The 144179-nt window shown below is 44.0% G+C and overlaps 6 protein-coding genes across 8 annotated transcripts in view; 1 reads left to right on the plus strand and 5 right to left on the minus strand.

Moving 5' to 3' along the window:
• The window catches only part of LOC120050765 (multidrug resistance-associated protein 4-like), a 16177-nt gene extending 8339 nt beyond the window's left edge, over positions 1–7838 (minus strand). Inside the window, exons 1-15 of the mRNA XM_038997320.1 lie at positions 7595–7838; positions 7374–7481; positions 7161–7250; positions 5856–6047; positions 5641–5735; positions 5451–5537; positions 4825–4921; positions 4374–4592; positions 4106–4243; positions 3876–3913; positions 3668–3774; positions 3373–3519; positions 2513–2592; positions 2235–2385; positions 1867–2097 (exon numbers count right to left, since the gene is read on the minus strand). Coding sequence (XP_038853248.1) covers positions 1867–2097; positions 2235–2385; positions 2513–2592; positions 3373–3519; positions 3668–3774; positions 3876–3913; positions 4106–4243; positions 4374–4592; positions 4825–4921; positions 5451–5537; positions 5641–5735; positions 5856–6047; positions 7161–7250; positions 7374–7481; positions 7595–7825 — 2011 coding nt within the window. The 5' untranslated portion in view covers positions 7826–7838. The remainder of the gene's footprint in view (positions 1–1866; positions 2098–2234; positions 2386–2512; positions 2593–3372; positions 3520–3667; positions 3775–3875; positions 3914–4105; positions 4244–4373; positions 4593–4824; positions 4922–5450; positions 5538–5640; positions 5736–5855; positions 6048–7160; positions 7251–7373; positions 7482–7594) is intronic.
• Positions 7839–39903: 32065 nt separating this feature from the next.
• timmdc1 (translocase of inner mitochondrial membrane domain containing 1) lies at positions 39904–46270 on the minus strand. 2 transcript variants are annotated; one of them, XM_038998138.1, is made up of 8 exons: positions 46178–46270; positions 45217–45514; positions 44779–44944; positions 44512–44600; positions 44319–44386; positions 41710–41788; positions 40414–40524; positions 39904–40332 (listed from the first exon to the last, which is right to left on the minus strand). In XM_038998138.1, the coding sequence occupies exons 2-8, from the start codon at positions 45483–45485 to the stop codon at positions 40182–40184; spliced, it is 933 nt and encodes a 310-aa protein (XP_038854066.1). In that variant the 5' UTR covers positions 45486–45514; positions 46178–46270; the 3' UTR covers positions 39904–40181. The 2 variants fall into 2 exon arrangements, with proteins under 2 accessions (XP_038854066.1, XP_038854067.1); XM_038998139.1 differs by having other exon boundaries at positions 46218–46250.
• Positions 46271–46343: 73 nt separating this feature from the next.
• On the minus strand, positions 46344–51808 carry poglut1 (protein O-glucosyltransferase 1). The gene is made up of 10 exons (XM_038997088.1): positions 51716–51808; positions 50630–50726; positions 50343–50486; positions 49984–50119; positions 49684–49805; positions 49425–49584; positions 49237–49295; positions 48596–48763; positions 48389–48445; positions 46344–48249 (listed from the first exon to the last, which is right to left on the minus strand). Exons 1-10 carry the CDS (start codon positions 51789–51791, stop codon positions 48093–48095), a joined length of 1176 nt encoding a protein of 391 aa, XP_038853016.1. The 5' UTR covers positions 51792–51808; the 3' UTR covers positions 46344–48092.
• Positions 51809–54366: 2558 nt separating this feature from the next.
• On the plus strand, positions 54367–63920 carry LOC120050499 (calsequestrin-2-like). The gene is made up of 11 exons (XM_038997089.1): positions 54367–54839; positions 58302–58386; positions 58627–58727; positions 60860–60968; positions 61591–61664; positions 61784–61914; positions 62254–62299; positions 62401–62455; positions 62757–62857; positions 62975–63049; positions 63219–63920. The coding sequence occupies exons 1-11, from the start codon at positions 54603–54605 to the stop codon at positions 63438–63440; spliced, it is 1236 nt and encodes a 411-aa protein (XP_038853017.1). The 5' UTR covers positions 54367–54602; the 3' UTR covers positions 63441–63920.
• An 8267-nt stretch (positions 63921–72187) lies between these two features.
• Positions 72188–116313, minus strand: LOC120051322 (vang-like protein 1). 2 transcript variants are annotated; one of them, XM_038998141.1, is made up of 9 exons: positions 116180–116313; positions 107740–108014; positions 98525–98654; positions 89058–89489; positions 88517–88692; positions 77601–77734; positions 75543–75690; positions 73239–73482; positions 72188–73000 (listed from the first exon to the last, which is right to left on the minus strand). In XM_038998141.1, the coding sequence occupies exons 2-9, from the start codon at positions 107808–107810 to the stop codon at positions 72740–72742; spliced, it is 1596 nt and encodes a 531-aa protein (XP_038854069.1). In that variant the 5' UTR covers positions 107811–108014; positions 116180–116313; the 3' UTR covers positions 72188–72739. The 2 variants fall into 2 exon arrangements, with proteins under 2 accessions (XP_038854069.1, XP_038854068.1); XM_038998140.1 differs by having other exon boundaries at positions 77574–77734; positions 116180–116310.
• Positions 116314–126516: 10203 nt separating this feature from the next.
• Positions 126517–126885, minus strand: LOC120050636 (helix-loop-helix protein 2-like). The gene has a single exon (XM_038997220.1). It carries the CDS (start codon positions 126883–126885, stop codon positions 126517–126519), a length of 369 nt encoding a protein of 122 aa, XP_038853148.1.
• Positions 126886–144179: the final 17294 nt, after the last annotated feature.

Raw genomic sequence — 144179 nt, forward strand, 5'->3', positions numbered from 1 at the left:
TTGATTAGATTATTTTTATTTGATTTCATGAAACGTTCTTATTAATTATGTTTCTTGACATACACTACCGGTCAAAAGTTTTAAGACACCTACTCATTCAAGGGTTTTTTCTTTAGAATAATAGTGAAGACATCAAAACTATGAAATAACACATATGGAATCATGTAGTAACCAAAATAGTGTTAAACAAATCAAAATATATTTTATATTTGAGATTCTTCAAAGTAGCCACCCTTTGCCTTGACAGCTTTGCACACTCTTGGCATTCTCTCAACCAGCGTCACTTGGTATGCTTTTCCAACAGTCTTGAAGGAGTTCCCACATATTCTGAGCACTTGTTGGCTGCTTTTCCTTCACTCAGACTTATCCAAACCATCTCAATTTGGTTGAGGTCGGGCATTGTGGAGGCCGGGTCATATGATGCAGCACTCCATCACTCTCCTTCTTGGTCTATTAGCCCTTACACAGCCTGGAGGTGTGTTGGGCCATTGTCCGGTTGAAAAACAAATGACTGTCCTACTAAGCGCAAACCAGATGGGATGGCGTATCGCTGCAGAATGCTGTGGTAGCCATGCTGGTTAAGTGTGCCTTGAATTCTAAATAAATCACAGACAGTGTCACCAGCAAACCACCCCCACACCACCTCCTCCATGCATTACGGTGGGAAATACACATGCGGAGATCATCAGTTAACCCACACCGTATCTCACAAAGACACGGCGGTTGGAACCAAAAAAGTCAAATTTGGACTCCAGACCAAACGACAGATTACCACCGGTCTAATGTCCATTGCTCGTGTTTCTTGGCCCAAACAAGTCTCTTCTTATTATTGGTGTCCTTTAGTAGTGGTTTCTTTGCAGCAATTCGACCATGACGGCCTGGTTCACGTAGTCTCCTCTGAACAGTTGATGTCAAGATGTGTCTGTTACTTGAACTCTGTGAAGCATTTATTTGGGCTGCAATTTATGAGGCTGGTAACTCTAATGAACTTATCCTCTGCAGCAGAGGTAACTCTGGGTCTTCCTTTCCTGTGGCGGTCCTCATGAGAGCCAGTTTCATCATAGCGCTTGATGTTTTTTGCGACTGCACTTGACATTTTCCGTATTGACTGACTTTCATGTGGATGATGAACTGTCATTTATCTTTGCTTTTTTGAGCTGTTCTTGCCGTAATACGGACTTGGTCTTTTACCAAATAGGGTTACCTTCTCTATACACCCCCTACCTTGTCACAACACAACTGATTGGCTCAAACGCATTAAGGCAAGAAATACCACAAATTAACTTTTAAGAATGAACACCTGTTAATTGAAATGCATTCCTGGTGACTACCTCATGAAGCCGATGGAAAGAGTGTGCAAAGCTGTCATCAAGGCAAAGGGTGGCTATTTGAAGAATCTCAAATGTAAAATATATTTTGATTATTTTAACACTATTTTGGTTACTACATGATTCCATATGTGTTATTTCATAGTTTTGATGTCGTCACTATTATTCTACAATGTAGAAAATAGTAAAAATAAAGAAAAACCCTTGAATGAGTAGCTGTTCTAAAACTTTTGACCGGTAGTGTAGCTTGGATAACTGTTTGGCCCCAAGTGTAATACAAGTTGTTGCTCGGGAACAGGCAATGAGCCAAAGACTTTGAGCAGAAAGATTATCCAACCTCGAATTCAATTTGTTTATGTCAGATGAAAGCAACATTGATTTCTACCATTGTGTAACAGCTTCTGTAATGAAGTCAGGGGTCCCTTAAGGTGGACTTAATAGAAGGTATATATACACATCTTAAGGCACTGGTCAAAAGTGCACCACATACAGAATAGGGTGTCATTTGGGACACAACCATAATAATTTATCCTCTTACCATCTCTGAGGAAGAGGCAGCCGAAGGCGGTGACAGTGACAAAGGCCGCGCAGATTCCATCCAGTCGGAGAGCGAACCAGCGAGAGGTGACCAGGAACAGGAACCAGGACTCTGTGTGCAGATCCTGATGAGCGTCAAAGGTGTTCTGGAATCTCTCCTCGGCTCTGAAGGCTCGGATCGTCCACAGACCTTGGAGGGATGAGGACAAGTGGGAGAAGACGGGACTCCGAGCTGCAGAAAACAGGAAATTCATCAACACACACACGCCTGCAGACACAAAAGGAAATCATACACATTAATAGAGCAAATGTACAATTATCATTTGTCCCTTGCCTCCCCTCACTGTCCCAGTCAGTCCTGTCACTCACTGGTGGACTCCAGGCGTTTGACGTCCCGTGACGTCTGCAGGAAGTAGCGCCTCAGGAACAGGAAGACGATGAGTAGAGGAACCACAGGAATGAGGATCCAGGGCATGACTGAGGCTGCCACCACCACTACGCCGATATTCTGCAGGATCGACTGTGGCAAGATCGGATACGCCCAGGAGACATGAAGAGAAGAAAAGATTTAGATACTGGATTGGGAAATCTATATCCGCCTGCCAAAATACATAGATGTTCCCCTCTAGGGCTATAAAGTCACTTACCTGACTGAAGTCAACAAAGGTATTAGGTAACATGGAATCCAGCTGGCTGATGTCCTTAGAGAACCTGTTGAGAATTCTTCCTGTGACAGAACAGGAGGAAGTAATCCACTGGGCAAATACTGGTAAAAATCAACATTGTTTCCCACGTCATTTCAACAAAAAAATTCAATGTGATGACTTTTACTCAATGTGGAAAACTGATTGGATTTGAAAAAAGTTATCACCTGCTAAGAAAGCATTTTTTGGATGACTATTCCCTATTGACATTTGGCATTTAGGTACCCTCTGTAAGGCCTGAGGTCATCATAAATCAGGTCTTAGTTACTGGTATCTGGGCACCTGAGACATAAAATTGACCATGGGTGTCCTAAGCCATTAAGACGTTTAAATTGTATAGTCTATTCAACCCCAAGGTCTCAGCCTTGATTTAATGCTTTGGCACCTGACACGCTGCAAACTTCTTAGAGGAACATTTCTGTCTTTCCATGTGCATATGTCTGTCTATTAAACCTTTAAATATAGAAGTTGTTCACCTTGTATTTTGCAGCAAGTATTTCTCTACAACTTGACCAGTTTTCAATTCCTAACAAACGTAAGGGAATTTTGTATTTTTCTTTTCCACACAACTTTTAACCTAAATACAAATACTTTTTTTTTTTTTTTTTTTTTTTTTACTTTGAATTCACGTTAGTTGACAAGAACCAAATGTAAATCAAAACAAGATGTTGAAATGACGTCTGTTCCCCTCTCACCGCCTCTCACCCAACCAGTTTCAAAGCATTTTGAGGTCAGGACTCAATTCCAAGTCTACAAGAAAAAGACAACACAAACAGATTCTATTTCACAGGGGGGTTTCTCACCAATTGGGTTGATGTCAAAGAAGCGTACAGGTGTCCGGAGGATAGAGTTGAACATGCGGTTGTGCAGAGACTGAGCAGCTTTCACCAGCACATTGAACATCACCAGACTCCTGGCAAAGCCAAAGATGACTGAGGCCAGAGTCAAACCTGAACACAGAGAAGGTGACTTGTCACGATTTTCCAAAGCTTCCTCCGAGGGAAGGGGACAACCTCATACTTACTTGGAAAATATTCCCATTCTTTGAAGGGAGAAGTAAATATACAGTGTATTTAGGAATGCTCTTCCTCTGTATACCTGCATAAATACCCATGTAGAAACTGAGGTCCAATTCTTGAGTGATGTTGAGGCCGTTGTGGACAATCACAGTGCTGTTAATATTGAGTTTCTCCTGCTCTCCTGCCCTGCCAATCAAACAGCATTGTTATTTGAATGTTCACAATGCTATGGTCCAACTGAACTGTGAAACAAATAATGTACTTCTGTAACAATAGAGGCTTCTCACCAATAGGCTAGCCACCAATCCTGAAGAACATACGCTACCTGTGGGTGACAAATTACATTATAGTTGGTTCGATCATTGCAATGTCATTGGTTCCAATGCACTGATCTGTTCAGAGTTAAATTTTGCACACATCTATCAGAAGTCAAAATGCTTGTATTTACTGTAGATGCTATGAGGTAGAATGGTGACATATGGCTATTCACTGCCTGACATTTTGGATCCGTTAATACCTCCGCGATGAGACTGAGGAGGACTGTGCCCAGCATAACCAGGATGCTGGCTCCTGCGTTTAAGTACTTGAAGTATAGGCTGGCGCCGATGTTGCCCTCCGATCGGCTCTCCTCTGCTACTGTCTGGACAGGCTCCTCCTGGGAGGAGACATGGACAGATAATACCCTGTTAACTAAGGGACGAACAACCAGGCACACTTCAGAATGAAAATCTTCCTTGTGACTGTATCTAAGGGCTTGAAAGGAAGTGAGTGGGGTTTGGACCCACCGGAAGCTGTTCAGCTCCATCTTTAACAGAGTGCATGGAGGAGGTCTGGGAGACCAATGAATTCCGGGAGGAAATTGAGTTCTGGGAAAAGGCGTGTTTGACCACTGAGTGATTGTTGTTGGTTTGTGGCTTCTCCTCCTCGTCCCTCTTCAGCAGGGAGGTGAAGTCAACCCCAGAGTGCTGCAGCTCGGAGTATGTCCCCCTCGCTACCACGTGACCCTGAGAGACACACACACACACACACACACACACACGTCACACCCTGCCCAACTTCTGGAGTCTGTATTCATATGTAAATGTATATGCCTTTGGGTGAACTATTCAGTTCATGAAGATTGACAGCAGACATGTGTTATGTGCTCAACAAATTAAAAGATAAGCAGAAATGCACCTGTGGTCATATGTAGGTTACAAAGCATGTGTAGAATGTTAAACCCTGCCAGGAACACACCTCCTTGAGGACGAGGATCTGGTTGGCTGCTTGGAGGTACTGCAACTGGTGGGTGACCAGGATGCGGGGCTTATTCTTCAGAATACCACAGATACACCTGGACACACAGACACATGGAGACAGACAGTTTAAGTGCAGTTTCAACCTGCTGGTGAAGGCTTAAGGCCTGTTCTAACGTCAGAGAATCCACATGACCCTGAACATCCTTTTATTTGTAAATGCTATACAAAACCCCATTCCTGCCCTAAAGAAGCAGCCAGTAAGTAGACCTAATCTGAGTCTGGGAAGAATGTAGTTCAGTTGTTCTAAAGGATAGTGGGGTAAGTTGAGCCAAAGGGTTAGTTGAGCCACTCTTTGTTTCTAGGAAACCATATGCAAAATGAATCATGTGACCAAATATATACAGTAGGAAGAGGTCATCATTTCATAGTTGCACCAGACCTCCCCAAACCATCTTGCTGCTCAATGTGTAAATGGATGTTTCTTTAACTGTTGTGTTTTATGTTGTAAATTGGTCTGAAACCTTGTGAGCTGCTATTTTGTCTCTCTTTAAAAATAATTACTTATCTTAAATGGGACCAGTCTGGTAAAATAAAACTGTTCAGCTGAAACTGTGGTTCACTCACTGTTCAAACAGGTGTCTCCCGACCTCAGCATCCACAGCACTTAGAGGGTCGTCCAGCAGGTAGATATCAGCATCCTGGTACACAGCCCTGAGACACAACAAGGCTTTCAGATAGAGACTGGAGGATATTCTTCTATAGAAAGTACCTCAACTCATTTCTACTCTGGTATGAAGTGGAGCTGTGGTCTTACCGGGCCAGGTTCACTCTAGCTTTCTGTCCCCCACTGAGGGTGGCTCCTCTGTCCCCTATCACTGTCAGGTCCCCGTCTGGCAGCAGCTCCATGTCCTAAACACAGAAGTGATAACAGCGACAACAGGGGTTAACAGTCATTGAACACAAAGCCATTACAACCACTGCAAAGCTCCTAGAATAAATACCATGAGCGCTCCATTCAGTGTGTCTTACCCTCTTGAGGGCGCAGGCTCTCAGGACCTTCTCATACTTCTGAGGATGGAGCTCTTTGCCAAACAGGATGTTGCTGCGGATGGTTCCAGGGAACACCCAGGGCTGCTGGGAGGCGTAGGTCAGCTGACCTTTGACCCTCAACACGCCCTTGTCGTGAGGCAGCTCCCCCAGAATGGCGCTGAGCAGAGAGGACTGTGAGAGATGGGATGGTAAACATGTGTGCTGGCTGATGGCTTACAACATATTTTACCATATATACACACACACACACTACATGACCAAAGGTATTCGGACACCTGCTCGTTGAACAAACCTTTCCAAATTCATGGAGTTGGTCCCCCCCTTTGCTGCTATAACAGCCTCCACTCTTCTGGGAAGGCTTTCCACTAGATTTTGGAACATTGCTGCGGGGACTTCCTTTCATTCAGGCTCAAGAGCATTAGTGAGGTCGGGCACTGATGTTGTGCGATTAGGCCTGGCTCACAGTTGGCGTTCCTATTCTTCCCAAAGGTGTTCAATGGGGTTGAGGTCAGGCCTCTGTACAGGCTTGTCAAGTTCTTTCACATCGATCTTGACAAACCATTTCTGTATGGACCTCGCTTTGTGCACGGGGGCATTGTTGTGCATTGACAGTATGCATTGGAGCAGGTAGCGTTCTCCTGGCATCCATCAAACCCAGATTCGTCTGTCAGATGGTAAAGTGTGTTTCCACTGCTCCAGAGTCTAATGGTGGCGAGCTTTACTACACCACTCCAGCCAACACTTAGCATTGCGCATGGTGATCTTAGGCTTGTGTGCAGCTGCCTGGCCATGGAAACCCATTTCATGAAGCTCCCGACTAACAGTTCTTGTGCTGACATTGCTTCCAGAGCCAGTTTGGAACTCGGTAGTGAGTGTTGCAACTGAAGACAGATGATTTTTACACGCTACGAGCTTCACCACTAGCCAATCCCGTTCTGTGAGCTTGTGTGGCCAACCACTTAGCAGCTGAGCAATTGTTCCTCCTAGAAGTTTTCACTTCACAATAACAACACTGACAGTTGACCGGGACAGCTCTAGCAAGGCAGGAATTTGACAAACTGACTTGTTGGAAAGGTGGCATCCTATGACGGTTCTACGTTTGAAAGTCACTGAGCTCTTCAGTAAGGCTATTCGACTGCCAATGTTTGTCTATGGAGACTGCATGGCTGTGTGCTGGATTTTATACACCTGTCAGCACGGGTGTGGCTAAAATAGCTGCATTTGAAGGGGTGTTCACATACTTTTGTATATATAGTGTACTATGTACTGTGCATGACCTCTGACCTTTCCAGACCCCACAGGTCCAATGACAGCAACGAGCTGCTCCGACTTCACTGTGAGTGACAGGTTCTGGAGAGATGGGGCGTCCAGACACTGGAGAAAGAGAGAGAGAGAAGGGACATTTCATAGCAATACATGAAGATACCACACAGGACAGGCTTCTTCTTGTTTTGTATATCAACATTTGGACATTCAACATTTGATCAGAATATTCACCTTGTCCCAGTAGCAAATTAAGTCCTTGATCTCAACAGAGGCGTCTTTCTTTTCCTCCAAGGTGAATCTCATGTTGGGTCTCTCAATCTCATCCAACAGAAGGAAATTCTGTGGGTCAACAGAGAGATGATGCGGCCAAACAAACCTTACTAAACCACAAGAACTCATTGCACCTAGGTGAGGCACATCAGCCATTTTGTGCCAGATGATCTATAGAGTACCTTGATCCTGCGGATACTGATGATGGTCTCGAACACCTTCTCGATGGCCTGTGGGAAGAAGAGGGTCACTGTGATCTTGATGGCACCATACAGAGACACTGCCACAAACACCCGGCTGGCTGAGATGGTGTTCCCCAGGAGGACGTAGACGGCGAAGGTGATGAAGACTATGATCTTACTGGCCGCAAAGAAAGAGACCATGTTGAGGCCTCGCAGGTAGGAGCTTGACATGATCTTGGAGATTTCTTCCCTGAGAGAAGATTGAAAGAGAGAAGAGGGGGGGGGGGGGGGTCATAACATGGATCATTTAGCTATTTGATTTGGAATTCTAGGACCCTTTTAGGTGTATGCATGTACAGTCATGGCCAAAAGTTTTGAGAATTACACAAATATTAATATCCACAAAGTTTGCTGCTTCAGATATTTTTGTCAGATGTTACTATGGAATACTGAAGTATAATTACAAGCATTTCATAAGTGTCAAAGGCTTTTATTGACAATTACATGAAGTTGATGCAATGAGTCAATATTTGCAGGGTTGACCCTTCTTTTTCAAGACCTCTGCAATCCGCCCTGGCATGCTGTCAATTAACTTCTGGGCCACATCCTGACTGATGGCAGCCCATTCTTGCATAATCAATGCTTGGAGTTTGTCAGAATGTGTGGGTTTTTGTTTGTCCATCCGCCTCTTGAGGATTGACCACAAGTTCTCAATGGGATTAAGGTCTAGGGAGTTTCCTGGCCATGGACCAAAAATATTGATGTTTTGTTCCCCGAGCCACTTAGTTATCACTTTTGCCTTATGACAAGGTGTTCTATCATGCTGGAAAAGGCAATGTTCGTCACCAAACTGTTCCTGGATGGTTGAGAGAAGTTGCTCTCGGGAAGATGTGTTGGTACCATTCTTTATTCATGGCTTTGTTCTTAGGCAAAATTGTGAGTGAGCCCACTCCCTTGGCTGAGAAGCAACCCCACACATGAATGGTCTCAGGATGCTTTACTGTTGGCATGACAAGACTGATGGTAGTGCTCACCTTATCTTCTCCGGACAAGCTTTTTTCCGGATACCCCAAACAATCGGAAAGGGGATTCATCAGAGAAAATTACTTTACCCCAGTCCTCAGCAGTCCAATCCCGGTACCTTTTGCAGAATATCAGTCTGTCCCTGATGTTTTTCCTGGAGAGAAGTGGCTTTTTTGCTGCCCTTCTTGACACCAGGCCATCCTCCAAAAGTCTTCACCTCACTGTGCGTGCAGATGCACTCACACCTGCCTGCTGCCATTCCTGAGCAAGCTTGAATCAACTTTAGGAGATGGTCCTGGCGCTTGCTGGACTTTCTTGGGCGCCCTGAAGCCTTCTTCACAACAATTGAACCGCTCTCCTTGAAGTTCTTGATGATCCGATAAATGGTTGATTTAGGTGCAATCTTACTGGCAGCAATATCCTTGCCTGTGAAGCCCTTTTTGTGCAAACCAATGAGGATGGCACGTGTTTCCTTGCAGGTAACCATGGTTGACAGAGGAAGAACAATGATTCCAAGCACCATCCTCCTTTTGAAGCTTCCAGTCTGCTATTCAAACTCAATCAGCATGACAGAGTGATCTCCAGCCTTGTCTTCGTCAACACTCACACCTGTGTTAACGAGAGAATCACTGACATGATGTCAGCTGGTCCTTTTGTGGCATTCAGATAATTAGCATGGCAAAGAGGGTCCTTTGCAATTAATTGCAATTCATCTGATCACTCTTCATAACATTCTGGAGTATATGCAAATTGCCATCATACAAACTGAGGCAGCAGACTTTGTAAAAATTAATATTTGTGTCATTCTCAAAACTTTTGGACACGACTGTATATAAAGATTTTTTTTATAAAATATAGAATTTGGCCTTTACTACTGTAGCCCATAGATTCACAGTGAATAACATTCATAAATGACAACAAAAAAATGTCCAAAAATAAATCATAAAGGAATATGCTGTAGATAGTAGATATAAGAAAGCTCAGGAAATTGTTTTTTTGGACACATATTTAACCCCTTATTTTTGATGGCACAAAAAAAACTCCATACTTCCATTAATTTGTATGGTCTACCTTCAGATGAGTTCCCGTGACACAGAGAGCACCATTATGTTCATGAGAGTCTCCCCTTTCCACAGTGGGGTCGTATTAGTTTGTAGCCCAAACGGTTGGGACGCTACAGACGCTCATTAGCGTTACTGACTTCTGAAGAGTCCAGTGGGGCCTGTAGACCATAGAGTGGTTATATTAGTTAGTAGGCCAAAACGTTCAGACGCTGCAGACATTTTTCGTGAGAAGGCCAATTTTCGGGATGTCTAATGGTCTGACAAACAGTGCTATAGCTCTGCTACTTTCCACCACAGATGCGGGAAGGCCCTTCCACAAAAAGACCTAGCTAGCTAGCCAAAAGACAAAGTCAACCAGTTCCTTTATAAATTGCAGTTCATTTTCTCAAATCGTGTTTGTCCGTTTCCCCATGAAAAAAACATCTCTAGTTTAAACTGACAGATTTTGATGGGGATTTTTTTCCTGCTGATGTTCATTAGATTGATGCACGGATGCGTCAATAGACTGAAGGATTTTAACAAAGATTTTTCACTCAGAGGAAACATGGAAGAACTACAGAATGACTATTACAGCTTTTGTGCACTTTGCTCCAGCCAGGAATACGGGAGGTAGTGTTTTGGGAATGGGAATTCCACAAATGCCCCAGACATTCCACTAAAAGCTACCATAGAATTCAATAACATTCAGAGACAAATACATGCAACTTCTCTTCATGTTAAACAACAAAGAGAAACAGAAAGAAGACTACGACCAGGTCTCATGGCTGGATAGTGTTGGCTGTTCATGGTGAGAGGGATCAGGGGACCAGACCTGTGATGTAACTGAAAGCTGTTTGTTGGCAGCTGGTGAAGTGCATGTGGCTTCGCTCCCTTTGTGAGTCCCTGCTAGGGGTGCCTGGCACTCAGCCAAAGACTATAAACCGCACATGCAGACATGCATACACTATTTACAGTGTCTTCAGAAAGTATTCATAACCCTTGACTTATTCCACATTTGGTTTGTTTTGTTGTGCCTGAATACAAAATGGATTACATTGATTTTATTTCTCACTCATAATGACAAAGTCAAAACATATTTTTAGATTTTTTTGCAAATGTATTGAAAATAAAATACAAAAATATCTAATTCATGCAAGTATTCAAACCTTTGAGTCAAGTCTGGCTATTTAAACAGCTTGACAGCTTGGGGGTAGAAGCTGTCTTGGAGCCTGTTGGTCTGAGAGCCAATGCTCCAGTACCGTTTGCCGGATGGTATAGACCACACGGAAAGTTGCATTAATCCGATTTTTTATATGAATAAAGACATGCCAAAATTCTGCATTTTAACATCTCCCTCTGTGCACCCACTTCTAGGAATAATTTATCCCACTTAAAACCTTTTAGTACGTAAGGTCCCCATTAAGGGACCTGCGTGGTTCTTGTACAGGTTCCGACTAACATTTTCGCTTATAAATCAATCTGTGGATACCGTAGATCGAAAGGGCTTGCATTGAGTGATAGCCCTGGTTCCCTCGGATACAGTAGTATAACATTTTTAGAAGCATTGGACCAGAACCTTGATACTGTTTGACATCTAAATTGGAACATTAGTCATGAAGATTAGGCTATTAGCCTGTGTGACGCAGGATGTGAAATCTGAAACCACTTGAAGCTGGGATGTCCCTCCTACCATTTAATTTGCTCTTCAGACTGTCCATCAACCCTGGCTGAGCATACATCACAGCCACGGAGAAAGCACATGCCTGCAATCGTTACATCGTAGCGCAGCAGGAGAGAGTGGTTTCATCACGATAGCCTATTCGATTTATAGCCATTCATCTAAAATAATAGATTTTAAACAAAAAAACACTTTGTTATAGACAGACAAGATTAATATGAGATGAAAGGAGAGTTCCTAACGAGTTCAGGAAGCCGAGCTTAAGCTCTGTTAGACGTTCACAGCGATGGGTGCAGACATTTTGTTCAAGAGCGACCTTTAGAAAACATGAACATTTTCTCCAACAAAACATACAGAAATGTATTTTACAGTTATAAGGAAGGTGAAATCTTAGTCGTTTTATAATTTTCTTATGCTATATTTAGAAAGCATATACAGTAAGTCATTTCAAGCCTTATTCATACAGTTTTGTTGAATAGGAAATAACACCATATAAAATATGTCACTGTGTACTGGAGCATGTGTCCTCAAAAGTGTCAACACCTCAAGATTTGTACCTTGTCAGCTCGGGGATTCGATCTTGCAACCTTTCGGTTACTAGTCCAACGCAATAACCACTAGGCTACGCTGCCGGCCCATATGACAAGAAACCTGTCTATTTTCCTTGAAAGTACATAATGTCACGATTCCAAAGCTATACGATATTACAGATAGGAAGTTTATTACCTCACATCTCGGAAAAGATTTGTAAAGTTGTACTTTTTGTTGACGAAATTCATGCTAATGTTGGGTCCTTGGAGGAGAGCGCTCCTTGTCCCAGAATCTCCCAGAATGCACAGCGTGGCCCAGTGACGTTGCATGGTCAAGGTTTCCTATCTCCTCAAAAGTATATCTGTCGTTGCGAATTTTAGACCACTCTGAGGCACATCGTTCTGCAGGTTTAATAAAGTGAGATTATAGACTCCTAAATTGATAGTGCAGTTTGTTTAGGGATTTTACAACTAACTGCAGTAGCTACTTTACATGCTGATATTGTCTTTGGTATGATTGTGTGTAACTACCTTTGCTACAAAGCTAGCAAGTCAGCCAGCCAATAGAGAGAGCATTACATTGTGGATTTTGTAATTGACTTGAGCTGGAACCAATTTCCACAACGATTTTCCATGTTGCTACCAACCTTATTATAACACCAAAATTAAACATTTGTTCACAAAAAAATTATTGTTCTCACAGTGTTATTTAACACTATAAATTTAAGGAATTTGTGTTTTTTTATGGATTTCTCCTTTAAGTTGAACATGTACTCTGTAACGAACTTCGTCGGGAGAAGGAGAAGAGGACCAAGGTGCAGCGTGGTAAGTGTTCATATTACTTTAATAAAATATGAAATACTTGACAAAACAACAAAAACGACAAACGAACAGTTCTGAAAGGTAACGACACACAAAACAGAAAACAACCACCCACAAACACAGGTGGGAACAGGCTACCTAAGTATGATTCTCAATCAGAGACAACGATAGACAGCTGCCTCTGATTGAGAACCATACCAGGCCAAACACACAGAAATACAAAACAAGGACAACATAGAACACCAGACATAGAATGCCCACCCAAACTCACGCCCTGACCAACCAAAATAGAGACATAAAAAGGATCTCTACGGTCAGGGCGTGACATACTCTTTATGGCAGAATGTTCAAATTAGGTGAAATACTGCCAAAAATGCCGAAGTTACACTACACAAAAGGTATTAATTTATTTTCTGGTCTTTGATGTCCAATATCTTTGATATTGGGGTGGCAGGGTAGCCTAGTGGTTAGAGCGTTAGACTAATAACTGAAAGGTTGCAAGTTCGAATCCCCGAGCTGACAAGGTACAATCGGTCATTCTGCCCTTGAAAAGGCAGTTAACCCACTGTTCCTAGGCCGTCATTTGTTCTTAACTGACTTGCCTAGTTAAATAAAGGTTAAATAAAAACATTTTTAAAATCCCCCTTTGAAAACAGTTGCAAGCATGCAAAAGTTATTTTCAATTTTAATCAATAAATCTAATTGTCCCAGAAGGGAAATCATTATATATATATTTTTAAATTTAGCTGCAGGCAGCCATGGCGGGGTTCAAGCACCATCGCTCCACAGCACCACCATCAAGACAAAAGACTGAGACAGTACAAGGAATGAGAATGTTAAAGGGTTGATGGCATCTAGCTGAGGGTCGTTGGTTTATCATACTGTTTGTGTATCCAGCTAATAGAAATAAACATATACAGTTGAATCTGAAGTTTACATACACCTTAGCCAAATACATTTAAACTCAGTTTTTCACAATTCCTGACATTTAATCCTAGTAAAAATTCCCTGTCTTGGGTCAGTTAGGATCACCACTTTATTTTAAGAATGTGAAATGTCAGAATAATAGTAGAGTGAATTATTTCAGCTTTTATTTCTTTCATCACATTCCCAGTGGGTCAGAAGTTTACATACACTCAATTAGTATTTGGTAGCATTGCTTTTGAATTGTTTAACTTGGGTCAAACGTTTTGGGTAGCCTTCCACAAGCTTCCCACAATAAGTTGGGTGAATTTTGGCCCTGACTTTGTTGTCCTTAAACCATTTAGCCACAACTTTGGAAGTATGCTTGGAGTCATTGTCCATTTGGAAGAACCATTTTCGAACAAGCTTTAACTTCCTGACTGATGTCTTGAGATGTTGCTTCAAAATGTCCACAATTTTCCTACCTCATGATGCCATCTATTTTGTGAAGTGCACCAGTCCCTCCTACAGCAAAGCACCCCCACAAATTGATGCTGCCACCCGTGCTTCAGTTGGGATGGTGTTTTTCGGCTTGCAAGCCTCCCCCTTTTTCCTCTAGCCATAACGATGGTCATCATGGCCAAACAGTTCTATTTTTGTTTCATCAGACCAGAGGACATTTCTCCAAAAAGTACAATCTTTGTCCCTATGTGCAGTTGCAAACCGTAGTCTGGCTTTTTTATGGCGGTTTTGGAGCAATGGCTTCTTCCTTGCTGAGCGGCCTTTCAGGTTATGTCGATATAGAACTCATTTTACTGTGGATATAGATACTTTTGTACCGGTTTCCTCCAGCATCTTCACAAGGTCCTTTGCTGTTGTTCTGGGATTGGTTTGCACTTTTCGCACCACAGTACGTTCATCTCTAGGAGGCAGGAAGCATTTCCTTCCTGAGCAGTATGACGGCTGTATCGTTCCAAGGTGTTTATACTTGCATACTATTGTTTGTACAGATGAAAGTGGTACCTTCAGGTGTTTGGAAATTGCTCCCAACGATGAACCAGACTTGTTGAGGGCTACAATTTTTTTTCTGAGGTCTTGGTTGATTTCTTTTGATTTTCCCATGATGTCAAGCAAAGCGGCACTGAGTTTGAAGGTAGGCCTTGAAATACATCCACAGGTACACCTCCAATAGACTCAAATGATGTCAATTAGCCTATCAGAAGCTTCTAAAGCCATGACATTTTCTGGAATTTTCCGAGCTGTTTAAAGGCACAGTCAATTTAGCGTATGTTAACTTCTGACGCACTGGAATTGTGATACAGTGAATTATAAGTGAAATAATCTGTCTGTAAACAATTGTTGGAAAAATGACTTGTCATGCACAAAGTAGATGTCCTAACCGACTTTCCACAAATTTCTTGTTAACAAACTATAGTTTTGGCGTGGTTGAAAAACGAGTTTTAATGACTCTAACATAAGTGTATGTAAAATTCCGACTTCAACTGTACAATTTATGCTACTACTGTAGTTTTTACCTTCGGACTTCATTGACAAGTGCTGAGAAGGGCTTTTCCCAGGCATACATTTTGATGATCCTGATTCCAGACACCACTTCATTCATGGTGCGTATTCTACTGTCAGTGAGGACAGCAGTTTTACTCCTGCAAGAAAAGGACTTCAGTCATATCTCCTCGTGAACAAAAACTTCGGACGTTTCCTGAGTTTAACGAACTGACGGCAATGTTTAAATTGCATGTAACTAAGATAACTCTTTCGTAGAATCAGAGAAGGCTGCATTGCTTTAGGGTTTCATCACGCCTAATCAAAACTATTACTTCCAGCACTTGTGTCGTTGATCGTGTGAACAACTGTCAAAGCAAGAGTTCACGATTCAATTGTCAGTCAGTATGCCAGCCAACATATGAAGCTAACTTTTCTTCACTCGTGCTTAGTGTTCCAAAAGGTAAATTATTAGTCAAAACTAAAAAGGGGTTTAAAACAAGGACATCATTAACATATAGGTTGACCTATGGGTTACCATTTAACAGGTAGCTCTGACAATCACTTTAGCATAGGAACCACTCACTGGAAAAACGTTGCCCCCTATAGATAAGGACAAGGTCAACTTTTCTCAAGAAGACCCCACTCTAAGTTCAAGTCATGTCATGTAACGTATATAATTCACCTGAGGGAGCCGAAGAGCTTTCCAAACATGGTCTGTAGTGGCATGAGGAACAAAAGGACAGCCACGCCTGCCAGGCACGACGGGCCAATCTCATACCACAGGAGTATGATAACCACCACAGCCTGCAGAGGTGCTATCCAGAGGTAGTGCAGATTGGTGGTCACCTACAAAGACCAGTAATCCTTGGTTAATTTAGCTGTTACATAATGTTTCTAAGTAGTTGCATTTAGCACAACATAGATGATATGATCCTTCGAGCTGGATTCATGACCTAATACAGCGGCCAACTGGCCACGCTTGTCATCATACCACTGAAGAAGCTACATGGGCTCCCCATGTTATATACATTTATATTCTTTCAGTCTGGTTTGAGTTTAGCATCGGACTATTGTAAACATTTGTGCTAAGCAACCATCTGCATTTTCCATTCATCCATTACTTTGTTCTCTCTGTGGATTTAACTTATGTACTTTAGTTGCAAGGACAGGATGACAGACGGCTCAAAGGCATTCCAGATATTGGTGCATTCCATTCCTGTACATTTGACGAATGGTCAATTGTTATATAAGCTAGAGCCATACTCTTCAGAAACCTATGGAATGAAGGGTTATGATGTGCTCAACCATTTCATCCAAAGTAACCGCATGTCTTCATGCACGTCTTGCTTTTACCTCATCAAACTTGTTGACATCGTTGGATAGCAGGTTCACTATTTGGCCTGTGGTTGTTTTTCCCATCGCTGCACTGCTGAGACACAGGGCCTATGGTGGAATTACATGTACTAGTAAATTGTTCTTGAAGATTTTAATTTGTATAATGCTGTATGCAAGTATGTAGTGTATAATGACCTTATTGTAGATCATGTGACACATGGCCACTCGTATCTTCATGCCGGTCCTCAGGACGTGGTAGTAATAATGAATTTGGAGGACGGTCAGTGCAACAGTGGACAGAGAGATACCAGCAGCGTAGGCTAAGGCCTCATACAGTGCATCCATATTATCAGGATCGTACTTCTCAAAGTACTGGATCAGCTTTCCCAAGAACACTGGCTGGATCACCTTAATCACCTCCTATTGGGGAAACAAGAGAGAGGTAGAGCGATTTCAGCCTGAACTCAAATCCACTTATTTACACTGTAAAAGCTGACATATATGGATATACTGATGACCATCGTTATGTTTAGAGGAAAAAGGGGGAAGCTTGCAAGCCGAAGAACACCATCCCAACCGTGAAGCACGTGGGTGGCAGCATCATGTTGTGGGGGTGCTTTGCTGCAGGAGGGACTGGTGCACTTCACAAAATAGATGGCATCATGAGGTAGGAAAATGATGTGGATATATTGAAGCAACATCAAGACATCAGTTAGGAAGTTAAAGCTTGGTCGCAAATGGGTCTTCCAAATGGACAATGACCCCAAGCATACTTCCAAAGTTGTGGCAAAATAGCTTAAGGACAACAAAGTCAAGGTATTGGATTTGCCATCACAAAGCCCTGACCTCAATCCTATAGAAGATTTGTGGGCAGAACTGAAAAAGCATGTGCGAGCAAGGAGGCCTACAAACCTGACTCAGTTACACCAGCTCTGTCAGGAGGAATGGGCCAAAATTAACCCAATTTATTGTGGGAAGGTTGTGGAAGGCTACCCGAAACGTTTCACCCAAGTTAAACAATTTAAAGGCAGTTCTACCAAATACGAATTGAGTGCATGTAAACTTCTGACCCACTGGGAATGTGATGAAAGAAATAAAAGCTGAAATAAATAATTCTCTCAACTATTATTCTGACATTTCACATTCTTAAAATAAAGTGGTGATCTAACTGACCTAAGACAGGGAATTTTTACTAGGATTAAATGTCAGGAACTGTGAAACTGAGTTTAAATGTATTTGGCTAAGGTGTATGTAAACTTCCCACTTCAACTGTATAACCCACTCACCATGTACTGTAGGTACATAGGTCAAATGTTATTTTCAAGAACAGGAAAACATATATTTCTACATACTACAGTGAAACTAAAGATCCCCAGCACTGCGTAGGGTTTCCCATAGCACTTCACGATGGCTTTGGTGAGTTTGGGCATCCGCAGTTCCTTGGCAGCCATTCGAACCTCCTTATCCCAATGTCTGTAAAGATTAGCACATTGTTAGATTATGATTAGAAAACAGAACACAGGCCATTCATATTTTTGTAATCTCTATTTCGGGCTATTTGGAGCATAAATACACATGGTGCTAAATTCAGTGTTTAACATGAAACTTCAAATGGAGACAGGGAAGGTAATCTCTCAATGCTCAGAAATCAAAACAAAAATACAATAAGGGATGTAAACAATGAAGAGGGATAGGCCTACGCTAGGGAATAGAGCTAGGTCCTAGGGGATAGGGCAATGTCCTAGGTGATAGGTCCTAGGGAGCAAAATAGAGCTAGGCCACAGTATGTCATACCTCTGGAGTTCCTCTCCCAGGCCCTGAGAAGCATCATCGGGAAGCACTTGGTACATGTCATCTTCCTCTAGCCTCCGCTTATTTCCAATACTGAATAAAGGGGTTACCCAACTGATAGAGAAGAAAAAGGAGGGAGAGAGAGACAGAGCAGGTTAATTAACCAATGTATCAATTAACCAATGCAATAGCCAATTAACCAATGCATAAATTACCCAATGCAATAGCCAATTAACCAATGCATAAATTAACCAATGCAATAACCAATTAACTAATGCAATAATTAACCAATGCATTAATTAACCAATGTATTAATTAGCCAGTGCAATAGCCAATTAACCAATGCAATAATTAACCAATGCACATTGAGGAAAGAGAAAACACAAAACAGGAAGTGGATGTGTATGAGCAACATTTAATCCAAGAACCCCAACGTCAAAATGCACTGTACTCAATGTTCTGCTTTATGTTTTTTATTTGATTAGGATATACATGTAGTAGGAGGGCCTGGTTTGTTTGCACTGCCCTACGACAACTTGGTTGAAGAGTAACAAATTAGATGTACCTTAAAAAGATAAAGCTACTTATTTATGAATGTGTTAACCAATAGCTCATTTGTTTTAGTTGTGTCAGCCAACTTTACGTGACCTCAGCCACTCTCCCTCAGCAGTGTCACTGATATAGGAATTAGTATGGAACAAAGAATATCCTATTACAGGTGGCAACTGTAGCATGATCAATATGCATGCAAGAACAATGTTTTTACATCTAAATGCAAGGAGCACTGTGAACTTTCCCCCTTTCTCAGTACCACAAACCACACCGGCACAATTGTATAAATGTCAACAGAACCCGTTTAGTTCGACATGGTGGGATCCATTTGTTGGTAAAATGTATTTATGGGCAAATATTGATATAATAACCTTCATATCGTAGTAAATTTGGAGTCACGAGATGATATGTTGTGTGGTCCTCCCACTACGACTCGGGAAATCATGCAGTTTATTAAACTACAGATTATATCAATTATGATGAACTTCACAGGGTGCTGAATTTGCAAGGTGATGAGTTTGATGCTCCTTTCCAATAAATATTGAGGGTCTTATTCTGGTGACATGAATGATGCTTGGCTGCCGTTTGACAAATAATAATCGCTGTTATCCATAATAATCTCATAATGTAGACAGCCGACCCACGCTGTTAGCGATCTGTGAGCTGTTTGTTAAAGCAGGGTTTCCCAAACTCGGTCCTGGGGTCCCCCCTGGGTGCACATTTCGTTTTTTGCCTTGCCATTACACAGCTGATTCAAATAACCAACTCATCATCAAGCCTTGAATATTTTAAATCTGCTGTGTAGTGGTAGGGAAAAAAACAAAACGTGCACCCATGTACTGAATTCCCATTCATTATATAGGAATTTAATGCAAAAGGCAGATTTTTGAATATTCCCATGGAAATCTGTCACTAATTGGATGAAAACCTAGCTACTGTTACCTTGTTTTTCAGCTTGAAAGAACATTGCAACTGGTTGCCTCCTTCTAGACTGAAGCAACGACCAGTGTGGAATGGCACATTCAGATCTGGATGTGTCAAATCACAAATCTTCATCTTGCTCAAAACAACCAGTTCATCATACTGTGCATCAACACTGTGCAACATTCTCTCTGAACTCTAGTAGTGCTTTATGACACATGGGATAGAAGGTTAACTTTTTGACTGACCTGTGATCAGTTTGGTTGCTTTGCTCTACTGATTTTGTGGTGTTTCCTAACCCCGGAAAACACTGAATGGATAATCAGGCAGCATTGTCTGGGGTCTGTGGTCAGCCCCACCACTTCCACTGAAGGACGAGGCTGGAGAAATGGAACCCCTCTCAAATGTAATAGATGCTTTACATTGATTGTTTACAAGGCTCAAAAGACAACAAAAAGATAAACAAGAGTAATACAAGTACAACCATATTTTGGGTTTTGATACTTGAAATGAGCATGTAACAGCAGAGAATATCCAGATAGTGGTATTTTTAAGAGACCACTGACACTTAAAGGAAAATTCCCCCCAAAAACTATATTTGAGTATTTGTTTTATTAACCTATTGTTGATATGGTAAGTGTACCTAATAAGCCCACCAAAATCTAAGTTTAGACATTTCTAACACATACTGCACACATATTTTTAGAGAGATCAAATAACAAATAAAAGTGGAGATTAATCTCTGATCAAGTTTTTGGACTTTACTTAACATTTTTTAACAAGAGACAAATATTTTTTATTTTTAACAAGAGACAAAGAGACACAAATATTTGATCAAATATGTGAAAAGTCCAGGCTGGGCTTAATAGGTAGTGAATGTACGCTTTCAGCGCATGTGTGTTCCAAAAAAGCCCACCTCATATAATTAATCTCCAAATGTTCAAAACTTACAAGCTGACATTTCTTATGTAAAATGTGATTATATTAATTTACCCTAAAGTTATTAAAATAAACTGATCATTACCATGTCATTACATTTTCGGATGGCAGGTAGCTTAGTGGTTAGCTTGGTGGATCGAATCCCCGAGCTGACAAGGTAAACATCTGTCGTTCTGCCCCTGAACAAGGCAGTTAACCCACTGTTCCTAGGCCATCATTGTAAATAAGAATTTGCTCTTAACTGACTTGCCTAGTTAAATAAAATAAAAAAATGAAAGTAGCAATTGTATCCACAGATAATATACACTTAGGCTTTTGTTCTTGCCAACCAGTGGTCAGAACAAAACCCTGATTCAACTAATCAAAGACTTCAATCAAGACTTGATTAGTTGAATCAGGTGTGATTTTGTTTGGATAGAACAAAACCCTACCACACTGGCCCTCGGTGGATAAGAAACCATGCAAAGACCGATTTAAGTCAAAACTGTAACTAAGCCACTCAGGAACATTCAATGTCGTCTTGGTAAGCAACTCCAGTGTATATTTTGCCTTGTGTTTTAAGTTATTGACCTGCTGAAAGGTGAATTTGTTTCAATGTCAGTTGGTAAGGAGATGAACCAGGTTTTCCTCTAGGACTTTTCCTGTGCTTAGCTCTGTTCCTTGCCGATGAAAAGTATACCCATAACATGATGCAGTCACCACCATGCTTGAAAATATAAATAGTGGTACTCAGTGATGTGTTGTTTGATTTGCCCAAAACGTAATTGTATTCAGGACATAAAGTTAATTTCTTTGCCACATTTTGGAAAGTGTTACTTTAGTGCCTTGTTGCAAACAAGATACATGATTTGGAATATTTTATTCTGTACAGACTTCCTTTTCCCTCTGTCATTTAGGTTAGTAGTGTGGAGTAACTACAATGTTGTTGACCCATCCTCAGTTCTCATACCACAGCCATTAAACTCTAATAGTTTTAAAATCACCATTGCCTCATTGTAAAATCCCTGAGGGGTTTCCTTCCTCTCCGGCAACTGGGTTAGGAAGGACGCCTGTATCTTTGTAGTGACTGGGTGTATTGATACACGATCCAAAGTGTAATTAATAATTTTACCATGCTCAAAGGGATATTCAATGTCTGCTTTTTCTTAACATATCTACCATAAGGTTTTACAACAGTCACAAATTCCTGGTAGAAACTCTCATTATGGAGGGAGAGAGCCTATGGAGAACAAAGACATTCTCCTTGCCAAAAGGGAGTGGGAGTGGTCCGTGGACACTTAAGGGACAGTCATGTGGAGTGTGTTTCATGTGGTGATCTCATGAAGGACAGGAAACACACATTACTGTGTCTTTGGTTGTGTACACTTCTCCATTATGGGGTTTACATCTAAATGTTGTGAAACGTATTTGATTACATATGAAACTATTTGTGAAAAGATGAAATGTGATGTTAGCCTTCTAAATGAGAGTATGGGTTTTCATATAAAGTTTAACTAGTCAGTGGACACGCCCCCGTGAGTACAGACATTTACATCGGCGTCATGGAACGCCCCCTTCTTCCACAGAGTATAAAGCCACTTGACAAAATGTACATTAGATCAGAAAACATGAAGCGGTAGCTACATGTTGAAATGATTGGCAACTGTGCCAAAGAGACCCACGGTAAGCCGGACGTCTCGAACGGTTAAGAAGACTAGAAAACATGGAGCTGACGCTACATGCTGAAACGGTTAAGAACTACAACTCTACCAAAGGACAAGACAGGGAACATGGAGATCATTCCCACGTTGAAATGGCTAAGAAATCTACAAACTAAAGAACAATTATTCAGACTGTAGCTGGTTAAATACTTTAGTCTGGTAAACGCATTCGTTCTAAGAACATTTCTGAATGGTACTCTGAAGTATCCATTCTAACAACCTATGACTTTGATCTCTGGTGGACAAACCAGAGGCGCCATGTCGACTGACTATCCAGCAGATGGACCAGAAAATCGCAGAGAGGGACAACAAAGGCAGACACTAGTAAATATGTAAATTGATATTTCTTTTCGAATGAGCGGGTGTTCATGTTCAAAGTATTAGCAATTTCTATGTATGTAGTGAATCCACTCTGAGTTTCCCGCTCTTGAACTGACCCACTCCTTTGTCTACCAAGCCGTCATATCAGTTGTCCGCTGGGGACTTTCTTTGTATCATGTAGTAACCAATATATTACCTATTGTGTGTGTGTGTGTTTATGTAATTCTGTGATTAATTAAGTTAGTAAATAAATAATTAAGCCAATTTGTATATCGCTGATTCATGATTCTATGCTAGGATTCGTGCAGATATCCAAGGGTTTGTGACATTCAGTAATGAGACTGATGAGGTAAAATTCATTAATAAGCGACTTTTGATAAGATGTGAAAATATCTGAAGAGTTATAGTAGGGAAATGAACACACTATAAACATTTGTCCGTGGTGCCCCAAATTCCTAGTTAAAGTGACATGATTAGTTTAATCACGTAATTAAATTAGAGAATTGATTTGATAATATACAGTCTTCACATTTAATGATAGTCAAAGACACGACTTGGCCTTTCGCATGGTAATCATTGACTTGTGCTGACATTGGTTCCAGAGGCAGTTTGGAAGTTAAGCACTTCAGCACTCAGTGGTTCCGTTCTGAGAGCTTGTGTGGCCTACCACATTGACAAACTGACTTGTTGGAAAGGTGGCATCCTATGACGGTGCCACGTTGAAAGTCACTGAGCTCTCCAATGTTTGTCTATGGAGTCAGCATGGCTGTGTCATGACGTTGGCCTGTGGGTAGGTTTATGACAGTCATAAATACCTCTTTCCCCCTTTTTCTCTCTCCCTACTATAACTGATGTGACATAAGGAAACCCATGGGTTAACATAGAGATTCTGGGTAACATCAGAAGTTGGGGGAAATGAACTATATTCTGGTAATCCGACCAACTGAACATATGCGGTGGTACTTAAGGTATATTATGTCAGTTCGGTTGCCCTCTGACACATTCTCATCAATGATAGAATGACAAACTCTACTGTGGAAAGTCTAAATGTCAGAGGTATCGGATTCACATGGAATTGTTGTTTAATTCAAATGTTTGAATATGAAATTATTTGTGAAGAGATGAAATTTAATTTTAGCTTCCAAATGAGAGATGTGTTTTCATAAGTTTGGGCTTCTGCTCAACTAGGGGCCCGCCCCTGTGAAGAGACATGGGTAATAGACTTTTCAGACACACCCTCCACTATAAAAGCCATTGACAAGAATATAACTTCCTGTTCCGGGCACACCAGGATGACGACCCGGTGTCAGAATGGTTCAGATAATAACTACAGAACTAAGCCAACAGCAGCATGGACTTTGATTGTGAATGGTATGAACTTTGAACTCGTATTCACTACAGAAGTGATATCTCCTAGCCGTTGAGTTAGCAACAGTTGCTACAAACGCAGGTTAGGAAGGACAGTCCGAGTATCCCGTCTACTACACACAACGTTACTCCAACGTATCCAGTGACTACCAGAGACATTCTTCAAAGGACAGAGGACTCGGGTTGGCGACACGGTCCATCTACCACCAACCTACTGAAGTGCAGCTCAGAGTAAATATTTATTGCATTTTCCTTTTCAAATGGGCGGTAATTTAGAATGCATAAGATACTGTATTTACGATAACACAGCTTCGCCTATGTTCCAGTCTCCCGCTCTTTCACTAAAATCCCGGCCCCTTTTCTTTGTGTAACAAGCTGTCATATCTATTCCGCCCGCTAGGGACGTTTTTCTGTATGACGGCACTTCGTAATCAAGTTATGATTTAATTGTGTATGTGTGTTTCTGTGTGATTAGTTAGGTATTTAGTAAATAAATAATTAAACCCAATTTTGTATTGCTGATTCAACTCGTTAGCCAGGATTCTTGCAGATAACCAAGGACTTACAACTTTCAGATGAGACTGAATAAACTGACGATTTATGTGACTGCTATGGATGTAAAATATTACTAAATCTTTAAGAGTTTATTCGGAAGATAACAGCTCTATAAATATTCTTTCGTGGTGTCCCTCTCTAGTTAATTAATATTTACATGATTAGTTCAATCAGGTAATATTAATTACGGAGAAATTATTTTATAGAATAGCATGTCATAGCAATTAATCTGGCATAGTCAAAGACACGACATAATGGTGCCCCCTGTGAGGAGTCTAAGATAGAATGACGCTTTCATTTTGATTCAGCCTGTATAAAATTGAAAAGCAGATTACATAATATACCACATTTATTATACACATTTTTGGAGTGATAGACAAGCATTGTTGGGTGTGTGTGCGCTGAGATTCCCCGCCCCGCGCTGTTCTCTGACGTAGTCAGTGGATAACGTAAGCGAATACATTTCTTGTATGAGGCTGAGAAAGCTAATTATAGAAATCTGAGAAATAGTGCGTTTGGCCAAATGCAGGGCTATTTCTGCCTGGCGCGTTTCAACGCGGGTAGGCGAGGTCATTATTAATTTCTCGAGCGAGGACAAAGAGCCAGCCGATTGAAATTCAGGAGATATAGCGCGACCAGCGATAATTATCTCTCTCGCGATTCAACGCGAGGAGACCACGGTGCATTTAGTGTTTACCGCGTGTTCCGGTTAAAACATCGTCAAAAAACGCCGAAAAGGGTTTGAACATAATACGTTATAAGTAAAACCTTTTCCCTGCCAAGGGAATCCTACGTGCTACATTTTCAGGCACAAAGGAGGGTTAGCTGGCACGAGGTGCTAAAGCTAACAAGGGAAAATAGCAATTTATTGTTTTTCTGGTGCCACGCTGAAATTCCTCCGCCTTGCGGAACGGAAGTCCCACACCGGGTAGTTCCGTTTTATTTCAGCGTGTGAAGTCAGTGACCGCTGAAGTGTGCCCAGTATATTCGTTCATGAAGAATTATTCAGGTCACACTCAAGTCATTACTTATGATATCCAGACGAATATCAATGTCTTATCCAATTGAACTAATAAGTGTAAATCTGGCCATTTACATTCTGAAATAGATATTTTAAATAATATCCAAATTGTTGAGTTCTCTAAATAAGACATTGCAAACTTTTTCCAAACTAATCTAGATGAAGCAACTTCTCAGGTTAATTAAAGTTTAATTCACAAATTGCCTATACAGGTTTGATTTATCATTAAATTGATTAATCAGTAAAATTTGGGTTTTTCAAAACCCATTCAGTAATCCAGTACTGACAGAAGCCCCGCCCCAGCGGGAATCCCATGTGGTTTCGGCCTTAGGGAGAAGTGCCACAGTGTTGAATGTTCCCAACATTTGGTCTACTGTTTACACTTATGATATCCAATCAACAGAGATTGTATGGATTATCGTCTCATTCAATTTAATAAGTTAAATTGTTGAACATAATTGAATGTTCTTCCAATCAAATGAGACACTTTTAAACTTCTCATATTAACCTAGATGAAGCTACATCTCATGTTAATTAAAGTTTAATACCCAGATAGCCTACACAGGTAGGATTAATCATTGGCATTGATTAATTAATTCAATTTGCTTTTGTAAATTAATTCACGTCCAACTTCCACATTACTGGTACAGTACTGGTAGTTCGTCAACATCTATAAATAGATTAAACTGGTCTTTGCAGCTTCCAATGAATTCCAAACTTTGAATAAATTTAGGGAACATTTTTCCTCAACTTTTCTAATAATGTGCAAGCTATCAAAGGAGGTGGTCACCACTCCTCCGCTAAGTAGTGAACCTCCACCCATAAAAGGATTGATCTCTGACCTCAGCAGCGATACCAACCCTAATTATGCCATTAGCGAAAAAACAGCCGAAATTGCGAACGCTCTCCAAAATCAACCATCAAACACAGGCTTTGTGACGGTTCTCCCCACTTTTGCACTGATGTATCGCCATAAAAATGTGGCATCGGTCCAATACCACCGTGCACAGCTAAAGCACGATAGCTCACTGGCTAACATCGGGGGACAGGTGGAGAGAACTGAGCCACTATTGACAAAAGCAGGAAATGAAAACATTCTGCTAGTCGAGGAACTGCGTTTGAAATCTGAACAATTGAAAGTAATTGCAAATACTTATGACGATGAACGAGCACAAACTCTTCAACAAAATCGTTGTCTCCAGGAACAACTCGAATTAGCCAAAACTAAATACGAGGTAGTCCACTCCAAACTAGATAAATCTGTTGAGTTATCTACAAATAGGAGCGCGCAATTTGATAACATGCAGGCAGTTTTATTGAACGTTACTCAGAGTAACACGGTTCTACTCAAAATTCTGCAGACCAAAGACGATCAGTTGATGAACACAATGACGAAGTTGGATGATAAATCAGCAGAACTCATTGAAGTCGCTGAACACATGAATGATGAGAGAACTCGGGTGATGAAGATGGAAATCTTGATTTCTAAGCAAGCGGAAGAAATCTCATCACTGAATCTCTCGCTCCGTACTCAAGACCTCTATTTGCAAACCATGACAGATAAGTTTGAGACCGAAAGGAGCAAGTGCGACACTCACGTGTCCAAAATCAGTACTCTAAGCGCTCAAGTGGACTCTGCAATGCAGCAGAATACCACCCTTAGGTACCATCTGGAGGAAGTCCAGAAGGGTCACGCTCTACAGCGTGACTATCCATCCAAGCAACCGGAGCCCGGTACTCAAAGGAGTGAAGACGATAGGTTTCAGACATTGCCTCCGTCAGGTGTCCCCCAGTCTTCTCCGTTTGGCCATTCGGCACTGAGTAATATGGCGCCTCTTGGCCAACAAAGCCAAAGCTTGGCTTCTCCTCTTGGCCTTTTGGCCCTACTTTCCCCACAGGATAAAGCCCACCCTCTCCGCTGGCTAACACGGTCAAACAAGCTCGGAATGAACACCCACAAGCTTACTATCATAGGCTTCGTTCAGCTTACTTTGGCCTACTCACTGAAACAGGCATGGAAGACCTGTTACCATTTAAACAAATGTTCCTGTCGAACATGTATCCCACCTTCATTACCTACTTAGGCACTGCAGCCCACATTGGCTTGCCTATCTTACAACTCAGAGAGCTTGCAAGCACAGCTTTTGAGGCATCAAAAGCTCGCAACGCCAAGAGCCCTGACCACTCGGTTTTGAAGTTTGACCAGGAGCACTCACTCCAGTCAGAGGGTGCATTATCAGGTATTGGAGCGTTAAGAGATGACGCACAACAACAGTTTCTACCACGAAACCATGATTCCAATAACCTCCGCGGTCGAAATAACTGTAAAGCACGTTGCCATCAAAACGACTACCGCTACAATCGACCTGTTCACTACGTTCCTGCACCCAACCCACACAAAGTGTCAGAGCACAAGGGTAACAAAGGGTTGAAGTATGATCAAAACGTAGACCAATGTTCTCCAGAAGTTCCACTAGGTGAAGAACTAAAGCGAGAAACATTTGAGAAAAAAAAAGATAAAAGATAAGTCACAAGGACTAGACAGGGAATTACCGGACTCCAGGTCCGCAGGAATTAACACCCATAGCAAGGACGTTAAAATTCAAATCCCTTTCACTCGAGACCCTATCCAGGGCCCGATTGACCAAGAAACAAGCCCACGGGCTTCGTCTATAAACTCTGATACAAAGGTTGCGAAGAAAAAGGTCAAACGCTTCGTTAAAGCCAAGCCCACTCAAAATCGTAAAAGTCAATCTGCTTCCACCTTGAACAGAATTGACACATCACGTTGTTGCGAAAGACCACTCCACTTTGTGGGGAATATGTCCACTAAACACGAATCGAAACGACCATACCTGGAAACAGTCCTGGAGGACTGCTTAACTTGTCATGCGCTAATTGATTCGGGTGCGACAATATCACTCATCTCTCAAACATTGTTTGATGATCTAAAAAGGGCTTTGAAGCCAACTAAACGTTGGTTAAAAGTGGAACGATGCGATACTACACTTCGAGGGGTCACTCAGACTACCTCGCCTCTCACATTGAGAGTCATGCTGAAACTACACTTCAAGGACTTATCGCTCGTCCACCCTGTGTATGTTACTAGCCTCGAAACTATACCCCTGCTACTTGGAGCAGACTTGATGGATCGGTTACTCCCATTGATGGATTGGAAAACCAACCAGATATGGTCACAGGCCACAGTGCCTTCTCCACTGACCACACTGTCTTCCCCTAACGCTAGCTGCAACACAGTCAGTCACGAGGGATATCTGTCAAAAGCACCCCTTGGGAAAAAGACGTTTAAAACCCTCTTGGGGCAGAATCCGATCCAAGGAGATATTACGATATCTCAACACACTCCATCATCCAATCTGATTGACAATTCTTTTCATGATTTCGAGCCAGCTGTCTCTGTGAATGAGCTACTTCCCTCCTCCGTGCAGTCGTGCAATACGGTAGTTGAGATGAACTCCTCTTGCCCTTCGGACATTTCCGCAAGCACTGCGGCTGTCTCAGCAAGAAAAACATCGATGCGCAGAGTATACTCTGCTTCCGATGATACACCTTCCGCTTTGTGGGGGACTGTCAACCCTTACAATGACACTAATGGCGTCAGTCCAGCAACTGACCCGATGACTCCCACTGGTGAAACACTTTGCGATATCACAGACCGATATCCTCGTCTCAGTTCGCAGGTACTGAAGCGGTTGCCACACGCGGTAGTGACTGACAGACCTCGACAGCCACTAAGGGTGTTGAAGCACAAACACCAGGAGATTTGGTTGAAAGGTTGCAGCCATTCTCATAATAACGCGGCCACTGACAACTCGTACATAGGGTCCGAACCTTTCGTTTGCGCCTCGGATACCAACACCACATGCTGGTGGGGGGGTCCCGAGACACAAAGGGGGGGAATAGTAGCCCAGACCCATGATGAGCCTTATCGAGGCCGGTGGGGGGGTCGAGACTACGGACAACACCGTACGAGGCCGCCAGAGCATAAATCAAATCTAGTTGTAAACTCCCCTTTGAGAACAGTGAGGAGCAGACAGGCCCCTAATACTCCCATATTTTGAATGAAAGACTAAGAGCATAAACAAATGTTTTTTTTTTTTACCAAGGGTGCCAATATTAATGTAGGGCACTGTGTGTGTGTGTGTGAGATATATACACACACACACACATATATACATATATATATATATATATATATATATATATATATATATACACACACACATACTACTGGTTATGATTGCAGACAAAGCCCAGAGAACGGGATGGTGCAATATTGAATAAATCATATTTTGATAAGGTGCACGCATGGGGATGCCCACATCAAACCCAGAGATATGCCCATGCTGTAGAGATACACCTGGCTGACTGAAACGTGTTAACTGTTGTAGACATAATACAGCTATTGATGTCTAGACTTGCACTGGCAAAAAAATCCATTACATTAGCTATCAAATGTGAAGTAAACTCAACTGAGGAGTAATAGAGACTTACGAGCAGAATACCTCTTTCCGTTTTCCCTGAATTAGTATATTTATAAAATGGTGTTATGCTTGTTCGGGTAACACTCCTCAAAGGCCATTTGGTGTACGTTATTTTTGTTGTTGAGATGAAACTGCCAAAACTCTGAAAGGGATTATTGTACGTCAGCTTCATTAAATAGTACCCGCAAAACACCAGTCTCAAATTCAACAGTGGAGAGGCGACTCTGCCAGTGGAGGACTTGTGAGGCGTCTGTTTCTCAAACTAGACACTCTAATGTACTTGTCCTCTTGATCAGTTGTACATCGGGGCCTCCCACTCTTTCTATTCTGGTTAGAGGCAGTTTGCACTGTTCTGTAAAGGGAGTAGTACATAGCGTTTTAATTTTGTCTTGCTTGTCTGAAAACGTAGGTTTCATATTCTGTGTTGATTTTTGGACAGAAATATGCATTGAGCTTGGCTACAGCTGTATTATAGTCATCAGCTGCTCCGGTATCTTGCAGTGTGTCAAATATATCGTACACATCCGACCCTGCATAGCGTAACAGTAATGCCCTTTTCTGTGTGTTATCCGCGATGTCTAATGCCACTAGAAAATTGTTTCCACCTCGAGCCGATTGAGCTGGGTTCCGTGTGTACATCATGGTATTGTAACGTAATGTAGCTGATTCCGACGTTGGCTAGGCTGCTAGGCTTCGTTTACTCACATAGGCACGTAGTTCGCCTTGTAAATTGCATTCGTCTCTTGTGCGTTTCACTCGTCGCCAATTGTAACATCCACCGTTGTTTAGATGTCGGGGCGTTCGTATACTTTAGTTTAACTTTACTCCGAAGTATGCTGGCATTACATAGTTCACATGACATATCACTCCTACTGTCTGGCTACTGTAAAACATGGAGCATACACGGACTGGAATCTGGCATAATGTTCACTACATTACAGCTACTTCGACTCAAATGAGAGGAGACCTCTGACCATTTTACTCACCCTAGCAGAGCTGGTTATGCTGGTTTTATGTTACCCAGATCATTGGTGACTAAATGTGCTGCTGGCAACAATTTAATCACGCTTTTTTGGCCTACGTTTAATGACACCTGCCATAGTCAACCGGTGTTGGGCGTTCGTAAATGGCTGTTATGTTGAGCTCTGGCACTCTCAAACGACAGCCAGAGCGAATTTACGAACGCACCCATAATAGCCAGGCTACTTTCAAAAGATCGAGCTACAGAGTGTTAACTGTAAACAAAGTTGTATACTTACCAGAAAAACACCCGTGAAAAGAAATTGGCTGTTGTTGATGGATTAAATTTAACATCTTTCTTCAGTTGTTCCATTGTGCAATGACACCACGCCAACATGTGTAAATAAAAAGTAGGAGGAGTCTACGTGTCCAGTCGAATTCATCATTAATTTGTTTAGTTATTCGAAAATGACGGAAACATTAACTTCCTTGACCATGCTGTAGGTCATGTAACTCACAGAAGTGCCACCTTAATTGGGGGGGACGGGCTCGTGGTAATGGCTAGAGCGGAAAAGGGTAATGGTATCAAATACATCAAACATATGGTTTGATGCCATTCCATTTGCTCCGCTCCAGCCATTATTATGAGCCGTCTTCCCCTCAGCAGCCTCCACTGATGTGACTATTTGTTTCATGCAATATGCTTTGTGGACATCACTGGACAGATGTTGCTCTCTTTTTTTGTGATGAAACAAAGGACTATATATCAGGGTGGCAAGGCATATTTTGCCCAGCAGCAGCCCACCCCCAAGTGTCTGAAGAAGACAAGGAAGCAAAATGGAGCTTCAGCGCCTCATTCCAAAGCCTAAAATGCACCTGCCAGAAAACCATTACTCCCATCCCAGCGCTCCAACTGGGATGCCAAGAAACCAGGCTCAGACTCATGCTGTACCTGCTCAGGAGTGGAGGAACAGACACTCTCAGCCCTACAGACGAGGTGGAGCGCAGCATCGCCCAAGAAGCAGAGGTGCACCACAGCACGCTGAGCCTCGTCCTTGATGGGACCGACTTCCTAGCGCAATACCATTTCCTTGAGCACCACTTTTCCAACTGAAAAGAGTCAACACCCAACAAATTGGTGTTATGCACTCTAACACAAGGTTATGCACTACAATTGTGTCAGTGACCCCTACACTTCAGGGGTGTCTTGAAAACAACAGCTCGCAACCCTGCAGAAAAGCAAACACTCTGCTCAGAAATGTGTTTCCTCCTGGAAAAGCATGCAATCGAAGAGGTAGAATCAGAGCAACAAAACTGCAGCTTCTACTCAAATCTATTTTCTGGTGGCAAAAAAGGGCAGAGGCCTCGGTCTGATCCTGGACCTAAGGTGTCTGAGTCATCATCTTTCAGCACTTCCCTTCAAAATGTTTCCAATCAAAACCATCCTAAAGTCAGTAAAACCAGGTGATTGGTTCACCACAGTGGTCCTGAAAGACGCATACTTTCATATCCCCATTCTACCTGCACACAGAAAATACCTGAGATTTGCTTTCGAAAACGTGTTTTCCATTTTTTCATTCTACCCTTTGGCCTTTCACTCGCGCCTCGCATTCTCACAAAGTGCATAAGCGCAGCGCTAGCCCCCTTTTCGCCATGCAGGAGTCAGGATCCTGAACTACTTAGACGATTGGATAATATGTGCAGGGTCACAAAGCCAAGCTTTGGCACACACATCCATGGTCTCACATCACCTCTCCGAGTTGGAACTAACAATTAACTTGGAAAAGAGTTATCTGGTCCCCACTCAGTGTGTGCACTTCCTGGGCTTGACACTGTACACTCAAATCATGTGAGCAACACTCTTTCCAGAAAGAGTGGTGTCGTTGCCAAATTGCCTTTCAACATTCAAACTGAGAAAACAGGTGACCGCACTAGAGAGCCAGAGGCTCCTAGGCCTCCTAGCTGCTGCAGTCCATGTTGTACAGTTGGGCTTGATCCACATGTGGCCAATACAGCGCTGGTACAACAGATACTATCTATGTCCCAGAAGAGACAAACACAAAAAGCTGACAATTTCAATGAGTTGCTGAAGAGCAATACAATGGTGGCGCCTAGCACTTCGACCTCCCAGTGGAGTTCTCCTAGGCACAGTTTACAACCGGGTGACTTTGACCACAGACGCCTCCCTACAGGGATGAGGAGCAGCCTTGAACTAGTCAGGGGTCCATGGTGTATGGTCAGCACCATGGACAACAGCTCACATCAACATACTGGAGCTCAATGCGGTTCACCTTGTACTCCGGCACTTCCTCCCAGTACTATAGGACAACATGTACTGATACGGACTTAACAGTGGTTGCACACATCAACCACCAGCGCGGACTGAGGTCTATGGCACTGCAGCAGATAGCAAGGGAGCTACTGCTTTGGGCAAACAGACACCTTACATCCCTCAGAGCAATACACCTGTCGGTGGTTGAGAATCAGGCAGCATACCTTCTCTCTAGTGGAGGCCCTTATCCTTATGACTGGAGGATATAGTGGGCTGCTGTATGCGTTTCCACCAATTCCTTTGATCTTCCTCAAGACCTGAGGGAGCAGTCTCGAGAGCGCGTCAGTTCTACTAGTTGATCCACATTGGCCACAGCGTCACTGGTTTTCAGACCTTGTACAGCTGACAACCTCCCAACCATGAGATTTCCCTCTTCGAAAGGACCTCCTGTCACAAGCGAACGGCAAGCTTTGGCACCCTAACCCAGCATACTGAAGTTGTGGGTGTGTAGCTGCAGGGTTGCCCTCCTTGGTAATTGATACAATTCAAGCAGCCAGGGCATCCTTTACGCTGTATACCTACAAGTGGAATTTTTTCTGTAATTTGACTTTTCTCCAGTAGCTTATGTCTGTAGGGAAGTCCCCATCTATACTGAAGTGTTGATCCCATGTTTCATGAGCAGAAATAAAAGATGCCAGAAATGTTCCATACACACAAAAAGCTTATTTCTCACATTTTGTGCACAAATTCTTTTGCATCCCTGTTATTGAGCATTTCTCCTTTGCCAAGATAAACCATCCACCTGACAGGTGTGGCACATCAAGAAGGTGACTAAACAGCATGAGCATTACACAGGTGTACCTTGTACTGGGGACAATAAAATGTCACTCTTAAATGTGCAGTTTTGTCACACAACACAATGCCACAGATGTCTCAAGTTTTGAGGGAGCGCGCAACTGGCATGCTGACTGCAGGAATGTCAACCAGAGCTGTTGCCAGAGATTTTTTTTTTATGTATCTACCATAAACCACCTCCAACGTTGTTTTAGAGAATTTTGCAGTATGTCGAATCGGTCTTACAACCGCAGACCACATGTAACCATTCCAGCCAGGAACTCTACATCCAGCTTGATGAAACTGAGGAGTATTTCTGTCTGTAATAAAGCCCTTTTGTGTGGAAAAACTCATTCTGATTGGCTGGGCCTGGCTTCCCAGTGGGTAGGCCTATGCCCTCCCAGGCCCACCGATGGCTGCGCCCCTGCCCAGTCATGTGAAATCCATAGATTAGTGCCTAATTCATGTATTTTACTTGACTGATTTCCTTATATGAACTCAGTAAAATCGTTGAAATTGTTGCATGTTGCGTTGTAATTTTTGTTCAGTATACATTAAAAGTGTATATGGCAGCCATCTTTATGGGTCATGGCCAGATTGCGGGTGCATCATCAGGGGCATTCTAGAATTACAATTCATTAAAAGGTGCCCACGGGCTACGGCTCTCCAATTCTCCTTCAATACCCTCATGGGCGTTAGATCTTGTCCTATGATCACTTATGAGCCCACAATTTGAGCCCCTGTCTTCACTTGAGCTACACTACATGACCAAAGGTATGTGGACACCTGCTGGCTGAACATCTCATTCCAAAATCGTGGGCATTAATATGGAGTTGGTTCCCCCTTTGCTGCTATAATAGCCTCCACTAATCTGGGAAGGCTTTCCACTAGATGCTGGAACATTACTGCAGAGACTTGCTTCCATTCAGCCAAAAGAGCATTAGTGAGGTCAGGCACTGATGTTGGACGATTAGGCCTGGCTCGCAGTCGGTGTTCCAATTGATGGGTGTTCAGTGGGGTTAAGGTCAGGGTTCTGTGCAGGGCAGTCAAGTTCTTCCAAACCGATCTTGACAATCCATTTCTGTATGGAACTCGCTTTGTGCACGGGGGCATTGTCAAGCAGAAACAGGAAAGGGCCTTCCCCAACTGTTGCCACAAAGATGGAAGCACGGGATCATTTAGAATGTCATTGTATGCTGTAACGTTAGGATTTCCCTTCACTGGAACTAAGGGGCCTAGCCCGAACCATGAAAAACAGCCCCAGATCATTATTCCTCCAACACCAAACTTTACAGTTGGCACTATGTATTGGGGCAGGTAGCATTCTCCTTGCATCCGCCAAGCCTAGATGCATCCGTCAGACTTCCAGATGGTGAAGCGTGATTCATCACTCCAGAGAACGCGTTTCCACTGCTCCAGAGTCCAATGGTGGCGAGCTTTACACCACTCCAGCCGAAGTTTGGCATTGAGCATGGTGATCTTAGGCTTGTGTGAGCTGCTCGGCCATGGAAACCCATTTCATGAAACTGATTTTTACACGCTATGCACTTCAGCACTCGGCGGTCCTGTTCTGTCAGCTTGTGTGGCCTACCACTTTGCAGCTGAGCCATTCTTGCTTCTAGACATTTCCACTTCACAATAACAGCACTTACAGTTGACAGGGGCAGCTCTAGCAGGGTAGAAATTTGACGAACTGACTTGTTGGAAAGGTGGCATCCTATGATGATGCCACGTTGAAAGTCACTGAGCGCTTCAGTAAGACCATTCTACTGCCAATGTTTGTCTATGGAGATCGCATGGCTTTGTGCTCGATTTTATACACCTGTCAGCAACGGATGTGGCTGAAATAGCCGAAACCACTAATCTGAAGGGGTGTCCACATACTTTTGTATATATAGTGTATGTGAGCTCTCAGTCAAGACTGCTTTTCTATTGGCTATTGTTTAAGCCAAGCGTGTTGGAGAATTATATGCACTTTCTACCCATCCTTCCTGCCTCACTTCAGCAGAACATGGCTCTAAGGCAGTGCTTCGGCCAAATCCAGCATTCTTACCTAAAGTGCTTTCATCATCACATGCTAACCAGCCCTTAATCATAGCGGCATTTCACCCGCCTCCCCACAAGGGAGTCATGAGTTGCAGGCACTCAATGCCCTAACCGGGCAAAATGTATATCTTGCTGCAACAAGAACTGTTTGTCAAACAGAACAGTATTTGTGTGTTATGGGGAGAACTTCAAAGGTTGCACTGTTTTGAAGCAGAGACTGGTACATTGGATTACCAATGCAGTGTCAAAATCATATGCTGCAGCAGGTAGACCAACTCCAGACAGCGTAGTAGCACACTCCACCAGGGGTATGGTCACTTCATGGGCCCTGCTCAGAGGGTTCTCCCTGGACTCTATCTGTGCTGTTGCAAGTAGGGCAACACCCATGACTTTCATAAGGTACTACACACTCAATGTTATGTCCACACCATCAGTGAGGGCTGTGATTCTGGACACGGCACACTCGCTCAACCCAGAAAAGTGAGCGTACCGTGAACCTTGTACATACATACTAATCAACCATCACTTAACATCCATTATCACTTAAACATCTTTGATATTAAGCATTTCAATCACATCGCGAGGAGTTCCCATAAATCGCTTGGCGACAGACTACTCAGAGAACCAAGGCTACATCCGTTACCCAACGTTGTTAGCGGACACATGGTGATGTCAACACTGATGCAGTGAGACAAGGAACTGACAGTGGTGAGGTTTTCAACTGCACCAAATTGGTCGGTTTTCATTTGCATTTCTCACGTAACCTCTGAGGTTGCTTTTCTATAGACACCTACCTTTCTAATGTTATTTCGGGTGCAGTGGTCATGCCCTATACGGAGATCCCATTAGCTTTGACAGCTTTACATACACACTGTAGGCGTAGAGATGTTATACTATCTATGCAATGTACAGCAGCAAAATATTTTACAGCAGTAAAATACAGTTGAAGTCGGAAGTTTACATACACCTTAGCCAAATACATTTAAACTCAGTTTCTCACAATTCCTGATATTTCACAAGCTTCCCACAATAAGTTGGGTGAATTTTGGCCCATTCCTCCTGACAGAGCTGGTGTAACAGAGTCAGGTTTGCAGGCCTCCTTGCTCGCATAAGCTTTTTCAGTTCTGCCCACAAATTTTCTATAGGATTGAGGTCAGAGCTTTGTGATGGCCACTCCAATATCTTGACTTTGTTGTTTTAAGCCATTTTGCCACAACTTTTGAAGTATGCTTGGGGTCATTGTCCATTTGGAAGACCCATTTGTGACCAAGCTTTAACTTCCTAACTGATGTCTTGATGTTGCTTCAATATATCCACATCATTTTCCTACCTCATGATGCCATCTATTTTGTGAAGTGCACCAGTCCCTACTGCAGCAAAGCACCCCCACGCTTCACGGTTGGGATGGTGTTCTTCAGCTTGCAAGCATCCCCCTTTTTCCTCCAAACATAACAATAGTCATTATGGCCAAACAGTTCTATTTTTGTTTCATCAGACCAGAGGACATTTCTCCAAAAAGTAAAATCTTTGTCCCCATGTGCAGTTGCAAACCGTAGTCTGGCTTTTTTTAATGGCGGTTTTGGAGCAGTGGCTTCTTCCTTGCTGAGCAGCCTTTCAGGTTATGTCGATATAGGACTTGTTTTACTGTGGATATAGATACTTTTGTACCTGTTTCCTCCAGCATCTTCACAAGGTCCTTTGCTGCTGTTCTGGGATTGATTTGCACTTTTCGCACCAAAGTCCGTTCATCTCTAGGAGACAGAACGCGTCTCCTTCCTGAGCGGTATGATGGCTGCGTGGTCCCATGGTGTTTATACTTGCATACTATTGTTTGTACAGATGGACGTGGTACCTTCAGGCATTTGGAAATTGCTCCCAAAGATGAACCGGACTTGTGGAGGTATACAATTCTTTCTGAGGTCTTGGCTGATTTCTTTTGATTTCCCCATGATGCCAAGCAAAGAGGCACTGAGTTTGAAGGTAGGCCTTGAAATACATCCACAGGTACACCTCCAATTGACTCAAATTATGTCAATTATCCTATCAGAAGCTTCTAAAGCCACGACATAATTTTCTGGAATTTTCCAAGCTGTTTAAAGACACACTCAACTTAGTGTATGTAAACTTCTGACCCACTGGAATTGTGATACAGTGAATTATAAGTGAAATAATCTCTCTGTAAACAATTGTTGGGAAAATTACTTGTGTCATGCACAAAGTGGATGTCCTAACCGACTTGCCAAAACTATAGTATGTTGATAAGAAATTTGTGGAGTGGTTGAAAAAACAGTTTTAATGACTCCAACCTAAGTGTATGTAAACTTCCGACTTCAACTGTATGTTTTAAAAGCCTGTCATTGTTTTGTCTAAAACATGCTGCCCAGTGCCCTGAAAATAAATTCCATACATTCCTAATGCCATTCTAATCAAATTATTTAAATTTTAACTGTAGGCTAGCCTTCTGCTGGGAGGTGAAGAGGAATGCATTTCTTTAGTAATAGCTCCCTGGAACAAAAGGAGACACTATTGCATTACATTTCAACAAAAACTAATTTGCATAATAATGCTTACATCACTTGTTGATCTGAGCAGACTCCCTCTGATAGGACATGAAATGTAATTCATTCAGATGATGATTGAATTGAATTACACAATCATAACTTAATGACACACTAAAGCACATGGCTGTAACCGATCGTCACTGACCAAACCTTTAAAAGTAGAATTAGAATGTTAGCTGTGTTAACTAACGACTCGTCTCTCTTTCCAATCTCCTGGCTATTTGTTGTCAATCTGAGTCGCGTTCCGAGCCCCAGCTGTTAGTGTGCCACATCTTGTTTACAGCAGGGGCAGAGGCTATGTTTGACCTAGTTGCTGCTGACAAGCCCAGGGGCCAACATCACAGGCCTACAAACAGACATGGAAACACACAGATTGTAATTCAATTTTCATGTTTCTAGACACACGCCCCACTGCCATTAAGAAAGAATAAAGCAGGTCAATTCCATGGTAACAGAATGCTGAGACTCCAATTTTTCAATTCTAAATGTATTTTTTTTTTTACCAAAATGCATTTACTTGAACAGTGCAGATGCAAAGTTTGGTAACAGAAGGATGGCACAAACAGCACAAACCGTTCTTCTGTTAACAAACTTTGCATTTGCACTGTTCAAAGAAATGTTTTTGTAAAATGTTCAATGGAAATTGTTAAAAGTCGTCCTTGTGCATAGCTTTATGGTTTGTTTAACTTTGCAATCATTGGTTTTTGTTTGGCATACATTTTAAAGTGAAAAATCGGGAGTCTCAGCATCATTACCATGGAATTGCCTAGCAGTCGTTTGCTTGATCAATTTTCTGAACATAATGGCAATGTGATTGTGTCTTAACCTACACACTGGGCAGCAGGCAGCCTAGCGGTTCAGAGCGTTGGGACAGTAACCGAAAGGTCGCTGGTTTGAATCCCGAGCTGACTAAGTGAAAAATCTGATGTGCGCTTGAGCAAAACACAACCCTAATTGCTCCTGTAAGTTGCTCTGGATAAGAGCGTCTGCTAAATGACTAAAATGTAGTGCTTTTCCTCAGAGTTCTTCTGAATAATGGGACCACAACTTCCAACCCACTGGCTCTCAGCCTCATGTACTTTACACACAATGTCATGACTAATGCAGTGGATTTCAGACTTGAAGATACTGTGTCATTATTGCCATTTATATTAAATATGTTGGAAATCATTTCAAAGTTCCAGACAAAGTCATCACATTTACAGTATCATTCATAATTCAGCATCAATACATATTTTGTTGAGCAAATAAGTAGGTCCTCTTTTCTATTCAACAGAACATAGAATAGAGTAGTCAACATCAAAAGAAACCAGTATGTCCTCAGAGGTGAGGAAAGTCTCACCCACCATTGTCTGTCTGTGAGGATGGCTATGATTGGTATCAGTTAGAGTATTTCAGCTGCTGTCAATGGCTGTCAGAGTCCTGGGCCACGCCCTCGTTCCGTGGTAAACTGAGCAGCTCCTGGATCTTCTGTATGTCCTGATCTACATCCTGGATCCGCCCACTGCTGCTCAAATCACCAATCAGGTCATCCGTCAACTGCAAACGGGCACTCCTTGAGGGCGTAGGAAAAAGTGAGTGAATACTAGGAGTAAAAAAAAGTGTGTGTGTGTGTTTTGATGCCCATGGAATGTACCATTCCGCCAGTTTTAGTTCATACAGCTCTCTGCGCTCCCTCCTCCTCCTCTCCCGGACCGTTTCTCCCGCCAATCCCTGCATGGCGATGATCAGAACTCCTGCCGGCACCCTGACAAGAGATGACATGAGCCGAGCTGACATCACCTTCATTCCAACATGTCAATGTTCTGCGTCACATTAAATTATGTCACTGTGGCTGTCACTTACTCTCAATAACCCTCAGCCTGTTATACAATACAGAGAGTTTGGCCAACTTCAGAGCTGGACGCCATGTTGCTGCCTCTCTGAGCATTTAATTGTTTCACTCATGAGTATCAATCAGGGTTTCATCTATCCAGGTTCCCATTATCGACTACAGCTCTCATTCCAAACCCCCTAAACATAGCTTAGCATGAAGAGCTGTGGTGGCTGTCACTCACTTAGTAACCCGGCCCGCCCCTATCACCTCGTCCATGTGTCAGGACTATGAGGGAGGTAGGGGCAGACATTTGGAGCGTGATGTGTTATCTGATTAGCTGCCTGCTTTCATTTCTCCCTCCCCCCTCCCCTGCACCTGGCTGAGGCTGTGGGTGCTCCTGGGGCTGTTTGCACACATCAAACACACGGTCCAGGTGGCTGGGCACTGAGGCAGACATGGACAGCGCTCTGCTTCGCTCTGGAGACACAGCAACATGGCTTGAATGTTGGATCACATACACCCAGTCCATTACTACTCTAAAAACCTTCACTGACACATTAGATATACATACAAATCAAAGACTATGTGACAGACATGGAAAGGGGAAGAGAGACAGGAGAGGAAAAGGAGGGAGAAGACAGGAGAAGAGGATATGACAGAAGGGACTAGTGCAGCAGCGATAGAGGGAGCTGGATGGAGATGAAACGCTGGCGTAACAATGGGGTGGTAAAAATAAATGGGCAGCTGCTGCCTTGGCCTCTGTCCCTGCTCTACTGCCCCAAACACAGCCCTCTGCAACGCACATGAGTCCCTCTGGCACCCAGCGCATGGCTAGGGGGAGGGAGGGGGGCTGGAGGGTTGGGAGAGGAGGAAAGGGTGCAGCTGGGAAGCAGAGGGGTTGCAGGGAGGGGGCGCAGCTGGCAGCCAGAGACTTGCTTCTGACATCCTTCAGGCTTCATAGTTCATATTTTACCATACTGCAGGGTAAGCCTGGACTATCTGGCTCCCTCAAACTATTCCTCATACCTCTTCTCCACTGTCAACACTATTACTCCAGGTAACCACTTTGTTCAAAACTAGCCCGTTATTTTGCCATTGAAAACGCTCATATCTCACCCCATGGTTGCTCCTATGGCCGTGCCTGCCACCAGTCCCCCAAGACCCAGGTTCAGCCTGAATAGGCCTCCTGTCACAGCTGCTCAAACCCACACAGGCAGGAATGTCATACTCACACATTTACAATAATCCCACTTACTGTGCTTTCAGAAAGTATTCATACCCCTTGACTTATTCGACATTTTGTTGTGTTACAGCCTGAATTCAAAATAAAATAAAATCTCTCACCCATCTACACACAATGCCCCATAATGACAAAGTGAAAACATGTTTTTAGAAATTAGCAAATGTATTAAAAATTAAATACAGAAATGACTAATTTACATAAGTATTAACACCCTTGAGCCAATACTTTGTAGAAGCAGCACCATTGGTGGCGATTACAGCTTTTAGTCGTGTTGGGTATGTCTGTATCAGCTTTGTACATCTGGATTTGGGGATTTTCTCCCATTCTTCCTTGCAGATGTTTTCAAGCTCTATTAAGTTAGATGGGGAGCGGCGGTGTACTTCCACAGATTTTCAATGGGATTCAAGTCTGGGCCACTCAAGGACTTTCACAGTCTTGTTCTGAAGCCATTCCAGCATTGCTTTGGCTGTATGCTTGGGGTCATTGTCCTGTTGGAACGTAAATCTTTGCCCCAGTCTAAGGTTGTTTGCACTGAAGCAGGATTTGCATGTATGTCTCCATTCATTGTTCCCTCTATCCTTACCAGTCTCCCAAGTCCCTGCTGCTGAAAAGCATCCCCATAGCATGATGCTGCCACTACCATGCTTCACGGTAGGGATGGTGTTAGATGGGTGATGAGCTGTGCCTGGTTTTCTCCAGACATAACGTTTTGCATTCAGGTCAGAGTTACATTTCTGTCTCATCAGACCACATAATCTTTTGCCTTATGCTCAGATTCTTTCACGTGCCCTTCTGCAAACTCCAAGCATGCTTTCATGTGACTTTTTCTCAGGAGTGCCTTCCGTCTGGCCACTCTCCCATAAAACCCAGATTTCCCAATGGAGACCACTGTGCTCATGGAAATTTTCAACACTCTAGAAAATTGTTTTATACCCTTCCCCAGATATATGCCTGATCACAATTCTCTCTCGGAAATCTACAGACAGTTCCTTGGACTTCATGGTATAGTTTCTGCTCTGACAAGCACTGTCAACTGTGGGACTTTATATAGACAGGTGTGTTTCTTTCTAAATCATGTCCAAACAATTGAATTGGCCACAGGTGGACTCCAATGAAGTTGTAGCGACATTATCAAAGGAAATTGGATGCACCTGAGCTCAATTTGAAGTGTCATAGCAACGGGGTGTGAATACTTATGTAAATTAGATGTTTTTCATTTTCAACAAATTAGCTGAAATTTCGAAAATGGGTGACATTTAAACAATTATTTAACAATTTTTAATTCCGTAGAGCTCAGAGACAGGATTGTGATTTGGAAAGGCACACACCTGTCTATATAAGGTCCCACAGTTGACCGTGCAAAAACCAAGCCATGAGGTCGAAATAATTGTCCGTAGAGCTCCGAGACAGGATTGTGTCGAGGCACAGATCTGGTGAAGGGTACCAAAACATTTCTTCAGCATTGAAGGTCCCCAAGAACACAGTGGCCTCCATTCTTAAATGGAAGAAGTTTGGAACCACCAACTCTTCCTAGAGCTGGCCGCCCGGCCAAACTGAGCAATCGGTGGAGAAGCGCCTTGGTCAGGGAGGTGATCAAGAACCCAATGGTCACTTTGACAGAGCTCCATAGTTCCTCTGTGGCGATGGGAGAACCTTCCAGAAGGACAACCATCTGTGCAGCACTCCACCAATCAGGCCTTTATGGTAGAGTGGCCAGATGGAAGCCACTCCTCAGTTAAAGGCACATGACAGCCCGCTTGGAGTTTGCGAGCATCATGCTGTGGGGATGTTTTTCAGCGGCAGGGACTGGGAGACAAGTCAGGATCGAGGCAAAGATGAATGGAGCAAAGTACAGAGAGATCCTTGATGAAAACCTGCTCCAGAGCACTCAGGACCTCGGACTGGGGCAAAGGTTCACCTTCCAACAGGACAACAACCCTAAGCACACACCCAAGACAACACAGGAGTGGCTTCGGGACAAGTCTCTGAATGTCCGAGTGGCCCGGACTTGAACCCGATCAAACATCTCTGGAGAGACCTGTAAATAGCTGTGCAGCAACGCTCCCCATCCAACCTGACAGAGCTTGAGAGGATCTGCAGAGAAGAATGGGAGAAACTCCCCAAATACAGGTGTGCCAAGTTTGTAGCATCATACCCAAGAAGACTCAAGGCTGTAATTGCTGCCAAAAGTGCTTCAACAAAGTACTGAGTAAAGGGTCTGAATACTTATGTAAATGTGATATTTCTGTTTTCTGTTTTTGCTTTGTCATTATGGGTTATTGTGTGTAGGGAAAAAAAACTATTTAATACACTTTAGAATAAGGCTGTAACTGAACAAAATGTGGAAAAAGTCAAGGGGTCTGAATACTTTCCTTAGGCACTGTATATGTCTTACAAATTATTACTGTGAAGTAGTTGAATAAGTGTGGGTGTGTATAATACATTGAGGTATCCTCTCCATTTGGGTGTTGAAGTAACTCACCTCCGGCTGCTGCGTAGTGGCTGAGGGTATACTTATCTCTGTACACAGACAGGCCTGTGCTCACAGTGCTAACAGAACACACACACAGAGAGCGAGAGAATCAACCAATGTCACTGAACACAGGAGAACAAACTAATATAGTGGCCACAGAGGAAAGAGTCCCATACTGAATAGTCATGTAGTTATTGTTTACTTGAATAATGTGACGAAGGCTGCCACTCTCCAGCTCCACCTCCAGCCATACCTCACAAAGCCCCGGATGGCTGCGTTATGGGCAGAACGCTGGGGGAGAACAACGACAACACAAAGCCTCCATCAACACAAGACAAACATTTTTTTTTTTTTAATTGACAGACAATGTACTTTTGCTGCACTTGGGAAATGTATACAAAAGCACTGACATCGTATTGCATGTATGTATGTAATGGCCTGCTGTTAATTCACAACCGCAGACACTCACCACAGCTTCCACTCGGCTGTGGTATATCTCAGCCTGGTGGAGCTGGATGAACCTCTCCCTGGCGTGCCGGGCGGCGGGCAGCCCTCCGTAGATCATGCCGGCCAAGGCGGCAGCGAAGGTACTCTTCACCACGCTGGAGAGCTCCTCAGGATACTTCTGCATTTCACTGGGAGCACAGGAAAGGGGTGTAAAAACAAGCTTTAAAATCAAACAGAGCATTTTTAGACAGCCAATGTATGAAGCCCTGTAAGGCAAGTGATGGTTATGCTACACTAGAAGTCTGGAACCTTCTAAACTAACTGGAACCTTCTAAACTAAGTGCAGGCTAGAAAACTCATCTGCTGCACAGGTAAGCAATGGGGAGCGATCCCCGATGGTGATGGGTTTACTCAGCTAAGCCACAGACAATAGGAGAGAGGTGTCACGGTCATAACTTACTCCCTGTCGAAGAGATCCTTGATGCGGTCCCATCCAGTGTCTGGGAACTCTGGCTTGCCCACGAGGCTGGGCAGGGGGGAGGGGATCTGTACCGGGGCAGGAGCCACACTGTCAGCTGCATGGACCCTGGGGAAGAGGAGGCCCAGGGAGGGCATGGCTAGCTGGAGGAGACCCCCCAGTGGTCTGGTGCAGAGGGTGCCCTGGGGGGCAGAGGCTGCCTGCTGACACGGGGCTGGGGACGCCCCAGGCCGTTCAGGAGGATGCATCATGAACGCTTCACCAGCAGTGGGAGCTGGATCTGAGAACACATGGCCAGGAGCTAGGATGTTACACTTATGTTACAGCTAATCCTTCTGCTAAATAAATGCCCCTTGGGCAGAGGAAACGAGAGAAAATGGACAAAACACAAACAGTACAACAGCTGTTTTAATACCGCATCTGACATCGCATAGTCATTAGTGTGTACAATAGAATACCTACTGTACATTACTATACATTTCTAGAGTTGGTATTTATTGTAATGGAACTTTAACACTTGCTGGAACATTGATAAATACGGTCTACACTGGCTGGAAATGATCAGGCTAGCTACAATCAGCTGTTATGACATATGGGTCAACAACACCCAAGGTAAAGATGCCCACTTAGGTAACCTATCGTATGAAGCAGACTGAACGACAATAGATATGTTACGTTTGCATTCAAGTGGAGCAGGTGAGGTGACACGGTTACCAAAGACGGTACATGTCTTTACCATAACTTCACGTTCTCAAAGCATCTTGTTCCATGCGAACAAGCAAAGAGCTAAGGGGATTCATCATGCTAGCTAACGTTAGCTGTGTATGCGAACTTGTTCAGCAGTTCCGTGCTTGTGAAGCAGTCTATTATTTGTCTAACGTAGCTAAGCATAGTTATATCGCAGACTACGTTTGAACGGTTAAGTTGTTTTCTGAGTATTTACCTATTTATTCTGAAAGGTCCTTGTAGTTTGTCTTTCCTACCTGCTGCTGATTTCCACCGGCACACCCCTGAACTGCTAGCTAGTAAATTAAAGCTATTTAGTTGGAGAGCACCCCCTTCAGGTGGAGGACCAAACATACACATTCATTGGAGACAATTGTGCATTTACTTGATTTGAATGGTTTATTACAGAGTTAAAAATGATACATTCGATATAAAAATGTAAAATGTAAGGAAACAAAACATTGACAAAAGGCTGTTATTGCATCATATCACAACATTGTCATTGTGTTTCAAGCCAAAAAATAGCATCAATTACTATTAATTAAAGCCCAACTGACAAACCAAAACTATTCCACCGATTTTGCAGGCGAATCAACCTGCCCATGATAGTACAATCTCTGTGCATACAATACTCTGACTAACCATGAAGATCACATTATATGTTTTGACCACAAGCTGAACATAGTTTTTTGGCATTGCACCTCGTAGTCTTTGGTCAAGACAATACACAGCGCAAAGTACCTTACATTCGTGTATGCCACAGCTGTAGAATCAGAGAACTAACACATACATTCTACAATGGGAAATCTTGAACATATTAAAAATTTCATTTCCATTGTGGCTTATACTCATCATTTCCAAGGCAGGTCCAAGTAAAGTAGTGTAGTGACAGTGGGCTTGACATGTCATTCTACATTAATGAATCACGTTCTATTGGCACTTGGTGTTGAGTGTAGTTATTTACTGCTTAATATGTAGTGTTTCAAGCTTCATCGTATCGCTACAGTATATGGCAATGGTAGTGTATTGTTCTTCTTAAACAGAGGCAACACTCTTGAGGTGAGGAGTGTTTTGGTTGTGTTTGTAGTTGAATGGACCACTGGCAATAAAATGGAAGATGTAAGTATCAACTCCTGAGCAGCATACAGGGCTTGTCACACACTAGAGGGCAGTAAGGGAAAGCAGATGGAAAATGGGCTTTTAGGTGAAATTTCCCAGAATCAACCAATTTCATAGATTTTTCACACAATTTCAGTGTGGGGTGAGAACTGATTTCGCCTAATAGCAAACGCTATTAAGCTCTTTATAAATCCTCTACCCTAAGTTCCTTTTGAGGCATAAAGTCGCTGATATTTTGAGCATGGAAAGACTAAATACCAGGCCTGGGTTCAAATACATGTGTATTTGATAATTTGTTAAGTAAATACAGAGAAAATAAAGTATTTTCAAATAATGTGGCCCGAATCAACTACTTGTATTGGAATTATTTGAAAGTACTGTATTTTCAGAGGGGTTGGGTTAAATGCATTAAACGCATTTCAGTTGAATGCATTCAGTTGTACAACTGACTATATATCCCCCTTTCCCTTTCAAATACTAATTTCAACATCAAAAAATGTAATGCCTGGGCTAAATGCATGGGAGTGTATTTGAGTCAGCGTATTTGCGTATTTTCAAATACATTCCAATATTCAACTATTTGTCTTTTCAAATAAAAAAAGACCTAAATAATTACTTCCAAATATATTTGAAAGTAATTCTAATACCCTACACAGTATTTGAACCCAGGTCTGCTAAATACAAACTGTAAACTGTGTGATAGAACCAATATATACAGTATCCTACTCTTTCTGTGTGCTAATCCCAATGGTAATTTCAATCCCAAATAGCCGCTTTCTTCTTATAGCGTTTTTAAGCTCCTAAATCTTCTATAACACAATACTTTAAAAAGGTACTCCATTACATCTAACCCTATGAAGAATCTATGGGGAGACAACAGCCTAAATGTGAAGACCAGCAATTCCTAATTCTAAGACCAGCATTAGGAACATTAATAAGCAGTGTGATCTGCCGCTATCTATTGACTGGAGCTGCCTCCATATAGTCCATACAGAGTGACCCCCCTGGCTCGGTCACAGTTCTGTCCTCCCATGCTTGTGGATGACCTGATTGTAGTTAGTCTTCCTCTGGAGTTTGTACTTGAGCAGCCCACCAAACTCAGTGAGGAGTCTCTCCCAGTAACACGACACATCCTCCATCCTCAGGTGGTCCAGGATGAACCGCTGACCCCTGGAGGCAGAGGTTGGTCAACTAACATAAGTCAACAATATCAATAGTCTGATTATTTAGCATGCTACTGTACAAGCTGTGAGAAAGCAGACAGTTAATGTAACCAGTCTAAAGCCATTTTTTCTAGTTTCTAGATTACCTAGCGGCAATCTCTTGAGCGACGTCATCGTTTTCTTTCACAAACTGTAGCAGTTCCCTGGAAAGACAGAAAAAGGGGACATCACTATATATATATATATAACAGAGAACATTCAGACATTAGACAAACCACATATTCCACTACACTACCCATGGAGCAGGTTGACAGTTGAACAGTTATGATACACAGCCAAGCCAGACAGGTCACCTGAGGTCAGAGAGGTCCTGTTTGACAGGGATGTAGTGTACCCAGGGCAGCAGCTGGGGATAGAAGAACTCCAGCCACTCCTCCCCTACATGGAAGACCAGAGAGCCACACAGGAACAGGTGCTTGAGGCGGAAGCTGGCCGCCACGCCCCGGAAGTTGAACAGGTACCTGAGGGGTTAGAGGTCAGATGATGAGGTAGGAATTGTGGTGGAAATCACACAGTGTGTACAGGGTAAGGAAAAAGTTACCCTGTCCTTGGTAGTCTGCAACGGGTGGGGCCACAATGGTGAGGTAATGATTTGGAGCCCTGGCCTGACGTACAAACGTAACTGACAATGCACCCCTGTAGTGTTTTATTCCATAGCTGAAGGTTTAAGATAAATAACCAGGGTTAATTAACAGACCTTTGAAACAGGTAATGGAAGTTTCCCTCTCAACTCATGAAAACCAGGGCCATGTTTTCTCAGTCAATCTAAAAATCTCTGAAGCTAAAAACATTTTTTTTTTTTAAATTAGTCTAATTTTATCCAGGCTGACCTGGAAAATGCCAGTGAGTGAAGCCACATCTATGCACTTGATGTAAAACATTGTAAACACAAAACCAAGCTCAATGCAATTCCACCATAATATCTTGTTCTTACTTGTATTGACAGTGCTCCACCAGGGGAATCTCCTTAGCTGGTGGTCTACCTAGTGTGTCCTAAGAAAAAAAAGAAGAGGCTATTGAACAGTTGTTGATGTTGATATTGCGGTTGAAAAACATAACACTGCTCTCAGTGCATTCAAGCCACTGTCACACAGACATTTGCATTGGTAGTTCCAGACGGACCTTCTCAGACTTCCAGGCCTGGTTCTTTGTGTACTCAGCATCCACCAGGTCTGGAGCCTCTCTGGATAGAAGGACCAGGGGGTCCCTCTCAGGACTAGTCCTGGATCCTCTGAAGAATCCTCTGGACTCTTTCCTCTTCCAGGGCCACTGTGCTGCCGATCTAACACAAACAGAGTGTTTGTGAATAACAGAGAAAATTATCTGGTAAAATAAATAAAATACAAGTGTTTCCTTGTATCACAAGGAGGTCAAAACCAACTTTTTAAGGTCATCCCTCATGAGGTCCCATCGTCCTAGTCCAGTGGGATATATGGGCCATACCGCCGGGCCCCCCTCCCAAAAGGTCCAGGCAGGATACATGATGTCCTGGTAGTCAGCAGTCTGAATGCACACCACACACTTTCATTTTACACACACAAATGCCATCACATTGGACAACTCTCTTTTACTACTTCCAACAAATATATATACATTTACAAAAGTAAAAACATTTCTAAATAACATAAAAGCAACACTGTTGTGTGTGTGTGATGAGGACATGTATGGTCGCAGAGCTGACCTTACTGAAAGACAGGACAGGCAGGATAGGCTGCACCCAGCCTGGCACCTGAGGGTAGTCTCGCACGTTCACCACCATCTCCACGTCTGGCAACTTGTCAATCACCTGCAAGATGAAGTGCTCCACCCCACTACACCTAAACCAATCAGAGAGACAGACAGCTGAGACATGATGACTATCATATTAACTAGCTCACTACTGATATAGGCCTAAAGATAATACATTTTACTAAATGATCGACCACTAATTAATGGATTATCATACAAAACCAGGGTCTGATTTCTAAGCTTGATGAGAAACACTTGCACACACAAACTCAGATGTGTACACAGACTAATTTGAATGTTTTGTTTCCTCACCTGGCTGGGAACATACAGTTCTGTTCCCGATACAGTTTACCACTAATGATTTGGTAATGGGTGCCCACGCCACGACGAAGCGTGTCCGCCATTAGCTCCTCAGACACTCCCTCTCTGAAGGGTTGTAGGTCATCATTCAAGACACTGGATGGATTGAGGACAATGGAGAAAGAATGAAGGATCTGCTCTAACAAGGCAACCAACGGCTTTGGTTAAAAAGCTGAAACCCTTTTGTATAGCAATACTGTTCTCATAGGGAGCAACATCAGTTCTCCTGCATGCATTACCTGAGATGGCAACTGCAGTTGTATGGGCTGCAAGGCTTGTAAAGTTGCGTGGCTTTGGTGATCTTTTCAAGGTATATCTGCCACCTGCCACCATTACCTAATAAAACAGAGCTTGTTAGGCAAAGAGCATGCACTTGCTGGACTACTGAAATACAGATCAGTGTGCATGATTGCTTACACACTGAAAGCCTGTGGCAAAGGCTACTTACACTGCATTGGGTTGTAAATACGGGATAAGCTAGCTGCACACTAGTATTTAGAAGAGACTGAGGTCAGGAAAGGCAACCTGGTCTCAAAGCATTTAATAGTATTCTGTACATAAATCTGAGACACTCCATTTCGTATGATATGTTACAAATTGCAATTCATATGATATGTTAAGTATTCCAATTTGTTGTGGCTAACGATAGCTAGGTGGTTAACTTCAGCTAGCGGTTAAGGTTAAGAGTTAGCGTCAGCTAACATTCTAAGTAGATGCAAAGTAGCTAAAAAGTAGTTGCAAAGTTTCTAATTAGCTAAAATTGACCATGAATAGATTCGAACACGCAACCTTTGGGTGCCTTGACATTTGCGTTATATGCCCACCCGAACAACCACACTCCTTTCCTTTTTACTTTAAGTAACCTTCTGTCTTATGTAACCATACTGTATTTTACTAATTTAGTATGTCGGATTTACATTTACTGTGTTACATCTAGTCTATGAGACCAGGCTGGGAAAGGTTAGGTTAAATGTCAGAATCTGACCTAACGTTACTACAACTCTGACAGACCTGTTGCATTACATTAACCAACCTTAGCTAAAGTAACAATTTGAGCCACACGGTTAATCAAATTCCTTCTTTAAAGGGATGCCTTGGGAAAACTCTGTATCCAATATTGTATTAAGATTTCTGCCAAAAAATCAAAAAATATTATTTCGCATACAACCAATTGGTTCTACTTGCAAGCTAACTTAGTTTGTTAGCTAACGTTAACTGGGCTAGCTAGCTAGGATGAATGGGAACTCCTGAGAATAATTCGGTCATGCAATTTCAGTCCAGCACAGACCTCCAAAAATGTACATATTCCATAGCTTTATTGTTACCTAATCCGGCCACGATGAAATCAACTCCACAAAACTGTAAAGTTAGAAGAGGGATCAAGAGCCACGGCAGCTTCATTTTCTTCGCTTAGACAGTTAGCGATGACTGACGCTTGGTCAGCCTCTAGTTTGGTCTGAAAACCCTTACCGTAATTACAGGTATTGACGTATCTTTACCGTAATATTGGGACCGTTTGCGCATATGTGTGTTCTGTCAGCCTGGTCTCATAGACTAGATGTAACATAGTAAACGTAAATCCGAGGCCCTAAATTAGTATGATATGTAATGTTTGGTATAGTTACATAAAACACGTTACTTAAAGCTACAATATGTAATTTTTTGGGAGACCTGACCAAATTCAAATAGAAACGTGCGTTATAAATCTTGAATGCAAGTATAGTAAGAAGTAGATCTTCTGTTCGTTATTTCTAGGCTTCTCGTTCTTAAGTTTAGTTTTTGTGTCTTTTACTTTCGGTTTTGTACACCAGTTTCAAACAGCTGAAAATACAATATTTTTGGTTATGGAACATATATTTCACAACGATTTAGATGGTACAATGACTCTCCACACAATGACTTTTGTTACATAAACTGAAATTAGGCGAACAATTATAATTTTTAATTTTAGCAAACAAGAAGTAGCAGAGCGATTTCTGCATAGTGCATCTTTAAAGAAGCACTATGCAGAAAACGCTCCTCCATTTCCTGGTTGTTAAATTCTAATAGTTTGCCTAATCTCATCACGGATAACTTTAGGATTTTAGCTAATTAGTAACTTTGCAAATACTTACTACTTTTTAGCTACTTTGCAACTACTTATCATGTTAGCTAACCCTAACTTTAACCCTTCAACCTAACTCCTAACCCTAACTCCTAACCTTAACTCCTAACCTTAACGCCTAACCCTAACGCCTAGCCTAGCTAACGTTAGCCACATTGCTAACATTAGTGTTAGCCACAACAAATTGGGATTCGTAACATGTCATACGCTTTGCACATTCATAACATATTGTACGAATTGCAATTCGGAACATATCATACGAAATGGATGATGGACATCCACAAATTAATACCTACCATAAGAAACTTAACATATCATACTACATGGCAAAAAACAGATTTCCTTTTACTATGTTACATGTAGCTCTGAGTCCAGGTTGGTTCTCCAATCTCTACATTGCTTATTTTTGTTTCAATGTAAAGAGGCCTCAATCTGCTGCTTTTTAGATTTGAATTTGATCAAACACAAAACACATTCAATCACAGTTATGTACACACCCTCGTTCAATGCTGTTAGTCCCTCTGACAAATATAGGACACAGACATATTACATTTGTATACTTTTCTCTCGTGTCTTCAATGGCATTGTAAGTGTTATTTTGGCCCTCTCTACCCAGCCTTGGAGCTACATTACACAATGAACAAATCAGTATTCAGTATGCTCATCTGTACCATGGAAACACACTGTTAGTCTGGGTACCAGTCTGTTAAAATATCATTCCATTCCTTGCCATTTGGCATATGACACGGAGTACAAGGATTGGAATGTTAGCTAAACACACTGTGGCTTCCTTAGCATAAACAGTGGCTTGTGTGAGGGCAATGATTACATTTCCTTCACATCTCTGAAACTGGAAACACTTATCTCCCTCACTAGCTTTAAGCACCAGCTGTCAGAGCAGCTCACAGATTACTGCACCTGGACATAGCCCATCTTTAATTTAGCCCAAACAACTACCTCTTCCCCGACTGTATTTATTTAGTTATTTATTTTGCTCCTTTGCACCCCATTATTTCTATTTCTACTTTGCACATTCTTCCACTGCAAATCTACCATTCCAGTGTTTTACTTGTTATATTGTATTTACTTCGCCACCATGGCCTTTTTTTGCCTTTACCTCCCTTATCTCACCTCATTTGCTCACATTGTATATAGACTTATTTTTCTACTGTATTATTGACTGTATGTTTGTTTTATTCCATGTGTAACTCTGTGTTGTTGTATGTGTTGAACTGCTTTGCTTTATCTTGGCCAGGTCGCAATTGTAAATGAGAACTTGTTCTCAACTTGCCTACCTGGTTGAATAAAGGTTAAATAAAATAAAATAAATTGTAGATCAGGCTTTATACCTATTATTCTTTAAACACCCTACTGTATTAGGATAACATGCATGCTGTAACAGCACTTCACATTACTGAAAACACACTCATTCCAAAAATAATGGTGAACCCTCTCACTCCAGATCCACTTCTCTCCTCTGCCCCACATCCCAACTCCTTGGCTATTCCCCCGACAGCTAGAGAGATGTTTCATCATGTCAGGCGCTGATAGAGAGACAGTGGAAACTCCCTGGGGTTCTTCCATCTATCTATCCGTCCTCTTTTCTGCAGCCCAACAGTTATTTTAATCCCAGAAACAACTGGCCTCATAAAAAGGCCCCGAAAGTGCGATAGAGAGGGGGTCACTTGCTATTTTATTGTGAGCTTTCCACTCTGCCAAAGCTCCCTGGATTCACTTTTGGGGACTTATTTTTTAACCACAGTGTGAGGCAGTCAAGAAAGAGAAAGAGAAAGACAGAAGGAAAGAGAGAGAACGAGGAAGGAAAAGAGAGAGAGAGGCAGACAGAGAACTAGAGAGAGTGAAGAAGAGAGAGAGAAAGAGATAGAGAGAGTGAAAGAATACAACTAGAGCTGGAGACTTTAGGGCGAACAACAATTCTACTCTTGCTTGTTATTTGCAAAACTTTCTGTTTCTTTTACTGGTGCAAATTGGTGGCTAGTACTGGCTACTATCCATTGAAGTCTCAAGGGTTATAGTTCTGTATAGTTTCCCCTGCATCTTCCAGTTCCTACTCATTGTCCATTAGTGGGCATTTCCCTCTAAGAAACATGCAGCTCTTCTGGCTGTCTCTGTTGCCCTGTCTGTACGTGACCTCTCAGTGCTCTGCAGAGCAGGGACTGGAGTTCCCCAGCTTTGACGGGAAGGACCGCGTTCTGCACATCAACGAACGCAACTACAAGAAGGCTCTGAAGATGTTTGACATGCTGTGCCTACTCTACCATGAGCCGCAGCCGGCTCACAAAGGCAGGCAGAAGCAGCTTCAGATGACTGAGCTTGTGCTGGAGGTAAGAGGGGGAGAGGGGGAGAGGGGGAAGAGGAGATGAGGTGAGAGTGGAGGAGAGAGGGAGGAAGGTAGTGCAGGGATGTTCAGATGCTATAGGTCAGCCAACAGGGGCCAACATTCCTTGTCTGAGGGTCAGTGCTATCTGGGATCCTTGGGATGTCCCTACCCCCCCATTGAAGTTTAAATTTAAAATGGTTAAGGTAAGGGTTAAGATTAGGGTTAGGGTTAGGGTTAGGTAAGGGTTATGGTTATGGTAATCGTTATGGTTATGGTTATGGTTAAGGTTAGGGTTTAGGGTAGAGACATTCCAAGGATCCCGGATAGTAGACGTTTCCTGGTAAGCAAGGTCAATAAGGTTGTGAATAGGATTATGGGATTATTATTCGACCCCAAGACAAAATGTGTAGAGCACAGACAAAAGGTCATTTTAACAGATGAGGATGGGGACATGTAGAGCTTTAAGGCTTAATGGTAATCACAGTGAATTTATACATTTAATTTGATAATTGACATGGCAGATATATTACACATCCTAGTTCCTTAGATACGTCTTTGTAAAAGCACCTGTTTGTTCCCAAGGTCAGCATCGTCTTTCCATCACATTCAAGCTGGTTGATTTACATGTCTTCCCTCGCTGAAGTTAACCGTCTGTCACTTCAACTCCGGTGACATCATAAATAGAGTTGACATCTTTATGCGCCACGAGGACATTTTAAATGAGGATTGCTGGACACTGTGTGGACAAGAGAAATAAGTTCTGTGCCTGGACAGCAGATATATGACCATTTGAGAAGCCTTTGTAACACAAGATTTGATGTCAGAGTTTAGTCAAAGCCAAATGTTTAGCCAAATGGCACCTCAACCACACATACCTTTCTGTCACTTACACGGAAGCGTATCTGTTACAACATGTCATGAGAAAGAACAGACTAAAACTAGAATAATATCTTATTTCCATTTTCCATACTTGATAAACGTGTCTAAGTCATTCCACGGAGGGCTGAGTGTCTGCGGGTTTTCGCTCCACCCTTGTACTTGATTGATGAATTAAGGTCACTAATTAGTAAGGAACTCCCCTCACCTGGTTGTCTAGGTCTTAATTGAAAGGAAAAAACAAAAACCCTTAGACACTCGGCCCTCCGTGGAATAAGTTTGACACCCCTGACCTAAAGAGTGAACTCTACGGGTTATATTGCTGTCATTTGTCAAAGGTTGATGGGTAGTTTCAGAGAGAGCATTACCTGGTTTCTCTTGTAGAACAGAGCAATATCATACCATCAGGACGTGATGATTATGTGTATTCCCAGGACTGTTTCTAGGTCAGCTTATAATTAGAGTTTATACAGTGCATTCGGAAATTATTCAGACCCCTGGACTTTTTCCACTTTTCATTAAATTACAGCCTAATTCTGAAATGGATTAAATGAAAAAAATTCTATCTACACACAATACCTCATAATGACAAAGTGAAAACAGGTTTTTAGACATCAAAAAAAAAACAGAAATACCTTATTTACATAAGTATTCAAACCCTTTGCTATGAGACTCGAACTTGAGCTCAGGTGCGTCCTGTTTCCATCGGTCATCCTTGAGATGTTTCTACAACTTGATTGGAGTCCATCTTTGGAAAATTCAAATGATTGGACATGATTTGGAAAGGCACACAAGGTCCCATAGTTGGTCCCACAGTTGACAGTGCATGTCAGAGCAAAAACCAAGCCATGAGGTCGAAGGAATTGTCAGTAGAGTGCCGAGACTGTATCCTGTCGAGGCACAGATCTGGGTAAGGGTACCAAAAACTTTTTGCAGCATTGAAGATCCTCAAGAACACAGCGGCCTCCATCATTCTTAAATGGAAGTTTGGAAGTTTGGAACCACCAAGATTTTTCCTAGAGCTGGCCGCCCGGCTAAACTGAGCAATAGGGGGAGAAGGGCCTTGGTCAGGAAGGTGACCAAGAACCCGATGGTCACTCTGACAGAGTTCCTCTGTGGAGATGGGATAGCCTTCCAGAAGGACAACCATCTCTGCAGCACTCCACCAATCAGGCCTTTACGGTAGAGTGGCCAGACGGAAGCCACTCCTTAGTAAAAGACACATGACAGCCCGCTTGGAGTTTGCCAAAAGGCACCTAAAGGACTCTCAGACCATGAGACACAAGATTCTCTGGTCTGATGAAACCAAGATTGAATTCTTTGGTCTGAATGCCAAGCGTAACGTCTGGAAGAAATCTGTCACCATCCCTACAGTGAAGCGATGTTTTTCAGAGGCAGGGACTGAGGGACTAGTCAGGATCGAGGGAAAGATGAACGGAGCAAAATACAGAGATCCTTGATGAAAACCTGCTCCAGAGCGCTCAGGACCTCAGACTGGGACAAAGGTTCACCTTCCAACAGGACAACACAGCCAAGACAACACAGTCAAGACAATGCAGGAATGGCTTGGTCTCTGAGTGTCCTTGAGTGGCCCAGCCAGAGCCCGAACTTGAACCCGATCGAACATCTCTGGAGATACTTGAAAATAGTTGTGCAGCGACACTCCTCATCCAACCTGACAGAGCTTGTGAGGATCTGCAGAGAAGAATGGGAGAAACTCCCCAAATAGAGGTGTGCCAAGCTTTTGCTTCATACCCAGGAAGACTCGAGGCTGAAGGTGCTTCAACAAGGTACTGAGTAAAGGGTCTGAATACTTATGTAAATGTGATATTTCAGTTTTTTTTATACATTTGCAAAAATGTCTAAACCTGTTTTTGCTTTGTCATTATGGGGCATTGTGTGTAGATTGCTGATGGGAAAACACGATTTAATCCGTTTTAGAATAAGGCTGTAACCTAACAAAATGTGGACAAAGACAAGGGGTCTGAATACTTTCCGAATGCACTATAACTACTTAATTGGCTAAGAAAACATTAACCAGCTAATAAAAGAGGCTCAATTGCTTCTTGTGACAGTATAAATGCATACTAAACAGTAGCTTAACTGTTTGCAAACATCTGTTTTTCAGAAAGTTAGAAGTACCCACCCCATTCACAACAAAAGGACCTGAGTCAAACTCCACTTTAGCCCTCTGCAGTGCAGTGGTAATTTAGAGGCCTTTGTTCCTCTCTGAGAAATTGTTCTTTGAACAGTAAACAGTGCTGACACTTACAAAGGAGTTTCTCCCACAGTCAGTCCACAGGGTGCTCTCTTCTAGAAACTTGGTGATCAAAGCTGTATAGACAAAGACAGCACTGGCTGCAGTTGCTAGCCAAAATTCCAAGCATCAGGGAGAGAGGAAGTTGAGTTTGAAAGCAGGTTATATATCTCTATTTCCCACAGTGGACTAATACAATGCTGAATTTTTCTAATAATTGAGGTGGATCATAAGAAAATAAGTGCCCACAACACCCCAAACAACACATTGTTGCTACGTTGTTGAAATATCAAGTTGGCTGATGACAAATGTTGTGTTTTGGTAAATCCGCAGCTGACTGCACAGGTCCTGGAGGACAAGGACATTGGCTTTGGGATGGTCGACTCCCAGAAGGATGCCAAAGTTGCCAAGAAACTGGGTACGTCGTAATTTGTCATATATACTGTAGGTCCCAGTGTGTTTCCTGGTCAGGTTACATGGTCAGGCAAACCCCTGGTCACAAAACACGAATATGGAAACAAGGCTCTGAACTATTCCTTTACATCAAAAATATCAAAATGGCATAACCTCTACAAAATAGGTATTTGTCAAGGCCTGTTTTCCAGTTGGCACTCAGTCACCAATGCTTCCTGAATCCTACTTTCCTCTGGGCCCTCAGGTTTGGAGGAGGAGGGCAGTCTGTACATCTTCAAGGACGACCGTGTGATCGAGTTTGACGGGGAACTCTCAGCAGACACCCTGGTGGAATTCCTGCTGGATGTGAGTAGGATCATTAGGGGAGGGAGGGGGGAGAGAGAGGGAAGAGGGAGGTAGGAGAGAGAGGGAGGGGGAGGTGGGAGGTGAGAGGGAAGCGGGAGGTAGGAGAGAGAGGGAAGAGGGAGATAGGAGAGAGAGGGAAGAGGGAGGCAGGAGAGAGAGGGAAGGGGGAGGTAGCAGAGAGAGGGAAGAGGGAGGTAGCAGAGAGAGGGAAGAGGGAGGTAGGAGAGAGAGGGAAGAGGGAGGGAGGAGAGAGAGGGAAGGGGGAGGTGGGAGGTGAGAGGGAAGAGGGAGGTAGGAGAGACAGGGAAGAGGGAGGTAGGAGAGACAGGGAAGAGGGAGGTAGGAGAGAGAGGGAAGAGGGAGGTAGGCGAGAGAGGGAAGGGGGAGGCGGGAGGTGAGAGGGAGGTAGAAGAGAGAGGGAAGGGGGAGGTAGCAGAGAGAGGGAAGAGGGAGGTAGCAGAGAGAGGGAAGTGGGAGGTAGGAGAGAGAGGGAAGGGGGAGGTGGGAGGTGAGAGGGAAGAGGGAGGTAGAAGAGAGAGGGAAGAGAGAGGGGGAAGAGAGAGGGAAGAGGGAGGTAGTAGAGAGAGGGAAGAGGGAGATAGGAAAGAGAGGGAAGTGGGAGGGAGGAGAGAGAGGGAAGGGGGAGGTAGGAGGTGAGAGGGAAGAGGGAGGTAGGAGAGACAGGGAAGAGGGAGGTAGGAGAGAGAGGGAAGAGGGAGGTAGGAGAGAGAGGGAAGGGGGAGGTGGGAGGGAAGAGGGAGGTAGGAGAGAGAGGGAAGTGAGAGGGGGGAGAGAGAGGGAAGAGGGAGGTAGGAGAGAGAGGGAAGAGGGAGAGAGAGGGAAGAGGGAGGTGGGAGAGAGAGGGAAGAGGGAGGTAGGAGAGAGAGGGAAGAGGGAGGTAGGAGAGAGAGGGAAGGGGGAGGTGGGAGGTGAGAGGGAAGAGGGAGGTAGGAGAGAGAGGGAAGAGAGACAGGGGAGAGAGAGGGAAGAGGGAGGCAGGAGAGAGAGGGAAGAGGGAGGTAAGAGAGAGAGGGAAGAGGGAGGTAGGAGAGAGAGGGAAGAGGGAGGTAGGAGAGAGGGAAGGGGGAGGTGGGAGGTGAGAGGGAAGAGGGAGGTAGGAGAGACAGGGAAGAGGGAAGAGGGAGGGAGGAGGTGAGAGGGAAGAGGGAGGTAGGAGAGAGAGGGAAGTGAGAGGGGGGAATGAGAGGGAAGAGGGAGGTAGGAGAGAGAGGGAAGGGGGAGGTGGGAGGTAAGAGGGAGGTAGGAGAGACAGGGAAGAGGGAAGAGGGAGGTGGGAGGTGAGAGGGAAGAGAGAGGTAGGAGAGAGAGGGAAGTGAGAGGGGGGAGTGAGAGGGAAGAGGGAGGTATTAGAGAGAGGGAAGAGGGAGAGGGGAGAGAGAGGGAAGAGGGAGGTGGGAGAGAGAGGGAAGAGGGAGGTGGGAGAGAGAGGGAAGAGGGAGGTGGGAGAGAGAGGGAAGAGGGAGGTAGGAGAGAGAGGGAAGGGGGAGGTGGGAGAGAGAGGGAAGAGGGAGGTAGGAGAGAGAGGGAAGGGGGAGGTGGAAGAGAGAGGGAAGAGGGAGGTAGGAGAGAGAGGGAAGAGGGAGGTAGAAGAGAGGGAAGAGGGAGCTGCTGGGACATGGGAGAGAGAGGTAAGAGGAAGGTGGAAGAGAGAGGGAAGAGGGACGTGTCTCTTCCTCCACTGTAAGAGGGATATAACCACAGGGGGAGAAGACTTCCTAGCTCATCATGTTATAAAAAATGAACGGCCTCTGCCTTGTTAGATGATATGTAAATGCTGCATTGTAATGCAAGGCTCAGCAGGAGAACACTGTAAGTCCTCTTCCCCTTGTCTTTCCTGGGAGAAAAAACAGAGTTAGTGTTTGAAGCAATGTTGTAACTGGTAAATATAGCTGTTGGTGTAGAGTTTGAATGGAGTAGAGAGCAAACATGATGAATTAATAAAAGATAAACGCAAGGAGTAAACTTGTATTGCTCATGTACAGTACAAACAATGCTTTTTGCCTAATTCAAGTGGCAACTTTTCTGTTATTAAAGGCAACTCACTCATCACAGCCCACTCTCTCCCACTGTGTTAATGAATGGCCATGCTGTTGTGCTGCTCTGCCCCCTAGGTGTTGGAAGACCCAGTGGAGCTCATCAGTAACCCTATGGAACTGAGGGCCTTTGAGAGGATGGAGGAAGACATACGCCTCATTGGTTACTTCAAGGGAGAGGACTCATGTGAGTCTGTGTATGCCTAAGCATGCATTATGGGACGGCCTGTTCACACGAGTCAAACAAGTGAATTGTGTGAAGAACTGCTGTTCTTGCCCTATACTCCCCAGAAGCGCACTACTTCACATAGGACCTAATAGAGGGAAATAGTCATTAAGCCAGCTGCTAAAAAGACACTTTGTTCTGGGCTGATCTACACTCCTTTTTGCCTCCTGAGAGGCTTTTAATAGCTCCTAGTTCTCTGTCTAATAGGTCGAGAGCAATTATAGACAGTGCTGCTCCAAAGAAGAAACCGAGACACGAGAGAAGGGAAGATAAAATCTCATATTTGACAGAGGCATGATGCAGCTTTTATTAGGAAAAATCCTATTTCGGAGAGAAGATTGTAGGTCCTACGGCCGTGACCTTAGGGCTTTATTGAGAGGATAGCCTGGCGCCTCAGAAGCTGGATGTAAAATGGTTCTGTTACTGAGGAGGAGGAGGGAGAGAGATTACGCTGGGAAATTGAAATTGAATGTCAACCCATGTTTTCCTGATCACATAGTTTTCTGAAGGAAGATGAGTTTTGAATGCAATCCTGCCAAACTGTAATCTGTTTCTTTCTCTCCCTCTTCTTCCATTCTATCAGACTACAAGGCGTTCCAGGAGGCCTCAGAGAGGTTTCAGCCCTACATCAAGTTCTTCGCCACGTTCGACAAAGCTGTAAGTACAGTACACTCCACAAACCTGAATCAAGTCAAACCTGTGTGTGTGTGTAGACAGTATCGAGGTCAGTTTCTACACAACATCAGTGATGGCTAAGTATGTGTGTTGTGATGCAGACGGCGAAGCACCTTTCTCTGAAGATGAACGAGGTGAACTTCTATGAGCCCTTCATGGAGGAACCAGCCATCCTCCCTGGCAGGCAACTCTCAGAGATGGAGATAGTGGAGTTTGTCCACCAACACAAAAGGTTACCCTAAAAAAGATTTCATTTCAGTGCTCGAACACACCAATAGCGTTTGCCTGCCGAGAGTGAACGGTGTGCAAACCGATTTTACATGTAGAACCGCGTGAAAATGTTGTCAGTCAGACTTCACTGAACGATCGATAGATGAACAGGAGATCCACATTCAATGCGATGTGTGCGACCCTTTAGTTCGGTGGTTCTAACTTCTCCCATTGGTGCAAATCATTAGAATCCAGTCATTTTTCATATCGTCCCTGATAATATTCCTTATCTCATATGGATGACTCAGTTTACTGTTGGATATTCTTGAAATGTTGTGTAGCTGCGGTCTGTCTTCTGCAGGGCGACTCTGAGAAAGCTGCGAGCAGAGGACATGTTTGAGACATGGGTGAGTTACCTACAGTATTACTGTACCTCTCCCTGAGAAAAGGGAATTATACTGGTGGTATTATATGTGTACCCTTTACAAATTCAACATCCCTTTCCCAGGAGGATGACTTGGATGGGATCCACATTGTAGCCTTTGCTGAGGAGGAAGACCCTGGTTTGTTGATCTTTATTTTCCCATTTTTAAAGCTGGAATCCTTAATGGTGAAACTGCAACGTCCGTTTGGGATGTTACAGCAACAAAGAAGTTACTGAAAACAACAGATAGAACAGCAGAACAGGTACTGCAATTTCCTCTCCTCCATTTGGCCACAAAATAAAAACAATAACAAAGGTGCTGGGGCGGACAGTGGCGCTGTTTCCCCTAATTCGGATTCCATATTTAACACAGTACATGGATAGACACACAAATGGGTGCGTACAAATATCTCTAAGCTGTCCGTCTGTGATTTCTCCAGATGGTTATGAGTTCCTGGAGATCCTGAAAGATGTGGCCAGAGACAACACCAACAACCCTGAGCTCAGTATAGTGTGGATTGACCCTGATGACTTCCCACTGGTATGACCTCTGACCCCACACACACCATCATACTGTATATGATGACCTATTTCATCTGGTGTGATTGTTCAGCTTCATAAACTGCACCAATGCTTCGTGTCTGTCTCCCCGATCCAGCTGACCACATACTGGGAGAAGACCTTCAAGGTGAACCTGTTTAAGCCTCAGATTGGAGTTGTGAACGTGACAGACGTAAGTTGAGCTCTCCTTTAACTTAAGTTGTGTTCCACCTGTTAGTTCAACGTAATGGTAAGATAATATCTGTGGACATCTCGTTACAAGAGAATCTGTATGACCTCTTGAGCCGAAGACAAAATTCAATTGGATGATTGTGGTTGAACTTTGACCCCCACTGTGGCAGGCGGACAGTGTCTGGCTGGACATGTCCAACGATGAAGACCTGCCCACAGCTGAGGAACTGGAGGACTGGATAGAAGACGTGCTGTCTGGGAAGGTCAACACTGAGGATGACGATGATGTTAAGGATGATTATGATTATGACGGGGTTGACAGAGAGGATGGGCACCATGGTGACGATCACGAGGATCATGGAGACTACGATGACCATGATGACAGTGACTAACCTGCAGTCCAGTAGAGATTTCATGGGTTAGGTTTTATTGAAGAGTCTGGTATTTTATCTTGTATTTTCATGGAAATTGTAGGGTGAAATGGTAGTTGCATGAGAATGATCTAATAGTAAACGCTTGGTTTCTTTGGGATTTATTTAAATAAGTACATGTATAGCCTTTACTGCTTGATACCAGGTAGTTATCTGTAGTGTTCAGTTCTTTGTACTAGAAGCACTAAAATAACCAATTGTTACCATGCAATTTCTCAGACCATAGCAAGTAAATACTTAATTAGACTGTGAAATAAACTGCAACACCAGTACATCATAGAATGACTTTTTACATTTTCTAAATAAAAGCTCAAGCTTCTTTATGGCGGAGGATTGTAAATGTAAAGGTTCTTATGAGTCCAGGTTGTGTTGTCTTGATTCCATAAATACTCGATTGTATAACTATGTGATACTGTATGAATAAATGTAATGTAACCTAAAGGTTTTGGTTGTGTGTATGCGTGTGATGTGTGTGTACCAGTGGAGGCTGGTGGGAGGAGCTATAAGAGGACGGACTCATTTTAATGGCTGGAATGGAATTAATGAAACGGTATCAAACATATAGAAACCACGTTGACTCCGTTCCATTTATTCCATTCCAGCCATTACAATGAGCATGTCCTCCTATAGCTCCTCCCACCAGCCTCCACTGGTGTGTACGTGCAGTGGTGGAAAATGCTTAAGTAAAAATACTTTAAAGTACTACTTAAGTTGTTTTTTGAGGTATATGTACTTTACTTCACTATTTATATTTTTGACAACTTTTACTTCACTACATTCCTAAAGAAAATAATGCAGTTTTTACATTTCCTTGACACCCAAAAGTACTCATAACATTTTGAATGCTTAGCAGGACAGGAAAATGGTCCAATTCAGGCACTTATCAAGAGAACATCCCTGGTCATCTCTACTGTCTCTGATCTGGCGGACTCACAAAACACACATGCTTCATTTGTAAAGGATGTCTGAGTGTTGGAGTGTGCCCCTGGCTATCCGTAAATTCCAAAAACAAGAAAATGGTGCCGTTTGGTTTGCTTAATATAAGGAATTTGAAATGATTTGTTTTTTTACTCTAACTTTTGATACTTAAGTATATTTAAAAACAAATACTTTTAGACTTTTACTCAAGTAGTATTTCACTTGAGTCATTTTCTATTAAGGTATCTTTACTTTTACTCAAGTATGACAACTGGGTACTGTGTGTGTGTGTGTGTGTGTGTGTGTGTGTGTGTGTGTGTGTGTGTGTGTGTGTGTGTGTGTGTGTGTGTGTGTGTGTGTGTGTGTGTGTGTGTGTGTGTGTGTGTGTGTGTGTGTGTGTGTGTGTGTGTGTGTGTGTGTGTGTGTGTGTGTGTGGGGTGAGTGAGTGAGTGAGTGAGTGAGTGAGTGAGTGAGTGAGTGAGTGAGAGAGAGAGAGAGAGAGAGAGAGAGAGAGAGAGAGAGAGAGAGAGAGAGAGAGAGAGAGAGAGAGAGAGAGAGAGAGAGAGAGAGAGAGAGAGAGAGAGAGAGAGAGAGAGAGAGAGAGAGAGAGAGAGAGAGAGAGAGAGCTTCAGACCCCTATCATTATAGAGGCTCCTTAACTCTACCCCTCAATCAATCGTCTCTTTTTCTTTGATTTTGCACCTGCAATAAACCTCCCTCTAAGTTCCCCACAAAAAAACGAACACGTTTTAGGGCCACATTGTTGAGCTGATAGAGGTCATCTCCATCCTGGGCCTCATTCATTACCCACTCTTATCCTCTTTCTAAGGGTCATGTCTGGAAGGGATTATAGCTAACACTAAAATTAAATTAAATTAAAAAAAACTTTTCCTAACATTAACCTAATTCTCCTAACCTGATACATTAATTCTCCCAACCTGCTGTGTAAGTTCTCCTATACCAGCTACGAAAAGTCAATTTTAATAAAAGCTGTATCCCTTCTCGACCAAATCCTTTCTTAGTCCCCATCTTCCATGGAGCTTGTGCTGGTCACTGAATAACCCAACCCCTGAACTACATGCCAGCCGCTCTTTGCATTTACTTCAGCCATTATTCATGTTGAACATCATCACGTTTTGTCGTGACACGGGTATCAATAAAACTGAAGGCCCTGGAGACTCTCACTGGGGGCCACAACCATAATTCACACACTCATTCTGGTCTTAAGTGTTTTCACTCCCCGGTTCCCATGGGGCAGGGAGAACATGCAGTGATCTGTCCTGTCGCCTACGGATACAACCTCTTAGCACCTCCACCACATCCCTTCAGCCATAGCATGGCATGTTTATGTATTTTGCCATAATCCAAACATACTGTCTGCATACCACAGCATATGAGTAGCTGGAGGGAGGTGATTTTAAGTGAATCTCTCATTATTCATTTATACCCAGTAACACCGATTCACCCAGAGTGTGTGTGTGTGTGTGTGCGTGCGTGCGTGTGTGTGTTAAAATTGTGTGCGGTTGCAGGGTGGGCTGCCTGTGCTTCCCAGCCTGCATTAGAAGGACTAACGATGTTGCATTATTCAGGACGGTTTGAATAATTCATAGTGAGAAGTGTATAGCCAGAGAGGATGCTGGTCAGGACTCTGGCTGGCAGTGTGAGATCTGACCTCACTATTTATTTATAAAAATATTTATTTTTTCAAACCAGGCAAGTCAGTTAAAAACAATTTCTTATTTACAATGACGACCTACCCCAGTCAAACCCGGACGACACTGGGCCAATTGAGCGCCGCCCTATGGGACTCCCAATCACAGCCAGATGTGACGCAGCCTGGGATTATAGTGACACCTCTTGCACTGATGTAGTGTCTTAGATGCAGTGTCTTAGATGCAGTGTCTTAGATGCAGTGCCTTAGATGCAGTGCCTTAGATGCAGTGCCTTAGATGCAGTGCCTTAGATGCAGTGCCTTAGATGCAGTGCCTTAGATGCAGTGCCTTAGACCGCTGCGCCACTCAGGAGTTACAGTGCCTTCGGAAAGTATTCAGATTCAGTTACGTCATAGCCTTATTCTAAAATTGATTAAATAAAACCAATTCCTCAACAAACTACACACAATACCCCATAATGACAAAGCGAAAACAGGTTTTTAGATATTTTAGCAAATGTATTAAAAATACGAAATCAAATTTCAATCAAATGTATTTATAAAGCCCTTCTTACATCAGCTGATGTCACAAAGTGCTGTACAGAAACCCAGCCTAAAACCCCAAACAGCAACAGCAAAACCCCAAACAGGTGTAGAAGCACTTGCATAAGAAATAGCTTATTTACATTAGTATTCAGCCCCTTTGCTATGAGACTCGAAATTGAGCTCAGGTGCATCCTGTTTCATTGATCATCCTTGAGATGTTTCTACAACTTGATTGGAGTCCACCTGGGGCAAATTCAATTGATTGGACATGATTTGGAAAAGCACACACCTGTTGACAGTGCATATCAGAGCAAAAACCAAGCCATGAGGTCAAAGAAATTGTCCGCAGAGCTCTGAGACAGGATTGTGTCAAGGCACAGATCTGGGAAAGGGTACCAACAGATTTTTGCAGCATTGAAGGTCCCGAAGAACACAGTGGCCTCCATCATTCTTAAATGGAAGATGTTTGGAACCACCAAGAATCTTCCTAGAGCTGGCCACTGCCAAACTGAGCAAACATGGGAGAAGGGCCTTGTTCAGGAAGGTAACCAAGAACCTGATGGTCACTTTGACAGAGCTCTAGAGTTCCTCTGTGGAGATGGGAGAACGCCAAGCGTCACATCTGGAGAAAACCTGGCACCATCCCTACGGTGAAGCATGGTGGTGGTAGCATCATGCTGTGGGGATGTTTTTCAGCGGCAGGGACTGGGAGACTAGTCAGGATCGAGGCAAAGATAAACGGAGCAAAGTACAGAGAGATCCTCAATGAAAACCTGCTCCAGAGCGCTCAGGACCTCAGATTTGGGGAAAAGGTTCACCTTCCAACAGGACAATGACCCTAAGCACACAGCCAAGGCAACGCAGGAGTGGCTTCGGGACAAGTCTCTGAATGTCCTTGAGTGGCCCAGTCAGAGCCCGGACTTGAACCCGATCAAACATCTCTAGAGAGACCTGAAAATAGCTGTGCAGCAACGCTCCCCATCCAACCTGACAGAGCTTGAGAGGATCTGCAGAGAATGGAAAAACTCCCCAAATACAGGCATGCCAAGCTTGTAGCATCATACTCAAAGAGACTTGAGGCTGTAATCGCTGCCAAAGGTGCTTCAACCAAGTACCGAGTAAAGGGTTTGAATACTTATGTAAATGTGATGATTTTTTTTAATTTTTAAGAAATTAACAATTTCAAAACCTGTTTTTGCTTTCTCACAATTTAATCAATTTTAGAATAAGGCTGTAATGTAACAAAATGTGGAAAAAGTCAAGGGGTCTGAATACTTTCCGAAGGCACTGTATGTGCACCTGCCACTATTAGTGCACATTTAACAGCCCAGTGCATTCAAAAATGTGATTTCCTGTGTTTATTATATATTTCCACACGATGAGGTTGGAATAATACCATGACACTGTGAAAATGATGCTATTTTAGTGTAAGCGCTACTTGAAAAGACAAATTGAAATTTCAGCCTGTTTTGGTGGGATGCAGTAAATTATATAGTTAAAGAAGAAGTTGGCCTTTTTTACAACCAAATCTCAATTCATGTAATTGTAATGTTTCAGATTGTTTTGGGTGATTTCACTTGTTTTTTTTTTAGAAATTTACCCCAAGCAACGATTCACTTCATCTTCGTTGTGAAGTACGGGCCTCTAAAAAAGCATGAAGAAATGCTACAAAAACACCCAAATATGTATTTTTTGAAACGCAAATGCTCAGTATAGTGATGCAGGTGTTTAGATATTGTACACATGAAATTGTCATTCCGAACTTCACCCACAACGTTATATTCCATTTTATGCCGTTTCCCTTACCCAGCTGTTCCATTCTCCGTGTAGCCTGCTGCTCGAATGGAAGGAGAGGTAATCGCTCGAGTCGTAACAAAACAGAATATAATGTTGTGGATAAAGTTCTGAATGTTTTTGTAGAATTTGTTCATGTTTTTTCAGAGCCCCCATAGTGCAATGAGGAAGTGAATCGCTGCTTGGTGTAAGTTTCTCAAAAACAAGTGAAATCGCAAAAAAGTGTCTGGACCCTTCGATAACATGGAATTGACATAAAAAAATAGATTTGGTTGTGAAAAAGCAACATTCTCATTTAATAGACCAATAAGAGTTTCTAACCTCTGCCAATAACAGCTCATTTTCCATTTTCCCCTCCCCTCTCAGACTACTCCCAGACAATCCCAGCTAAATTCTTGCTTGAGAAATTGCCCTTTCCTAAGAAGCTATTTTTGTTTCTTTTCGACCATTTTAATTGAAAATAATCAGAGTAAGGTACTTAATTGTTACCCAGAAATGATTTGATATTGTGATAAAAACAGCTGCATTGGACCTTTCAGTATGTATTCCTGATGTGTTTCAGTCAAGCTCCTTGGTCAGGAGAGCTTCGCCAGACTCTGTGAGCACAGGGTAGTACTATAGATCTGCCCTACCCAGAACTGATCTTGTTCAGCAGAGCCCAAAGCCCAAAAGGCCTGGCTCAGAGCAGGCTGTGAGAACAAAATACCACTGATCTCTCCCCTCTGCTTCAGTCGGTCTGCACACAGCCAGGCCAGCACACATCACCAAGTCATTACAAAACCAAACGAGGGAAAGTATGAGAAAAAAAACATTCCATTTAGATGCAAATGCTTCTCATTTCCTCTCCACACTCTGACAATGTATTTCTGTGGCTCCTCTCGAGAGCGAAGGAGAAGCGAGGATTAAACCGGTGATAGATGAGTAGTGACAGGTGGGCCCGCAGCTAGTTTTCGGGGGATGAGGTCGCGTGCGTCGCCGATGCACACATTCATTTACCCACAAGGCTGTGTGGCGCCCCACTGAGAGCCTGACAGCAAGCCAATTACTATGGGCACCATGACAACAACCAGCCAGCCCCAAAATAACCCAAAAAGCTGACATTTGGCTCATATAGCAGGATCAAACTGTTAATGGGCGATGACAGAGCAGAATGTTTAAAATTGGGGTTTGACAGTTAATAGATCATAACAACACACTGTGGTACATGTGGTTAGTCTGGCTACACTGTATTAATTTATAAAGTAGTGGAACTCTAGTCTAGACAATTATACACACTGACAGCTCCTCATTGAGCCTTCACAGAAGAGGCAACAAGTAATGGTCATTTCACTTTCTATCCCTGGGTGACAGTCAATACAAGGGATTTCTTAGTACCAATGGCACTCAATGTGTTACCCACAAACACCACAGGACCACAGACATGCTTAGGATATAGTTGTATGGTACCAAAAAAATATAATTTCAATGGAATGCTTGAAAAAGTATTTCTTAGAGCCAGTTAACAAATGTTCATACAAATGTTTATTTTACACAAATGCCTGTTGTATAGTGAAATTGACACATTGGTTACAATGCGATGTCAGGTCAGTAACAAGCAGAGTTCTACAGTATGGGTGGAACCTGGTTAACCTTTAGCCTGGTCGCAGATCAGTTACTGCCAGGTTCTGCTAACCTGGCAGTAACAGCACAAACAGATCTGTGACCAGGCCAGCAAACCATGACAGAGGTCAATACGCAGGTTAGCATTTATTGGGAAGACTCATGTACTGGAGGCAGCTCTACAGAGTGGTCACAACCTGGCACAGCCACAAAGTCATGATCGTAACCACACCGCTAACCTTAAATTAAGAACAAAAAGCAAATGTTTGTTTTCATGAATTCTTCCCATACTTCAAATTTGGACTTTTCCACTGGCACATCCAGTGGAAATTGCTCAGTTCTGCCAACAGGGCAAGACTAATCCCAATAAAGGTCAACCTGCAGTCAATACAGGGAAGGCTGAGCATGTGATAAGGGAATGGCATATGCACACGCTTAGCTACATAAATACATACAGTGTAAAGACAAGAGGCACAGTCACAGGAGTTGGGGTTCATACAAAGTCCATCAATTATGGGTACAAAAGACTCTGTGCTATAAGTATAAAAATATGTTTGTTTTCATGACGAGAAAACAAAGAGAGTTGCATTTCCAAGTGGCTTTAATGAGCCACATGCTAATCATTAAAAATGGTTTGTCTATAACTGGACACTGCATCATGCGTTTGTTTGTGAATGTGTGAAAATGTGTCAGTACCCATCAACAGTAACCCCTTGCCAGACCAAAGTGACACCTTCTGGTTCGTCTGCCAGGTGGCGCTGACGGACAATTTTGTTTTTTATGAATGACATGCAGAGCTGTAATACCGTGGAGGACCTCTACAAGCCTTAGAAGCCCATTCTACATGGGGATTTTACGTGAATAGGATCCTGATCACCTCAAACAACTCATCCTGGATGGATCTCAATCTGCCACCCACATTCACTAGGGGAGAATATAGGATTCTGATGTTATTAGGGATTTTTATGTTCATCCTTTTTTAATAAGGAACAGATTCAAAGCTATCAGGTCCCCAGATTCACGGCTCAACATGATATCTCGCTTGATGACATTGTAATAGAAGACTAACCAGACGGGTGAGTTACAAGGGAGGCTCCTCTTCACCACCTCATACCGTACTCACCATTTCAAGAGGCGATTAGCTTAATTAACCGCTTAGACCTTAAATGGTAATAGCTACAGAATAGAGTTATGCGTACCGTGTACAAGGTACACAGGCAGATTGAGGCTGTGGTCCAAATCAGTGTCATACATTAGTTGTATCTGTGCATTTTCTCTCGTGAAGTGCTCCATCATGCAAAGTGTGATAGAAGTGAAAGCCTGAACCCTGAGAAGAGATATATGCGGGGCATGAATGTGTTGCTTTATAAAAAGGTAACTGCTAAGTTTCAGCAAATATAAGGTCCTTAATGGACTCATTATCAAAATATGACTAAGCTGGGAAGTGTGAACCTCCCATTTAAAATTGAAAAGTGGAACGAGACAGCAGCACATCTCCAAAACCCATTACAGACGCTGTAAATATTGAGTTACATCAGCAATCAGGATCCTATGGGACTCCTAATATGGGCGACTTTGGGTTTTAAACATTTGAAGAGCTCTGCTTTACAAACCAGCCATGAGTGTATATTGGTATATGGTTCGACCATTCTGAGCCCCCATGTTGACAGCAGTACTTATAACAGAACATAGTCCTGTATGGTACAGAATAACCTTCTGTTACAGAGAGAGAGCTGGCTTGTGGACGAGATGTACAACATGCTGTTGTATTGCGACATCGCACCTGGGAAAGTGCTGCTGTACGCATAAGCCGTACTACAGTACACACTTTGAGGCCTAAAAATATTTTTTTAACAGATCCCTTGGAGATTTAAGGCCTTCAGCCTTGGGGTTAATCATATAAATTGGCATTGAATTCAAATATCTATTTAACAATCACCTATAACAGCTAAAACAAGGGTTTTGTTTACAATCAGAATAACAACGAATGCTACTGATATTCATGTCTTACTCTGTACATCCACAGATCTGGATATAAGGAAATGGGAGGGAGATTGACCCAGTACGCATAGACTTAAACACCATTATATCACAATGTGTTTATACATAATCAATATAGTGTAGAGAACATGTGCATGTAACGCAAAAACATGTAAATTAAGTAGCTATAGTTTCAGAACAGCAGACAGGCCTGAGACGGTTTGTGTTAAAAGATATATTTTGTCCAGAAGTTAAATAGTGGCAGTTCACCATCTGTAGTGGTTTAGCTGAGGGGGAATGAAGGAATGTCCATGGCAACAGTAGTGTCATTTGACTCCTCGGTGAGATGTCCCTCCCCAAAAAAGTCTCCACTTTCTGTCTTGAGTCATGGAATTAAAACAATTCCTCGTCTTGAGCTCTGCATCAGTCTTTGAGGTGGAACAACAGTGTTCATAGATATTGACACATATGCAGTTGCGTGCACACATTGTTCATCTATAGCTTCATCTCCACAGAGTTCAGTTCAATCTTCTGTGTGTGTATGTATGCAAGACAAGTCAAATTCATCACCGGTGTATATCTTTTTTTATATGAACTCAAACCAGGTAAACCATAGATAAAAAGGACAATATTTTCCAACGTGTGTTTAACATATATTCATACATAATATATAAAAAATCCAAAAATAAAATAAAACCGCAAACCCAAAATAAAACTATTTTGAAAACAAACAAAAAAAAAGGTGCGTGGTGGTAAAAACAGTTGTCCAGTTCTACACAGAGGTCTCTGACTGTAGCCGCAGGACAAACTTGTGCGACTTGGGGTCGATGAACTCCTCTGAAAGCTGGATGTAGGGGATCCTTTTGGCCGTCACCACCAGGCTGAAGTCTATGCACTTGAGGAGGAAGATGGCGCCCTCCTTGAGGCCGCTGGTGACCGACGCCTCGCTGACCAGAGTCCACTGCCGGGCCAGCCAGCGTTCGCGGCCGTACTGCAGGGTGGGCCCGGGGGTCAGGTAACTCTCCAGGAAGGCCTATGAGGAGAGGAGTTAGCACTTTCCCAATAACATAATTATTTGTTACTACTATACAAGTAAGGTGCCACTCAAAGGAGTTGGTCAAAACCAGTGGGTGATGTCACCTTAAGTTGGTGGACGGGCTCATTGTAATGGCTGGAATGGAATACTAAACGATTCCATTCCAGCCACTACAATCCGCTCGTCCTCCGATTTCTCCTCCCACCAGCCTCCACCGATCAGAACACTTGGTCACCTTGGGCGTCATGTTGTTGGTGATGCAGAAGGCCAGGTGCTGCTGGATGCTCTCCATGCTGTGGCAGTGCTGCTGCCTGGTGGTGCGGAGGTACTTCTGCAGGGAGCGGGCCATGGAGGGGAAGATGGCCTGGGCGGCCTCGCGCGGGTCCATCACGTCCCCGGGGGCTTTCTTCTGCTGCTGCTGCTCATCCTCCTGCATGCGCTTGACGTGTGTGAAGGCCTCCTCTACCGCCACCACCAGGCTAGGAGGGCACAATGTGGTTGTTCAGCACAATGTGGTTGTTCAGCACAATGTGGTTGTTCAGCACAATGTGGTTGTTCAGCACATATGGAGTGTATACTTCTACTACAGCGGCTTTGGAAACATCTAAAAAGTCTTTACATGGCATAGGAGTAATAAATCAAAAATAATATAGAAATAAAACAAAAACCTGCACTTGTCTTTTCTTACCAGCACTGAATTAGCTGATAACTACAGTACCAGTCAAAAGTTTGGACACACCTACTCATTCAAGGGTTTTTCTTAATTTTTACTATTTTCCACATCGTAGAATAATAGTGAAGACATCAAAACTATGAAATAACACACATGGAATAATGTAGTAATTAAAAAATTGTTCAACAAATAAAAATATATTTTAGATTCTTCAAAATAGCAACCCTTCGTCTTAACGACAGCTTTGCACACTCTTGGCATTCTCTCAACCAGCTTCATGAGGTAGTCACCTGGAATGCATTTCAATTAACAGGTGTGCCTTGTTTAAAGTTCATTTGTGGAATTTCTTTCCTTCTTAATGTGTTTGATCCAATCAGTTGTGTTGTGACAAGGTAGGGGTGGTATACAGAAGATAGCCCTATTTGGTAAAAGAGCGAGTCCATATTATGGCAAGAACAGCTCAATTAAACAAAGCGAAATGACAGTCCATCATTACTTTAAGACATGAAGGTCAGTCAATCCGGAAAATGTCAAGAACTTTGGAAATTTCTTCAAGTGCAGTCGCAAAACCATCAAGCGCAACAATAAAACTGGCTCTCATGAGGACGGCCACAGGAAAGGAAGACCCAGAGTGACCTATGCTGCAGAGGATAAGTTCATTAGAGTTAACAGCCTCAGAAATTGCAGCCCAAATAAATGCTTCACAGAGTTCAAGTAACAGATGCTTCTCAAAATCAACTGTTCAGAGGAGACTGCGTGAACAGGCCTTCGTGGTCAAATTGCTGCAAAGAGACCACTACTAAAGGACACCAATAAGAAGAGGAGACTTGCTTGCATCAAGAAACACGAGCAATGGACATTAGACCGGTGGAAATCTGTCCTTTGGTCTGATGAGTCCAAACTTGAGATTTTTGGTTCAAACCGCTGTGTCTTTGTGAAACGCAGTGTAGGTGAACTCCGCATGTGTGGTTCCGACCGTAAAGCATGGAGGTGGTGTTGTGATGGTGCTTTGCTGGTGACACTGTCTGTGATTTATTAGAATTCAAGGCACACTTAACCAGCATGGCTCCTACAACATTCTGCAGCGATATGCAATCTCATCTGGTTAGCGCTTAGTGGGACTATAATTTGTTTTCAACAGGACAATGACCCAACACACCTCCAGGCTGTGTAAGGACTATTTGACCATGAAGGAGAGTGATGGAGTGCTGCATCAGATGACCTGGACTCCACAATCACCTGACCTCAACCTAATTGAGATGGTTTGGGATGAGATAGACTGCAGAGTGAAGGGAAATCAGCCAACAAGTGCTCAGCATATGTGGGAACTCCTTCAAGACTGTTCGAAAAGCATTACAGGTGAAGCTGGTTGAGAGAATGCCAAGAGTGTGCAAAGCTGTCATCAAGGCATAGGTTGCTACTTTGAAGAATCTAGAATAAATGTTGATTTGTTTAACACTTCTTTTGTTACTACATTATTCCATGTGTTATTTCATAGTTTAGATGTCTTCACTATTATTCTACAATGTAGAAAATAGCACAAATAAAGAAAAACTCTTGAATGAGTAGGTGTCTCCAAACTTTTTACTGGTACTTTATTTAGGGAAAACGTTCTTACTACAACTGTCTTTCACCTAGCTATCTTAAGATTAATGCACTAATTACAAGTTGCTCTGGATAAGAATGTCTGCTTAGTGATTCAAATGTAATCTAATATCAAACCAAAGAGATGAGACATACTTTAGTATCTGTTTGCTTGGTAAGTCCAAACGGCTCCTTTACCACAAATACGTACAAAAACAATCCCCATGTGTCCTTCCATTCATTTATCAAACAGTCGAAAACCCCCCCAAACCTGTCTCTCACCGGGCCTTGCGTTTGCGGACGCGTCTCTCGTGCTCCGCCTCCTCGTAGTACAGCTCGTTGTGATTGGTATCTCGGCGGCGGGCGGCAGCGGCAATCATAGCCCGAGACTGGGAGTGGGCCAATCCAGTCGCTGCGTTGTTCCCAGGGCCTAGGGAGGCAGACAACAGAGGGATGTTAGGTTAATACAGGTGTTCATTATTTCCATTGATACAGAATCTTGCAAAGTCAGAGTGTCAAGATATCTCCACACTAACAAACATGCCCTATACTCAGCGTAAGACAGACATATAGACACTTCTTAAAAAAAACACTTCTTTGCGTCTTTGAATAGTAGTAAAACCTAAAATCATAAAGGACGGAACACTGTAGTCATCAACAAAAATCTGTATAGTTGAAAATGCATGTTCCAAGTTCAAACCACCACACCCACGCAGCCACTGTTTAACATTCAGTTATTCCGGGTTCTCTGCTACTCTGCCTCTCTGTGTCTTTGGGCGGTGCTGAGTGTCCGTCTTAATAAACTTCCCAGGCCAACTTCAAAAGTTGAATGTCATGCGCATGTCATTATGAGAGTGTTAATATGCAAGAGAGCGACTGCTCATGTTAATAGGGGCTAAGAGAGGGCTGGAGCTGCTGCAGTATTAATGTAGGGTAGGCTAGCGGTTCGGGACGGGAGAATTTCATTATATATCCATGCCCTATTTCTCCAGTCTGAGAAACGGCAGCCACGTTTGCACTGCCAGTCAGGTCATGAAACTGTCAACTTACCAACCCAAAAGAGAGATTTTTTGTTGGGGGGTTAATACCATGAAGAAGAATTACCTAGTGATCAAAAGAACACAGTTTGCTTGATATAAAGGAGAGAGCCCTGTGGGTCTGTACATGTGCATTTCAGTATAAAATATAATACTGAAAAGCTAAACATTGGGAATTAAGGGTGGCTGTCTATGAGTATCATGATTCATTTCAGCAAAGCCATGTCTCCTGCCAACTCATCTGAAGTGTGTGTTCTAACAGCCTCTACCATGCTTAGTGGTTAGGTGATGGATCTTGGTCATGGATAATGGAGGGAGGATAGTCTCTCTCCCAGACTTCCCTATGTTACCGTCCCTGCTGCAGTTACTATGATGACACTCCCCAGAGACCAGCTCCTCAATGAGGAGAACGAGAGGAGAGCGACAGAGTGGGCAGTATAGCTATTGATTTAACACTGCTGGCTGTCTCATCTCTGAGCGCTACTGGAGGGTGGAGGGAGGGATGGAGAGGAGGGAGGAAGAGAGCGAGAGCGAGAGCGAGAGAGAGAGAGAGAGAGAGAGAGAGAGAGAGAGAGAGAGAGAGAGAGGCAATGAGCGAGAGAAGCAGAGAGAGAACAAGGGGGCGGGGTGGAGGTGCGGTACACTTATGGGGAACACGGAGAAGGAGATTTCTTGAGTACTCATGATGCATCTTCACTTCAAAACTAAACATGTTCAAACAAACACATTTATTTAATTTCCCTCTCTCCAGATATCCTATAAGATTTCGCTCTTGCCCAGAGCTGACTACAAATTCAACAAATTATTATTCCATATCAGAAACAGTCAAAGCAAATGTTCAGCTAAAAGGTGAAAATGTATAACATTAGTAAATAGAAGCAGCGATAAATAGTCACAAGGTCAACGTCAATAGTGACATCACATGCTTTGGGTGTGGCCTACACAAGTGAGTTAAATCATTTCACAGCTGTGTCTCTAAACCAATGAGGCATGCCGATTAAAGTGGTGTGCAAGGGGATTGGTTTGGTGTGCAGCTCTAGTGAGAGAGGCGGGTTAGTCAGTGAGTTCAGACAGTGCTCAGAGATGCAGGGTTTTAGTGAGAGAGTTATTCTAGAGAACTATTGAACTTACTGTCCAAAAGGTAAGATTTCAGTTTAGCTTTAAAGACCTCTGGGTGTTAGAGAGCAACCGAGGAGAGGAGAGAGTCAAACATCAAGCTCAAAGGACAGATAAGAGAACATGTATAGATAAACCCAAGGAGTCTCCATGCACTCACCAGTAGCGGGGGTTGCCGGGAACTCACCATCCACATTATAGACCTTGAGGCCGGCCAGGTGCTTAGCGGCCCGGGACTTAGAGGCGGTGAGCAGGGCCGGGTTGTGGACAGAGAAGTCCCTGTAGTAGTTCTCTATGATGGCCAATGCTGCCCGCTGAATACTGCGCACACACACAGACGAAGAATAATGAGAATTTGAGATTTACTTGGAACCTGGACATAGAAGTTTTTAAAAATATGCTAATAATCAGCTAATAAAATCCACGACTATAAAAAAAATATCAATAACATAAAATGAATAATGCATGTCTCAGTTAAATAAACCGTGAAAAAAATATATACACACAATCGATAAAAACAGGAAAACCAGACGCTGCAAGGTCTTACACTGAGGGGAGAAGATGGGGGTGACACACGCACACACATATACATACATATACATATATACATATATATATATATATATATATACACACACTCAGCAAAAAAAGAAACGTCCTCTCACTGTCAACTGCGTAAATATTTGTATGAATATAACAAGATTCAACAACTGAGACAAACTGAACAAGTTCCAGACACATGTGACTAACAGAAATGGAATAATGTGTCCCTGAATAAAGGGGGGATCAAAATCAAAAGTAACAGTCAGTATTTGGTGTGGCCATCAGCTGCATTAAGTACTGCAGTGCATCTCCTCCTCATGGACTGCACCAGATTTGCTGTGAGATGTTACCCCACTCTTCCACCAAGGCACCTGCAAGTTCCCAGACATTTCTGGGGGGAATGGCCCTAGCCCTCACCCTCCAATCCAACAGGTCCCAGACGTGCTCAATGGGATTGAGATCCGGGCTCTTCGCTGGCCATGGCAGAACACGGACATTCCTGTCTTGCAGGAAATCACGCACAGAACAAGCAGTACGGCTGGTGGCATTGTCATGCTGGTGGGTCATGTCAGGATGAGCCTGCAGGAAGGGTACCACATGAGAGAGGATGTCATCAGTTTGCGGACAGTTTGAGTACTGATGGAGGGATTGTGCGTTCCTGGTGTAACTCGGGCAGTTGTTGTTGCCATCCTGTACCCGTCCTGCAGGTATGATGTTCGGATGTACCGATCCTGTGCAGGTGTTGTTACACGTGGGCTGCCACTGCGAGGACGATCAGCTGTCCGTCCTGTCTCCCTGTAGCGCCGTCTTAGACGTCTCACAGTACGGACATTGCAATGTATTGCCCTGGCCACATCTGCAGTCCTCATGCCTCCTTGTAGCATGCCTAAGGCACGTTCACGCAGATGAGCAGGGATCCTGGGCATCTTTCTTTTAGTGTTTTTCAGAGTCAGTAGAAAGGCCTCTTTAGTGTCCTAAGTTTTCATAACTGTGATTCATAACTTAATTGTCTGTAAGCTGTTAGTGTCTTAACGACCGTTCCACAGGTGCATGTTCATTAATTGTTTAAGGTTCATTGAACAAGCATGGAAAACCGTGTTTAAACCCTTTACAAATGAAGATCTGTGAAGTTACTTGGATTTTTACAAATTATCTTTGAAAGACAGGGTCCTGAAAAAGGGTCCTGAAAAAAGGATGTTTATTTTTTCCCTTGAGATAGAGATCTATATATCTGTGTGTGTTTGTGTGTGTGTGAGAGTGTGAGAGAGACTGTTACTTTGAACCATCATGTTATCATTACCCGCCCCCCTGAACACAGGGCCATATCCCTGCTGCCTAGGCTCTGTCAAATAAAACCAGAACAGAACCTCACAGCGCTGCTGGGAGAGAGGCGCTGAGGTAGAGAGAGAGACTACTTCCTATTGCTGCTGCAGCATGGACGTCATGTCCCGGCACAACATGCCATGTCTTGCCTCTCAAAGACAGCAATATTTCACCAGTTGAGACTTTTCATATGTGTTCTATTCTTGTGCTTCAGCAATTCATTACGTAGCAACCGAGTATGGCCTGAACCCATCTCTAAGCCATTGGCTATGTAGACATGTAGTCAAGTGATCAATGTACCAGTGCTGATTAGCCAGCTACACAATACCAATTCATTAAGCATGTGTATCCATTTTGTTTACGTGCCTTTACACAGGTCCAGGTTGACCGTTAGGGTTTTGATCTAGAAATGCCAGGGATAATTTTCTGCTGTAGCTTATTGTAGCCTACTGATCCAATCAAGCCCTGTTAGTACGCTGCTGAGACACAGTCAGACCCCAGTTCCTCTGCGTTGTAACTGCATTCGGCCCACTGAGAGCAGCAGCAGATGCAAGCAGCTTTTCACAGGCCTACAGCAGTACAGGGTCAATCCTCACGGCTCAACTGACTAGTCTACAGTTCCCTCGCTCTAGAAAAACTATCCCCCCCTCTTATTTGACACTGAATCCTGTCTCAATGCTATTCAATTCAAAGGGCTCTCTCTTCCTTTACATCTTTCTCTCCTCCCCTCCCCTTCTCCTCCCTTCCCCTTCTCCTCCCTTCCCCTCTCCTCACCTCCACTCTCCTCCTCCCATACATTCCCCTTCTCCACCCCTCTCCTCCTCCCCTTCTCCTCCCCTCCCCTCCCTTCCCTTCCCCTTCTCCACCCCTCTCCTCCTCACCCTTCTCCTCCCCTCCCCTCCCTTCCCTTCCCCTTCTCCACCCCTCTCCTCCTCACCCTTCTCCTCCCCTTCTCCTCCCTTCCCTCCCTCCCTTCCCCTCCTCCTCCTCCTCCCTTCCCCTCCTCCTCGGGGCTTGTGTCATTTGTTAAGAAGAGCGGGGCGCTAACTTAACTGTTGCAGACAGAGTCAGGGAGGACCACGTGCTTCCTATTTCCCCCCGGGGCAGCCAGGAAGCACACTGAGCCTACTGTCCCCCTCCGTAGACAGACACAGTCCTCTCTACTAACCTCTCCTCCTAGTCCCCTATTCATACTACACCATGAGAAAGGTTTACTGCTGTGTACCATTCCACATGTAAGCGTAAGTAGGAGAGAGAGAGTGAGGAGAAGGAGAGAGAAATAGTCATCACATGGGACGTCCTAACAACAGTGACATGGAGGGGGAGGGGGAGAGGTATGCAACTTTACACACCTAGTGCTGACGCAGGGGAAATGTCAGGCTAAGTGACAGGACATTATGGATATATACTCTCCCTCATCGCAGTGCAGTATAATATATATATAAATAAACACACACACACACACACACACATATAAAGGTGAAGTCGGAAGTTTACATACACCTTAGCCAAATACATTTAAACTCAGTTTTTCACAATTCCTGACATTTAATCCTAGTAAAAATGCCCCGTCTTAGGTCAGTTATGATCACCACTTGATTTTAAGAATGTGAAATGTCAGAATAATAGTAGAGAGAATGATTGATTTATTTCAGCTTTTATTTCTTTCATCACATTCCCAGTGGGTCAGACATTTACATACACTCAATTGGTATTTGGTAGCATTGCCTTTAAATTGTGTAACTTGGGTCAAATGTTTCAGGTAGCCTTCCACAAGCTTCCCACAATAATTTGGGTGAATTTTGGCCCATTCCTCCAGACAGAGCTGGTGTAACTGAGTCAGGTTTGTAGGTCTCCTTGCTCACACACACTTTTTCAGTTCTGCTCACAAATGTTATATAGGATTGAGGTCAGGGCTTTGTGATGGCCACTCCAATACCTTGACTTTGTTGTTCTTAAGCCATTTTGCCACAACTTTGGAAGTATGCTTGGGGTCATTGTCCATTTGGAAGACCCATTTGCGACCAAGCTTTAACTTCCTGACTGATGTCTTGAGATGTTGCTTCAATATATCCACATCATTTTCCTCCCTCATGATGCCATCTATTTTGTGAAGTGCACCAGTCCCTCCTGCAGCAAAGCAACCCCACAACATGATGCTGCCACCCCCGCGCTTCACGGTTGGGATGGTGTTCATCGGCTTGCAAGCCTCCCCCTTTTTTCCTCCAAACATAACGATGGTCGTTATGGCCAAACAGTTCTATTTGTGTTTCATCAGACCAGAGGACATTTCTCCAAAAAGTACGATCTTTGTCCCCATGTGCAGTTGCAAACCGTAGTCTGGCTTTTTTATGGCGGTTTTGGAACAGTGGCTTCTTCCAGGCTGAGCGGCCTTTCAGGTTATGTCGATATAGGACTCATTTTACTGTGGATTTACTGTGGATATAGATAGGTTTCCTCCAGCATCTTCACAAGGTCCTTTGCTGTTGTTCTGGGATTGATTGGCACTTTTTGCACCAAAGTACGTTAATCTCTAGGAGACAGAATGCTTCTCCTTCCTGAGCGGTATGACGGCAGCGTTGTCCCATGGTGTTTATACTTGCGTACTATTGTTTGTACAGATGAACGTGGTACCTTCAGGCATTTGGAAATTGCTCCCAAGGATGAACCAGACTTGTGGAGGTCTACAATTTTATTCTGAGGTCTTGGCTGATTTATTTTCATTTTCCCATGATGTCAAGCAAAGAGGCATCGAGTTTGAAGGTAGGCCTTGAAATACATCCACAGGTACACCCCCAATTGACTCAAATGATGTCAATTAGCTTATCAGAAGCCATGACATAATTTTCTGGAATATTCCAAGCTGTTTAAAGACACAGTCAACTTAGTGTATGTAAACTTCTGACCCACTGGAATTGTGATGCAGTGAATTATAAGTGAAATAATCTGTCTGTAAACAATTGTTCGAAAAATGACTTGTGTCATGCACACAGTAGATGTCCTAACCGACTTACCAAAACTATAGTTTGTTAACAAGAAATTTGTGGAGTGGTTGAAAAACGAGTTTTAATGACTCCAACCTAGATGTATGTAAACTTCCGACTTCAACTGTATATACACACACACACACACAGTTGCCTCAGAAAGTATTCAGAACCCTTCACTTTTTCCACATTTTGTTGTGTCACAGCCTGAATTTAAAATGGATACTATTTCGATTGTGTGCCACTGATCTACACACAACACAATGTCAAATTGGAATTTGTTTTTATAAATGTTTACAAAATTGCAGATTTTTTTAACGATTACCCCATATCTGTACCACACATTCAATTATCTGTAAGGTCCCTACAATACAAAAATATCCCTTTGAGCATGGTGAAGTTATTAATTATGCTTTGGATGGTGTATCAATACACCCTGTCACTACAATGATACAGGCATCCTTCCTAAATGAGTTGCTGTAGATGAAGGAAACTGCTCAGGGATTTTACCATGCGGCCAATGGTGATTTTAAAACAGTTACTGAGTTTAATGGCTGTGATACGAGAAAACTGAGGATGGATCAACAACATTGTAGTTACTCCACAATACTAACCTAAATGACAGAGTGAAAAGGAGGAAGTCTGTACAGAATAAAAAATATTCCAAAACATGCATCTGGTTTCCAATAAGGCACTAAAGTAATACTGCAAAAACTTGGCAAAGAAATTAACTTTTTGTTGGGAATACAAAGTGTTATGTTTGTGGCAAATCCAACAGAAATCATATTTTCAAGCATGGTGATGGCTGCATCATGTTATGGATATGCTTGTCATCAGCAAGGACTAGGGAGTCTTTTCAGGATAAAAAGAAACAGAATAGAGCTAAACACAGACAAAGTCCTAGAGGAAAACCTGGTTCAGTCTGCTTTCTAACAGACACTGAGACAAATTCACCTTTCAGCAGGACAATAACCTAAAACTCAAGGCCAAATATACACTGGAGTTGCATTGAATGTTCCTGAGTGGCTTTGTTACAGTTGACTTAAATCTACGGCAAGACTTGAAAATGGCTGTCTAGCAATGATCATCAACCACCTTGACAGAGCTTGAAGAGTTTCAAAAATAATAAACATGGGCAAATATTGTATAATCCAGGTGTGGAAAGCTCTTAGACTTACCCAGAAAGACTCACAGCTGTAATTACTGCCAAAGGTATTGACTCAGGGGGTTGAACACTTACGCAATCAAGTTAATGTTTTATTTTTCTTCCACTTTGACATGAGTTTTTTGTATTGATAAAAAAAAAGACAAATCCCAATTGTAACACAAAAAAAAGGTGGAAAATGTCAAGGCATGTGAACACTTTGTCTGTCTGTGTGTGTGTGTGTGTGTGTGTGTACACACAGTTGAAGTCGGAAGTTTACATACACTTAGGTTGGAGTCATTAAAAGTTGTTTTTCAACCACTCCACAAATTTCTTGTTAACAAACTATAGTTTTGGCAAGTCGGTTAGGACATCTACTTTGTGCATGACAAGTCATTTTTCCAACAATTGTTTACAGACAGATTATTTCACTTATAATTCACTGTATCACAATTCCAGTGGGTCAGAAGTTTACATACACTAAGTTGAGTGTGCCTTTAAACAGCTTGGAAAATTCCAGAAAAAAATGTCATGGTTTTAGAAGCTTCTGATAAGCTAATTGACATCATTTGAGTCAATTGGGGGTGTACCTGTGGATGTATTTCAAGGCCTACCTTCAAACGTAGGGCCTCTTTGCTTGACATCATGGGAAAATCTAAAGAAATCAGCCAAGATCAACAAAAAACATTGTAGACCTCCACAAGTCTGGTTCATCCTTGGGAGCAATTTCCAAACTTATGAAGGTACCATGTTCATCTGTACAAACAATAGTACGCAAGTATAAACACCATGAGACCACGCAGCCGTCATACCACTCAGTAAGGAGTCTCTTTCTGTCTCCTAGAGATGAACGTATTTTGGTGCGAAAAGTGCAAATCAATCCCAGAACAACAGCAAAGGACCTTGTGAAGATGCTGGAGGAAACTGGTACAAAAGTATCTATATCCACGGTAAAACGAGTCCTATATCGACATAACCTGAAAGGCCGCTCAGCAAGGAAAAATCCACTGCTCCAAAACCGCCATAAAAAAGCCAGACTACGGTTTGCAACTGCACATGGGTACAAAGATTTTACTTTTAGGAGAAATGTCCTCTGGTCTGATGAAACACAAATAGAACTGTTTGGACATAATGACCATTGTTATGTTTGGAGGAAAAAGGGGGAGGCTTGCAAGCCAAAGAACACCATCCCAACCGTGAAGTACAGGGGTGGCAGCATCATGTTGTGGGGGTGCTTTGTTGTGGAGGGACTGGTGCACTTCACAAAATAGATGGAATCCTGAGGGAGGAAAATGATGTGGATATATTGAAGCAACATCTCAAGACATCAGTCAGGAAGTTAAAGCTTGGTCGCAAATGGGTCTTCCAAATGGACAATGACCCCAAGCATACTTCCAAAGGTGTGGCAAAATGGCTTAAGAACAACAAAGTCAAGGTATTGGAGTGGCCATCACAAAGCCCTGACCTCAATCCTATATAAAATTTGTGGGCAGAACTGAAAAAGCGTGTGCGAGCAAGGAGCCCTACAAACCTGACTCAGTTACACCAGCTCTGTCAGGAGGAATGGGCCAAAATTCACCCAAATTATTGTGGGAAGCTTGTGGAAGGCTACCTGAAACATTTGACCCAAGTTAAACAATTTAAAGGCAATGCTACCAAATACCAATTGAGTGTTTGTAAACTTCTGACCCACTGGGAATGTGATGAAAGAAATAAAAGCTGAAATAAATCACTCTCTCTACTATTATTCTGACATTTCACATTCTTAAAATAAAGTGGTGATCCTAACTGACCCAAGACAGGGCATTTTTACTTTGATTAAATGTCAGGAATTGTGAAAGCCAAATACATTTAAATTCAGTTTAAGGTGTATGTAAACTTCCGACTTCAACTGTATATGTTATAAAGCAGCTTTACCACTGCAGGGTGTATTGTATAGGTTAGCAGCAGCTATGTGTCCCCTATAGAGGGATTAAAGCCTGGGATTCATCTCAGAGTGGTGCTGGATATCCCATAAGACTGATAGAGAAAACCACCATGGCAGGATGAAGAGTGTCAGTGGATGTGAACATATGGAGGAGACAGGTGGGTTCACAAACCCACAACTACGATGTCAAATACATGTATGTATAAACATATTGCTGGTATGGTACACAGACAGACAGACACACCGCTGGTATGGTACACAGACAGACCGCTGGTATGGTACACAGACACACCGCTGGTATGGTACACAGACACACCGCTGGTATGGTACACAGACACACCGCTGGTATGGTACACAGACAGACAGACACACCGCTGGTATGGTACACAGTCAGACCGCTGGTATGGTACACAGTCAGACCGCTGGTATGGTACACAGTCAGACCGCTGGTATGGTACACAGACAGACCGCTGGTATGGTACACAGACAGACCGCTGGTATGGTACACAGACAGACCGCTGGTATGGTACACAGTCAGACCGCTGGTATGGTACACAGACACACCGCTGGTATGGTACACAGACACACCGCTGGTATGGTACACAGACACACCGCTGGTATGGTACACAGACACACCGCTGGTATGGTACACAGTCAGACCGCTGGTATGGTACACAGTCAGACCGCTGGTATGGTACACAGTCAGACCGCTGGTATGGTACACAGTCAGACCGCTGGTATGGTACACAGTCAGACCGCTGGTATGGTACACAGTCAGACCGCTGGTATGGTACACAGTCAGACCGCTGGTATGGTACACAGTCAGACCGCTGGTATGGTACACAGTCAGACCGCTGGTATGGTACACAGACACACCGCTGGTATGGTACACAGACACACCGCTGGTATGGTACACAGACACACCGCTGGTATGGTACACAGACACACCGCTGGTATGGTACACAGTCAGACCGCTGGTATGGTACACAGTCACACCGCTGGTATGGTACACAGTCAGACCGCTGGTATGGTACACAGACACACCGCTGGTATGGTACACAGACACACCGCTGGTATGGTACACAGACACACCGCTGGTATGGTACACAGACACACCGCTGGTATGGTACACAGACACACCGCTGGTATGGTACACAGACACACCGCTGGTATGGTACACAGACACACCGCTGGTATGGTACACAGTCAGACCGCTGGTATGGTACACAGTCAGACCGCTGGTATGGTACACAGACACACCGCTGGTATGGTACACAGACACACCGCTGGTATGGTACACAGTCACACCGCTGGTATGGTACACAGTCAGACCGCTGGTATGGTACACAGTCAGACCGCTGGTATGGTACACAGTCAGACCGCTGGTATGGTACACAGACAGACCGCTGGTATGGTACACAGACAGACCGCTGGTATGGTACACAGACAGACCGCTGGTATGGTACACAGACAGACCGCTTTTAAATACACTTAAAGCTATAATACTCCTGGGTTGGCACACAGGAAAACCCAAACCACTTTGTACGCCACATTAATCTATACATACTGTATGAAGACGTTTCGTCAGACACACACAATTGTGCATTAGCACAAAACAAGTACAAACTACTAAACCAACTTCCTAAAGCTTTAACAAAACTACATACACCCATTGTGATGAAGGCAGCACTTTGAGCAGTCAGGGTCTCTGGTGCTCGGTACTTTGATCAATTATTAAACTACAGCAGAGAGAGGAGACAAACAAATAAAGCCCAAACACTGGCCTAGATATGAGCCTCGGTTGCCTGTGGCTCTTCTCTACCGTAAGTAGCGACTTGTTATGTTAGGCCACACTGGAGATAGGGGACAGAATGAGGAGAATACAAGGATTCTTGCAGAGGTGAATCTCTGGTAATGTTGGTGTTAGGATCTTGAGCACTTCCTCAGGCTTCTTCTGGCCTGAGATTGGCATCAAAGAATGGCCAGGTCAGAAGAACAGGCCTCCAGACCAGACAGCCTGCCTGCCAGACACACAGACAGCCTTCCTGCCAGACACACAGACTGCCTGCCTGCCAGACACACAGACTGCCTGCCTGCCAAACACACAGAAAGCCTGCCTGCCAGACACACAGAAAGCCTGCCTGCCAGACACACAGAAAGCCTGCCTGCCAGACACACAGAAAGCCTGCCAGACACACCAACAGCCTGCCTGCCAGACACACCAACAGCCTGCCTGCCAGACACACCAACAGCCTGCCTGCCAGACACACCAACAGCCTGCCTGCCAGACACACCAACAGCCTGCCTGCCAGACACACCAACAGCCTGCCTTCCTGCACAGAGGAATGTCCTCACCGGTTTCCTGGGAGTGGAGGAGGACAAGCCTGGGAAAATTTCTGGAAACACACCCAGTCTCCCCTGGAACCTGAGAACCTGTGTATGTGTGTACAAAAGTGTGTGTGGTATGACTCTTCTCTGACCAGATGCTCAGTGTGGCCTGTAGGGAGCACTAATTAGCTGTTTGTTTACAAGTGCATACAGACAGAGAGAGTGCTGCTGCGTTGGCCAGCTGAGGAAAATAGCAAGGCGCTTTATGAGCAACAACAGCCCCAGGGCAGCCTCTAACAACACTAGTGAAGCAGAGACTAAAGCACTTTACATGTCCATCATCTGTCACTGTACTGAGGTAGACAAAGGTGAACCAGAGAGCCCCAGCATAATACAAACATATGTTTGAGGCCCTCACAAAAGGGGATATGAGAGAGCGAGAGAGAGAGCACGCCATGGACTGTGAAATGACCATGTATACAATTATGATGCCATTTGACAGTCTTACTATATCTTTCAGCAACTCGTCATGAGGTAAAACGTCTTCCTGGTACAGTCAGACGGCACATCAAAAGGACAAAGTCACTACAGACCAGGTTCTTCTAGTCTGAGCTGTTCTCTCTGGCTTAATACTTTTATTACTCACACACACACTCATGAGATTCTTACTCACACTTCTTACTTGCTGGCTTTTCTCTGCACTCTCTCTCTTTCTTTCCCCTCAGCCTTCTCTACCCACTGAATTGTCCCGTCTTACTTTCAAGGACTTTTCTCCTCTCGCATCCTCCCCCTCTCCGTTCTCCCACATCAGTCTCCCTTCCCCTGCCCCCTCTCAATCTCCCTCCGCGTCTCACCTGAGCTGGCCCAGGTTGTAGTGGCGTGTCTCTCCGTCGGTGGAGCGCGTGACGCAGACAGAGAAGGCGGGCTGCAGCTGCCTGAGCTCCAGCAGAACGATGGCCAGGTAGTGGATGAAGAGCAGAGCGTCTACTAGAGATACAGCGTACTGCACGATGCCCTGGTAGTTCTCATCCTGGGAACAACAGACAACCCAGCATGTCAACACACTACATAGGTACACACCAGTGGAGGCCGCTGAGGGAGGACGGCTCATAATAATAGCTGGAACGGAGCGAATGGAATGGAATGGCATCAAACACATAGAATCCATGTGTTATATAACATTCCACTTATTCCGCTCCAGCCATTATCACGAGCCCGTCCTCCCCAGTTAAGGTGCCACCAACCTCCTACACACACATTCATGACAAGAGATTTACACAGATGAAAGCAATGACGTACAAACGGAATACTTGAAGAGGCAGAGGTGGTGAACAGTAATTAGACGCGTTACAAACATTGATTGTGAGTGTGAGTCTCGCTCTCTCCCTGCTTTACCTGTGAGTCCATTATCCTCACGCCGTAGAACAGCCAGTAGGACACGACGAACAGCAGCACCAGCACGGCCAGCAGCGCTCTGAACACAAACACCCGGGGAAGGCCGGCGCGCGGAGCCCGGAAGAACAGTGCCCAAACGGCCAACAGCAGTATCAACAATTTAAACGCCACGGAAATAAAGAGGCCCTCGCAGGCCGTGCCGCACACCAGGAGCTTGTCAGGCCAGAGGAGGTGGGGGAGAGCCAGGAAGGCCAGGGGAGTGAGGAAGACCAGCAGGCCCAGAACCACAGCCAGGGTCAGGCTAAAGTACCGCCGGCAGTCCAGGCCCACGCTGTCCTCCAGGTCCTTGGTGATCCGGACAATGTCCTCTTGGGACAGGCTGTGTTCCGACGTCCCCGTGACGGCCGTGGTGGTCTCGCCCCAGTTGTCATCCTGGGAGGGAGGGAGGGAGGGAGGGAGGGAGGGAGGGAGGGAGGGAGGGAGGGAGGGAGGGAGGGAGAAAGAGAAGAGTCCGTGTTAAATACTGATGATGTTACTACTGGAGTCAAATTTATTAGTGACAGGAAAAGTTATAAATCTGGCAAGTCAGGCCGGAATTTTCTACTCTAGGCTCATTTCCATAGACAGCTTAAAAGCTGTGCTCATTTCCGTTCAAAAGTCAACCAGGGAGGGGAGGACGAGCAAACAAAGAGTTACAGAACGAGGGAGAGAAAGACAGGAAATGGAAAAAGAAAAAAGCGAATGGAGTGACTGCCAACTGGGGTACGCGAGGCGAGGCGCTGACGTCTGTGTTTTCTAGCAACCACAGATAATAAAGGTCATTTGTGGCTGGCGAGAGCTACTAAAAACAACACAGATAAGAGCCTTTATAACACTGTTCCAACACATGCCCACAGTGTAGCCTGCTAACTGAGCTGCCAGGGAGGGCTGCCCAATAGAAACCAACGGGGAGACTGGACAGACAGACCATCTAGATGCTCTTTCCCTCATTCCCGAACGACAACAGATGGAGCCTGATTTGATTTCCTCAGCAGAGGACTCCAATTTGAAATCAGCAGGCAGCTAAAAATAGCACAGAGGGGAGAAAAAGGGAATTCATATAGGATGCATTTACCATCCATCTGAGATAGGGGACTGCACAGTGTGTGTGTGGGGGTGGGGTCTCTTTGTCCCATGGCCCTGGTATTTAAAAAGGACGGGCAGGAGGAGGCAGAACAATAGAAGGCCAAGCTTCAGTGACACTCTATCCCAGTCGGAAAGATGCAGCAGCCACAGTTAATATCCCACTGTAATCAGGCCAGCTCGTACTGCAGTGTCCAGAGACAAACTACATTTAGTTAAATGTTGCTGTTGTGGGTTCAATACATTAGAAGTGTGTTTGATGTCCCTATCCCAAGCCACTTACAGACAACACGCCATGGTTATTACACTGTGTTCAACTTCAAAGGAGGTCAGATTTGAATGAAGTCAGAGAGAACCAAGTAACGCATAAAAAATCTATTTGTATTTGTCACATGCGCTGAATACAACAGTGGAAATGCTTACTTATAAGCCCTTAATATCAACAATGCAGTTAAGAAAAATACCAACATTTTAAAAAAAAGAGCAGCAATAAAATAACAATAACGAGGCTATATACAGGGGGTACTGGTACAGAATCAATGTCCCGGGGCACCGGTTAGTCGAGGTAATATGTACATGTAGGTAGAGTTATTAAAGTGACTATGCATAGATAATAACAGAGAGTAGCAGCAGCGTAAAAGAGGGGGGGTGGGCAAATAGTCTGGGTAGCCATTTGATTAGATGTTCAGGAGTCTTATGGCTTGGGGGTAGAATCTGTTTAGAAGCCTCTTGGCCCTAGACTTGGTGCTCCAGGTACCGCGTGCCGTGCGGTAGCAGAGAGAACAGTCTATGACTAGGGTGGCTGGAGTCTTTGACTATTTTTTGGGCTTTCCTCTGACACCGCCTGGTATAGAGGTCCTGGATGGCAGGAAGCTTAGCCCTAGTGATGTACTGGACCGTACGCACTACCCTCTGTAGTGCCTTGCGGTCGGAGGCCGAGCAGTTGCCATACCAGGCAGTGATGCAACCCGTCAGGATGCTCTCGATGGTGCAGCTGTGGAAGCTTTTGAGTATCTGAGGACCCATGCCAAATCTTTTCAGTCTCCTGAGGGGGAGAAGATTTTGTCGTGCCCTCTTCACGACTGTCTTGGTGTGCTTGGACCATGTTAGTTTGTTGGTGATGTGTACGCAATAGAAACTACACCTCTGTCGCTCCTCTGTTCCTACAGGCTGAATTCCAAGCTGTGGGTCCATCCTTTTAGTAATGAATCCTCTCATATCATTAATTTCTGCCAATTCAAGCAGTCCAAGGGAGGGGTTGACGACACACAGTCAAATGTCCAAGTTCTTATCTGAAACAGTAAAACTGACCCACCTAACGGATAACATTCCTGATACAATCCTGACTGATAACACAACCTAACGGTCGTAAATAGCCATTAGTCTAGTCAGTCTGGCCTCCAGAGAATAATCGTTATAATGGACCAATGGGGGGCTGTAAATCACAGTGTGGAGCTGCTGTATGACCTTTGGGGTGAAGAGGTCACAGGGTCAAGACATTGGCGGTTGTTATGCAACTGCACATTTGCATTTAGGTGGAAAACAAACATCCGATTGAATGTTCAGGTCACATGGCTGGCTTGAATTGCACCATTCAACACTGGAACATATTTCAGTGCCATTTCAACAGTTCCATGCTGTGCTTTTGTTATAGGAGTCAGCTGACCCCATTGTGTAGTTTCCAGGTGGTGTTGAGCATCAGCACCTTGACTCTACCACCACAGCCCATAGCCAGAGCACTGTGATCCTCTAGTCTCCACCTCCCTACTGAACCAGGAAGAGCAGTGTGTCCACAGAGAACACACCAGGGTCATTACCTGACCTACAAACCCAAACCTGCCACAGTAATGAGTGGGGAAAGGGGTGGAGGAGGAGAGGCAAGGGAATTGATGCAGCTCTCAACTATGTGTGTGTGAGTGAGTGAGAATAGGGGAAAGGGAGAGAGGAGAGGAAAAAGGGGGGAGAGTGTCTATGTGTGTAAGAGAGCCCTCATTAACACTAAAGGGTGTTGAAGAAGTCCTTTGCCACTCAATGGTGAGAGTATGAAACAATGGATTCTTCAAAACATAGAGAGAGTGAGAGAGAGAGAGGACTTGCGTGAATTTAATGATTCCAAATAGAGAATGAGAAACCCATTTTAAATCAATCTCATTTTGATGAAGTGATCTAGAGAAACACTCCATTAAGGGTTTTCCATTGGTTGGCCCGTACCAACCAGCGCTGGCTTAAGATAGAGTTTGGCAATTTTGGATGGGGACGTTTGGGCCCTTGCCTGCCTGGGGTTTCCCTGTGCCTGCCTGAGTATAAACACTGACCCAAATCCCCTGATAGGACTAGAGAATCATCAGGGCGCTGATCTAATAGCAGAGAGAGGTGGATGCCCGTGGCTGGAACCACTACCATTCAACATCACAGACACATAGCTGAAGGAGAGGAGGAAAGGGGGCAGACAAAATAGCGAGAGAGGAGAGCCGAAGGGAAACAGGAGAGGAGGGAGGGATTGTGGAGAATTACACCCCCCCCCCCCCCCCCCCACACACACACACACACACACACACACACACAGCTGTCAGGCCTATCCACAACATCCACCCTAATCAGAAATCTGTGGTGATTCACCAACACCTCTATGGTGGTGGGAGAGGGGTTATACAGTGAAAAGTCAGCTGAACAGCCATTGAAACATCCAATTTGACATGTTCTCTCCGACACGCTGCTACACATTCAGAAAGAGAGGGGAGAGGAGATGGGGGGGGGGGGGGGGGGGGGGGCAGGGTAGCCATTGAAAGGAGAGGACACAGGATAGAGGGGCGTGAGCAAAACTGACATCCCAACAGCAATGAGAACTCCTGTGAAATCTGAACAGACCGAGGGATTCGGAGGGATGTACCGACAGAGAAATAGACAGAGAAACAGACAGAGAGAGAAACAAAGAGAGAGAGAGAGAGAGCGCCGATGACATGGAAGTCGATTAAGGAAGCCTCTCTGATTCAGAGGGGTTGGGTTAAATGTGGAAGACATTTTGGTTGAATGCATTCAGTTGTGCAACTGAGTAGGTGTCCCCACTTCCCTTTCAAACATTGCCACTCAGGACACCTTTCACTCTATTATAAAGAATGAAGAGAGACAATCAGGAAGGAAATGATTGTCAAACCAAAGTGGAGAAATATTAATGTCGCCAACCATTCAGTGTGTGTGTGTGTGACTAACATGTCATCGGTGGGAATCTTTCTCCACGTGCAAATTAAGTGAAATACAAGACCTTTTGCTCAGAGACGGAGCATAAGCACACAGACTCCTGGGAGACGAGCGGTGTGTCTTTGTGTAAATATAGCAACGTACAGGGAGCATTCCTAGAAGCTGTTAACATCCAGCTCCAACCACCAACGCAAAGCAAACAAAGCTTCCAATTACATGTCAAGACAGAGAAGGTGGGCAGTAGCAATGTTCTACACTAACATGGAGGAAATAGGTGGAGCAGCCAGGAACAAAGTTGGAGTTCAGACTGCCAGAAAGAGAGTCAGTAGGGGTAAATAGGAGTTCTCCAGGGGAAATGACTTATTTTTCAACTAAACACTTGTCCTCTAACCCTCCTATCACATCGTGAGATGCAGCTCATTTTGAACTTCATGTAAAATGACCATAAAATTCCAGCTTTGTCATCACAGAGCAGATTTCTCCCTCCAAAAAGAAACGGCCATTTTGAAATCACTTCTAAAACAGTGGTCTCACAGACCACAACAGCTACACCACAACCACTGTCTCTCACTGTATTTAACAAATGCACACACACTACTTGAACACGAATGGCTTGCCAGTTGCATGCATGTCAACTCCTTGTATCCAGACCTCTAACATCCACTTAGACAGAAGGAAATGTTACAGCCCTTGGCCATCCAACACAGTCCGTGGTTACTGTGTCTTACCTGACCTGACTCTGTGCATGGCCCTGGGCTGAGAGCAGGAGTGTCCCCAGGTGGAGAGCTGGAGTCGTCCTCTTCCTTGGAGGTCTCCACCACCATCTCCTCCATCCCCATCATCACCTCCGTAGTCTCCATCAAAGCAGAGAGCGGAGAGCTCATGTCGAAACAGCAAACTTTTACATGTAACAGCGTCGCCCGGCCAGGACAGGGAGAAGCTTGGCCATAAAGATCCTAGTGCATCTCTCCACACTGAGACAACCTCTCTGCCTCCGCCGCTACCCTGCTGCAGCCTCACCACTAGATCTACATCACCCCATCACGCCCCGAGAGAAATTGTACTGTATAGGCTGTGTGTCTCTGGGTTTAATGTACAGGCTTTGAAAAGCAACACACACACAGAGAGAGGGAGACATCACATGGGATGTCCTAATAGCAGCAAGATGAGGGGGGGGGGGGGGGGTGAAAGGGCCAGTGGAGGATGAAGGGGGGGGGGGGGGTAAATTAAACAAGCAGCTGTGCCCCCCAGAGAGACAGCAAACAAAATAATAAACCAATTAGGCTCAGAGGCCTCCTGCCTGCCACCCCTATTGTACCCCCCCACATCCCATCTTTAAACACAATTTTTTCTATTCCTTCACTTCCCTGGGGCAACTTCTCTCATTCTCTCCCGCTCTGTCTCTCTCCGCTCATCCTTGCCTGCTCCAGTGAAAACCACTCTCCTTTCATTCCTTCTGAGCCACTGAGTATTACGGTGACGGCGTCACGACTTGCAGCCAATAGCGAAGGGCCTGGGCGGTCCGGGCCAACCAATGAACACACAGTGACGATGACAGTCTTTGTACGGATTAACTGTTCATAGACACTGGATTGCAGGCTTATAGCAGCCTCTATGGAGGATGCCAAAACAACCACAGTCACACCGCCGTTAGAAGACGCCTTGCTACTAAAAGATGGAGCTGTCATATTTTTTTTTTTTAAGAATCATAGATACTCTTCAGATTCAAGTAAAATGCAGATCTCGAAAAAGGACTGGACACAGTAACTCACTTCCTGTGTGAAGAAGCGCCTTCATCAACCACTTGTTTCCTGCATAGACGGCCTGGAACTCGCCTCAACCCCAGGAAAACCGTGGCAGAGCAAGGAACTTGCAAGAACAGCAAAAACATGGAATAATTTTGTCAGAGAGACCTCAACTAGTAAAGAAGCAGAGGCTCTACATGGGGGGGGGGGTGAAGACATGAGAACAAGCCCTGCGCCACAGCCAAGGTCCCGAAATCGCTACTACTCTACCACATACTTCCCCAACACAGAACTACCTGCACGCCGCTTAGAAATACAGTGTAGTTGTGTTGGTACCTCTTTACCTAACCATCTGAGAGGACAGGCGCTGCGTTAATTGGCCAGAATTAAGCTGGAGGGAGAGGGGGGGGGGGGGGGGGGGGGGGGGAGTAGACAGGGGTGGGGAGGTACAGTAGCGAGGTGCTTGTTATGGGGCTGGGGGATCAGAGTCTGGCAGAGTTTGGTTTGATGTCCCGTTGGCACTGCCTCCATTCTGAGGGACACTGGCAGGAACTATATCTGCCCCCCTTTGGCTTTCGCCTGCAGTAAATGACACGACGACGACCAATTGGCAGCCAATAAATAAATAAATGGTCCACTTCTTTAAGCCAGATTCTCATTCACTTCAATGCCGAGGTTAGGTAGTACACGATCATCACACAGACGTGAACATGTGCAGCAACCTGTGTAATATGCCTTTACAAACCAGAATTAGCCTACATGACACAAACAAGCTTTGAGCTGGAGGCCTGGAATGAGTCACACACAGAGGCGTGCACACAAACACAATGTCTAATTGTTGGGTTCTTAGGCTTCGGATTTCATTGACATCCCGTGAACTATAAATAAAGTTAGATCCACTTTCTCTTTTCAAACAGCCGTCTGTCTGTGTCAGCAGGCGAGGTGGGAGGTGGAGGGCTGTTCATTCTCAAAGAATGCTTCCTGGCTTATATATATATCATGTTTCTCCTGGGTGCCACTTCACATAATGGTAGAGCAGTGAGGAACTCGAGTGCATTCCTCAGCTGAACAACTCTGTAATGCCAGAGACGAGTACTTCAGAAGTCCCCATTCCACATCTATGGTCTACCGTTACAACACTGATATAATGTATCATAAGTACACATGAGTAGTCGAGACGAATAGGGACCGCCGCTACTGTTCTCTTGACTGGAGAGTGTTGAGCGTTAGCGCACTAGCATAGCCTGGAGCTTTGGACTGGTTCCCTCAATGGCAGCAGTTCAACATTGTAGCAAACAGCTCTGTTCAAACATCACTGCAGAATCACCAAGAACTGCACACTCATAAAACTGTCAAGACAAAATGATGAGAAAAATGGAGCATATTGAGACCAACGACCTGATTCGCCAATTCAAATTCTGTACCCAAACACACAATGACAAACATAAAGTATAGCTTACAGTATCAAGTATTTACTCAGTGTCACACAACAAGTTTTCCCTGACAAGCTCAACAGCAAACAACCCGAAACACACACACAAGCACCCTGACAAAAACAATTCATTCTGGAGGGCTGGTTATAGCAGAGTAAGAGAGGGCCACAGCTGCACTGAGATGTCACAGCTTGTTGAGGGCTGGCACCCTCATGACAAACACAGCCCCTGCATCTGGGCTCACACACCGTGTCAAAGAAACCACACAGTACACACACAGTGTCAAAACACAGAAGATACTCACACATACACAGCGCTACAGCCAACCCACAGACACACACACTAACCAATTACACAAGGTGAAAAGCATGCGAGTATGTCTGGATACATATTTCCAGGAAATAAGCCTCCAAATTCAAAATGACGGTCCAATGCATTGGAAAAGTTGTGCAGCCGGCCACATGTGAATGTCTGTACTAGGGATGTGCACGGTTACTTGAATATTAGAAAATATCCGAACGGACGTTAGTAATCAAATACTTGTATGGGTATTCATTTTAGCAAGTAAAAAATTATTATAGGCCGATTTTAACACTGAAAAAGCTTTCTAAATGAAATTAAAATATCCATGTGATGTGACATTGTTACATACAAGGATATACCATGACATTTCAAATGACTATTTAATAAAACAAACTTTTCAATGTAGTTTAAACCCATAAAAAGACCGGTAGCCATCCAGTAGCCTTCGCGTATGTAGCCTGTTGTTTATGCCTTTCACTAATGCAATGCAAGATGGAATAAAATTACAGAAGTAAAAGCTAGCCAAATGAGAAGTAGTAGGTTACAACGAACTACCAACAGGTAGACTGTTGTTTTATCTGAATGGGGTTGGAGAGAAAGCACGTCATGTGGCCTCAATTAGCTTAGCTAGCTTCTCTAGGCTACTCCAGTCAATATAGATACGGGGTGGCTGGTACAGGTTAGCTAGTATTGGCTGTAGCATAGTTGCATTAGCTACTGCCCCCCCCCCCCAGCCCCGTACTGTGGGACTGTGACCGGCAGGGCATGTACACCCATCAGCATTACCGCAGGCAGGCTGGGCCACAAGATGAATACACATACTGAGTGAGTACTGCTGTTCGCTAGCAAATCCTGTTGAGGCGCTTAATATATTACGCACGTGCGTAGATACATGAAAAGTACTAAAAACACACCCTGTGTAGTGCGCACAAGTCTTGTTCATCCGAGTAAGGGAGTTTGCCAAGTGGGTCAGTAAGGGTTAGTGTAATGGTGAGAAAAGGGCTGGTAGTGGTAGTGTTGCTCTGCTCTATACTCTACTGTAGTGAATATAGAATTTGCACGTGGACGGCCTCTTGTCCTCCAGTCTGTGTATAAGCCATAACATCTGGATCTGTCCAACGGTCTGTCTTGCTGTTAACATCTAATTTTATATCCCTCCCTCCATCTCTTCAAGGGCCAGGCAGATCTAGCACTCAAAGCCCACTTTCAGCAGTACTTTATCAGCCAAAGCCTGAAACCCTTAAAGCCAGAATGCCCAGTGTTTAACACCAGAGACTATGTGCACATTGATCAGCTAGCCGTACAACACAAAAAAAGGGACATAAACACACTGTGTGTGATCTGAAAGCCTCAACCAGGCCTGTGAAGTCCTCAGCTCAACCAGAAAGGCACAGGGCTTATCCGGACCGGCTGGTGGATAGATTGACTTGCTCCCATGATTGGATTGATACATGTGCATTTGATGCATTCATTTGTATTACAAATAAGTTGTTTACCATAAATCCAACTACAAGCACTGATAAACAGCCACGTGAGCTGAGCTGTCCACCGACGCATACTGTATGAGCCCGTGCCTTTATTATTAAATTACCATCATAATGAGGCACTGCACAATAAATACAAGTTGTGGAAATATGGTGGGGTAGTTGTGGAGAGATTGGCCTACCTGGACCTCCTCCCCCAGTACAGACGAGTCTCCCAGCAGCGGTTCTGCTGGCGGTGCGTTGATGGTGACAGACTTCTCCGAGCGGCTGCCATCCTTGCTGCGTGACTTGTGGTGGTCGCGGCTGCGCTCCCTGAGAAACAACGACAGGTACACCGGGTGAGTCGACGGGTACAGGGTTACCATGACAACCAGTAGACCAGAGGAGAGGATAGGAAGAGAGCATGTCGGCGTGGCGATAGCAACGGACGGGATTTCCAGTACGAGCCTCATGTTATTTCTCTCTCTTTGATTCTCATTCTCTCCCTCTTCCTTCCATAGCATCAGCAACAACAGGGTTATAGGAGCCTTCACAATCCTGCTGGCTTTTACTTAGAATTTCTTTAATTAGTCTTTTCTCACAGGGAACGTATGCAGGGGCTTAGCTGAAAACTCAGACACACACGAAAATGCTAGAACAGACAGACGCTGTTTGAGTCAGAAAAGAGGACTAGGGGACCAGGGGAATAGAGGACCAGGGGAATAGAGGACTAGGGGGCCAGGGGAATAGAGGACAAGGGGAATGGAGGACCATTAATTGAACCCTTATTTTACCAGGTAAATTGACTGAGAACACATTCTCATTTACAGCAACGACCTGGGGAATAGTTACATGGGAGAGGAGGGGGGGATGAAGGAGCAAATAGGAAGCTGGCGATGATTAAGTGGCCATGATGGTATGAGAGCCAGATTGGGAATTTAGCCAGGACACCAGGGTTAACACCCCTACTCAGTAAGAGCTATGGGATCTTTAGTAACCGCAGAGAGTCAGGACACCCGTTTAACGTCCCATCCGAAAGACAGCACCCTACACAGGGCAATGTCCACAATCACTGCCATGGGTTATTGGGATTATACATTTTTTGACCAGAGAAAAGAGTGCCTCCTACTGGCCCTCAAACACCACTTCCAGCAGCATCTGGTCTCCCATACAGGGATCGACCAGGACCAACCTTCCTAAGTTTCAGCGGCAAGCCAGCAGTGGGAGACTAGGGGACAAGGGGAGTAGAGGACTAGGGGACCAGGCCTTTACCTGCTGATGCGTCTAAAGGTGGCAAAGCATTCTTTATTCCATTCCTTGCCTCCCTCATGACCCAACTACCAACCAAACCGCTGTGAACTCGCCTCTACTTCACCTCACTTCCTCCCACGTTAAAGCTCCCCCGCGAGGGCCATTAGCGAATCCGACCCCAGCACTGACCCTCTTCACCTCCCCGCTCCCCAGATCCTGTGTGGGAGTGAGTGACAGACAGGGTTTCTCCATCCAGCCATATACAGTACAACACATGGCACTGTGCCCACTGCAGCTCCATCATGGCTCTACTACCCCGGACACTGAGGAGGCTCATCGCCCTCCCCGTCTCCACTAATCTGATCTCTTGTCAATCCCATTCTATTTCCAATTGCCCTCAGCCATGGTACTGTACGGTAGCTAGATACTCATGGTCTGGTCTGTTAGAGGGATAGCCAAGGTACTGTATTGTACAGTAGCTAGATACCGCACCTTCTGGTCTGTTACAGAGGGGCAGTGTGAGAATAGAAGAGAGATGAGGAGAGAGAGAAACAGGCTAGTGTGGAGATAAGAGGACAGGCTCGGTCTGATCTAATTTATCGCAGAGGGATTACGGGGGAAACAAACAAGTTACAGATTGAAAATGTGTTGTACGACTTTATAAAATAATCCAGATATTGCAAACGCTAGACAACAAGGGCTGAATTGTAACCGGAGTGCCATCCAGGGACATCAACAAATAACTTATGGGAAAATCATGATTTAAAACACGCGCAAACCTCTAGCTATGATGAAGACCAAGCACAGTTCAAGATATTGCTGCCATTTTTCTTTTGACCCTAAATGTTAATTTCTTGTCCTCTGAGCTTATCTCCGTGTAAGGAGTATTTTGTGAAGACCATAAAATTGGTGTATCAAGTGTGACCAATTACATTTCCTCTAAATGGGGTGGCTTTTCTTGTATCTTTCTTTCACTGCAGGCAGTAACGTGGCCACCTCAGTCTCAGTGCTGGCAGAGGACCCTGGTGTGTTACAGTATGCCTTGTTTAGGGATGTTCAAATCCTTTAGAATAACTCACGTTGTCATATCAGATTCACTTTTTGGTGCGTAGCACTGTAGATATGCATTCCTTATGCATTAGGATAAATGCCACAAACAAAATGGTTCAATAGTTGTTACTGGCACATTTTACCCATCTGTTACGGAACATAGCGATGGATTTGGTTGCGAGAGCTCGACGCCAGAACATGAAAGTGCACTATGCACGCTTAAGAAAAGTGCAATGTGGATATTCAATGACATAGACATTATTGATTGACCTAAAGCAATCAACACAGCAATCAGTTTCAACTAAATAGATGAGTCACACTTCAGAGTGCCACTAAAGCATTCAGCATAGGTAAAAGTGGTTGGAGGATCAACGCTGATAGGACAGCCCATCAGGATATCCTGACGTTAGGCTCATCAGGGAGGTGGTGTGATTGGCTGCTATGGAAGTAATGGACCTCCATAGAAGCCAATGTGTTGTGATAGAGAGGTGAACACATCGGTTTCCTGCCTCTGTTCTGGTTGTTCCCTTTTTGAACAGGACACGGTTTCCTATTGAAAATGACCGCAGCCAACTTCCCAACCACAAACTCAGATAAATACAAAAATAATGAAGATTGTTTAACAATTCAACATGCAAAGATAATTGGAACAAAGTGGTGTAGGATTTTTTTAAACATATTTCTTCACTGGGGCTGGGAAATCTGAAGAGTCAGTCAAGGTGGATTGGCATTCTCCACCATTCATTTTCACTGGGGACTCCCAGAGAGAACATTGACATGACATTATGTCCACACTGCATGGTACTCCAGAAATAACAGGAGCGGCACCAAGAGCCATTCAGAACTAATACATTGAATCTAGAAGGAAGTGGAGATCGAAGTAATCCTTAAATACATGATGGATATCATTACTAGTGCTACAATTAGTCCAGCGAGGAGCATGATCATCATTCACACTGACAGTGATGATGCTTAGTAACTGGAGGAGCCCTATGGGGCGATAGCTGGTGAGGAGAGATGGTGAGGGACTTATTACAGTACTCATACTTACAGTACTCATTAATATGGTATGGTACTGTACTGTTGCACAGGCCAGGGTTGGGTAGAGGGTTATACTACAAAGCAGGATCAAGCTAACTTGCTTAAATATTATGGAAATACATTTTTGGAAATGTAAGTAGACCATGCCCATTTCAAGCTTAACTCAACAACCAAAAACTCATATCTGAGTTTAGCTTCATGAACAAGAAAATAACTAGTTATTTCTGGTTGTTTATCAAAGTTAGCTGGCTTACTCATTGATACTCCTTTGTAGTATACCCCTCCAGCCAATAGGGGTGGTAAGTTACATCGGGGTAGGATCAGTTAAGCCGTTTATATGGGAGTCGATGTAAAGATTGGATTACTCATACACTGGTACGTCTGGAAGCAGCTGCTTATGACTGGTGTGATTGTTTAAAATCAATGTAGGATGGAAGATGGAGAGAGTCTCAGGCACCCTTTTTATATCACAGCCTGCCTTTCAGAAACAGACTTCAGGAAAGCAGCTTGTGGGCAAATCAATGTGCATCTCTTCCTCCTCTCATCCTCCTCCTGCATCATTAACACACAACGCCAGCCAGCCTCATTGCTATTCTACAGCCCTGCTCTGGTATCATTTGATTAAAAAGGAATTTGACTTCCATTGTGGCTTCCTACGGCAGATATGGCTTTTAGATGGAGGATGGAAGCCTGGCAAGCTAGGGCAGAGCCAAACCTGGGACCGATTTCCACCGCAACACCCGCAGCTAAGTCTGACACCGTCTGTGCACCCCCTCTCACTGTGGGAAACGGGGCCGATTTGCACATCCTCCGCCAAGAGTCTGTCTATGGATGAATTTGCTCGCTTTCTGCATGGCTGGCCAGCCAAACCACACACACCTGTGTAAAACAGGCCCCGTGTCAAGGCAGAGCTCAGAGCCCGAGAAGCTAGGTACTTACTGCCAGTGTCAGCTAACGGGAGGATGACGAGGAGCCAAATACATAACCACACTCTCAGAATAACCATATTACAGAGAGAGAAAGAGGCCGTTTTCACTTCACCTTGAGAGTGGCTGTGCTCAATGACACTGGTAGCTCTGCTCACTCTGTGTAAGTGTATCAAGGAAGGGGGGGGGGGGGGGGGGGGGGCGAGCAGGAAAAGAGGTGTGGCTGTGGCAGATAGAAAGACAACATTAAACTAACAAAGGCCATTTCTTATTGTATTTATATATTTCACCTTTATTTAACCAGGTAGGCTGAGAACAAGTTCTCATTTGCAACTGCGACCTGGCCAAGATTAAGCATAGCAATTTGACACATACAACAACACAGAGTTACACATGGAATAAACAAAACATACAGTCAATAATACAGTAGAAAAATAAGTCTATATACAATATGAGCAAATGAGGTGAGATAAGGGAGGTAAAGGCAAAAAAGGCCATGGTGGCGAGGTAAATACAATATAGCAAGTAAAACACTGGAATGGTAGATTTGCAGTGGAAGAATGTGCAAAGTAGAAATAGAAATAATGGGGTGCAAAGGAGCAAAATAAATAAATAAATATAGTAGGGGAAGAGGTAGTTGTTTTGGCTAAATTATAGATGGGCTATGTACAGGTGCAGTAATCTGTGAGCTGCTCTGACAGCTGGTGCTTAAAGCTAGTGAGGGAGATAAGTGTTTCCAGTTTCAGAGAGTTTTGCAGTTCGTTCCAGTCATTGGCAGCAGAGAACTGGAAAGAAAGACGACCAAAGGAGGAATTGGCTTTGGGGGTGACCAGTGAAATATACCTGCTGGAGCACGTGCTGCTGTGGTGACCAGTGAGCTGAGATAAGGCGAGGCTTTACCTAGTAGAGACTTGTAGATAACCTGTAGCCAGTGGGTTTGGCGACGAATATGAAGCGAGGGCCAACAACGAGAGCGTACAGGTCGTAATGGTGGGTAGTGTATGGGGCTTTGGTGACAAAACGGATGTCACTGTGATAGACTGCATCCAGTTTGTTGAGTAGAGTGTTGGAGGCTATTTTATAGATGACATCACCGAAGTCGAGGATCGGTAGGATGGTCAGTTTTACGAGGGTATGTTTGGCAGCATGAGTGAAGGATGCTTTGTTGCGATATAGGAAGCAGATTCTAGATTTAATTTTGGATTGGAGATGTTTGATGTGAGTCTGGAAGGAGAGTTTACAGTCTAACCAGACACCTAGGTATTTGTAGTTGTCCACGTATTCTAAGTCAGAGCTGTCCAGAGTAGTGATGCTGGACGGGCGAGCAGGTGCGGGCAGTGATCGATTGAATAGCATGCATTTAGTTTTACTTGCGTTTAAGAGCAGTTGGAGGCCACGGAAGGAGAGTTGTATGGCATTGAAGCTCGTCTGGAGGTTAGTTAACACAGTGTCCAAAGAGGGGCCAGAAGTATACAGAATGGTGTTGTCTGCGTAGAGGTGTATCAGAGAATAACCAGCAGCAAGAGCAACATCATTGATGTATACAGAGAAGATAGTTGGCCCGAGGATTGAACCCTGTGGCACCCACATAGAGACTGCCAGAGGTCCGGACAACAGGCCCTCCGATTTGACACACTGAACTCTATCAGTGAAGTAGTTGGTAAACCAGGCGAGGCAATCATTTGAGAAACCAAGGCTGTCGAGTCTGCCAATAAGAATGTGGTGATTGACAGAGTCGAAAGCCTTGGCCAGGTCGATGAATACAGCTGCGCAGTAATGTCTGGTTATGATGTCGTTTAGGACCTTGAGCGTGGCTGAGGTGCACTCATGACCAGCTCTGAAACCAGATTGCATAGCGGAGAAGTTACGGTGGGATTCGAAATGGTCGGTAAACTGTTTGTTAACTTGGCTTTCGAAGACCTTAGAAAGACAGGGTAGGATAGATATAGGTCTGTAGCAGTTTGGGTCTAGAGTGTCACCCCCTTTGAAGAGGGGGATGACCGCGGCAGCTTTCCAATCTTTGGGAATCTCAGACGATACGAAAGAGAGGATGAACAGGCTAGTAATAGGGCAGTAATAGGGCAATTTCGGCAGATAATTTTAGAAAGAGAGGGTCCAGATTGTCTAGCCCGGCTGATTTGTAGGGGTCCAGAATTTGCAGCTATCTGGAACATCAGAACATCCGCTATCTGGATTTGGGTGAAGGATAAATGGTGGGGGCTTTGGCGGGTTGCTGTGGAGGGTGCCGGGCAGTTGACCGGGGTAGGGGTAGCCAGCCATTTACTCAACCCTAAATCAATACAGCCAAGGTCTCTATAGCTTCAAGCCTGGACATAGCACGTTCATTTGCCCATCCCTCATATTGACTGGGAGAATCCATGGCGGCAGCATTGCTCAATGACATTTCTCCACACAGTGTTGAGCCAGAGAGAGAGGCCCAGGGAGCAGTGTGTGATAGGAGCCGTGGTGAGGCCAGACTGTTGGCTAGGATTAGCTCCACTATCAGGTGACAGGGAACACACTGTATGACATGTACCAGTGTTTCCACTATAGCATTAATCAGGCAAGGTGGGTCCCTCTCCTTGACCTGCTCTGTAGCCCCGACTAAAATAAAATACGTTTCAGTTGGAAAGTTAAAAAGCAGCATGTGGGTAAGGGGGTATTTTCACTCCACTTGGCTTTTCCCATTAGCATCAACTCTAAATCAGAAAGTTCCAGAAATAGGGCGTCTCCCCAAAATGTGGCCTGCCTCAGAAAGGGGAACAGTTTGGGGAACCATAATACCCCAGCAGCAAAGGGATTAAAAGTTTGGCATAAGATAGTGTATTGAATAAATTACAACGTGTTAATCGAGTGTGCAGCCATATAATTGGAGTCCTACCAATCAAAAAGAGCCAATTTTCCACATGACTGACTACCAATGTGAGACTCACTAGTCAATGATCATTGGCACGCTCCACAGCCACAGAAGAAGAGCCCCTCTCTGGAGAAGAGAAAGAAGTCTCAGAAGTTACTGTCGTAACTCAACGCCACCGTTACAGCGGATGCAGAAAGGCAGGTGATCTTGGTCTGGAGAATCGTCAAGTAGGTAGCAAACTACTCTGATGTCCTTAAAAAGACCAAGCACCACTGTCTACAGAGGCACAGTGGCTTACAATGGGGACTGACTGGGTTCCCTGTGTATAAATAGAGCTAGAGACGACACCACAAAAACAGCAACACGAGGCAGCGATCCAGAGTCAGTGGGAGAGACGTTTGACACGGTATAGGATCACACAGCTTGAGCCATGGTAATATCTTGGAAATCCTCCTCCTGCTGTGGACCATCAAAGTTAATTCTCTGGTATCTTTTTAGCTTTAGTTGTGTACCAAGGTCAGACACGGGATCTCAGAGAGGCACACAGCTGTGAACATGTCTGCTTGTGTGTGTGTGTGTGTGTGTGTGTGTGTGTGTGTGTGTGTGTATCCGTCACAGTCTGGTACAGATGTAATTAGACAATTGCAATCCAAAGCCTCTTCATGCATGGCACCCGTCGGAGTAAAAGGATTATACTTCAGATGAGACAGAGGTTTTCAAAGCCAAGCGCTTCTCTTTTGTCTACTGTATTAGAGGCCTTAGCATAGTGGGAGAGGAGAGAGAGGAGCGAGTGGAAAGGAGTTTGGCAAGGAGGCCCTGTACCGCCTCTCCAATTTGCCGTCACTCACTTCCTGCATCCCAAACGGCACCCTATTCCTTACATAGTGCTCTACTTTTGACCAGATCCCTGTGGGCCCTGGCCAGAAACAGTGCACTATATAGGGAATAAGGTGATCTTTAGGACACAGTCACTCTATCCAGAGTTACAGATACAGGAAGAGGGAACAGGGTGATCTTTAGGACACAGTCACTCTCTCCAGAGTTACGGATACAGGAAGTGAGGGAACAGGGTGATCTTTAGGACACAGTCACTCTCTCCAGAGTTACGGATACAGGAAGTGAGGGAACAGGGTGATCTTTAGGAAACAGTCACTCTCTCCAGAGTTACAGATACAGGAAGAGAGGGAACAGGGTGATCTTTAGGACACAGTCACTCTCTCCAGAGTTACGGATACAGGAAGTGAGGGAACAGGGTGATCTTTAGGACACAGTCACTCTCTCCAGAGTTACGGATACAGGAAGTGAGGGAACAGGGTGATCTTTAGGACACAGTCACTCTCTCCAGAGTTACGGATACAGGAAGTGAGGGAACAGGGTGATCTTCAGGACACAGTCACTCTCTCCAGAGTTACAGATACAGGAAGAGAGGTGATTGGGTGGGAGAGTGAGTTCCCCTCCCCCACCTCCAACCCCACTTTCATTTACAAAAGTGTCCCCAGTTTTCGTTGCCTAGCTTCAGACTACACGGTCAAATTTCCCCCCGGGAGAACGTGAGAGGAGAGCTGGGGCAGGGGAGCGGAGAGGCCTCTCCATCCAGTGATACGCCTGCCCACGTCTATCCCATTGGAGTGGTGGTGACATCACTGGAGAGAGGGAGGAGGTCAAGTGGAGATTAACGAGGGAGGGCAGCTGCTTGGCTTTTCAACACGTCTGGGGCTTGGGAGCGAGGGATCGGCGACTGACTGGAGCCGAGTGGGGTCTGACGTGTGAGAGACAAGAGAGCATAGAGAGAAAGGAAAAGAGAGAAAGAGAGATAGAAAGCACACCAGAGGTTTCAGGGGGTGCCACCAGATTCAGCCGTAGAGGGATCCTTTCACCCTGGGTAACTGGTCCCAGAGAGAGAGAGGGAAGGAAGAGGGAGAGCGCGAGAGGGATGTGCTGGCTGGATAAAGGAGGGGCTGTGTGGAACAGGAGCCCCTTGCTTGTGGCCCTCCGTATCAGCTGAGCCATCAGTCAGGCCTCTTCAGCACCTGTCCCCCTCTCCCTTCCTGAGCCTGTCAGACACTGCTATTCCACTAATGACAGACAAATAACCCCACACTGCCCTGTGGTGGACAGATGGAGGGAGGGGAAAGAGGGGATAGAGACAGAGTGGAATGAGGGAGAGGAAGAGAGGAAACAGAGAGAACAGGGTAGAAAGGGAGGCGAGGAAGAGAGAACAATTTATTTGAGGTGTCGTGACTGTCTATCCTTCAAACTAGAGAGGGTATGAACGTGATTAACTTCCTCTTACCCATGTCTGTGGGATCCCCGGGAGCGACCAGAGTAGTACGAGTACCCCGAGTAGGTGGACTCCGTGTCCATGGCGACGAGGTCCTTCCTCCCGGGCGATTGGCCAAGGGCCTCGCGGAGGTTGCTGGGCTTTGCCGCAGGCAGACGCAGTGGGAGCTTGTGAGCAGTCTTGTCCGGTGGGAGGCGGAGCTCGCTTAGGAGATTGGCAGAGGCCGCAAGCTGTCGGGGGTCAATCTTGAAAGCAACCCTGGGGGTTCCCGACTAGGAAACATCAACCTGGGGAGGAGACAGAGACAGCCAGGTCTGGTCAGAGGACAGACAGATGGACAGAGGACAGAGGTAATGGTCTACGACAGGCCAGTTGATACTGAAAGGACATGGATGTGTGTTGCAGATAGATCTGGACAGATGGGATCTCTGCACATAGCTTCCACTTCGCCTTTTTCTCTGGAAATAACATTCCAGGAGATAAATATGAGAAAAACACAACCGCTTCACTGAAGCAGCATTTGACATTCCCATTGGGCAGGCTGGGGAAATCATTATTTTAATGAAGATTGTGTGGGAGGGATCGCACACACACACCAATTGAAGCTTGACACAGGAGAGATTTGAAACCATTGGACGATTTTCTGTTGATTCTAATATAAAAAGGTAAATTGTGAAAGGCTCTTCTGACTTCTAACCTCCTTGACAAGTCAAACCTACAGTAGTTCACAGAGAGTGTAAGCCCTAAGCACACCACACAAACAACAGAACGGCAGCAGACCTAGCTATGAATCCCTCCCTCAACGAAAATACCTTTCCACAGACAGACTGGCCTATGAGAAGAGAGATCGAATTGGAATGTTGTGCAGAGCATGCAGGTCTACGTCTGGAGCTTCAACAAAACAATGGTCGGATGCAGAGCAACAGACCCACTCCCTCGCCTACCCCGGTCTCACCCCTCCCTCCCCCACACTCAGCCCCAGCCTTATCAATGAGAGCCATCTCCAGAGGGAAATCTGGCAGTGACCAGCTCCAGCAGCCTCGCCTCTCTTCCAGCATTCCACTAGCGTGACATCATCACACAGACAAAGTGCTCCAGGTAAAACAGTGTTTGGTTATCACATTATTAAACCAAGAAGCTTTCAGAGGGGAATTGAGACAACCAGCCAACAACACACAAACAGATACCGTAAAATATCTAATTTAGCTTTAGGCCTATATTCTGTGTTTTAGTCTCTAATCTTGGAAACATTCTTTCCCAAGAGGATCAATCTCCCAGAAAAATGCTAAAGGCTGTGTGGATGCAGAGGAGGAGCGAAACTTAAACATCAAGTGGATTTCAATATCAAAGGCAGAATTTTAAAAACTCCCCACTAATTCCATACCATTAGTTCTACTCCTAGACCTGGCTAAAGACTTTACAGCATCCACTAGGAGACGGAGGTCTGATAAGAACGTGTATTGGGTGCCCTTGATTTGACTACATATACAGGAGGATATGATTTAACAGTTGTTCTAGAATGACCAAAGATAAAAGAAAGAACAGAGTGAAGAGAAAAGAGCAGAACCAGACGTAGTGAAATAACGGGATTACGATTAGGCACATGGATGAGTAACAATGCATGGGGAAACAGAGAGAGCCATGTGAGCTGTGGCGTACGCGCCTTCGGGGCAGGGAGAGCTGGGGAAAGGCGTACACACACACACACACACTACAGGTAAACCATCAAGGCTGAGGCATATAAGGAGGTGAGGGGTTGGTTCTCTGTGGCATCAGAAATGGGTCCTCATCCAGACAACGTGACAGGAAGGTGAACGGAGCACGTTACATAAACTCACATGCATCAATGCAATAATATGGCAGAAGAACTGATAAACCAAGCTTGCAATGTACATTTCTCAACAACGCCAACATCATTCATCGTATAACACTAAGGATTCGATTTTGACCTAGAACCATCCAATCACATTTAAAGAAGAATTCAATGAAAATGTAGCATTTCAGAAAGGAGCGTTGACAAAATGATAACATATGTAGTATTGTAACACAGGTGATAAATAATGTATACAGCACAGGAGGCTGGTGGCACCTTAATTGGGGCGGACAGGCTGGTGGTAACGATTGGAGCGGAATCAGTGGAATCGTATCAAAAACATAGTTTCCAGGTGTTTGATGCCATTCCATTTCCTCCATTCCGGACATTATAATGAGCCACCCTCCTGTCATCAGCCTCCTGTGGTATACAGCTGCTTGTATTGGGCCAAAATCCCGAGTGAAATATTCAATGTAAACAAGGAGCTGAAGGAGAGATGTTAAAGTGAACATCGTTTAATTTACAAACATATCCCAGAAACGAGCACACTCACTGGACTGTACACTTAAAGCATGCCAGCTCCCATGACCCCGTGCAGCAGAGGAAATCCACTCTAACTGACCGAGATCTGTTGTGAAATTAACCAGAGGGTTACAGTCACCACTCTCCGTCTCCTCCACAGTCACATCCTGCTGTCCTGACGTGTTTGGAGTTAGCAATATGCGTGCTTATTCAAACACTTTTGGAATATCTCAAGTGTAACAGTTTTGCTTCCGTCCCTCTCCTCGCCCCTACCTGGGCTCGAACCAGGGACCCTCTGCACACACCGACAACTGCCTCCCACGAAGCATCATTACCTATGGCTCCACAAAAGCCACGGCCCTTGAAGAGCAAGGGAAACAACTACTTCAAGGTCTCAGAGCTAGTGATGTCACCGGCGCTATTAGCGCGCACCCCGCTAACTAGCTAGCCGGTTACACAAGCAAAGCGCACTTCTGCACACATTAAACATGTTGATTAACTACCGCAGCAGTCACAACTGAAGCCATGGGAAGTAGAGCAGGGCTCGAACTCCCCCTTGGGGCACTCCTTCTGTTCTCATCCCGCTGCTTTCATAACCACATTTGTTCCAGTCGTTTCACTGAAAAGAACTGCTCATCCAAGATACTGCCCCGTGCCATCTTATCTGCCACTTAGAAAAGAAAACTAGAGAAATACTAGAAACTAGTAGCACTTGGGGTGAATGTAAACAGTGACCCATATCGTGTGTGTGTGTGTGTATGCTTGCACATGGGGATTGAGAAAGCTAGTTCTATCAAACAAAGTCTGGATATTTTGACAGCACTCTTGCTGACACGCTTTTAAACGTCTGAATCATCAGAGGGAATACTGAACAACATGATGACAAACCTCTCTAAAGCCGTTTTTTTCTACTGATGAGCCAGCAGCCAGTCAATGTGCCAGTTAGGCAAGCAAAATAGCTCTGGTGTGAGACAGACAGAAAGGCTGCTTTTAGACAGGTAGCACAATTCTGATCTTTTTTTCACTAATTGACCAATCAGATCAGCACTGAAATATTTGATGTGATTGGTCAAAAGACCAGGCAGAACAATCCAGACTCTGGCCAGAGTAAGGCAGGGCTAAAGACAAACAACCGACACTCTGGCCAGGGTAAGGCAGGGCTACAGACACTCTGGCCAGAGTAAGGCAGGGCTACAGACAGACAACAGACACTCTAGCCAGGGTAAGGCAAGGCTACAGACTCTGTGGCTAGGATAAGGCAGAGGGCCTGGGTTGAGGACTACAGACAGACTATAGACACTCCAGCCAGGGTAAAGGCAGGGTACTGCTACAGGAGCACAGACAGAGCACAGACAGAGTAAATAAGGCTGGTTCTGCAGAGAGCATCACAGGCATTTTCATCTCCCGTGCTAATCCTTTTAAGAATGAGGGATGAAAGGGATTAACAGGGTTACATAGATGGGGTCGAGGTCCCTGCCAGGATGGGGGTCAGAGAGAGAATACCACAACCACCTTTCCAGTCACCACCTGCCCAACAGCCCAGCTAAGCTGCTTTATGTCAACGAATTTGGCCGAAATGGGTTTCAATTGAAGATGTTGGTGACTGAAGACAGCTTTGAGGGCTGTCTTCAACAGATCTATAAGGGAAACACTAATCTGGTCCCTGGTCTTTACTTAGAGTGGTGCCAGTGGCCGTGCAGCACTAAAGCTGAAGCCGCTGTGCCCCCCCCCCCCACACACACACTACTTAGGGAACCCATCAGGTTATCCGCGGCAGCCGAAGCCAGCAGCGTTGGACTGCCTCTGATTTGGTCTATGGCGGGACAAGCTGGCGTTTGCCTGCCAATGAGAGCCTCCTTGTTAATCTTCCTCCATTCAGCCGCTCTCTTCCTCTTTACACTGGATAAACATCCTCTCACTATGAAGGACCACACCCTCAGAAAGCCGGGTGAGAGGCATGAGGACTGATCTGCAGGGTAGAAACACACACACACACACACACACACACACGTGACTCTGGGATTCATGCTTGAGGAACTGCGGGAGTGTAAATACCCTCGAGTGAAACGCACAAGATGACAAACATGCGGCAGCACACCATCAGAGCAAAGAAACAAAAGAACAACCATCTAACCAGCAAGCTCACTAACAAAGCCGCATCAAGTGCCTGCTAACCAAATCCAAACCCAGACAGACCCTCAAGACCCCCCACAGCACATCCAACACAACCTTCCTCCTCCAGAGCAGGTTGTAGTAACGGTCTGGTGATAACAGAGCAACGCAGGAACGATGAGGTCCTGTAGCTCATTCTTTGTGAAAAAAATAACATTTTTATTGCCTTTATCATCCTTACGGTAAAAGGTAGTTTGTTCATTCATGGTTTCCACAGCGACAGTGAGTCCACAGATTGGTCTTGTAATTCCAACCAAGCTTCCGGCTCCAAAGACAGTAATCTAATCCCACTGTATATGATAGCCTAATTACAGATCCTTCACTACTCACAGCCTTTAATAGGAGATAGGACTCTCTCCCAAACTGGGGAAGAGAAACTAGGCTACTGTACTTTCCCAAAAAGACAGCTTAATTCTCTCTAGTGACCGAGTCTAAGCACAAGGCTCGGCCAACCGGGGCAGGTATTCAGGAACAAAGGGGAGCCCTGACTGAAGCCGTCTCCTGTGCTAGCCTGTGACCAGGAAGTACAGCTGTGCTGTGTGCCCGACAGAGCCCCTCCCACACCTCACCACAACATAAACAAAGGGCCTATTAAAAGCTCATCATCATTACCAGCCAATGATATGTCTGACCTTCATTAGTCAAAGATGGTCTCTAACCCATCTCCTCTGACAGAGTGAATAGAACAGTCGTTGCACTGGCCTGGTATTCCAGCTAGGCCATACGTATCAGAGGCAAACAGCTCTGTTGTGGTGGTGCGGATGTGAGGAACTAAGACCTTTAGCTAAGACACAGAGAGGAGCGTTCAAATCACTGGAGGACAAAAGGACAACACTGACATTCGTCCAAGCAGCTCCCAACGAGGCAAGTCCCTTCCTGTCCTGTTTGTGGTTTTTCACATGAAACAATATTAATTGAGTATGCATGTACATATGCATACCCGTACACACACATCCCCCTCATACTTCTCACTGTAAAAATCTACTTGGACTCTATTAACTACAAGCTAACACAAGCGTAATGAAAGACAAGCTGAACACGGGAGAGATGACAACGTATTCAGCTAAAAGGTAACAACATGATTCATCTGAGACGCCGGAGGAGGGGAGTCGACCGAGGGAAGAAACACGAGTCAGCGACTAAATGTGTTCTTTGAAATCACATGGTGATCGAGATGCTGTCCATGGAGCAAATGAACCCATTAATTGCATCAACATTCCAGAATGTCTCCCTCTCCCCCGGCCATTCATTAGTGTCAGAGATGCAGAGAAACAAATCGCCCAAATGAAACCCTATTCCCTTTATAGTGCACTACCTTTGACCAGGACACATACGGCTCTGGTCAAACGTAGTGGGCTATATAGGGAATACAGCATCCTATGTGCCCTGGTCAAAAGTACTACTATAAAAAGGGAAGAGGGTGCCATTTGGGACTCACAAGAGAGGCAGACACCACAGGTTATTAAAGGCAGAGTTTAGACAGGCTGCTCTATTCTGATCTTTTTTTTCACTAATTGGTCTTTCGACCAATCAGACCAGCTCTGAAAAAGATCTGATGTGAAATGAACTGATGCGATTGGTCAAAATACCAAATAGTCTGGAAGAAAATATCCTAATTGGGCTGCCTGTCTAAACACAGCCTTAGAACCAAGAGAGACAGCTCTCATAGTACATGAGGAGCATAATAATTAAGCTGTGATTTCTCTATTTAAAATGATAAACTCGAAAACAGGAGGAAGCACTGCGTAATAAAATACCTAGTTTCCAAGGTGTAGCCTGTTACTGTAATGTTGCAGCACTTTGGCTTCCAAGCATATTGGATTAATGGATTAAAATAAGATAAGATGAAGAACCCCCTTCTTGCTGTTGCATGTACTTTGTATGTTGCACATCATCTAAGATTATGGCAAAAGATGTCCTCTTGGACTTTTCCCAGGATGCAGCTCTGTCTCTCTGTCTCTCTGTACTTCTGTAGCTGAGCTGAGGCACTTGATTGGTGACTACTCCTTCCACCTGGTTTGCCATCACATCTCTCTTGATCACCGACACAAAGACCACAATACCACACCTAAAGCTCTCACAGGGGCAGTATCCCTCCCCATCCATGTTGACGATCACTCACACGCTGTCACTCACACGAGGAGCTTATGACAGTTATCATGTCATCAGCTTTCAAATATTCTCTTTGCCGACGTGAAGAGATGCACAAACAGAAACCATTTAGCCTACCAGAATGGAGAGCGCTGCAGGAGGATGACATGTTCAAATCCCACAAGGAAACGACCTATAAATCACACTTCTCTGACGTTCGGCTCGGTGTACAGATAAAAGATATGATAATGGATCTGTGAATTATTCATGGTCAGACAGGAAGATATATCCGTCTTCACAAGTGAGTGTTGTGTCAGTCATGTTTTACAACACAAAGGGAGTTTCATTGTTCAGCGTTTCCGAAGCACTACCACCAACCATCCATCCTGGTTCCTTGCTGCAACTAGGGGTGGGGGAGTCGAGACTGCTAGTCTGTACAATGCTCATAGCCGTGGAGGTTCAATAGATCTGTATATTGGAGTCAATTCCATCTGAACATCTAGAGAATTTAGGTAGGTTAGCTACATCTTATTCACACAGTCTGCAAATGATTAAACACTGAGAAAATGTGTTGGTTTGGGTTTGTTTATTCAACACAGAGGTATACCATCTACTTGGTCTGTCACGGTCTGTTCAGCTGAATTACCATACCGGTCTATTGTATGTTTTGGGATTTTCAGGTCTGGGTGACACTCAATGGCACCACTATGTAACATATTCCAAGTTCCGCGTAGTTTAGAACGCCCAAATGAAATGTTGGATTATTATGAATCTATTAATTTATACAACACTGTCTTGAACAATGTTTCAACAAAATCCTACCTCATTGGCGAGAAGTTCTTAAAATGGCCAGACTACATTCAGAATACAAAACACTGACAGTCCATAAGGTTCAGGTAGCACTTTGCATTACATTGTTAAACCTATACTACAGCCTGGCTAACACCAAGCATGTGGTGAAGGCAAATCATGTGAATTCTACCAATTTATTCCCTACTGTCATTTTCATACAACAGCATATTCAGACTGTAGTAGAGCTATACAGATGTTTCACTGCCCGATCCTACCTGTAACCCAAATGGCAGACTTCCATAGGAAACTCCCTGGTCTCTGCAAGGCCTCCTGAGCCCTGCCCAGACAGTTGGTTCAATAACCAAAATATTCACTAACACTAAGGAGCAACTTAATGTTTAAGGAGAACTGTTTATGAAATGAAACTGTCGGCACGAGCGTGAATGATATCAATGAACCATTGTGCAACATTGTTTCTGGAGGCGCAACGCTGTCGCTGATGGTAACAAGGTGGCCAGACTGAACTACAAACGAATTCGGTCAACCGTGTGCAGAAAGTGGTTCAAAGTTAAGTCTGAAAATTTGTTTGAGACTTTTGAGTTATGTTATTATTGAATCAATTGAATTGAAAAACAGGCGATTGTTGTCATTCTATTTGTAACGCTTTAGAAAACATTAACTCCTGCTTTACATGACTTTCAAGGGTTAACTTTACACCCTACGTTGGCTGACTGCAGTCCTTTAGATTGAGGGAATTCTAAAACACATTTTCTCTCCACATGTAGCCTACAGCTCATGTAGCGTATTAGAAAACAAGGACGGTTACTCGTAGGTTGTACTGTTGTAATACAATGTAGGCCTGCATACCTGTAAAAAAAAAAAAAAAAAAAACATTTCCACCGAAGAAAAATAATTAGTAGTGTAGCTTACATCAAGCAGGAACAAGCCAACCAAACTCCCAGTTTACATCGGGCTCAATCGCACTCATAAAATACAACGAACAACTCCTCAACGTGGAATGCAGACATTGGAATTCTGACTGTTTCGCGCACGGCTACTCACCTTCACTGGATGTAAACCATTCCAAGAAGAGATTTCCTCCAGAAATGTAAATGGAATATTTCTCCCTTCAAGCACACGGTACAGTCAGGAACCAGCCCGGGTTCAAGCCGTTGTACAGGGGGCAGCACTTACATGATGAGAGAAAGGAAAAAGTGTAGTGCGACAATGGTGCGCTAGGGGGGAATGGTGATGGCTGTGAACTGTCAAGTGATTACAGTAAGCTGTACAATGCAAATATAGTAAAATAGGATAAAACCGCAGCACCAAATGACTTAGCAAAATCTTCTTTACTTGTCTGACAAGTAGGCTACAGGTGTTTGCAATTCATTTCTGAGTCAGGGTCCAGTTCACATCCACATTTCAAACCTTCAGTGAGTGTCAGGAACACCCGCAGCTCGGCTCTGTTAGGTGGACATGTCACAAATGGCTGAAGTGGGACAAGTGACAGGAGAGTGCAAATAGCTTAGGGTTTGGTGCCATAGAAACCAGGCAAAGTAAAACAACATTCTACCTCCGGTGGATGTTTTCAGTGAAGTGCACATTAAATGCAATGTATTCTTATAAAGCAGTGGCGGATTTTAGGCATTGGCGGCATCTTTCCGGGCATGGGGCGCCCACACAAAAATAATAATAAATTAATATTCTGAAAGGTGACATTTGCGCGATCGGTTTTCTATCGCTCATTTGCACGTCACGGCCTGGGACTGTGGGTCAATTAACCTTGTCGGATTGGGCGCCTTGATTCTAGTTTGTGAGCTAGGCAGGCCACTGCTTGGGAAGGTCTCCCACTCAGAAGTATGAGATGGGGTGGGGGCGGGGGTATGTTGACCTCAGGTCTCCCCACTAGAGGTAGGGGGAGCGGGGGAATCTATCTAATAGCCCACCTCTAACTTTGTACAGTACTAATGCAATTAGTATTGCAATTAGTTGTGCAATTTAGTTTGTGTGTTTCTTGTTTAAAGTGCAATAGTGTAATAGTGTAATAATCAGGTTCTCTTCTTTATAAGTGTGTTATTCTATTTGTGTATTTGTGTGATATAGGATTTGTGCAATTTAGTTTTATTTGTGTTTTTTGTTAACAATAGGGTAATAGTGTAATAATTCAATTCTCTTTTTTATTTGTATTTATATACTGCAATATGTTTCTATTTGTCTTTGTTACTTTTTGATATTTATGAGTCTTATTTTTGTATATATATTTATATAGTTTTAAATGTTATGATTATTTATTTGTGTTGTTCCAAATGTCTGAATAAAAATTACAGTTAGTGTAGAATGGTGCTTTTTTTGTGGGGGGCGCTGAAGGGGGGGTTAGCCCAGGGAGTCGCCACTGCTTTTAAGTCATATATGCACTTAGCCTAACTGTAATGTATTAATCTGAATATGAACATTCAAATCAAATCAAATTTGATTGGTCACATACACATGGTTAGCAGATATTAATTGTTAGTGTAGCGAAATGCTTGTGCGTCTAGTTCCGACAGTGCAGCAATATCTAACAAGTAATATCTAACAATTCCACAACAGATAACTAATACGGACAAATCTAAGTAAAGGAATGGAATAAGAATATATAAATATATGGATGAGCAATGACAGAGCGGCATAGTTGTGCAATTAGTTGTGCAAATTAGTTTGTAGATAGTATAGAATACAGTATATAAATATGAGATGAGTAATGCAAGATATGTAAACATTAAAGTGGCATTATTAAAGTGACTAGTGTTCCATTTATTAAAGTGGCCAATGATTTCAAGTCTGTAAGTAGGCAGCAGCCTCTCTGTGCTAGTGATGGCTGTTTCACAGTCTGATGGCCTTGAGATTAGAAGCTGTTTTTCAGTCTCGGCTTTGATGCACCTGTGCTGACCTTGCCATTTGGATGGTAGCGGGGTGAACAGGCAGTGGCTCGGGTGGATCTTGTCCTTAATGATCTTTTTGGCCTTCCTTTGACAATGGGTGCTGTAGGTGTCCTGGAGGGCAGGTAGTTTGCCACCGGTGATGCGTTGTGCAGACTGCACCACCCTCTGGAGAGCCCTGTGGTTGTGGGCGTTGCATTCACGAGGCTTATCCCATTATATAGATTCTAGAATAATGAAATGTATCCTGTAATATAAAGTGCCATCCTCTTGCTTGAGTACCATCATGTTTTATCTCATTGCAACATGAACAAAGCAGATGAGTGATTAGCATAATGTGTTATCAGTGCAGTCCATTGGACCCTAAAGAGATATAGCAGGGTGTAATGAATACTCAGGGAGAAAAAGTTGTAGATTCACACGCAGAGCGCAACGTGTTTATTTCGCCTTCGCAGAAGGCAGGAATCGTGGTCACAGGCAGGCAATGGTCATACACAGGTAGGCAAACAGGCAGGTGAATCAAAACTAGGACTGAAGGCTATAACTGGCTCTCACAAACAAGCTAGGAAAAGGCTTAGTAGAGTCAAAACGAACAATACCTCACAAAGGCACAAACAGAATGAACTGAACTGAATAAGGAGCTGATGAGACCAGGTGAGTAACTGACACAGGTGAAATCAATGAACAAAAAGACAGGGCTACGTTCAAGAACACAACGAAACAGGGCTACGTTCAAGAACACAACGAAACAGGGCTACGTTCAAGAACACAACGAAACAAAACACAAGGTTGACTAAGAAAATAAATACAGAACCTTACACAGGGTGCTTGGTTCCAGTCAGTGAAAGACAACAAAGAGCTCAGTGAAGCCTTAGCGCTGGCTCTTAAAGGTGGAATGTAAATAATGTGTTGTTTTTTCCCCCTCAGACCTCCAGAGCCTCTATGCCAGTCGAGGTCAGATGATGTCAATGATGTGTCAGTCTGCAAAATACCCTCAGAGCACCTCATTGGCAAGGAGTCTGCTCTGAAGACCAATCGATTCTCAATTATTTCACCTCTCCTCCACCCAGATGCGTGGAACAGGAAATACTAGGAACTGTTCCAAACGGGTTTAGTGTATTATTCATTTATAATATAAATAAAATCTAACACAACAAAGCTGCTGAGCAGGGAGATCACATCATGTGATGACAGCATGTGTATTTTGGCCTCTTCAGCCCCCCACCTCCAAAAATACCTCCTCTCCTCAGCAGAGAATAAAGGTCATGACCGGGACATGACCCCCTGACCCTTCCTTTCTGTCCCTCCCCACTGAGGGCCATGCAAACACAGAGGCTGGGGAAAGGAGGTTTAACTGACCAAATAACTATACATTACTAACAAGTACATAATGTTATTCTGAGGTTCAATGAATGGTGAGGTTGATAACAGTGGATCATCTGGGTTATTTATCTGTATTTTGATAGAAACATGAGGTGAAAACAAAAAGGCATAAGACTACCAATATGCTCCTAAAACTCACTCATCACACAGTTACATCATTTAGCAGACAGTCTTATCCAGAGCAATTTACAGGAGAAATTAGGGTTAAGTGCCTTGCTCAAGAGTACAGACAGATTTTTCACCTAGTTGGTTCTGGGATATAAACCAGCAACCTTTCAGTTATTGGACCAAAGCTCTTAACCACTAGGCTACCTGCCGCACATTAGTCAAGGTCAATCCCTGAGACTATATGACATGTTTGGTCAATAGCCTGGACACCTCATTATAACAGAACATTATGTTGAGCATTGGGTTTTCTCCGATTTTAAGGTTAGTGCGCCCCGCTCTGGCCATATAAGAGTAGTGCAGTTTCATTACGGTATTATGTGCAGCACTGCACAAGCTGTTGTGCTTTTGTGAATTGCCATTGGGATACTGAGACCACGTTATGTTCTTGTTTTTAAAATATATTGGGGTTTGAGATAATGTTTTCGTTTTATGTTGGCAAGGATGGATAAATAACATAACCTTTACAATTGAATAGTTTATGTTTTACTTTCATTTTATACTTTGATAATCAACACGTGAACCATTTTGTGTCATATTTTGCAATGTTTTTGAATTTTTTTAAATAATTCTACAGACCATCTTCAACTAATTCGAAACACTGGCTAACAGCAACAAGAACAAGCTATATTGGCTATTTATTATCATTGCAAGTTCGCAAACAACATTTTCTTGGTGTTCTCAAGTAAGCATTACTTCATTAAATGGGACAGCATAAGTTGACAAAAGAGACCCGTCCCCTCACCAATCAATCATTTTGAGTGAAAGCAGTGAATCTGATTAGACAGTTCTATGGATATGCGAGACAAGCTCTCGCATTTAACTAGGCACGCGTGTGGCGTGAGTCACAGCACCCACTATCAGATTTTGCTTTTATTCATGAAGGTAAGCGTCGCGTGCAGATGGTCTCTATTGAGCATGCAAGGTGGGCCCATGAGATCATTAAATTTAGTGTCCGGAAGATGGATGGATCCCTCCCCGAAGACACACAGTTTATGAGTTTAGGGATTTTGGTAAAAAGAAAAAAGAGAAATTAAAGCATGTAAAATGAAGACGAAGTGAAAAGAGATGCAGCTTATGAGACCACACACACACACACACAAACACACACACACGAACACACATCAACAAGGATTTTATTTGGGCTGGCTTGGATTCTCCAAATCGTCTTTTACCTAAATGAGATATTCTCACTGCAATTTCATTCAGTGTGTGTGACAAATGATTTGTATTTGCTTATTTTGAATTTAGTTTGCCTGCTGAACCATCAAAATGTGAAAAATGGTTGTGCTCCTTTTTTATTGGTCTGGGCATGTGTGCGGGCAAGAGCAAGAAAAATTATAATGAGATACATCTATGCTTTTCGCACAGAGTTTTTTTTCTCCAGTTTTTCTATCCTCCGTGTCATTTTAGATTGAACGTTTCACATTTCTATTTCGAAGGCCTCAAATGCACCACCAGGACTGAACAAGCATTATTCGTGGTCGGAAATAATCAAAGTATTGTTTATCCTTTTAAAGCTGGAAATGTCAAAGACACAACAATTGGAAAACAAATCGTAAACAAATTCAAAAGCTCATGAATGTGGCATATTAACGTGCCAGATTGGGACGTGTAGTATTGGATAATGTATGCATTGCACACACACCTTATGACATGTCCACTGTACAGATGGTAGGAGCGTGAGTCTGAATGACAGCGGGACCATCCAGGGCTGCTGACGCATTGTGAGGTCCGCGACGCCTTCAATACCCAGAGTTAATGAGAACAGACTGACTCGCTTTTTTTTCACCCTCCCCGTTTCCATTCATCTCTTCCCGTGTCTCTCCTCCTCCTCTCCTCTTCGCCTCTCTGCCCGTTTCCATCTGTTTGGAGACAAAGGGCCACGAGCCAGCTCGAGCCCTGGGACCCTGCTGGTGAAGTGCGCAGGGATAATGCGTCCCATCCCGTGGGTCGCATTTCAACACATGGACCTGCCTTTGTCCTGCTGTGTGCTGCTCGCTGCTTCAAGGACCCACACACACTTCACAACACACACCTCACATGGGGAGGACGAGAAGAGGAGAGGAGGAAGCAGGAGTGGAGGTGGAGGATGGGAGGGGGGGTGCCTTGAACATTGATAATTGTTATAATATCCAGAGTGGAGAGAAGAAAGGTAAAGGATTAAAAAAAACAGAGGTACAAAACAATCAAATGCTGTTCCTCTATTCCTCACACAGGGAACATATGGCTGTTTGTTGTCATATTTTTTGTCCCTAGCAAATTCACACAAAGCTATCAAGCCCCTTAGAATTAAAGAATGTGTGTGTTGTCCTACTCCAGGCTTTAAAGGAGTCTACCTGAATGATGAACGGGAGAGGACGGCCAAATGTTGATAATGGTCATAGTCATCCCAGGCCGTCTGCACACTTCCTGACATATGGTCACTTGTAGGCCTCTGCCATTACATAATCCACGGTGAAAAGGGGGAAGCAATATGGCTCTTTCTCACACACAACCACATATGCACCGGTCACACTCGCAGTCTGTTCACTGCCCACAGCAGTTTGGGCCGTGGCTGTCTGTCTGCCTGTCTGTTGGTTTCTCCCCTCTCATGAGTTTGTAAAGAATAAATTGAAGGGGGCCGATGGCGGTGCAACAGAACCTTTTAGGATGGGGAAGGGAACACAAATGGCCTTACAGTTAATGCAAGTACAGATGGACTGTCTACTAATAAGCTTGAACAGAAGTCTGAGGCTGAGGTTGGCCAGAATGATGCTGGTTGGTTTACTATCTGGGGTTGAAGAGAATATATTCACCATGTGAAATATCTCTGTTGGGAGACTATGGCAGGCAAAAAAACATGTATAGTATGTAATACTCTCCATTGTACAGGGCCATGCCAAATTGAACACAGTATGTTGAATTAAATCCCATTTGGAGAATGTTAATGTTGCTAAATAAACAACCAGAGGGATTCATTCAAGTAACTGTTTAATAGTCTACCAGCAATTGAGTTAGTAATTCCAAGGAAGCCTGGTTTATATGAGGTCAAATGCAGGAGAAAGCAATTAGAGAAATGATAAAGGGCCAATGTATAAGAAGCTTTGACTGACTGACAGACAGACATACTGTATTCGAATGACAAGACTAGGAGAGACCTTGACATGACAAAAACCCATTTCCCTCACTTCTCCCCAGATAAAGAGATACGATGCAAGGCCCCACCACCCCTTATTACAGCAGCCACCTGAGGATAGTGACAAGGACGTGGATGAGGAGGAGGAAGAAGAAGAAGAGGAGAAGGAGGAGGATGAGGAGGGGGAGGAGACGTTGGAGGAGGAAGTGAGGCATGATGGGAAGGGACCAAGCTGTTTTATTTCTGTGTCTCAAAAGGTCCACGATCCCAGTATACAGCGTGGTGCTTTACGTCACGTTGCCCATGTAAAGGGCCTTTGGGAAGATTTCAATTGCATACTCCTGGCATCCTTTCTCCTCTTTCCTCGTCTCCTTCTCAAAACCCATTGGAGGAGAAGGTCTTCCAGAAGGAGATGAGAGAGGACGTTAGGAGGTATGGAATTGAGATCTTCCCTTCGACTTTTCCCTTGGTTCCATAGATGCCCTGAGAGAGAGATCATAGGGTTTATGGGTCATCGGTACACGTGACACACCTGCTCTAAACCAATTTGGAGATGCCTCCAACCATTCATGAATGAGCCTATGCAGGTTATAAATGAGTCTGCCATGGTGGTGTAGGAGCCATTTTGGCCTTCTTATGTGCTCATTTCATGTGTTGTGTATATGTTGTCTATACAGGGATGTTTTTTAAAAACTTGTTTTGTACACAAGTGACCCCACTATTATGGGGTCACTGGTCACATGGTACAAAGGTAACCAGGAAGTGTTAGCACAAGTGAGAGGAGAAAGGATAAGGTTCTTACCATCTCACAGGAAAATGCTTATGCACACTTCATATGTATTGGAAAATATGCAATAAATGTGAACAATAAATCAGAACATGACCCAATCAAAGGGGGTGTACCCATGAGTTCTCAATAGAATGTATGGACCACAGCTGGATCAATGAACTCCAATCCCAACGCTCTGTTTTAACGTTAAGTAACAGTAATAATCCTCGCTTGCAATACATAACTTTCACATCAGGGAGAAAGAATATTTCAAATACGCAGTATACAAAGTTGCACAGCCCCCAGCCAAGGTAGGAAACGTCCGCCCCATTTATGCTCCATTGCAGACATTTGAAGCAGAAATTGGAGGGGAGGAAGTGTGGTCTAGGTTGGAGGCGGTGTTCTTGAAAATACAGCCGGGTGCAACTTTCCTAAACTGCATACAGTAAGTGTATATTTTGTAATTGAAAATGATTTCTCGCTTATATAAAAGTTTTGTTCCAAATGTTTCCGAAACTGTACAGCGTGCCAGTGGTATTCGCGTTAAGACAGAGCATTTGGGAAGCGTCTGAGCGTCTGGACATGTTCCTTACAAGGCTGAAGAGGACGTCCAGTGGTTGGTTCAATGTAATGTAATAGAATTGGGGTAATGAATAAGGGCTAGGCCTACATGTAATTTCTCTGCTTTAGTTTATTGTGGATGAATCATCTTCTGAAGCCAGAAAACATCTCTAATCTTAAAGGTGTTCCTAATGCAAGTAAATCATATAGCATCAAAATTATGTAAGGTGCCCATTGATTTGCACAAAATTCTCCATTCGTTTTCCCCCCATCACTGTTAATAATATTGACCAAAGAGATCCCCCGCTCACCTCAACGAATTCTTCTCGTACAAATCGCCTAGGGTTTGTTGACATACATATTTAATGTTCATATCACAGATATTTATTTACTTTTGTATATTCATTTATTCGTTTGTTTATTACATATTATTCGATTTAAGCGCAAAAACACCATGTGCAAATGTCGCGCTTGATCTAACCTAAATCATGTAATTGCGCTAGCTTAAACTAATGCGTTGGCCTACATTATTAGACCACAAGCCTTAGCAGAATTGATGTCAATACATCAGAAATAAATACAAAGATTTGGATCTTTGCTCATATTTGGCAATATTACATGGATGTGCTTGCTCACTCATAAATTTCCATCTCTCCTCCATCCCCTCTCCCTCTCTCTTTCCCACGGGAGGTGCCAGACGGCCAGTAATTTGGTTGTCTTGGCTCGTCTGGAGTAACACCTGCCCCCTCTCTGGGGAGAGCGCCTTTCAGCCAGGAGCTAGCGAGGAGCAGCACAGAGTACATGCACAGGAGAGAAGAAATCACATATAGGCTATATGCTCTCTTTGCTTGCTTGACCAGTGCCTAAATCGTGTGTGTGTAAACAATTTCAAATCAGCGGGATATAGGCTCACACTGACGTCATTTAATAATACTGTATATGCCTATCATTCGAATTTGGGGGGGGATGAAAGATATAGAGGCCTGTCAATCAAGATCATTTCGGAAGTGTAATAGGCTAGGCTACCATCGTGCTTTTCCTCCAGGACGACAGCTGCTGTTTAAATATTGAAATCATTTTTTATCAAGGCCATTGCACTGTCCATTTCATTCATATTACTCCAATCATTATGCAAGGGATTTTCCCCCCTGAGCAACTGGCCGACTAATTTCAACATTGTGTGACTATTTTTGGAAAGGAGATTCCCAAGTAATTATTCCCAGTTTTAGTCTCAATAAAATTACAATTAAAACAGAAAATCCTCAATACCATGTATTTCTTTCCCTTTTTTAATAAAAAAACACCACCGGAAAATATAAAAAATGCGTTCATTAAAAATCAGCTGTCACAATAACTCTACTACAAAATATCTGCATAAAGCAACAAGTACACAACCCTGAAGAGACAAAAAATCTTTGGATAGAAGATATGTTTTTCTTCGCTATAAAATTACTTATGTTTTTTGAGATACAAAGCAGAGACAGATATATAAATAAACACCTCTAGCTTTTAAGGAAATAAAAACATTTAATAGAAATCAGACTATTTTGAAATGATTTTTGGTCACAGCAAAAGAGGTTTGCCTCTGAATTGTAAAGTGATATCAACACAAACGATGTCATTCAATTAGATGTTTGCTTTTTATATCCGGTTAGTCGAATTAAAATTATGTGGATGTTTTTCTTTAGTAGGCTAATTCGTTTTCAGTTTATTGTTAAGTTTTGATTAACTTCCTTCCCCTTTACACTTAAGGGAACTGAACGAAGTTTGACGTTTTATGAGTTTACTTAACCCAACATGATTAAGTGCTTATCGTTGCCTGATAGACAATAGACATGACGTGAATAAAAGTACATTACACGTAACGTACTAACTCAATAAAAAAACTACGTATAATACAAAAACAGAAAGTGCCATTTGAAGAGCAACAACTTCATTTTCGAAGTTCAACATCACAGCCTAAAATATACATGTATACAATGATACAAACAATGGACATTTACATAAAATACGTTAGTCTATTATAAACATAAATAAATAACAGAACCTTCAATATTAACACATTTAAATAAATAATTCCATAAACTTAAATAACAATGATGAAGGTCACAATTGTACGCGTCATAAGTGGCACTAATGCATTAATGCATTTGAACTTGTTCTCCTTTATGGAAACATCAACTATGCTATGTCTATAAAGCAGCTATATCATTCCGTTTACATCCATTCCTTCGTTCATCTGGGTTACCCAGCCTCACCAAAACGCAATACCAAACAGGCATTTTCTTCAAAATCATGGATAAGTAGGCTGTAGGCTGCAGACTCCACCCCCCCCCCCCCCCCCACCCCATCTCTTTTTTTGTACTTTCTGGCAACTTTCATGTATCCCCGATTTCACAAGTGACATATCACCCATATTTCTTTCTGGTCCCTCCATTCTCCTTGTCCAATTCTCCCATTTGAAAATGTATCTCACTATTTTCAACTAGACATCCAGAACGTGATTGAGATATGAGATATAGCATATTGCAAGTCTGAGGATCTCGATCTTGGAGAGTTTCTTGTCAGGGGGAAGGGTTGGCAGCAACTTTCTCAGTTCAGCGAAGGCCACATTGAACGCTTCCACGCGGATCCTCTCGCGCGTGGCATGGGCCGAGCGGTACTTGGCCGTCGCACGTCTCCTCCGTCTCTTCTCCTCCCTGCTGAGGTTCGGTTGGGCCAGCGACCTCGTCTTCCCCTCCCCCTCCATTGGTTCGTCGGACAGGCACCCGACCTTGAGGTCGTTGAGCACCGACTCTGCGTCGGATTGTCCCCATCCGAGGTCGGAATCAGCTTGGTCTGGACTCAGCATCATTTTCAGTCTTTTCATATGTTTTTCAGTTCGTATCCAAAAAGAGCTGGAGAGAGAGATATTATTGATTAATTTAGTATAATGTTGTGAACACAATAATACTTTTCCGTTCAATATTATGATTGGGAGTAGTTTTTGCATACCTGTCTTGTTATGACCTGTCACAGGGGGTAGATGATAGACAGACCATAATCATAAAATAGATAATTTGAGATCAAGTGCCAAAGACTTAGAAATGTGATAGTCTTAATGGAAATTGCAAAAGCAACCGACAGTGATGGGAATACTGTAAATTGTAATAGGTTTTTGTACTTCTATTTTTTCCAATGCATAATTTATTATACAATGATTTTTGTTATAGATCATTAAATATTAAATATAGGCCATTTTCTTTTCACTTATGTGTCAGTTCTTATGATTTGTTTTGCAGCAAAGATTGCATTTTTCAGAATATTAAAGCAAATTATGGTAAATATTGAGAGAAACCATGCTATTAAAATTAACATATTCCATATTCAAAGTCGTCCATCTGTCACAGTGAGACGAACACATCTGCTTGGCTCGAGCAGTATGACTTGACAGCACGGAACAACATTGAAAGAAGGCTAAAATTGTTGACATCTGCTGGACATTGAATTCGGCCACACAAAATATTGTTGTATCAACAATGATTTGGAAAAATACGAGCTGTGTACTTTGTTGTAAATATGTGATACAGGCCTAATAAAGAAACGGTCAATACCTCATATACATTTTTTCTTTTTTCTTAGGCCTACTCGTTAATTGGACACTTACCTTGACAATCAGTTGAGAGACACAACTGTCTGATGATTCTTGATAGCTGTTGGAGTAAACTCCAACTCCAAATTAACTCTGTGCTTCCCTTTGTTTTTTTTCACAAACCATCTTATTTAGTCCAATTCATTACAGGAATTATAGCCTACTGTTGACAGCCTTATAAAATGAATTGCTGTTTACTTTTTGAGATTGTGAACAGTCGAATCAAACATAAAATGTTGTTTATCTCAGAACCATCTAATTTCAAGTTGTGGTATATCACTTCGTTGGGAAGATGATAGTATAGTTGATGGTATAGTTAACGATCATGTGATAAATATTTCTGAAGATAAAAATCTTGTGCCTTGTGAACACCCAGCTGGGAAACAATAGATTGTTGTGTCGATAAGATCTCGTTGAAAGTGCAGATATTTGTCCGTTCTTGTTGATGGAGATGACCGTGATAAGAAAGGCCCCCGTGCACCGTGTGCCAATAGTCAGTGCATTGAAAAGCCGAAAGATAATCCCGTCCTTTCCACTTCTGTGTTTTCCGAACGTTCTCGGGTCCAGCACGCGGCTTCTATGAGAGATAAGATCCAAACCATCCCAACTAATAAAGGCTTACTTGAGAAACGGAGGGATGGAATATATTTGAGGAATGGTATTGTCTAACACCGCCCCCTCCCTCTCACCTCCCTCTCTCTACTCACGCCCCTCAGCCCTCCAGTCGTCCCTCTGGGGTTAGTGGGCAAAGAGGAACCAGAGATGAGTACGATAATGGATAATTAGGACTTTAAACATTTCGATTTTTTTCCAGATTAATTCAAATTCTGAACTATACAATAAAACATGAAAATCTGCATATTTTTAATTAAATGAATATATAAGCAAATCAACGAAAAAATAACTATTTTATTGAAACAACCAGTAAGATTGGTTCACATTATAAAAGGTGATTTATTAGGCCAGTTATTTCACTTCGAGACTGAAACTACTTATTAGGCTATTAGACCTTAAATAATTATAATACATTGAGGTTGAAACATGTTAAGAAAACGTGACGTTCAGAGCAAGAGGTTCTTCATTAGAAGTCTAACATTAATGAATAAAATCAAAGAAATACACTGCATTTTGCTGATTTGTTGCTATGTGGTCCATATTTCCAACTAGGTTTTTATTTCGACAACTCAAGTCCGATTTCTGACCATAAGATTGTTCTACTATAAAATACAGGGCCACCTCTATTCCAATCATAGACATAGAAACCAGATTCTAACATTGCCCCTCTGTTGTCAGCAGATGGAACAGTCTACAGTTTCCCTTCAACATCAGACCTCAGCATAATAACATACTAGATCTACAGCGTATCCTTCTCTTTCTCTTCTGTTTTTGGTTAAATGTATTTTGACATGATTATTATAGAAAAGAAACACAGTTGTCAAACAATCAATGTTATAAGAGGATGACTGCCTGCCAGAAAAAACCCCACCGTTGACCACCTACAAAATCAACACAAGTGAAGTCCCACTATAGAAGTGATCAATACACTGTCACAGTGAAGATGACCTCACATCATCTCTTGTGTCAATAGGATCAGAAGGATGGAGGGGCTGGTACAACAGATAACAGTTATCAGTGAGTGGACATCATACAGGATGGAGGGGCTGATACAACAGATAACAGTTATCAGTGAGTGGACATCATACAAGATGGAGGGGCTGATACAACAGATAACAGTTATCAGTGAGTGGACATCATACAAGATGGAGGGGCTGATACAACAGATAACAGTTATCAGTGAGTGGACGTCATACAGGATGGAGGGGCTGATACAACAGATAACAGTTATCAGTGAGTGGACGTCATACAGGATGGAGGGGCTGATACAACAGATAACAGTTATCAGTGAGTGAACATCATACAGGATGGAGGGGCTGGTACAACAGATAACAGTTATCAGTGAGTGGACATCATACAGGTTGGAGGGGCTGATACAACAGATAACAGTTATCAGTGAGTGGACGTCATACAGGATGGAGGGGCTGATACAACAGATAACAGTTATCAGTGAGTGGACATCATACAGAACAGTCATGCCTAGAGCTGCAGGGCCAGTCAGAGTCCCAGTTATTGGTTTAAGGGGGCCTGTGGGCATTACCAGGCAGTGCCAGTCTGACCAAACTCTCTCTGTGTTGCTGGTTGAAGATGACAGATCCTGTCTCACACTCCTCCTCATCTTCTCTTTTCTTCTCTTCTCCTCCTCCCCTCTCCTCCCCTCTCCTCTCCTCTCCTCTGATCTCTTCCTCTCCTCCAGTGGTACCACCAGGACTGGGTCAGGAGGCCAGGGGTCCTGAAGAGAGCCGGTGACCAGAGAGTGTTGTGACTGACTGCGCCTAACGAGGTGATTAAAAGGATGAGGGGACCACGGCTGACTCGCTGTGGCCCGGAGCCACTCTCACACACACACACACACACACACACACACACACACACACACACACACACACACACACACACACACACACACACACACACACACACACACACACACACACACACACACACACACACACAAGGGCATTGGCTACAGTGCCAGGAGGAACAGATCTATGTAAAAAGGGCCGGTATAGTGTGTGTGTCTGCACACGTGTGTGTGTGGTTGACTGTGTGTGTGTGTGTGTGGAGGGGATGATAGACAGGAGATGTGACACAGAGAGAGTGGCAGCGGGGGGTATGTATGGCGAGGGGTCGTGGGGCTATAGGAGACATGTCAGGGGGTAGGGGACAGAGGCAGTCTGACAGCGGCAGTGCAGCGAGCCGCTATAATTGCTCCAAAGACCAGCGTGGCGGTCTGTGGTCCCCGGACCCCTTGGACCCCCTAGGCCCCTGTCCAAGCCACAGATACAGGCTGCCCCAAGGATGTGGCAATTAATGCACAGATGATGTACTGACTTGGGAAGATGACTGGTTTATCCTCAAAATAATCTTCAGTGATGTATTCTTAATTTATTAGAACATTACAGAAAGAAAGGTAATATACTGTAATGTAGAACGCTGATGTCTGTTGTACACAATACTGTACATTTCCATCGGAACGTTCTGTGACGATAGAAATTGGCCCTCTTGAATAAGCCCCATTCTCAGCCCTCTCTCAATCTCTTCTGACACCCATTCTCCTGTCCAAACCTGTCGGAAGACACACACACACACACACACACACACACACACACACACACACACACACACACACACACACACACACACACACACACACACACACACACACACACAGACCCTTCCCGCCGATGTTCCTGGGCCCAGTGAGACGGAGCAAGCGGTGAAATGGGAGGGATTAGTCACTTTGTCAGGAGGTTTATCGTGTTGTGTTGTCTCAGGAGATGTGGTGCCACAGGGGGCTGTTTGGGAGGACTCTCTCTGCAGATAGAGACAGAGGACATTGTGACCAACTCTCAGCTCAGTCCGGTCTGTCTGGGCCAGTTGGCCGTCAGTCAGTGTGTCACTCAACTTCAAGACCTGTCTAGACAGAAGCTGTTTTGTGTTTAGATTGATGAACTTTCTGTTATTTTGTTGATTGTTACATGTTACAGGTAAAATCTTTTGATGTTTTTTTCATTAGTCCACTGTTGATACAGTCCCTAAATGTTTTGCATGTCAGCGGTCAAGTTATCAAGATGTTGGACTTTCAAGAAGCAAAGTGTCGCAGGCCACATCGCCACGATGATGCAAAATGCAAAACTATACCAAAATATCATTTTTGAGTGGATTTTCCCTTTAATGCAAGTCGGCAAAACTATCCTCTAGTCACAACATATTGTTGCTCCCAACAAGGACCTCCAAGGTGGATTGAAAAGAGAAGGTACAATCTCCATCATTTCCAGGGAATAACTTAACAGCACTACATTTGCATCTACCCACACAAACACCAAAGCAACGTCAGATGGGAACGGAGGGAACGGTTGGCACAGTGAGCCCATTAAGGAGCTGTCCTTGTGTTGCTGTGTGTCATGCTCTTGGTGCTGTGTAGCGTAGCTGTGTAGCGTCGGCGGGGTGGACTCTGGCTGTGGGGAAGTCTGTTGGGGGTGGGGGGGGGGACTGTGTTGAACAGGAGGTGTGGGAGCCGGAGCCAGGGCTCCCATGTGAGAATGTGGCCATCGCCATGGCAGACCTCTGCACCATCTGGTGTTCCCAGCAGGACGCCGGCGTGCCGTACAGAGGCATGGAGACACATATGGACACAAAGGTCTTCTCATGGATACACACACACATAGACACACATACAGTGTCTTCAGAAAGTATTCACACCCCTTTACATTTTCCACATTTTGCTGTGTTACAGCCTGAATTTAAAATGGGATGAGATTTTGTGCCACTGATCTACACACAATACCCCATAATATCAAAGTGGTATTTTTTTGTGGAACATTTTTGAAATTAATAAAACATTTAAAGCTGAAATGTTTTGAGTCAATAAGCATTCAACTCCTTTGTTATGGCAAGCTTAGTTAAGTTCAGGAGTTAAAAATGTGCTTTACAAATCGCATAATAAGTTGCATGGACTTATTCCGTGTTCAATGACAGTGTTTAACATGATTTTTGAATGACTACCTCATCTCTGTACCCCACACATACAATTATCTGTAAGGTCCCTCAATCGAGTAGTGAATTTCAAGCACAGATTCAACCACAAAGACCAGGGAGGTTTTTCAATGCCTTGCAAAGAAGGGCACTGATTGGTAGATGTGTAAAAAAAAAAAAGCAGACACTGAATAGCTCTTTGAGCATGGTGAAGTTGTTAATTAGGCTATGGCAAAGCAATTCACTTTTTGCAAAACTCTTCATATTTTCAAGCATGGTGGTGGCTGCATCATGTTACGGGTATGCTTGTCATTGGCAGGGACGAGGTCGTTTAAAAAAATTAAAATAAACGGAATACAGCTGTAAGCACAGGCTAAATCCTAGAGGAAAACCTTTTTCAGTCTGCTTTCCAACAGACACTGGGAGACGAATTGACCTTTCAGCAGGACAATAACCTAAAACACAAGGCCAAATATACACTGGAGTTTCTTGTCAGGATGACATTGAATGCTCCTGAGTGGCCAAGTTACAGTTTAGACTTAAATCGTCTTGAAAATCTATGGCAAGACCTGAAAATGGCTGTCTAGCAATGACCAACAATCAAATTGTCATAGTTAGATTTTTTTATCATGAGCTAATACTGTACATCCAGGTGTACAAAGCTCTTAGATACTTACCCAGAAAGACACCCAATAGCCACCAAAGGTGCTTCTACAAGGTATTGACTCAGGGGTGTGGATACTTGTGTAAATGAGATATTTCTGTATTTCATTATCAGATTTCTAAAAACATGTTTCACTTTGTCATTACGGGGTATTGTGTGTAGATGGGTGAGAAAAATATAGATTTAATCCATTTTGAATTCAGGCTGTAACACAACAAAATGTAAAATAATTCAAGGGGTATGAATATTTTCTGAAGGCACAGTATACACAGATACATACACAGGGGAAATATGGAGATTTAAGTTTTATTAGAGAATTAAAGACTGACAAGGAAAAACATTGAGTGTTTTTATGTTTAATATGTGTATATAACCTGTTGGATAAACTGAAGAGATTAGTTATTTTCAGCTTTCGTAACTCGGCATGATGACATAAGAGTAGAGACTTGAAAAAGCACCATTAGTCACCAAATGGCCCAGCATGGTTCCCCACTTAAAATTTTCAATACTTCTTGTCAGATTTCTCAGAAAGCCAGAGCCCGTGTTTACATCTTCTTCTCCTCTCTTCCTCTTATCTAGTCTCCTCATTCTCCATTTTACCCTCTCTCTCTCTCTCTCTCTCTCTCTCTCTCTCTCTCTCTCTCTCTCTCTCTCTCTCTCTCTCTCTCTCTCTCTCTCCCTCTCTCTCTCTCTCTGTCTCTCTCTGTCTCTCTCTGTCTCTCTCTGTCTCTGTCTATCTCTCTCTCTCTCTCTCTCTCTCTCTGTCTCTCTCTCTCTCTCTCTCTCTCTCTCTCTCTCGCTCTTTAACTCTTTCGCTGGTTCTCTTTGTATAATTCCTCTCTCCTTTTTCCACCTGGCTCCTCTACATCTGCAGTAGACACATATGTACTCCCTCCATCTCGGTCCATCCTTTCCTCCCATCTTCCCAACTTTCACTTCTCCAATGTGCCTTCTTCTTTTCCATTCCATCCTTCCATCTCCATCCCTAGTTCTTGGCCTGTCATCTCTTGTGGTTGTGGCACACAGCACCCAGGCCTGCCCATGTGCTCCTCTCTAAACCTTCCCCTTCCAAGTCCCTCCTGTGCTCCTCTCTAAACCTTCCCCTTCTACGTCCCTCCTGTGCTCCTCTCTAAACCTTCCCCCTCCAAGTCCCTCCTGTGCTCCTCTCTAAACCTTCCCCTTCCAAGTCCCTCCTGTGCTCCTCTCTAAACCTTCCCCTTCCAAGTCCCTCCTGTGCTCCTCTCTAAACCTTCCCCCTCCAAGCCCATCCAAGCCCCTCCAGCTGGCTGATGAGTTCATTAGGCTCTGAGTCCTGCCAAGGTGCACAGTGCTTTTGGCACAACCAGGAAGATAGCAGGGCCCCAAGTGACCCCTGGGCATCCATGATGGTCATTGGAGACCAGACAGAATGTACCACATGGTGATATTCGGGGTGTGTAGATGAAGTTCATTTTTGGAAGAAGACCATGATTCTCTACATTAGCAATCAGTTTTCTCTGTTTTTGCTGAAACTTCTTGAGTGTCACAGTCAAAGATCTGTCCAGATCTGAGCGTTCCTTGAACTGGTCCACATAAATGATCTGGGAAACTGATTTCTAATAATCCCCACAGGTCACAGTGACATCTGGACCAACACTTGAGCGCAAGCTTAATTAATTCAAAAATACAAAACAAAAAGTGCCTTGGGCAAAATCCGGGGGCATACAGGCCGCTGTGTGTGTGTGTTGAATGGCGAGCCCAATAACAAGCGACACTGAGCTAATCAACCGCCAAGCGGGAATGACCATAAATATAACAACGTAATGTGAAAACCATTAGCCATTACAGTGTCATGATTACAATGGCCTCACTCCCTCTATCCTGCTCTCTCTCTCCCTCTTTCCCCCTCTCCCTCTCCTCTTTCTCTTTCCTTTCTCTCTTCCTTTCTCTTGCACTCTGTCTCTCCTTCCCTCTCCTCTCTCTCTTTATCCTCTCTCTCCTTTTCCAGTTCTCACCCTTCTTCGTTCCTCCTCTCAAAGCCAGGTCAGTCAGGGTCGGAGCCCTTCGTGGCTGAGCTCAGGTGCAGACCCAGCTGGGCTGGGAGACGGGGGGGGGTGGGGGGGGGGGGGGGGTGGAGTGCAGAGGCAGAGGCAGAGAGAGGTGGAGGACAGAACATAGCAGAGGAGAGGACTGTGGTGGTCGTTGCAGTGGTGTGTATGCCTGAGCATGGAGCCAGGGACAATTGCCTGGGTGCACTGTCCCATACACTAACCCAGAGAACAGAGAGAAGCACAGAGAGAGGAAAATAAATAGATGTGTGCATTAAAGAGAGAGAGAGCAGCTTTGTCCCTCACCCCTCTTCACATAACCCCCCACGCCCCCACCCACCTCTCCTCCCCATATCCTCCCTTCTCTCCTGGGTGTACCCCTGGGAGAGGCCTGGCCGGGCTTGGCCTGGACGCCATCTGCTGCATAATGTAACGGGATTGAACTCCAAATCCTTCATTTCCACTCGCTGCCTGTCATCTGTGTGTGAGTGTGTGTGTGTGTGTGTGTGTGTTTCTGTGTGTGTGGGTGTGCGACCTGTGTGTGTGGGTGTGCGACCTGTGTGTGTGTGTGTGTGTGTGTGTTCATATGGCTGCACATGCACACATTATCTGTGTGTGAAAGTGTGATGTGTCTGAGTGTATCTTGAAAGCTCATTTTATAGCTGTTACCCCATTAGCACAGCCAGCCATGATGTCATGATGTCAAAGGCAGCACTTTTACAAATGTGTGAGTTTTTGTTAAGAGACGTTGAACTACAGTATTTAATTCTATTATATGCCGAATAACGTCAAATGACAAACCTCTGTGAGTATATGACAACCATAGTAGTTATTACAAACCTCTGTGAGTATATGACAACCATAGTAGTTATTACAAACCTCTGTGAGTATATGACAACCATAGTAGTTATTACAAACCTCTGTGAGTATATGACAACCATAGTAGTTATTACAAACCTCTGTGAGTATATGACAACCATAGTAGTTATTACAAACCTCTGTGAGTATATGACAACCATAGTAGTTATTACAAACCTCTGTGAGTATATGACAACCATAGTAGTTATTACAAACCTGTGTGAGTATATGACAACCATAGTAGTTATTACAAACCTCTGTGAGTATATGACAACCATAGTAGTTATTACAAACCTCTGTGAGTATATGACAACCATAGTAGTTATTACAAACCTCTGTGAGTATATGACAACCATAGTAGTTATTACAAACCTCTGTGAGTATATGACAACCATAGTAGTTATTACAAACCTCTGTGAGTATATGACAACCATAGTAGTTATTACAAACCTCTGTGAGTATATGACAACCATAGTAGTTATTACAAACCTCTGTGAGTATATGACAACCATAGTAGTTATTTCAAACCTCTGTGAGCATATGACAACCATAGTAGTTATTACAAACCTCTTACAGTATTGCTTCGAAGCAGTAGTTTTACACACACACACACACACACACACACACACACACACACACACACACACACACACACACACACACACACACACACACACACACACACACACACACACACACACACACACATGTTTAAGTACCCCACCCAGCTCGTAAGCCTGAGGTGTGGAGAGTTGTTCCTCTATGTCCCTAAGGACCACTGTGATTGTGAGCCATCTGTTTTCCTCTAATAATCTTTCTCTCCATTCATCCTTTCTTTCTCTCCTTCCTCTTTCTGTCCACTCCTTTTCCACTTTCTTCTGTGGTGTGTGTTTGTGTGTCATCAAGTCCCGCACAAACAAATACACAAACCGTGTTATTGTAACTCATTGCAAATAACAAGAGAACCAAACGTTCTTAGTTGAAATACAGAAACATGTTAAAATGTCGCAGCCTGAATCTTGAACACAGACTAGGAAGAGATATGCAAGTTCTTGTCTGCTTGACTAAAGTAGAAGTGACATATCCCCTTTCTCAGGCCCAATCCCCACAGGCTCTGTGACTGAGAATCTGTATGTGTGTGTGTGTGTGTGTGTGTGTGTGTGTGTGTGTGTGTGTGTGTGTGTGTGTGTGTGTGTGTGTGTGTGTGTGCGCGTGCGTGCGTGCGTGCGTGCGTGCGTGCGTGCGTGCGTGCGTGCGTGCGTGTGTGTGTGTGTGTATGTGTGAGGGTGTGCATGTGTGTGTCTCTGAAGGAGCCAGAGTGAGTCTCTCTCCAATAACATGTTTCACAGGCATGCTGTTGGTTATTTTCTCCAGTTCATGTTATCCATGCCACGTTTGTCTCCTGGTTATTTTCTTCATTGTCAACAATGGAAATCAAGTCACTCCCAGTGACTAAATGAACAAAATTCTACTCAACTAACAGCACTTCTTTCAGCTACCACTATCTCTTATTTCTCTGCCATTTATATTTATAGGGAGACATTGCACATCAGTCACCAACATCTACAATTATTTCTCTTTTAAATTTGAAAGGTTTGGCATCAAATGGCGTTGGATCGATCGTTATAGTTGCCATGGCTACGAGGGTTATGGGGGGAGAGAGAGGGAACGTGCAAGGAGCCCACACAAACACTCCAAGACACACACACATGAATGTGCACACACACACACAAGAATGTGCACACACACACACACACACACACACACACACACACACACACACACACACACACACACACACACACACACACACACACACACACACACACACACACACACACACACACACACACACACACTGAGGCAGGGACAATGTGGGCAGTCAAAGTCATGGCTGACTAAGGGGGCTCTTGAATGAGAACAGGCAGGGTGCTGTCCAAGGTCCTGGTTCTGGAGAACAGAGAACATTGCTGTATGGTAAAGAACAGAATGAGCAATCGTGTAATAAGAATGTGCGTGTGTCAGTGTAACACATAACATATTGAGAACAATGACTACTGACCATTCCTTCTTGTCCACATCACCAGCGTAAATGTGCCAAAAAGGACATAAAGCCTTTATGTATTGAATATCCGCGGGCTGTGGACAGCGTCAATACAACATGATATGAAAACAGTCACACAATAAAGACAATCATGAGGTTAGCATCAGATTTATACCATGATACAGAGATCAGCTATTGAGCAGAGAAGCAGGACATTATATCATGATTATGGCTGGTCTGGCTCAGCCGGGAGGATGCTGTCTGCATCTCGTTCTCCCGCAATGTAGAGGATCAATAAACCAGAGGGGTGTATCAGATGGGCAGCGCTGAGCTGGGAAGACCGTGCATATGTCAGGCACTGGCTATACTGGCGATGGCCATAGGAGACTTGTGTGCATGCACCACTGCTTGGGGGTGTACACACACACACACACACACACACACACACACATACAAACGGTACCCCCCCTCCCCCAACACACACACAAAGCCGAATATATAACTAATGTGCATCCCACCTATTCATAACTCCACACCATCTGGATGTGCAGACAAAATAATAACGTAGTATATCACAAACATCTCGCTCCGTCCCCATCGCCCCCTGCCTCTCTCCCCCCTTCCATCAACTAACTTCACGAGCCTGTCTCTTCTCCAGCGACGCGTCAGTCCCAGGTCGGCACCACTATATTGCACTCATTTGGGACAGGAGATTTACAGGCTGTTCAGGATACAACATCAGCACACTTTGTTCAGATCTGTTTTCTTCATTTGCCCCAAAAGGAGAGATGGAATCTACTGTATCCTACTGTGCCACCAAAAAGCGTTCCTGCGCCGCTATCCAACTTTTATTACATCTAATCCTATTGCCATGCTGGTGAATGGTGGGTTGTAGCTGCTGTGTGTTGATGTTCAGAAACAGCAACCGCTATATGATGTATGGAGCACTGTGTGTTTATTAAAAAATAAAATATAATAATTCTGGTGATTCTGGATGAGAGACCCATACACACATTCACAAGTGAGCACACACACACACACGTACACACAGACACACACACGCGCACACGCACGCACACACACACATAGACACACGCAGTTACATTACACAAATTTAATGCCCCATTCCCCCTTATTAATCTTGAGTTCTGTCCACATTTCCACTCTCTTTTAACATTAGGGGGCCGCCACATGCTGCACCCCAAACAAAAGGTTCAGTTTATTCTTCATTGGGGGTTCACACATGGACATTACCCAACCCCTAAAGGAAGGCCTCACTGCCAGCTGCCACCCATAATTAACTGGCCTTGCCTTGCCTATCAGTGATTATGTCTGACCTGGCTAATAAGGCGAGGGTGGGCCCCGTACGTGTGGCATGAGCCAGTGGTTTCTGTTGGATCCACTTGTCACATCCACTGTTGTCTGTGCTGAGACGAGGCAATTCCATGTGCTACTGGTGACATTCGGGACCTTCTCAAATGAATCTTGATAAGTTCATGATTGATCTAGAATATGATTTATCTAGAATATAATTGATCTATACTGATGATTATGTGTATGATGCGATTGTTTATGATGGATAAGAATCACATGAAATTATAATTTGATGAATGGATGGGAACTGTTTACCAGTGCTTGGCTTGGACTGACACAGGTGCCAATACTGATTTTGGGTGCCGGTACTGTTTATATTTAGGTGCAGGAGCTCCACAATACTTTTGAGCTAATGTTCTATAAGAGGAACAGGAGCTCAAGCAGGAGAAAGTTTCAGGTGCCGGTAATCAGCGCCGGTGAGCTCCTGTCCAAGTCAAGCACTGCTGTTAACAGTGAATGATCATACTGTAGAAACGTGCCAGTCCCCAACTCAGTAATCTATGAGCAAATATAATTTCACTGCCATGTAAGTCAACATTGTAAATCTGAATGAATTAATAATAAGTCAATCAAAGTGGTGAAATTAATGGATGTCATGAAAGATTAATGCTTGACATTCTCCAGGTTGCTGTGCCTGTGCTGTAGTTGAGTGACTCTAGGTTAAAGCGAACCAGACAGAGATTATATGGTTTATGCCATTGAGTAAGTTGTTTCCTTGTAATACCGCCTATGCCATACGGTTAAGTGTATTCCAACATTTGTGGTATGTACAGCTTTTAGTATGTTCCATTTCATAGTTTGCATTGAGCATGGCAGTGTGTCGGGGTCTTTTTAAACCAGGGTATTTTCAGTGGGTGTGACCACTCTATTTCTGTTTCTCTCTCTCTCTCTCTCTCTCTCTCTCTCTCTCTCTCTCTCTCTCTCTCTCTCTCTCTCTCTCTCTCTCTCTCTCTCTCCCTCTCTCTCTCTCTCTCTCTCTCTCTCTCTCTCTCTCTCTCTCTCTACCCCTCTTTCCCTCTCTCTCTCTCTGTACCCCTCTTTCCCTCTATCTCTCTCTCTCTCTCTCTCTCTCTCTCTCTCTCTCTCTCTCTCTCTCTCTCTATGTCTACTTCGTCTTGTTCTAGAGGCGAGAGATCAGTTCGCAGCAGTGGGGAGCTGGTGTTTGGCCTGGGGGGGCCTCGGACACAGATTCTGTCATTGTTCCACAGCTGCCACTCTGCCCACCTCCCCCATCCTCATCCCTCCCTGTCCTTCCTCCATCCCATCCACCCCCTGGGCCTTCTCCTTCGCTACGGTCCATCCTTACCCAAGGGCGTCACTCTCCTCCGCCTCTCTAATGAAGAGTGACACGTGTCCAGAGGACTGATTCTAACTCTGAAACAAGGCCCTGCCCCTGCCTCCCCCATTTTGGCCCATTGACTACGGTGGTGGGGCTCGGTGGTGGTGGCCCCTGCCACAGTGATGAGAGGATATACCCAAGAGGCATCAGCGGTTACAAAACGGGGCGAGCAAAGGGCGATTGCAATTCTATGAATTATGAAGAGCTAATTGTTTTTATTCATGAGCTGTGTGATTGATATTAGGGGAAAATGAAAGTCTCTAATTGTCCCCTGATATGAGGAATGTCCTATAGAACCGGACAGTCTGCCGTTGGGTGAGATATCAAATAGACAATTCCCATAGGGCGTCTTTGTAATTTTCCACTGACACATCACTCAAAATAATTCACATTGCATTGTTGTTCTCTGACGGTCTGTGACTTTTAGGTTTGGAGTTGTCTGCCATGCACCCATTGTTGTTACATCCCGAATTCAGAATCAATACGGATATGCAGCTACAGTCTACGGATGGAAAATTAATGTGAATGTGACCACATTTTTCAGAGCGCATGAGATCACCTGACAAGCAGACTTGCTCCACTCTACCCCTCCTCCTCCCCCCAGTTAGGCACCACGTGACCCATAATTAAAACCCAGGAGGGGGAACACCTTAACTGACTCAGGTAAGCGTAAATGAAAAGGCGGGAGGAAAAAAGCTGTAAAGCGATGAGTGCCAGTAGCAGCAAAGCAGCACATACCTGATGCCATTAAATGCAATTTCCCCTGTGTGTCAGCCCCATCCATTTGTCAGCTGCTAACACTGCACGCTTTATTAAAAAGCTCATCCGCTTCAATTAACTGGCCCTGCAAAGCAGTTGAACTCCGCTTTAATCCTGTCAAGATGTTTAAACAGGCAGAGTGTTACATACAGTAGGAGGACATAATTTCAAAGCCCTGTCAGATTTCCTTCTCTCTTAGGTGGAGCAGTGGTACTGTATTGGCCAATGTGAGTTTGCAGGTTTTTACCTTGAAAACATGTACTGCAATCCTCAGCAGTGTAGCAGTTCTAGCTCCACTGACGTGACACCAGCTTCACAAGACCTAGTGTGTTTCTGCAGCTTCCTGTGGAGCCTCAACCCCCTCCCACCTCGCCCCTTCCGAGGGGAGGTGGCTGTTGGCACGGTGCTGTCGCCAGGGGAACCTGGGTGGGTGGCGCCGACAGGGTAGGGAGAGAGGTGTAAATTGGGTGAGTGCTGGATGCAGAGCCGTTAGTGGAAGCTGGGGAAGTTTCTCTCGCTGCTTTGTGCCACACACTTACACCCCTGGAGGGGATAGGATGATGAGATGGAGAGAGGAGAGAGAGAAAGAGAGCGAGAGAGAGAGGTGTGGCGGGGGAGGGTCATGGGGTCATGCGATCATGATAGTGATTGTGATTGTGGGTAAACAGGTATCCCCCCATCAGCTCCCATTTATCAATTTGACGTTAATGAAATATGAAAATGTAATCAGCAAAACAGAATTTGAAAGGCAAGCAGGTGTGACTTTGCCTTTGATCGTAAGCGCTCCCCGCCGTAATTACGCCCGGAACCGTTCTCCGCCATCAGGGGGCCAGTTCCAGATTATGTATTTTTAATCAGAGTTGTTTGCATCCTTGATGGATGCCCATTTACTCAACACTAACCTCGGATGACGTCTGTCATGTTCACTAGCTGTGCATTAACATGGCTGTCCTGTGCATTACTGCGAGATGAGCCTCCTTCCACAAACCCCCACCAGAGCCACTTCTATATGAATATATACTCCTCTGGTCACCATGCCTTACCTACAAACTACCCTGATCTACTGTACTGTAGGCTACTGCAGATTCAGCCAATTACCAATGTGGCCTTTGAGGCAAGATACTAAACCCTGGCCATTGTATAAGAGTTGTTTCATGCATGATGAAACCCACATGTATTACGACATTTCATATGTTCAACCCTCTACCTAATGATTACATTATACACACTGCTGCTGCATCCTCTCAGTAGAACACACAACATGCCACCTAAACATATATCCACACAGTTCATTTAGAGATAAAACAATGTGTGTTTGTCTTCCCAGTGAGTGTGGGCCTAACTGGACCGTGTGCCAACCTCACACAGCTGCATAGCCCCCTTGAGGGTGTGTGACACAGGCGACTGTTGAGAAAACACTGACTGCACACAGAGCCTTTCGTTTCCGTACAACAGTGTTCTGGCATACACAGGCCTAGCGCTACTGCTCAATCTCTGACTCCGTCAGATAGAGTTACTACCAGCTGTATACTGTAGCCTACACTGTCAGGTTGATGTCATTGCATTCCATTGAGTTCTGCTGCTAAGATCTGTTTGTGAAAATCCTAATTTATTCATACCTCAGCTGAAATATACACTAGTCCACACGACATGCAAGTTTCATATGCTGGCTGTTTGAAGAACACATGGAATGGATAACCAGAGCTCCAGTGTCTCTAAATATCCCTGTCAATCAAAACCCGTTTCCTCTGAGTGCGTTTTCTATCTGTCAAGGGTCATAGAGAGTGAGGATGAGGCCTCCTTCCATCCATCTCTCCATCCCTCCCTCCCTCCCCCCGGATCCTCGGAGGTGTATCTCCACCTTGTGCATTTCGTCTGGGCATGACCTGTTGCTAGGTAACCCTGGGTCACAGCTGCACACTAAAGCGGAGCCTTTTTTATTTATCAGTGAGTTATGTGGGAGACAGGCTGTAATTTATTAGTTTGATATCGCAAGGCAGAGCAGAGTTTGGGATTATAAAGGAGAGGGCCTATTGCTCATCAGAAAGCTCATTCTGAGTCCATGCTGTGTCCCACTTGACAGCATTCCACTCAGACCATCATAAAATTGTAGATTCACAAGCTTTTTTACCAAGTAAATGATAAAGTATTAACGGATACATAACACATGGTAATTGCCTTTTTATAGATTTGGTCATAGAGCAAATGTTGTCTGACCTTCTGACCTTTCAAAAGTAGCTAACTAGTCTCAGTGTAAACCTGTTCCAATGTTTGTAAAGTTTCATGTTTGCTTTGTGAGATGAATGTTACCAATATGTATCGGTAACGAGGCAGTTATTGTGGAAACAAGTAGCCTTTTTCAGTTTCATACATTTTCTACAATTACATTGACAAGAAGCAAAAAATTAACTGTGTTATATTTGCATGATTTAATCTTGATGTTCCAACACTTTGATGCGGCATTAATTCCTGCTGCATCTGTTGTAGTTGAATGTGCCAAGCAGGCAGGCATGGGCTCCCTTTCCCCGTGTTTACCTCGTTGGCCTAATGAAAGCACACGGGCGCATCCTGGTCTCACCAATGACGCGCTTTGTTAAGTTCTCCCTCTAATGTGCGTGTGATGAATATTTCTCAGATGATTCCTCTAGGCCATATCTGATCAAAACAAATGCACCTGCACTTTATGCAACTGCAACTCCCCTGAGACCAGTAAAAATTGACTCCCTGGCTTCCTCCACGAGGCAATTATGTGCCATCTGTTCCCTTCTTGGTGGTTCCGGCTCGTTTTGTTTCTGCGTTTGTTCCCCTAATATCATACCCCTGAAAGTGTTAAAAGAGGGGGGTACACAAAATGAGGAG

This window comes from Salvelinus namaycush, chromosome 7, assembly GCF_016432855.1.
Source record: "Salvelinus namaycush isolate Seneca chromosome 7, SaNama_1.0, whole genome shotgun sequence".
NCBI lineage: Eukaryota > Metazoa > Chordata > Actinopteri > Salmoniformes > Salmonidae > Salvelinus > Salvelinus namaycush.

Excerpts from the sequence above, each read along its gene's own strand:
- timmdc1 (XM_038998138.1), bottom strand. The coding sequence starts at position 45,485 with ATGATGCATCCTCCTGAACGGCCTGGGGCGTCCCCAGCCCCGTGTCAG. Across the intron at positions 44,945-45,216 it reads AAGGATCTCTTCGACAGGGA|TGAAATGCAGAAGTATCCTG; the intron begins GTAAGTTATGAC and ends CTGTGCTCCCAG. Across the intron at positions 41,789-44,318 it reads CCACTACGCAGCAGCCGGAG|CTGTGACAGGAGGCCTATTC; the intron begins GTGAGTTACTTC and ends GGGTTTGAGCAG.
- poglut1 (XM_038997088.1), bottom strand. The coding sequence starts at position 51,791 with ATGAAGCTGCCGTGGCTCTTGATCCCTCTTCTAACTTTACAGTTTTGT. Across the intron at positions 49,296-49,424 it reads AGGCCTGGAAGTCTGAGAAG|GACACACTAGGTAGACCACC; the intron begins GTCCGTCTGGAA and ends TTTTTTTCTTAG. Across the intron at positions 48,250-48,388 it reads GCTCAAGAGATTGCCGCTAG|GGGTCAGCGGTTCATCCTGG; the intron begins GTAATCTAGAAA and ends CTCTGCCTCCAG.
- LOC120050499 (XM_038997089.1), top strand. The coding sequence starts at position 54,603 with ATGCAGCTCTTCTGGCTGTCTCTGTTGCCCTGTCTGTACGTGACCTCT. Across the intron at positions 54,840-58,301 it reads TGACTGAGCTTGTGCTGGAG|CTGACTGCACAGGTCCTGGA; the intron begins GTAAGAGGGGGA and ends GTAAATCCGCAG. Across the intron at positions 63,050-63,218 it reads GAGTTGTGAACGTGACAGAC|GCGGACAGTGTCTGGCTGGA; the intron begins GTAAGTTGAGCT and ends CCACTGTGGCAG.
- LOC120051322 (XM_038998140.1), bottom strand. The coding sequence starts at position 107,810 with ATGGACACGGAGTCCACCTACTCGGGGTACTCGTACTACTCTGGTCGC. Across the intron at positions 73,483-75,542 it reads GTCCGCAAACGCAAGGCCCG|CCTGGTGGTGGCGGTAGAGG; the intron begins GTGAGAGACAGG and ends GTGCCCTCCTAG. Across the intron at positions 73,001-73,238 it reads CCAACAACATGACGCCCAAG|GCCTTCCTGGAGAGTTACCT; the intron begins GTGACCAAGTGT and ends CTCTCCTCATAG.
- LOC120050636 (XM_038997220.1), bottom strand. The coding sequence starts at position 126,885 with ATGATGCTGAGTCCAGACCAAGCTGATTCCGACCTCGGATGGGGACAA.